At 40.8% G+C, this 140,833-nt stretch overlaps 8 protein-coding genes across 25 annotated transcripts in view; 2 read left to right on the top strand and 6 right to left on the bottom strand.

Moving 5' to 3' along the window:
* Window positions 1–5,595, bottom strand: part of FAS (Fas cell surface death receptor) — a 13,885-nt gene extending 8,290 nt beyond the window's left edge. Inside the window, exon 1 of the mRNA XM_065067420.1 lies at window positions 5,442–5,595. Within this exon, the coding sequence (XP_064923492.1) occupies window positions 5,442–5,561 (120 nt within the window). The 5' untranslated portion in view covers window positions 5,562–5,595. The remainder of the gene's footprint in view (window positions 1–5,441) is intronic.
* Window positions 5,596–21,241: 15,646 nt separating this feature from the next.
* Window positions 21,242–31,774, top strand: ACTA2 (actin alpha 2, smooth muscle). Its single transcript, XM_005502994.3, has 9 exons — window positions 21,242–21,450; window positions 24,024–24,195; window positions 25,866–25,994; window positions 27,086–27,196; window positions 27,687–27,771; window positions 27,865–28,026; window positions 28,248–28,439; window positions 29,374–29,555; window positions 30,331–31,774. The coding sequence occupies exons 2-9, from the start codon at window positions 24,067–24,069 to the stop codon at window positions 30,472–30,474; spliced, it is 1,134 nt and encodes a 377-aa protein (XP_005503051.1). The 5' UTR covers window positions 21,242–21,450; window positions 24,024–24,066; the 3' UTR covers window positions 30,475–31,774.
* Window positions 31,775–32,248: 474 nt separating this feature from the next.
* On the bottom strand, window positions 32,249–54,966 carry STAMBPL1 (STAM binding protein like 1). Of its 4 annotated transcripts, none has more exons than XM_065067407.1 (11): window positions 54,762–54,966; window positions 43,469–43,663; window positions 42,356–42,573; window positions 41,165–41,240; window positions 39,556–39,651; window positions 37,912–38,266; window positions 37,234–37,316; window positions 36,604–36,741; window positions 35,856–35,968; window positions 34,137–34,236; window positions 32,249–32,555 (listed from the first exon to the last, which is right to left on the bottom strand). In XM_065067407.1, the coding sequence occupies exons 2-11, from the start codon at window positions 43,550–43,552 to the stop codon at window positions 32,499–32,501; spliced, it is 1,320 nt and encodes a 439-aa protein (XP_064923479.1). In that variant the 5' UTR covers window positions 43,553–43,663; window positions 54,762–54,966; the 3' UTR covers window positions 32,249–32,498. The 4 variants fall into 4 exon arrangements, with proteins under 4 accessions (XP_064923479.1, XP_005503050.1, XP_021144020.1 ...); XM_005502993.4 differs by having other exon boundaries at window positions 37,192–37,316; window positions 54,762–54,964; XM_021288345.2 differs by lacking the exon at window positions 54,762–54,966 and adding an exon at window positions 54,267–54,689 and having other exon boundaries at window positions 37,192–37,316.
* Window positions 54,967–55,450: 484 nt separating this feature from the next.
* On the top strand, window positions 55,451–102,238 carry ANKRD22 (ankyrin repeat domain 22). 7 transcript variants are annotated; one of them, XM_065067425.1, is made up of 6 exons: window positions 55,451–55,471; window positions 97,301–97,492; window positions 99,159–99,266; window positions 99,603–99,680; window positions 100,507–100,605; window positions 101,142–102,238. In XM_065067425.1, the coding sequence occupies exons 1-6, from the start codon at window positions 55,466–55,468 to the stop codon at window positions 101,217–101,219; spliced, it is 561 nt and encodes a 186-aa protein (XP_064923497.1). In that variant the 5' UTR covers window positions 55,451–55,465; the 3' UTR covers window positions 101,220–102,238. The 7 variants fall into 7 exon arrangements, 6 of the variants coding, with proteins under 6 accessions (XP_064923497.1, XP_064923496.1, XP_064923495.1 ...); XR_010473507.1 differs by lacking the exon at window positions 55,451–55,471 and adding an exon at window positions 77,695–79,323 and having other exon boundaries at window positions 99,393–99,680; XM_065067421.1 differs by lacking the exon at window positions 55,451–55,471 and adding an exon at window positions 77,704–79,323 and having other exon boundaries at window positions 99,162–99,266.
* Window positions 57,953–68,797, bottom strand: LOC102083961 (lysosomal acid lipase/cholesteryl ester hydrolase). Of its 2 annotated transcripts, XM_065067418.1 has the most exons (10): window positions 68,662–68,797; window positions 66,756–66,894; window positions 65,493–65,607; window positions 65,046–65,244; window positions 64,181–64,290; window positions 63,155–63,291; window positions 62,077–62,217; window positions 61,108–61,179; window positions 59,954–60,022; window positions 57,953–58,617 (listed from the first exon to the last, which is right to left on the bottom strand). In XM_065067418.1, exons 2-10 carry the CDS (start codon window positions 66,885–66,887, stop codon window positions 58,384–58,386), a joined length of 1,209 nt encoding a protein of 402 aa, XP_064923490.1. In that variant the 5' UTR covers window positions 66,888–66,894; window positions 68,662–68,797; the 3' UTR covers window positions 57,953–58,383. The 2 variants fall into 2 exon arrangements, with proteins under 2 accessions (XP_064923490.1, XP_064923491.1); XM_065067419.1 differs by lacking the exon at window positions 68,662–68,797 and having other exon boundaries at window positions 66,756–66,905.
* On the bottom strand, window positions 76,232–88,905 carry LOC102087031 (lysosomal acid lipase/cholesteryl ester hydrolase). 6 transcript variants are annotated; one of them, XM_065067413.1, is made up of 10 exons: window positions 88,760–88,888; window positions 86,854–86,992; window positions 85,206–85,320; window positions 83,100–83,298; window positions 82,416–82,525; window positions 81,334–81,470; window positions 80,545–80,685; window positions 79,503–79,574; window positions 78,118–78,186; window positions 76,232–76,896 (listed from the first exon to the last, which is right to left on the bottom strand). In XM_065067413.1, the coding sequence occupies exons 2-10, from the start codon at window positions 86,983–86,985 to the stop codon at window positions 76,663–76,665; spliced, it is 1,209 nt and encodes a 402-aa protein (XP_064923485.1). In that variant the 5' UTR covers window positions 86,986–86,992; window positions 88,760–88,888; the 3' UTR covers window positions 76,232–76,662. The 6 variants fall into 6 exon arrangements, 4 of the variants coding, with proteins under 4 accessions (XP_064923485.1, XP_064923486.1, XP_064923487.1 ...); XR_010473505.1 differs by having other exon boundaries at window positions 76,879–76,896; window positions 79,503–80,458; XR_010473506.1 differs by lacking the exon at window positions 76,232–76,896 and adding an exon at window positions 80,174–80,458.
* A 657-nt stretch (window positions 102,239–102,895) lies between the features above and the next one.
* Window positions 102,896–116,311, bottom strand: LOC102083781 (lysosomal acid lipase/cholesteryl ester hydrolase). Of its 2 annotated transcripts, XM_065067412.1 has the most exons (11): window positions 116,154–116,295; window positions 112,643–112,748; window positions 112,370–112,508; window positions 110,981–111,095; window positions 109,701–109,899; window positions 109,117–109,226; window positions 107,697–107,833; window positions 107,033–107,173; window positions 106,047–106,118; window positions 104,154–104,222; window positions 102,896–103,179 (listed from the first exon to the last, which is right to left on the bottom strand). In XM_065067412.1, the coding sequence occupies exons 3-11, from the start codon at window positions 112,499–112,501 to the stop codon at window positions 102,946–102,948; spliced, it is 1,209 nt and encodes a 402-aa protein (XP_064923484.1). In that variant the 5' UTR covers window positions 112,502–112,508; window positions 112,643–112,748; window positions 116,154–116,295; the 3' UTR covers window positions 102,896–102,945. The 2 variants fall into 2 exon arrangements, with proteins under 2 accessions (XP_064923484.1, XP_064923483.1); XM_065067411.1 differs by lacking the exon at window positions 112,643–112,748 and having other exon boundaries at window positions 116,154–116,311.
* Window positions 116,312–118,809: 2,498 nt separating this feature from the next.
* LOC102083606 (lipase member M) lies at window positions 118,810–129,206 on the bottom strand. 2 transcript variants are annotated; one of them, XM_065067409.1, is made up of 10 exons: window positions 129,010–129,206; window positions 127,480–127,591; window positions 126,210–126,327; window positions 125,334–125,532; window positions 124,526–124,635; window positions 123,694–123,830; window positions 122,992–123,138; window positions 122,185–122,256; window positions 120,634–120,705; window positions 118,810–119,517 (listed from the first exon to the last, which is right to left on the bottom strand). In XM_065067409.1, the coding sequence occupies exons 1-10, from the start codon at window positions 129,024–129,026 to the stop codon at window positions 119,284–119,286; spliced, it is 1,218 nt and encodes a 405-aa protein (XP_064923481.1). In that variant the 5' UTR covers window positions 129,027–129,206; the 3' UTR covers window positions 118,810–119,283. The 2 variants fall into 2 exon arrangements, with proteins under 2 accessions (XP_064923481.1, XP_064923482.1); XM_065067410.1 differs by having other exon boundaries at window positions 124,538–124,635.
* Window positions 129,207–140,833: the final 11,627 nt, after the last annotated feature.

Below are 140,833 nucleotides of genomic sequence, written 5' to 3'. Positions count from 1 at the left end.
ATGTAAGGCCTTAACAAAAGCTGTCAAATGATGTGCCCAATTGGCGTGATTTGCTCTCCATCTTACTAAAAACTGGGATAGAAAGTCCAATTGACTGCTTCCTAGCAATTAGTTTTTGGAGGCATGCATCCAGTCTGGTTGGGCTTTCCCTGAAGCAGGGTGAAGCCCCACACCTTCACTGCTCCTCTGCCATGTGTTGGACTGGGCTGAGGGAGGGGACAGTCACAGGACAACACTTGGGGGACAGGTTTTGTCCCAGCTCTCTGAGCTGGAGGATCATGATGCTTCAGCCAGCCCATTTGCCGTGAGGCCCTAGCCAGCAGAAGGGTTAGAAGCGAGAGAGTTGCCACGGTGGGGAGGCACTGAGGCAGCACCATGGATCTCTGGCCATCCCAGGAAACCCAGCGGTGCCAGGGGTGCCCAGCTGGGCAGGCTGTGGTGTGGCTGGGGTGCATGATGGGCCAATACAAATGCATGAGGGAGCTAGTGGGGAAATGACCCCTTCCTCTCCTCATGCCAACGGAGGAACTGTGGCTCAGCTGGGTGAGCAAGAAGCACAGCACTAGCCCCACCAGCCCTACAACATCAGAGCTGACACTCTGACAAACCTGCCCCAGCTTAGCAGTACTCGCCCTGCTGCAATGGCTTGGCTCCCGCCTCCTCGCTCGCCTGCCCTTGCAGCCGTGCCTGATGAAGCTCTGTGCCCACAGGGATGCTCTCTGTCCTGCTTTTGGTGTCCACATCTCCCCTTTTCAGATGAGAGAAGTCAAGCAGTTTTGGAGAGGGAAAAAAAGACCTTGGGCAACAGTAAAGAGAAGAGGGAAAGTGACAATAACCACAGCCCTAGCACACCTGCAAACTACCTGGGCACAGCAGAGAAACTGAATAGCGCTGGGAAAGCACAGAGCATACACAAAGAAAGAGAATGTACAGAGTCATGCAGAAAAATAGGGTATGATGAAAGAAGGAAACATCTCTCTAAATTACTAATATCAGTAAAACCTAGCAGAGTTTCTTTTTGTGTTTACTGAATGCCTGCAATCACAGTGCATGCACAGACACAGCCTTCCTTCACATGAAGAAACCCCTCTGCTTCTCACACTTTTATACAGACAGGCTGTGCTGATATAATGAGGCTGGGCAGAAATACACTTTTTGACTGAACTCTCCACTGTCACTCACAGACATGAACTTCCTGGTACTCTTACAAGAAGTGGGGATCACTTCTCAGAATTTGACACCTAACAGCATGAAACACCTACATCAGTTCTGCTCACAGGGATGTCTTGCATCACCTTCCTGTGCAAGGAATAATAAGACAACTGTGGAGATTTTATAGCTTTCAAAGTGGCACCTTATTTTTTTCAATTTTTTTTTTTTCTCCTCCTGGATTTGCAATCCATTTGTTATACAGAAATTTTGGTATGTCTTATAGGAAGAAAAGTTAATAGTCATATGGCTTCCTGTGCACACCTCAATTGCTTTCCTTGTCACTGAGCAGTGAGTGCTAATAGTGGAAAGCAAGCACTTTAGGGGCTTTCACAGAGGAAGGGGTGATAGGTGCTTTTTTGTGGTGTGTATATTCAAACAGCAGCTGTATTTTCCCAGCCTAAAATGACTCACAGAGGTTCTCTTCTACCTTTCTTATCTTAACATAAAAAAACAATTGTCATATCTAAACTGAAGACTTAGATTGAACTGAGTAGTCAATGGGAATAAAAGCAATCAATCAGGGACATCTAGCCTTAGTGGGATCCATAAAAACTATAATATGAAACAAAATTTTGGGGTTTCTCTCCTTTTGCATTGCCTAGACATTTAAGAGACCTTTCCACCTCCCTTTTCTTTGCTCCCACGGAGTACCTCAAAATGCTTTCACCAACAGGCATCTGCTAAGGAGACTTAAAAAAACTGTTTCATCTGTCTTCCCAGGGTAGAGTGACAGGAACTTTTGTTTCTTTGAAAACCTGTGTGATTTTTGGCATTCTCAGGCCTCCAGTTCTTCCTGTATCAGAGTATTGATCATAACAGGTCAACTTCCTTCAACCGAAAAGTTCCAGCAGACCTACCATACGGGGATCTAATGTCAGCTCTGGAAGTGTGTGAATATGTTATTTGCATATAGGGCTTTTTAAAGCCTTACAACTTTTAACCCCAAAGAAAAAACAAACAAAAAAACCCCAAACCCAACCCTGTCTCTGCTTTCTCCTGTTATCTTTATAAAACACTTTAATTTTAGCTGCCAGTCCTCCCATTTCTAATCCATAGATGTCTATGGATGAGAAGATTGATGCCTTCAGAGCTTGGTTGCCTTTTTTTTTTTTCTACTCCACGCCTGTTATATGGGGTAATGTACATGAACTCATCAGGGGCTTTCTACGGGTTAATAAAAAGGGGAGAGGGGGGATTTTTCTTGCTTTTTGCCTAGATAGAGCTGAGAAAAAACGTGAACTTATTTTCTGAATTTTGATTTGCTTATGGTACTTTTGACAAATGGTTGCTAGAGTTAACTCTATTGTAAGAGAGTTTTCTATGCAATTAATCTCCCTTGCGTTACGCCTGTCAGGATGGGTTTTCAAAAAGTCATTTCACACTATTTATTAAGAGGGTTCTCTACACCAGATCTTTTACAATGACAAGTAATTTCTGTTTCCAATATTTCCAGTATAATTTTTCCCCCATCTCTTTTTATTTCCCCCCACCAAGGCAGAAGTTGATAGTTAGCACCAAAATAGCCACTGCAAATAGTATTTCACGTTTAAAAATCTTTTACGAGAAGGACAAAAAGAATCCAGTTCCATATTCTGAAGCCCAGCAGTGGGAGCTGGTATTTCCCCACAACCAGAACATCCTGAGCTTCTTAAATCTCAAGTCAGATGCATGTGTTCAGTGCCTGTGAGAGGCAGAAGTCTCAGTTACTGTCAGGTGTCTTAAAATAGTCACTGTCCAAATTCAATCCATTACTATTTAACATCTCAGCTGACTCATATGCAAATTATGGCAATATATTGAAGGGGTGCGGGTTCTATGGTTGTTGTTTTTTGTGGTGTTTGTTTTTCTTTTTTCTTTTAATTTTGGTTTGTAGGAGCACTGTATTAGTGAACACGTAATAAATATTATAGAATTTGGGAGAGCTGGAGCAATATTAACAGCTCCCACCTAACTTTGATGTTGTGACTAAGGATGAATAAGAGCTGGACAGTGTAGAAATTTAGGAACTCTTCCCCTTTTTCCCTTTGTAAAACCATACAGGTTTTCTTGTTGGCACTTTTTCTTTGAATGAGTTGCCTCAAAGATAAAGGCAGTTAACTGTGGAAATATGAGCAGACAAATGTTTCCAGAATTGGGGCCTCTGTACTTTTCAGCTGACTCTTGGGTCATTCCATGACCTTATAGCTGTTTATACATATACATTTAAGTGTGTGCATTAGTTGTCCAGGAAATGAGAAAGAAGGGTCAGCACAGTAATGCAGGAGTCCTGTTTTCAAAGGTATGTCTTCTAAAATTCCAGAAAAGTAGTGGCTCTGTAGCCATATCAGATAATTACAAAATATTTAGATAACACTTCACGCTCTTAATATGGCCTATTCCTTTAGATTGTGTCTCTGAGTAGTATATGGTATTGTGGCTTTTTTTACAGGGTAAAGTTAGATGTTTTATAACTATGTAGGCCATTGCTACCTTGCATGACTATCCCTACTAGTGCTCCTACTTCAGTGCAACATGGAGTTGCTTGCTAAACTGAGGGCTCATTCAACAAACTTCTTTTGTGTTCCAGTTTAATCAAATTAGTATGTCAAATGCTGCCCAGGTTTACTGATTTATAAGTAGTGGAATAACATGCCAATTAAAAAAAAAGCCTATACTTTTTAAAAAATAGGAAGTATGTGTGATTGCTACAGTCTTTCTAAGGAGTATCAAAATTTGGAAACAAGAGAAAAATAAGAATAGGAATTATAAGAGACAGTGATTTTTACCTTAATTTATATTGTGAATAGTTGTACAATACTAAGCTAGATTGATATTTTTGCTAGTTGTTTGCTGCTCCCGTACACAAATAGAAAATATACACTTATGTCAGCAGATGAAAATACTTCTTTGTACTTAGCTATGCTCTGGTACTTTGTGGAGAGATATGGATATAACCGTCTGAATCACTTAAAATAGTTTACTATGTGTTAGATAGCTTTCACCCTAACACCTGATTTTAACCTGCCAAACCCCAAAGCAAACTGCATTCATTATCAACATAACCACGCTGTGAAGAGATTTTGAATGTGAACTTCAGTGAGCTGTCTCTGAAATAGGTGAGAATTATGGCTGAGGAGGCAATGTATACTGCATCCAGATTTCCAGACGGGTTACTGCTCTGCCGTGCAGCAGGGTTTACTGCCACCCACTCGTTCTCCATGTCCTACCTCTGGGCTCTTAGAGCAGGGCTGCCTTGGGCAGCTCCACCCAAGTGCAGGCAGAGCCAGTGCATCTGCACCCATGTGTGCCCAGGCCTCCTGCCCAGGATATTCCTGCCACTACAGCTCTTCGGCCCAGTGCACCTGTACCAGTGGAGATCCCTTTGCTACAGACACTGAAACACTTCCTTATCTTCCTTGCTGACAGTAGCCCTTCAGAGTGAGTGTCTGTGAAGTTGACTTTACTGATGACAAAGTTCGACATGTGACCTAAGCTCTGAAGCTGCAGAGACTCATACTGTGTATGGGGGATGATTAAGGCAAGAAAAGAAGGCGCTGCCCCATTTCCAGTAAACACTGCACGTTGTGCCAACCAGACTTGGCCTATTTCTCCAGCTTTTCCTGGGGCCCTGCCAGTAGTGGTTCAAAGTTCTTGCCAAAGGTATTCGCTTTTACATTGCTTTACCAGCTGTGCAAGTCAGCTTTCACTAATGCGGTCTTTGCCTGAGCGGATACCCAGCCATAGATCTAACTGTGCTAGCTAAGCAGCACGGATGGTGGACCTGCCTCACCGTCTCCAGCCGGGTCTGGGTGCCTGTGGACCGAGACTGATGACAGCTCTCCTTGGGTCCCCTGCACCTATGGCACACGACCAGCTGCCTCTGACAGCTACCTCCACCTATGCCCCTCTTCTGTCCCTCTGCTTTTACACAATGCCCACATCCACCTGGCACCCAAAAAAGTGACTGAAAACCATAAAGTGCCTGAATTTGAAGGTGGGTTTTCTAAAGAAAAAAAAAAAAAAATCGCCTAAATCAGTTACGTGCAAACTCGATAAAAAGTTTGTTGCTGCCGGCGGCGGCAGCTCTGCTCGCACCGCCTGTCGCAGCCCCCGCGTCCCCGCCAGGCTGTCCTCGCTGCCTGCCGCCCTTCCACGGGGCGCCAGCCCCGTCTGCCGCTGCCGGGCTCCGCCACCCGCCCCGCCCGGCTGCCGGGCGCCCGTCGCGCTCACTCCCGCAGGCAGACACTTACGAGGAGCAGGGGAAGGAGGCTCCGGGCCATGCCGCCGCTGCCCACCGCTGTCCCGCGAAGTGAAAGCGGCCCGTCCCGCCACCGGCAGCCTGCGGCCTGCCCACGCCGGGCTCCTCCCATGTTGGTAAACACGGCCAAGCCCGCCCCCGGGAGGCTGCACCCTCCCGTCCTGCCCGCGGGTGCCCGCGGTGTCGAGAAACAACCCCGGGCAGGGGCTTCTGCCTCCGGGTGATCCTGCGGGCACGGGACAGGCAGTTCTGCCCGCTGGCAGCCCCCTGCTCTCTGTGCTGAGCCCCGCTCTGTGACAGGGCGGCAGGGGCACGCCGGCTTCTTTTGGGTATTGTGGGCACCACGCTCTCCACGGGGATCTTAAGTGTTTGGGATGAATGGAGTCGGGTGCATCTGCTTGCAGTTTGTGAATGCCGGGCACGGCTTTGAGGTCACAAGGCAAAAGCCACAGACTTCAGGCTGTGCATGAGGCATTCGCTTTCTGTGCTTCGACTGCTGAGTAAAGCAAATGCCTTCCTATCAAGGACAGAAACTCCAGTTTTGCCATATTGGTAAGGGCAGGCTTGGGGCAGGGAGTCTTGAATCTATAGGAGTGGAGTAGTCATTCAGAATAGGCTAAATTAACTCCAGCAGAAGATACTGCCTTTTGCTATCCTACTGAAAGGATTACTCAAGCCTCTGACTTCTATTTCATAGCTATTTCTAGTCACTCCTTGAGTATTTCTTGCGAGCTTTCAGTGGTTTGAATGCTGGTGGTATGGCCTCCTCCACAGTGTTAGAAATAACGTGATGGTGTCAGCAATTGGTATGTGTTTTGATCTCTCAGGTTTTGACATGATGCTGTTGCCTTGGGAAGACCATGGCTGCAATTGAGCTGGCATTTTCATTTTAAACACCATTTTTCAGTCGTTTATGACTCAGATTTTCAGAAGCCCTTGATTTTTTTGCTGATATGGCTCTTAGCTGCCAAAGAGATAAGCTGGGTTCATAATATAAAAAATAGCTGCTGTTTTAAATATTTCAGACTTTTTAACCACTTCCGGATAAAATGACATGTACTGCTGACACATTTTCAGAGATGCTGCCTTTGGAGCATCCTTTAATAATAAACTTTTTCCCTTCCCAGTGACAGCACAGAGTATGATGAACAAAAGGCACTTCTCTTGGGTGCTCTGCCTGTGTTACATGTCTGTAGTTCCTACTGGGCAAACCCAAATCAGTATGGCTGTTAATTTTAGCAAAAAATTTGCGTGCGGGTAGGGGTGGAGTATGGACTGCGAGCAACATTGTCCGGATCTGGATGGCTGCTGCAGCAGAAAGCTTGGTAGAGATATTTCCAAATTCATTACTTGGGCAACTGTGGCTTGTCCTAAAACCAAAACCTGACGTGACTGGGCCCTCAACAGGTATTGCTTAGCATTCAATAACACCATATACCCTAATTGTCTGATATCTTCCACTGATGTAGTTAATGTCGATTAGGCACATGTGGTTTGCACTCTTCTCCACCCCCCCGGAGGTGTGATGATTGCATGTTTGTATCTGTTTTGTGGTGGAGTGTTTTTGTCTTGGTAGGGAGCTTTGAGAGACATTTGAAAAGCTACTAGATTCTTGTCAAAACAATAGTGTCTGCACATGACCTGGAGTCATATCTCATGTAGTTAATAACTGTAGCTACTTGGGGGTTTTTTATATATATAATGGATACAAACCAAGAGATGGCAATGTGTTTGGAGGATTTTGTGTTTGTTTTTTGACTATCCTGAGTTGCTATCAGTTGGCACTGTAAGGCTGGCGTTTTCGTCTTTGCACTGTTCCTTGGGTTGCAGCAGTTTTTTTTGGGGCTGGTAAAAGTGGCAGCCTTGACTACTTTCTTTACTGACCCTTCATCTAAAGCCGAAATCGGATGTCAGTTGGGGAGTGGAAGAAGTACAAGGCGCTGCACTATTTTTCTTACCAGTAGATGGCCTTGCACCTTGCCTGACGTGCAAGAGAGGGATCAGACTGTGGCAGGGCCAAACTCCGGGAACGCTGAACACACAGGAGATTGACGTTTTAGTTCCTTTGCAATTCCACCTTGAAAATGTGAAGGTTTTGGAATCAAAGTTAAGTTTTTGATTTATTTATTATGCTGTTTTGATTTGTGTGTGTGTGTATTTGTTTGTTTGATTTTTCTTGTTACTGTTGTTCTGTGTCCACATACGTGCACTGGCCATAGGAAATTGTGTTCAAGACAGCTGCAAAAATACCCAAGGAATAACTTTGGATGCATACGACCTCAGTGTTCTGGCTTTGAGGGTTGCTGAGTTGGAAAGGAGGGTGGCAACCAGGAAGTATAAGATCTGACTTGCTTTCTTCTACTTCTTTCTTTGTTAAATTGTTATAGATTTTTTTTTTTTTAATTTTTAATTTAGATGTATTGTTGTGGGGTTTTTTTACTTGGTTTAGATTTGTTTCAGCAATTAGTAATTATTTAGCAGTTCTTTAGTACTGAGATTGCATAGTCAGATTAATGCAGTGTAACTTAACCAAAGCAGTTCCATCAAACTTAAATTCTCCTTTGACTTACAATACACATTGGAAGATTATTGTTGTAGACAAGACTTACACTGGATATATTAATATAATAAATGTTGGAGCTGTTGAATTTGAGAAGAGTTATGAGCTGCTCACTACAGTTGTCTTCTTGTTAGCCTTGCGTTTTCTTGTCTTGTATATGTTGACTTACTCCCCTGTCTTTAAGTAGCTAGCAAGTTTGCCTTAAAATGTGGGTTAGGGGACAAAACTGCTGTATTCAGACAACTTGATTTGGCTGAAAAGGGAAGAAAGTAGGAGAGAATGCAAAATATATGTCGTGGAGATAGTTGAAAGAAAACAATTTGTTATGTGATTCAGGTTTTGTAAATAACCTGAAGTTTAAAGGGAAGAGGGGGAAAAAAGCTCAAACAATAATCTGGCCAAAAGTAGAGTCTTTTTGTTTCACTTTCTGTCTGCATTTTGTGTTATTCTGCTTTTCTGTTCTGCCTCTCACCTCCCTCCTGTATGTTCAGAACAACCTAATTTTGGCATTTGATTCAAGTATTAGACTGTGTAATCCATATTTCATACAGCTCTACTGCACCTCCTTTGTCCTTGGATGAGAACCTGTTCATTTCTGTGACTCTTGTCACAAGCGTTGGATAACCCTATTGCAAAACAACCAGAGTGCCATCAATTCTTAAATCACTAGGTCTTACTGAGTGCAATTTTATGGTGGATGCTTTGCCCTTCGTTTTCCAAAACTTCTGTGAAACTTCAAAATGGTGACCTTGCTCCACCCACCAGCTGCACCTTTTGCTCTGTGGTCTTGTGGACCAGAAAGTATCTGTAACCGCTGTAACTTTTAGCTATTTCGTTGTAGGTGATAGGCCAGATTCTGACAGTTCAAGGTTGCCCTTCTCCCTTTTTAAGACACTACTTCTAATCACTTGGTTTAGTGGTATAGTGAGAGGTTCTTGGTCAGATGACGTGGTAGCAAAGCACTGTGTTGGCCTAAACAAGCCGTTCTGCGGGTGGAGAAGCAGATACAACAGCATAGAAGGGGGAAAGCAGTGTGTGATTGGAGAGGTTTATGAACACTTTGTGGTGTGTTTTTTTTGTAAGGGTGTTGCATGTTATTACATTAAATTAGATTAGAGAGTTCTGGCATGCAGCATGTTCCTCTTAGAAGTAACAGTGATCTGATAAACAGGCCTGTGGAGCTATAATGTTAGTGTTTATCTAAAAAAAACCATAGGAGCAACGAAACAACCTGGAAACAGACAAGAAAAAAACCATAGAGTGGAATAAAACAGAACAGAAACTAAAACTCGTAGCAAGTCACTTGTACCCTCTAGCAGTTATCCTCTGGAGAATGTGGAAAAGGAGAATTGGGAATAGTTCTCAGTCTAAAGGAAAGTTAAAACAGATGCGTGTCCTTTCTCTTGCAATTCAATTTCTTGACACAACCCTGGATCCATGCTTTTGTTCAACAGACCCAGTTTGATGACGTCAATACATTCTTCACAGCAGGAAAAAAATCATTTTTAAAACAAACCGAGCATTTCCTTAGACTGGAAAAGCAAATTGGCTGGATGCCTTGTGGCTCCTACAGCCAATAGCTATAACCTTACCATAAATGTAGATGTGCTTCTATCTTAGGGTTGATTATTGACTTTATTTTAGCCATGGGACTATCCTGTCCCAGCCCTCTGTGTGTGCACTCTACCAGTGAGTGCTGAGATCCTGAATGCTGCATTATTTAGCAAATATTTTGCACATCAGACAGGCTCACTTAAAATTTGACTTTGTGACTGGATATATTGTAAATGCATCTCTTTGAAATGTTTTGTGGAGCTCTGTCTTCATCCAGAACTTCCAGCAGGCAGCTTATCTTCAGATGTTGACTGGCACTCTTTCCTCTTTTTTTTCAGGTTAATTACTCATAATTGTTTTTTGAGGGTTGTATTACTAATATTAGGATTATCCTTTATGCTTGCAAAGCTTGGTGTAATGCAAATGCTAATAATCAAATGTGTAACAGATGAACTGTAAAAGCTCTTGAGATATCTCGAGGGTCTCTTCCAACCAAAATTATTCTATATTGTGCTATGGTGCCTAGATGTTCTCCAGAGATGAGTGAGGAAATGTTCAAAACTTTTCCCTTCAGGCACTGCTTGGACAGAGCATGGCTGATTTAGTTTGCAAGTGATGCTAATTCCTTGCAATTGTGATTTAAACTCAAGGCTGAGTCTTAGTACTGAGAATGAGCAAGGAAAGACCTGCAGAGAAATGTTAGAAGTTACAAGGTCAATGTGAGTAGAAGGAGGTCTTAAGTTTTGGTTTTAATCTTTGATCTGAAGATGGCAGTAACAGATGTTTTTATTTCTGATATTAAGTGACACCCAAACAGCCACCCTTTGAGAAAAATACATTTTCATAATAATTTTGAAGTTAACTAAGACAAATTTCATCAAAGGAGGTGATGGTGGGGAGGAAAAGCTAAAGGAAACATTTTGAAAAACCTTAGCATACTGTAGTTGATCAGAATTTCTGAAATTGTCTTTTGGGATTTAATTCTACTGGTTTGCTTCTTTCTGTCATGCTCCTGGTTCTGGGATATCATCTGACAAGCGAGACTAGCACACTTAGATAAAGCCGTGCCTTGTGGCTGAGACTCCAGACTTTCTTGTTGTGGTGGAGATTTTGTTGTTGTTGTTTGGTTTGTTTGTTTTGTTGTTTTTTTTGTGTGTGTATTTTTGGTGTTGTTTTTATTTGTTTGTTTGTTCCCCCACCCCCCCGATATATTGCTTAACCTTTCAAATTCCTTGGTTGGGGTTGGGGGGTGGTTAGGGAGGAAGGACAGTGATGTGAAAAGTTTTATTGCTCCCACTATTGTCTCAGATGCGGTTCGGTATCCTCTGCAACATCAAACATTCTTCAGAGCGAGAACAGGATGCAATGATCTCACTCTGAGGGTTTGTCTCCTGGGCACTGCTGTACACTTTTAACCAGGGTTTGTGCTTCAGGTAGACAATCAAGAGAGAAATTCTAGTAGAGAGGGGCTGTTGTGGTAGGAGCAAGGCTCAGAGGTGGTGGGGCTGTCACTGTTCCCTGCCTTCACCTACTCACCCACTTCTACCACACATCTGCACAAACATACGAGACCAGGGTAACTCATGCAGCTACAGGAGTGAGTCATATTTTCTCTGTTCAGCTGCACAGCCCGCTGCATAGTCAAGCTTTTATGAGCATGAAGCAAATTAAATGAGTACGTGGCACAGACTAATTCATATTTCTATCAAAAAGCAGTTGATTGTTTTCTGCCAGTGCTACTCTCATCAGCAATTAAATGATGGGCTTAGGAAGATGTTCATCTCCGGGTGGTCATAACACAAGAATACATTGATGTTTACTGTGTGAAGCAGTCTGTTAAGCTCCCAGGTAAGATTTTAGTGGTATTTTTCAGCTGAATCATTTCTCAAATTCTTCTTTGAAGCCAAGTATTTCAGAAGAAGCATCCTTTCTGCACTCTGTGATGGCTGCCTCTCCTACTGTCAGCCAGTTCACGCAGGAACTGGTGATGGGATGGGGAACCACAGGAGGATGAACAACAGAATGTATCTTTCTGGTTCCTTGGGATGAGCGGGAGACTCTGATGCCAGCACAGGCCACAGCTTTAACAGTCACAGGTTTCCAATGTGTTTCTCCCTGCTTGAGGGATGCTCAGAAAACCTCCTGTCTGGAGGTAGCCTGCTGAGAGGAGAGCAGTTCCTCGGTCTCATGTGAGAAATGAAAAGGGACTCATATCCCTTTGCTGTAATAGTGTAAGGACATCGTCTTACTTTCTCAAAGTAGAGGTGTTGGACCAGATTTTCAGGTCTCATCGAATCACTTCAGTGAGCCATGATTTCATTTGAGATCAATGGTAATTTTGATGTCTTGAATCAAGCTAAGATTTTGGTACACATCCATAAAATGGATGTAAAGATACGGATGTAAAGGACTTCCTCCAGGAGGCAGGGCTGGCTACCAGCTCCTTTTCCATCAGCCCCCAAAGAGGCAGCATGTTCTGCCCTGCAGTTCCCACGTGGCAGAGCCTGGAGCATCTCGGCTTGGTGCGGCTAAGGGCTGTTACAATTCAGAAAGGGGGGCATGTTTATGCTGAAGTTCTGCTAATGGCATAATTTTTCCTTTTATTAAACAATGTGTTCTTACTGTGTAACACGGACTAATCAGAATGGAGAGGAAAGATTTCTATTATGTTGAACAGGACTGAGCACTTGACCTTGTAAGTGAATTCCCAGAAACACCTAAATACAGTGCAGTAACAGGCTCTAATTAGGAAGCTAAAAGGGTTGTATGTAGTTCTGGTATCCTGTTGTGGAAACTATCCAGGTATTTTCAAGATCTTTGGGCAACAGTGTCTTACAGCAGTGAAAGGAGTTACTACATCTTTTCCAGAAGTTACTGGCAAGGAACCGAAAGAGAAACCTGGGACGTACTTGCAGGACTGACAATGTGGTAGAAACCGTAATTCAGAGACAGAGATATAGAGAACCTTGTCTTTTATATACTGCTGTTACTGACTTAAAAGAAGAACAAAACATGAATAGAGAGGCTTTAGCATTTTTTGCCTGTAGGTACTTGGGGTCTTCTTGAAGTCCTGAAAACCACAGTGAGACCAGGGAGATGTGGAACGGAGAGCTGCGTGCAGTGAGAGCTGTATCTGTACTGCTACCTACAGGCATGCTGTATGTGTGCATGCAATACAGAACAGTATCTGTGATCTTATTGTGATTGAGAAATGAATCAAAAAGCAACTGAGGTTGCTCCAGCTGGGTTATAGGCAGATTAGAGTCCTGACAGTTTTCATTCCCCATGAGGCCAGTGGTACACCAATTGGTCTTGAAATGGGCTGGAATGAGCAAAAGCCTTGCAGAATTCCATGGTTTTTCCTTGTTTCTGAAGGATTGACATGCAACACACATTTATTGGGGGAAAAAAAGACCCTACAGTTGTCTAGAAAATGCTGGCACACCTTCAGAAAACCAGCCAAATTATTAAACAAAAATAACATGTTATCTGTACTTTTCCATAGTTCTTATGACTGTTTGTAAGAAAGAGGAAGAAGAAACTACCTTACGTAACTAGGATGCATCTGCAAAGCAAAGATGAAAAACCTACCAGCTTCAGTCTTGAGCATCTTTTGGGGAGAGATTTATAAACTGAATGTGCTAGAGCTTGGGTAATAGTTGTGTATTAAGTTCTTCCTGGCTAAGTGACCAACCATTGCCAGCTGTCAGTCTCCTGGAGCACCACAGTAGAAAATAGAAGGGTTTTCCAGGCCCAAGCAGCAGCTGGGATGTGTGCAGGAAGGTGTGACAGGGACAGGCTGACACTACATGCAGGGCAGAGGAGAGCACCAGAGAAATCCTGTCCTTCCTGCAACCTGTGTGAGTTAGGCAACACTTTTCTGGGCGTGTTTGTCTGCACCTTGTTTTCATCAACCAAAATGACATTCAGCAAAAGTGTGATGCCTGGGGGTAGGTGTATGGGGAAATAGTGGAAGATTTGGCGAGGAGGTTAGTTAAATGTAAATACGCTCAAGTGACTTGCACTAATTGTTTTACTGGCCTTGTATGCTTGAAGAGTAGAACCTCTGTGTTAGATAACATAGGCCTGTGAGAAATCCTAGGCACCTTATCACTATGTCTGAATTTCCTGCTTTGTTGTGAGAAAGAGCAGGAGGCTGTGCCTGCCTGAAGCCTTGAAATACAGGCGAGCTCAGCAGGCCCAGTGATCTTCCAGCAGGGCTGAACTTACCAGCGCCTGCGTCCCGGCTTGTGTCACCTCAGCCTGGGAGCTCAGGTGTGGCTTCGGAGATCCCCCAGTAGAGAGGTAACTAAAATAAAACTTGTTCTTTGCAAATGCATCCGTGGCCTCTGGCTCTTCTTGCGACGTGCCTGCGTATGTGTACACAGTAGGGATCCTTTTGCACAGATCAGAGGCGCAAAGAATTTTCTCAAGACTTCACATTATAAACAGGATTCTGTTGGGGAGGGCTCTGTTTTATCCTAGATCTGTAATGTAGATTGTAGCAAGTTACCAAAACACATACACACACTTTATCTGTGACATTTATTTGTAACTTATGCTGTTCAGATCACTGATAAAGGCAGTAAGGTGCATAGCCAATGATGTGCATGGAAGATCCCACAGAATCGCACCCACTCAGTGGTGATTTCCCTGTACTGATGTGCTGTGAGACTTCACCTACACAGTTTTTGTGCTACTCTGCATAGGTCGATTCAGCATTCACCTTATTTTTAATTATTTCTTGTTTTAGAAAGTGAAAGGTCTTTTAAAACTAAGTTTGTAATATTTATCTTAAAAAGTTTGGCAATAAATCATTTTTATAAAACCTTATTCATGAGCATTTATTATATCATTTTTTAATTATTATTATTTAGAATTCTATATTGGCAGCTGCAATAGTTTGGCTTAAAGTGGTGTGTTCATCTGGTGAGTTTGTAATTAGCTACTTCTTGCCATTATGTGCTTGAAATTTTTTTTCAGCTGCCTTTCTTTCTATTTTGGGAAAACCCTATAAGCATTTTTAAGAACTAATTAAAATAAGCATTTATTGTTCTGGAGGCACTTTGGCGTGGTTCTCGCCGACACCTGGGTGGGTTCAGACTATCTAAGTCTGCTGCACTGTGCATGTCCAACTTTACTGCTGTCTATTTTAGCACCTTCCTGCAATGGAGTTGAAATAGAAAACCCCAAACTGTTTTGCAATCCTTTGAACTGACATCTGACTTTTTCCTGGTACAGAAAATGCAGATGTGCTAAGTATGTCTGCATTCACCACATCATTATTTTTGATAATTACGTGTAACATAATATATTTCCATATAATACCATGCCGATTCCAAAAGTAAGTTTCCTTTTGATCCTAAGGTATTTTTTTAAAGTACGTTTCCTTTAGTCACACAGATTGTTGATTTCACCTTGTATGTTCTGTACGTTCTTCAGTTTATTGCCATTTAATGCTAATTCCTTCACTGTGATACAGTAGTTCTCATGTAGGTTCAAGGAAAGAGTTCAGCTGTGCTCTCAGGAGTTATTTGTTTATCGGTTGTGCTGGGTGGCTCATGCAGAAGATGAGGAAGTTGCAGCAGGGCTGTGTCTCCTTGTCCTGCCCAGCAGTGACACCAAACTGCCCCAAGTGCACTGAGCCCAGGTGTCTGAAGAAAGGGGATGGAGACCAGGGCTGGACCACCTGGAGAGGCAAGATCTGCTTGATGACATTCGTGGGTAGAAGTGCTCCACAGTTTGTCATCGTCCAGAGTCCACAGGCAAGGAAGCTGTGTCAGTCGCAAAAAGTGAAACTCTGGCACTACAGAAAATTATTAAATTCGGTAGTGAAAGAAGTTACCCTGTAGAGGCCCTTTTCCTGGCTTTTACTGGAGGGTCAGCCAAATGGGCAGATACGGGCACTTGAGCTTGTGAAGCTGTGGGATATAAATAGGCATGCAGAATCCACAGGTTTAATCTGTAAGTAATAGCCTTATGAAACCTGCTTCCTGCAAATTTCTCTGATGGAGGTGATCAGATTTCTCATAATGTACAAACTCACCTTGAAGCCTTTCTTTTGGTGAGACAATAGCAGAGCAACCACTTCCAGAAATGTGGTGGGAACTTGATCTCCTCGTTGCTGTCAGTTGGTTGAGAAGTTATTGTGAAGGAAGGAGCCCCGTGCTCTGCCTGCCCCAAGCACACACCACACAATGACTTTCTTAGGAGTACGGGGCTTGTTTTTCACAGTGACATAATGGGAAGATTTCATTTACATTTTGACAATTTTAGATAGCATGTTACTAGAGTGGTTCTGGTAATTGTTTGTGGGAATCTGTCTCTCTTAGTTCTTAGGAGATGTGCCGATGTAACGTCATAATGAAGCCTTGTTTATAATGTCATTTGGGACAGATATGTCTGCATGAACTGTGAACAAGTTACTGAGGTATTGCTAAGAATTTACACACAGTGAGGCAGAGCTCAGCCTTGGCCAGTAGCCTGGGGGCTTATTCAGGATCTCTGGTGGATTTGCAGCTCTTAGTATAAAAACAGTGTTCTTTTGACTATGCTTCTGATATATTTAATGTTTTCTTTCCAAAATTAGGCATGTCTACACCAGCTGGAGTGTGAGCTATGGATGCTGCCTTGCAGATAAAACGTAGAGCTTATTTCCACAAAAAATGATGGAGGGGCAGTCTATCTCCAAAACTATGTGTTTAAATTAGGCAAATTTATGGAGGAAAAATCTGTCCACATCTATTACGCATGATGATAGAGGTACAAAGTCCTATCTCAAGAAATCCTTATGCTGCACATAAGGAAACAGAAAGGATATAGAAAGAAAATTATCACTGTAGGTGTCCCATTTCTTTCCTAAGCATCTGCTATTAGGAAATCTCAGAGACAGGATACTGAGCTAGATGGATGTCAGCTTCACCCAGCAGGGCTCATTCTTATGTTCTGTTTATTTATCTAAGAAGGATGGGAAGGAAGCCATTAGTTCATTTTTACTTTGAATACATTCCTTTGATTTTGAATGAGAAATAACTTTATCACGTTACTATTAAGGAAGAAACCTTGTCAAGAAGATGAAGGAAAGTTGTGAATTAACATGCTTCATCACCCTACTCAAGAGGCCCAGGAGGCAAACACTGTATCATCTATCTCTTGAACTGCACTGGCAAAACTATTTTCCAAACTTTTTGGGTTGAAAACTGCCATATTCTAGAATTATTAGAGCTATTTTGTCTTAGTTGTTAGATACCAGTGCAAGAGCCTGACAATTACAGAGAAAGCCAGTCTATGGGTCTGACAGCTTATGGTTGATCTGACACTTTACAGATGCATACTCTGTGACAGCTGTAATGAATCGGGTTATTAGAGGGACTTTCTGCTCCCTAAAGCTTATTTATTCCTGTCTGTCTCAAAATGGGAGGGGGGGGGGAGAGAAGTATAAAGCCTATCAATGAGATAGAGGAGAGGGCCTGAAGCCAGACAAACCAAAACATTTAGAAATTCTGCTAATGCTACGAAGATGAAAGGAATCCCCAAATAAAAAGGAGCCAGGGACATATTTAGCAGAGCTTCATTCCTAAACAGCCAATTGGATGTAGGCAGGAAGGTCTCCACGCATGTCTCAGAAGTTTTCCCTTATAAAGTAATGGCTTGTAATGTTATAAGCAAAGGGGTTACTTTATTCCCAGTTTCCTGTAGCAGTTGGGATAAGACTGCAGCTTCTGGCCTCCTTTACCACAAAGGTATGGCATCTACAAACTGGTGTGTAGCTTCTGAGCTGGCATTCTTCAGGCCAGCTGAAGCCCATTTCCTAGGCATGGTGGCTGTACAGCTCCTGCTGCTGTGGAGTCCTAGAACACATTTTGTGTCCATATGACAATCTTCTGAAGTTACCAAAAAACAAAGAACTTGACTTAAGGAACATGTAGTTAAGAGTTTCCACTGATATCTGGAAAGACCCTTGAAGTCAATAGGGAAGTTCCCTGTGTGCATGAGAGCTTTGCTATAGTCACTATAAAGAGATCAGGCAAAAGGGTATGAAAGAAAGAGGCAAAACTACTTTTTCTCCTTATTTTCCTTTCTCTGATCATATTCCAGACATACTCCTGTGAAGGAGACTGCAAAAGGGTTTAGTATGGACAAACAGAACAGTTCTCGGAGGAAGACAAATAAAACCCGTAAGTTTTGGCTATGGATATGATGGAAGAACTAGAACCTTGATATAGACACACTAGGCAAATGGCACTGTGGTAGTTTCTATACAAATGAGTGGGATAAATACTGAAAGATAGGCAGTAGAAAGTGGTGATGGAAGTGGTCTCCAGAGGGTAGGCTAAGCTATTTTCAGGAATGGTGTTGTGTTCTTTTTCTTGAAAAAAAAAAAAATATATATATTTGAGCTAAGCTGGCATGTGTCCACAGCTATAGAGGAAGGTTCATAGGTTTGATCACCAGCATTTAGGCTTGGTTCTCAGAAGACTAATACCGTTCAGTTCTCTTTAGGCTCTTATTACTGTCTCATGTCAAGTACATTCTTGCTTCCCCCCCATCCCTCTGGCAATGACTTATGTTGCTGAGAAGAAAGGTGTAAACTACTAATGTAATTTTTTTCCCCATGTGTTTTTACCTGTAGTTATATCTGTGTGATCATAACTTGAGCATAGAATCACTAAAAAGAAAATAAATACATATATTCTTTGTTGTCAGTTGAACTGGACTGACCCAACTTCCTTTCATAGTTCACCTATTTCCTTCCTACCCTGGGACCTGCACCAAGTAATGCCCTAGAGAGAAGCTGCCTGCTGAATGCTGGTTCTCCTTTGTGTGCTGGAGACACGGCTGTGCAGCATCTCTTATGTTTTTCCTGTGCTGTTCTGTGTATTAATCACTGCTGCTCAGTCAGCCTCAGGGCTTACTTCTCCCTTCCAGTCTTCATAGTCCTGTCTCTAATGAATATCCTTCATATGGTAGGTCCCTCCAAACAACCGGTGTTTCTTCTTTATCACTGTATTGTCTTCTCTGGATAAGACTTTGTGTCAGCTGTATCTTTTTTATCAGCACCCTGAGAGCTAGGATTCCCACATCATCTCTGCCCTGGTGAGACCACATCTGAAATATTGTGTCCAGTTCTGGGTCCCTCAGTTCCAGAAGGACAGGGAACTGCTGGAGAGAGTCCAGCGCAGGGCAACAAAGATGATTAAGGGAGTGGAGCACCTCCCTTATAAGGAAAGGTTGAGGGAGCTGGGGCTCTTTAGTTTGGAGAAGAGGAGACTGAGGGGTGACCTTACTAATGTTTATAAATATATAAAGGGTCAGTGTCAGGAGGATGCAGCCAGGCTCTTCTTGGTGACAACCAATGGTAGGACAAGGGGTAATGTGTTCAAACTGGAACACAAGAGATTCCACTTAAATTTGAAAGAAACTTCTCAGTGAGGGTGACAGGCACTGGAATAGGCTGCCCAGGGAGGTTGTGGAGTCTCCTTCTCTGGAGACATTCAAAACCTGCCTGAACACATTTCTGTGTAGCCTCATCTAAGAGTTGCTGCTCCAGCAGGGGGATTGGATTAGATGATCTTTTGAGGTCACTTCCAATCCCTAACATTCTGTGATTCTGTGATCTTTGGTGCCCATGACAGGCAAGGGGATGTGTGATTCCAACCCAAATAACCATTCCTCAAAGCAGTCAAGGGGATGCTCTGCTGCCATCATTGCTACCACCAGTAATTGTGGTACGCACCAGGCTAAGTTTACAGGAATTGTGATGAAGCTTATCAGAGATATGAGGGTGTCTGTGGTATCCGCGTGGCCACTGACTCTTATAATATACACAGAGGTCTTTTGTGCAAAATTGTTGCCTGTATTTATAGCAATGCTGAGGTGCAGTGTGAATGGTTTACCAATTCTACTAAGGGAGGTTTACTTGGCTCTGAAATCTCATATTTGCTGTATCTGCCATGGCATCATAACCAATAAGGTTTTTTTGAGAGTGTGAACCTCTTCTCAATAGTATGAAGACTTTGGATTCTTTTGGATCTTTGTCCCAGTCTTGGTATTTCCAATGAGTAGTAGTAGGTGATGCTTCTGAAAACTTTGGATTATGTTTCCTCCAATCTAGGAGGTAACTGATGTTTCTATCAAAATCAGGCATGACATTGCAGCTAAGAGTTCTGCTATGTGAAATTCTGCCTCCCCTTGATCTGAGTTCGCTTATCTAATATCATATGTTCTATATGGAGTACAAAGTTTTTGCTATGTTTTTGAGTATTGCTTGAAAACAAATAACTTGGTTTTGGCTGTCATTCGAGTGTCAGTTGGAGATATGCAAAAAAAAATCTGCTTAAGTTGCTTACCTTGGTGATTTTTCTTGCTTTCTCTCTCTCTCTCTCTCTTTTTTTTTTTTTTTTTTTTTTTTTTGGTATCTCTTATCTTTTGCCTTGGTGCTAGAAGTGAAATAATAAATAGTTCTTGCATGGCTCATGCTCCAGCACTTGTTAGCTTCTGTTTCTGGCCCTCAAAGGCAGTTACATTCCTTAAAAGTTCCTTTCCTTAAAAGTTAAATTCCTTTTGGTCTTCAGTCCATAATTCTGCCTATCTACTATCTCTACTAGTGGCCTAATCCTTAAATCTTGACATCAGAAAAACTCCCACTCTGGTTTTACGGGAGATTTTCTTGCATTAAGACTACTCAATTAAGCAGCAAACACATGATGCCCCTCCCCACTGTAACAAGACTCATAAAGCAAAGATCTCACTTGGATTCTCACATCTTTTTTGGCTTGTGTACATAGAGCAGTTTTGAATTTGTAATGGTTTAGTACTGGAGTTTAGAGATTCTGATTTCTGGTGTTTAGTACAAACTTAATGACAAAATATTGTTGCCTATGAAAGGGCTGCTTCACTAGAATCAGCCTGTCTGGAGAACAGCTGGCTATGCTGTAAAAGTCCAGTCCTGTGCTGAAAATAACTTGTACAGTGAGAACCCTTGCTTTATTTGCTAAAAATATGTTCAACAGAAAAGCTTGATGTGGGTTATAAAATTTAACTACTTTATTATGAACAACTTGAGATGAGTTTACCACAGTCCAGACTTGTGGCCATCAGTGGAGTAGCACTAGGGTGAAGTTGGCCCACAGCTCTTAGAGTTTTGAAAATAAGCCATCAGAGAAGTAGATTCTAACCCATTGCAATCCAGAGGGGGTCGTAACAATCTTTTAATATAACATTTTCACAACCTTCAAAGGCTCCACTGTGAACCCTATACAAGAGCAGGTACTTTTTTCACTACCCTGAAGACAATGGGCAATATTTAGCATACCAGCAAAATGCCAAGCTTTTAAAGAGACTTTGTAGCAAAATTCAGCAGCTCTTTATCTTGCCAGAAATATTTTCATTGTTTTCATCAAAATCTTTAATCAAAGCAAAGTGTTTCTTTAAAAACACCTTCCCTATTATAAATGACTGCTCTTCCAATTTCTCATTCTGCCTCTTGGATGTTACTATGGAGGCCTGGACTTCTCTTGTTTGAACACAAGCTTCTCCTGCCAGAGGATCTCTATTGTGGACTCACTCTGTCTTGCTGTATTTTAGCAACTCTCCTGAAATTTTAAAGTGTTTATCTTACACAGCTGAGAGTCTCCTCCTGTTTCATGAGCTTTACACTGGAATGCAGTGGAAGAGACCCAGGGCCTGTGGCCACCCAGATTAGAGGTTTTTGTAGTAAGGTCCCTATATGGTTTTGTTAGAGACTTCAGCTCTGTCTCTCTCTGTCTCTGCTCCTTGTTTGGGAGCTAGTGGGAGGAGAAGAGCTGAAGGGGCTATATAATCTCAGAGCTTTCAGATACAGAGTGCACCATCCCAGAGCAGCTATCCCCAGCCAGGCACTGTCAGGGTAAGTGGCTCTGAACCAATAGTGTGATTTACAGGTTGCTGGAGGACTTCAGTTAAATAATGTCAAAAGGAAGCTATTCAGGAGGATGTAATGCCATGTCATAGTTTGCTTATACATACTTACTTATAAGGATTGAATTGATAAAATGCTTCTAATATCTATGCTGAGGTGTCTTTATTTCATAGAACTTCTGAAAGGGAAATTAAAGTTCTACCTGATGATTTGCTGATTCCACCAGCATTCCAGCAATTGTATAAAGACACAGTCTGTGTAATGCCACAGCAGAAATTATAGCTATAATCATGTTTAAATGAACCTGTGTGACCCTGGGATGTTAGTTTTGGAAAGAACAGAGCTCCTGAATGAGTGAATTCACTCACTGTGTGGTAGCTTTTCTCAGCAGGTTTGCTTCAGCGCTATTAACTGAGTGTAAGGTGATACGAGTGTTTTGGGGAATGTGACTGTAAGAAGAGCTAGAAGTGTGCAAAATAGCAGTGTCTAGTAGGATAAAATGATGATGCATGCATATTCATCCTTGTCTCTATGTGTATGAAACTACTGTTCTGTAGAATGCCAAACATTTCATTAAGGAACAGGCTACACTATTTCTTGTGGGGCTGGAATTCCCTTAATAGATTATTGTGGAGAATGGTGAAGTGATTAGTTATCTTTAGGTGTTAAGCAGGTAGAGAAAAGAGGCTATTAATTACCTGGGAGAAAAAAATCTCCTTTATTTTACAGTGCTGAGTAACATTTGCTGCTTTAAGGTGTTACTACTGCATGCCATGGCAGTCCTGAGCTGTAACTCACTGGCTGGCAGCAGAGAGCCCTGTCTGAAAACATTCAGCTTTGATTTTTCAAGTTTTTGTGCTTTATTACTAAATATGGTTTTCATTTAGAGTCCACTAAGCTCAGAAATGTAGCCTTTCCTGCCCCCTTCTTTCCCCTCCCCCAAGTGATTTTTGGCATTGCATTAGTTGCATTGGTTTGAGCAAACCCTCTGACCTTGAACTCTGTTCCAAAAACAGACGACTGAGAAGCCTATTTCCTAATTAGGAAATGATTTGTCCAAACCAGTCTGTTCATTCATGTTAGATAACAATTGTACTCCATTCAGTAAATGTTTCAATATAAAGAGCCTGATTTCCCTGGAGTTTAATAAATGCAAAAATTGCAACCTACTTTCCTTTCCCTATAATAACGATTAAAAGTCTGGAGTATATCAAGTGAGGATTTCCCTGTCCTTGTCTTCTCCTGGGAGATACGCCCTCACAGCCTGCAGGAGCAGGGCTGCAGTTGTGTCTCCCGGCTGCCTGGCTGGGGAGAGGCAGAGGATCTCAAATGAAGGATTTGGGAGAACTGTCTGTGTTCCTTCATCTGCTGTAGAGGCTGAACAGATTGTGGGTTCCCCTGCTCATTGGTCATGGCTCTTGCTGACCCACTTCCCACTTTGCCCTGTGCTCCCAGTATTGCTGTGGCAGAAGGTTTTGGAGCCTGTGTGGAGCCAGCTGGTCTGGGGATGACAGCTGGCTCCTTTAGCTGTTAACATGCTGCAGTTTGTTGAACACTTCATGGAAGCCCAGGCGTAGACATAGCCAAGTGATTCCCTGCCATGCTATAAATTGCAAGCAAATAGTTCTTCTTGAGTTCTGGTATTCCATGCTTATTTCTGTAATTAACTTTAATATAAAGCCTTCAAAACATTTTTATTACCCTTGTTATCTCCCTGTTGCCAGAGGAGGAAAGCAGTTTCTTTTCACTGATACAAGGAGCCAAAATAAATTACTCTGCCACTCTACAAATGCAGTTCATTAGCTACTTCAAAATGATGATGGACCATATGTTATGGCCTGTTTTTAAAACACATACTGTCCCTGACTTCATTTTAAAGGTGGGTTGTTTTTTCTGACTGACTGGGAGAGGGCTGGAAAAGGAGCTTTTTTTTTTTTTTTTTTTACTTTTTAATTGAGAGCATTTCTTCTCTTTTAAAAGGTTAAATATAAACTTAATTTGCCATCTTGACCTCATGGGTTAATATCTGTGTCAGGAAAACACCACTGGTACATGCCTAGTATTTAATGTGGTTTGTCTGTGGGAAGCCCAGGACTAGATGGGGAAGATTGAAGTGTCAGGCTTTTGTCAGGGTGACAGAAAAGTGGGGGTAGTTGTGCTGAATCCAATGCAAAGGGATCTTGGTTTTTGCAGCTGTCAGTCCAGCATTCTCTTTTATCTCCCACCCACCCCCAGATGTGGATTTCTGTGACCAAATTTAGATAAACATTTGCAGCTCCCTGATCTGTCTGCCCATGCTGCAGGACTGGAAGTCTCCTCTGGAATCCCCTGGATAATCTCTAGTGCATACAGCCCTCCAGCAGATGTGGTTGAAACCTCTTGTGCCTTCAACAAGCAGTTTGTTCCCCTGGATGGCCCCACAGGCCTTGTGGTTGCCAAACCGGAGCCATACCTCTCTCTGCTGGTCTTAGTTCCTTTCATACAGCCATCTCTGTCTTCAAGGGTGGGGCTACTACCTGAGTATGCTTTTATTAAAAATTCTTTTCCTGCTGTTTTGATAGGTCTGTTTTCTTCTTGGAAGGCCTGAGGACGTTGACATAGAAGATGTGTGAGGAAGAGGACAGCACTGCTCTTGTTTGTGACAATGGGTCAGGGCTCTGTAAAGCTGGCTTTGCTGGGGACGATGCTCCCAGAGCAGTTTTCCCTTCCATCGTGGGTCGTCCCAGGCACCAGGTGATGAACTACTTTGATTTTTCCATACTGGGCTTGTAGAAGGCTTTGCTGCCCCATCCCCAGCTCTCCACCCCAGAGCCACCTTTTCCTGTGTCTGGGGCTAGCCCAGACCTGAATGATCTGTGTAACACAGTATTTCCAGGCAAAATAAGTCTAGCAGTGCACTCACCTGAGTCAAAGCAGGTTACTTGCCTTGTGAGAGGAGTCCTAAAATTTGTCACTCCCTTCTATGTCCTGGCTCTCTCTGTCCCTTAATTTTGGATTACCAAGAGAATTTGGTGACTAAATCCAGTTTAAAAAAATCACAAAAGTCCAGCGCAGAAGTATCTGGACATATTGACTGCCCTAAAAGCTGATGATAGGTGATGTGTGGAAAACTGAAGGAGGAAGAAGTTTTCAGTCAGCTTCCTGTTAACCTTCCTGATTTTATTTGTTTAGCTGTATCACAAATGGACACCTGCCTACAGTTGAGTTTCTTTAGCTTCAAGGTTTACATTTGAGTATATGATGCATTCCAGTCAATTTTAATAGTTTGCAAAATACATATATTATCTGAGCTGTTAAATATAGAGAGTTTCTGAGCCAAATCACCATTAGCATGAACTAGACCAGCTTGGCTAGGCCACATCAAACTAATCCTTCTAATTAGTAGATCCATGTAATTGCTTCTATGCTATCTAAGGACCTGGTAAAATTGAAAGAGGTAAACTGGTTGGAAGATGTTGCACTTTATAAACTCAGCAAATACATTTTAAGCTCTTCAGGGCAGAGTAAATGTGTGCCTAATCGAGGCCTTTGGGCATTAACATAATTTTTAAAAAAATTCAAATGCCAGCTTCTGTAGATAGTGTGCATGGTATTAATTGCTCAAAAGTGAGCCACAGACACAGTGGAAACAAATACAGCAGGTTTCTAGAACCTTTCTTTCCTGATCATGTATCACGTGCCCTGAAGGATCTTCCCATCATAAATTGCAAATCTAATTTGCCTGTTTCTAAGACAGGGCAGTAAGAGATGCCAGGGTTTGAAGTGTGTAATGACTAAGTTCTGATGAGAGTGTTATTCACTCAAAACATCCTGCTACATACTTTTTTTTCCCTAGTATTTCTAACTTTGACATAGATATTACTGTATACCCAGAGTAGTTTCCAGCTTCTGGTCCATGGGGCATTTCTACAGGATCCATTATATGCCTATATCAAGAAGCCTGTACCAATAGATTTAGATCATCTGGTTCTAATGTCAGTATTATAGTGTTCAAAAAGAAGAATAAAATATGTTGCAATTGAAACTTCAGGAAATGTGTGTATTGCTCCATCTTGACCCTTAGATGGCACAATGTCACTTTCTGCTTTTACTCTATTTTGTAGTTTAGCAAACACTTCATCCCTAAGTAATAGTGAACATTAAAACAACAGTATTTTTCCAGTTTATCTTGATGAATTTAACAGTGTACTTGTGCTGTTTACTTAAACTGTAGTGGAAACATGAACTCCAGAGGCTTAAGTGAACTAAACATTCAATTTTGGGAATTAAAGAACAATGAGTAATTCTCCATTCATTAATATTCATATTTTGTAGTTAGTATCACTGGCAGTTGGATGTATTTCACAGCTAATATTCTAACTACTTCTCACTGAGACACTAACTCTATTTCTGTTATTTTATAGGGTGTGATGGTTGGTATGGGTCAAAAAGACAGCTACGTAGGTGACGAGGCCCAAAGTAAGAGAGGAATCCTGACCTTGAAATACCCCATAGAACATGGCATCATTACAAACTGGGATGACATGGAGAAGGTATTTCAGCTTTGAAAAGTTTATATGTAACGCTGGTAAACAGAACTGCTTAAATAAAATGTTTACAGAACACCCACTGAATTTCGGATGGAAGCATCCTGCTACTGCATATGGTTTAATGAGAATCTTGGTAACAGCAAAGGTTAACTTGCATCTAAAGCTGAAGTATCACTAGAAGTACATTTAAAAAAAAAAAAAAAAAAAAAAAGTAATTTCCTAAATTTGCTAGTAAGAAAATGGAATTGAAGAAGGTTTCTGTAAAAATGCAAAGCGTGTATATAATTTTGATGTGAAGGGCACTGTTTACACACATAATTTTTAATGCTTCAAAGATTAGCAATATTGCAGTGCTGTGCATCAATTTCAGAGCCAGTGTTTCCATGAAAGGTTTCCAGTTATAGTCTGTTGGTATAATTTCTAAGATGGTATCTCAATTCAGTGTTGTGCTGTGGAAATAGGGCTATATCAAACAGCTGGGACATCACAACACACCACAAGTGTGTGGAGCCACACAGGACTTAGTGACTCTCATAGCACTGTAGATTTTACTTGGAAAGACAGCAAATCGACCTGCCTCTAGTCACCAACAGCTTGAAAACAAGCTTAGGAAAACTTTTTGGCCTTTAGAAATTCTCTGGTAGTTTTACTTCTTATTGGGATCCACCTGGCCTTAGACTTTATAGCTCATAGGAATGAGCTATGAGGAGATGATAAACACAAATTGACTTTCAGCCTCACAAACCATTTGTCTTCATTACCTTCTTTGAATTCTTGGGCTGGCCTCTACAAACCGAAAGACGAAACTTTCTTCCAGAGACCTGTTATCTGTTGAGCTCTACTGCGTAGGTCTGTGTATGTTCTAGAATTGTTCTGAAACTGTTTCACTTTCAATCCTTATTGAAATAGCATTTCTGGAACCAAGTCTACTTTGGTTATCTCTGTGAAGGCAATAAGAACAACTGTATGAGAAGTATTACTAACCTGTCTCTAGGGCTGTAAGCAGAGTGTTGGAGTACAATACCTGTCTGGAAGTGATTGTGAGCTGCTGGTTGATGGCGTTTCTTTCCTTTGCCTTCTGCCATTGTCCTCAGATCTGGCATCACTCTTTCTATAATGAGCTTCGTGTTGCACCTGAAGAACACCCGACTCTGCTGACTGAAGCACCACTGAATCCCAAAGCCAACCGAGAGAAAATGACCCAGGTAAGCTCACACCGAAGCTACGGAATAAGTCCATCTTTGTGAATTCAAGAGGATGTGAACTTCACCGTTTCTGTTAGTCATGCCATCTTGACTGTCCAGTAGTCTATGTCTTCTAGTTACAGGCATGAAAACTACATAGTGACCACCTGTCATATTTGCGTATTTTTACATTTACTTTAGAAGGTCAGTGTATCAGCTCTGAATGTGAAAACTTCAGTCTGTCCAAGCTTAATGTCATCTTAATATTTTTTTTATGCCCAGGCCTATTACAAAATCATCTTTAATATGTGCATGTGTCTATATTCATATGTGATAGGTATAGACCAGATACAGATATTTTTTGATTTAGATTTTGTATTATATTTTCCTTCCTTGTTATTACTAACCATCAAGAAACATGAAAATCTTGTCTTCTCCCTCTCTTTCAGTTAATTGCTTCAACTAAACTAAAAACCCTAGTGTTAAGGTCATTATTTTAATTGCATTTCAGATTATGTTTGAGACTTTCAATGTGCCAGCCATGTATGTAGCTATTCAAGCTGTTCTGTCCCTCTATGCTTCTGGACGCACCACAGGTAGGCCCCTGGGGAATGTGACATACAGATGTTTGAAATAGGTAAATGTGTTGATGTGCACCTGGGAATGAATTGTATATTATCTTCTCAAAGGGATTGTGCTTGACTCTGGGGATGGTGTGACCCACAATGTGCCAATTTATGAAGGCTACGCTTTGCCACACGCCATCATGCGTCTGGACCTGGCTGGCCGTGACCTGACAGACTACCTCATGAAAATCCTAACAGAACGTGGCTACTCCTTCGTCACCACTGGTAAGGACATGCTCATCACTGAGGAAAGTTGTTTAATGTGCAATGTTTCTAGCAGCCTCAGAAGAACTGAGAGTGGTTCTGTGTAGTTGAACAGATACAAGAAGGAATCCAACAGGAAATTCCCCTGAAAGCCTAGCAGAGGATTTATTTTAAAAATGGGGAGGGTGTTGAAGGATGGGTCTTTCCTGAATACCATTCTAAAGACTGAATCCTCTTGACAGCGGAGCGTGAAATTGTCCGTGACATCAAGGAGAAGCTGTGTTACGTGGCCCTGGACTTTGAAAATGAGATGGCCACTGCTGCCTCTTCCTCCTCCTTGGAAAAAAGCTATGAGCTTCCTGATGGCCAGGTGATCACCATTGGAAATGAACGATTCCGCTGCCCCGAAACCCTCTTCCAGCCATCTTTCATTGGTAAGCTGACTGACTGTTCTGCCTTGATAAATTGCCCATAAATATCAAGTCCCTATTTTCTTTTGATTGAGTCCCATTCCTAGCTCACTTAGATGTATACATGAGTACGTCCTAGCACCCATTATAAAATAATCTTTTAGAACAGCACTATTCATATGGTGGAAGGAACTTTGTGTCAAACAATAACACAAAATGCTTTCCCAAAATAACCCTGCATGTTTATTCCTGGTTTCCAACATTGGGCCCATGCCATTTTGTACGTTATGCAGTTGGCTGCTATGAGGAGTGTAGCTGCAAAGTCACTTTTCTAAATAGTGTGAGGATTGCGGTTTGAATGTGCTTGCAAGGAGGCGGATGTGGGAGGGAAGGTAAGAAGCACTACTTTTATTTCTCAAGAGGACTGCTCCAAATCCTGAAACCATGGTTCATCACATTTGCAGAGCAGAGCCAACACAATGCCATGCTAATCAACAGCCATGAAGGCAGACTTGCAATGAGATCACACAGAAAGACAGGCAGTAGAATTTCATTTTGGAAATAGATAAAAGTAGTTGCATACTTAGAGGTATTAGGACATATTTTGACTGAGCTGGCTCAATTTAAAAAAAAAATAAAATAAATTCCAAGACCATATAAGGAATTCTTAGAACACTGGAGATTGCCTGCAAAAGCCTAGTGGAAACTTTACTATTCCACACCCCCAGCTTTCTTTTTAAGGAGCAGTTGTGTACATAAGGGAGTGAGGAGGGCTGTGCACCAAAGAACTCCTGAGCAAATAATTTAGGCAGCTTCGGAATGACTTTCCAGATTTCCACAGCTCTGGAGATGGATGTCTTCCAAAAAGACACTAAAGTACATGTTGTCAGTTTTGACTTAGCAACTCCACACAGAGGCTTAAAATTGTTTCCTCAGTGTTGTTCTGCAACTTCCTCAGGCATGGAGTCTGCAGGCATTCATGAAACCACTTACAACAGCATCATGAAGTGCGATATAGACATCAGAAAGGATCTTTATGCCAACAACGTGCTGTCTGGAGGCACTACAATGTACCCAGGTATTGCAGACAGGATGCAGAAGGAAATAACTGCTCTGGCTCCCAGCACTATGAAGATCAAGGTATGGTGCAATTATTTGTTCACTATTTGAGTTGTCATGTACAAAGCTCTCAAAAATCTAGTAAAACATAGCAACAATTTACAAAGTGCTTTGTACATATTTTTACTCTTCATACCTTCCAGCAAATGCCACCTGCTAACTTTTTTGGTGGAAGAAGAGAGCCTTCTCTCCTCTCTTTTCCTTGTTCATGGTGATATCTGCAAACTGCTATAACACAGCCAAAGGAAAATAGCACGGACCCAGCAACATGAATTTTCCTCTGGGGCTATATGTGAGCTTCTTTAACCCTTTTGGCTGATGGAGATGGGGGAGAGGAAATGCTGGTTTTGTCCTTGACCTACAAGTTCAGAAAAGAGACTCCAACAAGCCCATCTTCCTTCTGCAGCTTTGAATTTTCCATTCCTTGCTTTGCAAACATTTTACCAGCTACACCGATGAGAGTCCTCCATAGGTCACTCATTTTTCTAAGCCCTCCTGGGCTATCATTATATGTTCCCAAACCAATTATCTGCCCTTTTCTCATATGCAGTCATGAATCCACAACTTCACTACTCTTACTGGGCAGACTGACTCAGGCAGAGAAATCGAGGATTTAGACTGAGACTTAAATAACAACTTTCAAACTTTACTGCTTGCAGCATTGCCAGGGATGATACTAGCACATAGATACAGTGGTTTTGTTAATATCAAATATCACTGCTTTAATATTTTTGTGTGACAAATGTATCTTATTCACAGTGGACTGTTGTACTTAATGCTTTTATTTCTTAAATAGATCATCGCTCCTCCTGAACGTAAGTACTCCGTCTGGATTGGAGGCTCTATTCTTGCCTCCTTGTCTACTTTCCAGCAGATGTGGATCAGCAAACAGGAATATGATGAAGCTGGTCCATCCATTGTTCACCGCAAATGCTTTTAAATTGCCTTATCTTTATATGTCTCCTTAGTGTATCACTGTGAATGTATTCAGGAAAATACATTCTTATAATTTCATTCCATAAATCCTTCATTGTAATGACTCTAATTAATTGGATACCATGTATTTTTTAATAAATTCTAATTATGCTATGAAATTGCTATTCTATTAACAAAAACAAACCAAACATGCATTTGTGGAAGTACCATTACAGTTGGTTTGCAGCTCCATCTTGTGACACGAATTTGTTACTACACTGTACTTGGCTTAATAGAAAAAGTGATACCTTTGGCTTAGTTATACGAAAGCTTAGAAAATGCTCAGCCGTCAGGCTGCACATTGTCGAAATTTAGCCTTAGTAAACGTTCTAATCTACAAACAGAATCCGTATTGATTTTTCCAAAATTTTGAGCAGTACCAAAGGACCATCGCATCTGTTTGATATCATCAGGATGAGCATGTGCACTATGCTTTGCATCTGCTCTACCCAGAAAAAATTAATTATCCACATCACTTCTTAATTCACAGCTGTCATGCTGGAAAAGCTATTTTTTTTCAGTGCGTAGCCCAGAGGTTTACGATGAATACTACAACAGTTCAGTGTGTTTTCTTTAAAGAAACAAAACTTGTTCCTCTGGGAGCATATCTAAACACTAATAGTAGATTGAACACATGACTTTCCTAGCATATGTCTGCAGGATGAGTGCAGCCTATTATTTTTATGTTGTGTGTAGGTCTAAAGGGTAATTAAGCTGGCTTAATACACTTTCCCTTCAGAATTGTGTTTTTTGGTGGAAGGGTAATGTAATCGAAGTAGATAAAATAATTTAGAAAACTGTCTTTTTCTGTGATTTTTCTGATTCCAGTTGTAGTCTCAAGTACATCAAAACTGATAGTCAACTAGAGGCATATGCATAGAAGCTGAAGACAGTAATACTGTCTTAAAAATATATATGTGAATAAAGAATTCACTGAGACAGTCCTGGAAAATGTAATTTCTAAGTAACTTGGTACAATCTGTATTCATTGGAGTTCAGGATAAAGGATGATATTTATTTTTGTTACCTATTTTCCTGTCTAAACTCAATAGTTTACCTCACCTGTTACTTATTATCTTTCAAACTGTAAGCTCTTTGCAACAGCACTTGTTATTCACCATGTCTGCATAGCCCCTGGGTTCCAGATCTTGTCCTGTGTCTGACTGTTAGCACATGTTCTGAACTTTTTCATACTAAATTTATTATTTAAAGTGTAGGCCAACTAGGTTCTTTGAACAGATACTAAATAAACTTTTAAGAGCAAATGACTTTGTACGGTTCTTTCTTCTAACTCTATCTAGATCTTTTCATCTAACTCTAGACAGATCTAGGGAATCTCTTTCAGGATAAGAACTTGATTTCAAATACAAGTTTCTACTAGAGGGTTGCTGGAGAAGACACATTTATCCAAGACACTCTGATGCATCTCTGCTACTTGTGATGAGGGGCAGTTCTCAGGTAAGGATTTGAGTTTTCCTTTTTCTTACTCAGTAATTTAGTCAGAACTTGAGATATATAGGGGTGGAATGGGGAAAAGGATAAGAAAAACTCCAACAAAACAACAACACCCAAACTGATGTATTTGCCTCTACTACATATAACGTAAATTCACTGAAGTAGTGAAGAGATGTATATAGCCAGAAGTCACAAAAAGCCAGCTGCTGTTAAAACTCCCTAATTCTAAGAAAGCGATTAATGCCAACAAGTGACAAAAGAAACATTACTTACTTCACAATTACTGTTGTTTGAAGTACTTTTTATTGTTGTGTTTTATAGGTGATGTTTGTTTACAAATTCAGGGGTAATGCCACTGAACTCCACCTTGACAGAGCAACAAAATAACTCCAAAACAGGCTAGAACAATAAATATCAAACCATTCAATCTAAAATGTATAAATATAAAAGTCATTTCTGAAAATGTAGGAAAACCGGGAATCCATTTTTCTGTTTTGGTCATTTGTATAGTAACATCACTATAATCCATCCATATCACCTCAGATCCAGCACAATTATCTTTATGTCTTTCCCGACCACGTGGGTACATAGCTGCAGGAGAAGTCAATGTGTTACTCACAGAAATCAGTTTCAGTAATATAGCATATGAGGGCTATTGTTTCCTTTTAATTTTCTGAGCCTGTTTGATGCTATGCCTGTCTATCCAACTTTGATTGTAACTGTCACTGTGCCTGTTCACAGGCAAAGCTGATCACCACAGGTCTATACTGCTGAATAAAGCAAGAACTACAAAAAGCAATCAGAAATGAATTTCTAAACAGGTTATTGCTTAGTGCTTAGCCTGTGAAACAGGTTATAGTTCTGTGCTATCCTTTATGTATCACAACCTGAAATGGGGAAGGAAGATGTGTACTATAATCTGATCCTGCAGTGGCTTCAGATGTGCTTGTCTACATTATGGATATATTTTTTTAAGCCTTTAGAACTAAATTGTCTTTAGACACAGTCATGATCAATTAACAGCTTGTACTGGGTCTGTGGAGAAGACTTATAACCAGAAACCAGGCAAATGCAGATTAGGATTGTTTCAGCTGGGTTTCATGAAGCTTCCCGAATTATTACCCCTGCTACTTTTCCTTCAGGAAATGAGGCTGTGATCTTACTGTATTTGTTGGAAGATCAATATGTTTTGGTGATTGCACTTGAAAAGGATATTTGTGTTTCATATGCAATACCAGCACCGTGTCTAATGATTATAAGTGAGCTCAAGGGGCCAGTAACTTCATTAATGAACTAAGTCTCTAAAAGACCACTGAAAAGAGCCCATCTGGAACAAAAGTCTTAACATTTTTCAGGGTTGGACTATCTTCTCTTTATACCTACAGTCAATGATAAAAGAAAAAAACAAAGAACCTCAACCTCTCTTTCCTTTGAGGAGTAATATTGATGTTCTTAGAGCCCAACAACAAATTTTCAATGTCTTTCAACATTATTTCTCTGCATTTGATAACTTAATTTTGAGCTATATGAAATGCTCTGTATATGAAGTGAGCCCCATTAAAAAAGAAAAAAATCTTAATTATTCAAAGGTGAACATCGCTGTCTTCCAGATAACAGTGACATATCTGATAATCCTGAATGACTACACTAGTCAGCCATACATATCGCATACTATGCTATTGAAAGAAAGGATATGGTAGTTACTGAGAAAGGCTTATGAGAAGCCAGGAGAAAATTATAGGCAATGAAAGAAAGTGGGCTTAATCTACTTCCAGCTGCACTTTTTAGCAGCTGGGATGTTCTGTTGGGACAATTCAGTTCACCTCCACAACTGTAGTATTTGTTTAAAAACTGAATAGCTGAGGAATAACTCCCATTTGAAACTGTGGCTTTTGCTTCTTCTGAAAGCAGGTAGAAGTGGTGACTGACAGCAACTGCCTCTGATTAGCCACCACTTGAATGGCAGTGTGTAACACTCTTCTCATGCTTTCTATTGACTGCTTAAATAGACTCTTGGTGTCTACCTCGGTCAGTGAAGCAAGGGTAATGAATTATTAACACGGGGGAAAAAATTATGAAGAAATATGATCTGAAGCATGTATAATTTCTGCTTGCAGCAGAACCACGGGCAAGAATTTGAATAGTCAAAACCATGTTGGATTATATACTTACATTAAATAACCTAGGATCCTTTGTATGTGGATGAAATCCCTTCTTTTTACAAGCAGAAACTTCTAGCATGCCAGCAGTAGTAAGTCTGAAGATGCCAGTGCTGGAAAGCAAAAAATAAAACTCCTGTCACATACTGCAAATCCAAGGTTTTACTACAAATTGCTTAACTTAACAGGACAACAGAATGGTACTCAGTAACCTTTGATACACAGAACCAAGGATGAGTTGGATTCTTAAAGGTATTTGAAAACAAGGGAAGTTGTATTCATGTAAAAGAAGGGATGATGAGGGGAATTAAAAACCAAACCAAATCAAGAAACCAAAACAACAACAAAAACACACAAAAAAACCCACAAAAGCAACAACAAAACCCAACAAAACAAAACAAAACACAATAACAACAAAACCCCAAACACGGTACTGGTGTTGTTCCCATTAGGCAGGTTAGTGCAAGAGGGGACTGGGGCTAGTTCACACAGGAACAGATACAAAACAGAAACGTAGGTGTTCTGGCTTGCATTTCAGTCACTTGAACTCTAGAGGGGCAACTTAAAAGACAACAGCCTTTAGGCTAGCTGTTAAATGACTAATAAGAGTGAATATCCTCCACACTTCTTGTAGGTAGTGAAGTAATACAAAGCACTAGATAATGCACTGCTGCATATATATGAGCTAACACTTTGAGTATTGAATAAAACACTAGAAAATCCACCCTTCTGTAAAGAACATTAATAGCTAATAACTGCAGGACAGCACCTGTTTAATAAATGTTACAGATAGGACTAACAGTTTAGAACTGGTTACAGTGTATCAGCATAAACTGTGAAAGAAGTTTGGAAGACCCGTGATTTGAAGGGGTATGCAGACCTTCTCAAGGTTGCAAATCCTAGTGCTTGTGTGGTTGCCATTCAATCTGTATTTACAGCTCTGCTACCTGAATGGGCCATATAGGAAGTTATAACCAGAACAGGATTCATAGATGTCATCTATGGGGGCAGAAAGACAGGAAGAAAGGCTACAGAAATGTGCCCTGTGGCCTTGAATATCCAAGCACAAAAAAGCAGAGTTACAAAACATAGGTTGGAAGAAACTTGTGAAGATTTTTCTAAGTCCAACCCTCTCTGCTACAGCGGTATGATTTTGAGCAGGGTGCCTAGGATCATGTCCAGCCAGGTTTTGAACAGCTCTAAGGATGTAGACTTCACACCCTCTCTGGGCAGCCTGTTCCATCACAAACCTTCATATTAATTGTTACACAGTTCCACATTTTTCCAGATACTTACTGTTTGTTTTTAATGAAATACAAAATTAGGACCTTATTATCAAAAAGTGATCTTTATCACTCTACTCCCCAAACTGCAATTTTCTTATAATCATAGACAAATATATGTAATCCCTTCTCTTCCTTCATCAGACAGAATAAGGATAGGTCTGTGGCAGGGCACTGGCGATGAGGTCTCCAGGAGAACAGCTCCTCCTCAGATGAGCAGGGTATAAAAACAAACTTTAAAACCTGGGGCTAGGAGGGAGAAGCCAGAAACAATACTGTGCATATAGACTGACTGGAATGTAAGTCTAAACAACTTAAAGAAAACAAACTCACAATATAACATTCCTGCCTTGCATCCCAGCTGACATGTGCTGTCCGCATTTGATCAAATTTTAAGATAAGGAGCAGGGGAAAATATCTAAATATTACTTAGAAAAATCAGAACTCACTCATTATGCTTTGGTGAACAAACAATTGCAATGGCCTCTGGCAACATTAGCTGATAAGAACAATGAGTATGAAGATCAACACTGGATAAGAATGCAGTTTGTGTTGGATGTGTCTACAAAAAGAAAGGGAAAACTCAACATCATGAAATATTTCTTAGAAATCAAGGTCCACATACATTCAAGGAACAATAATTTGTAACAAATGAAAGTATCAGTATTTCCCCAGGTTGGTTTCTTAAGTTTGTATTAACCCAGATTCTGCATTGTTAGGGTGGCTTTTCTGTATGATGTTTATGGAGGCACATTAACAACCAGATGTACAGGCAATTTTCTGATCATGGGAAGGAAAAGGGTGTAATGAAAAAGAACAAGACAAAGGGAAATGACTTGACTGTGCAAAATCCCTAAGAGTGAAATTAATATAAAGTTTAAACGACACAATATCCCCCCTGCAATTTTGAATATAGCAGAAAAAAAAAATAAAAATAATAAAATACACCTAAATAAACATAAACTAAAGTTGCACTGGCAAAAGCAGGTCCATTGTGTCAACAGGATGCCTCAACTTCATTAAGAAATACTCATCTATGGGAGAACATTAGCACTCGTTTACATCACTACAATTAGAATAAGTAAGCAATTTAATTTGGATTGTTCCAGTTATTTCTTTAGTTTGTTATTCCATTTTTTTTTTTCCACATAGTGTATAGAGTTGATAGAGAAAAGTCAGAATCTGAGTCATACGTACATGGATCCAACCCAAAGTGAGGAGATTGTACTGATCCTGAATACCAAATAGTTCTTCCACATTCTCCATGTCGCAGTAGTCTGGTCCTGAAGATTGCTTTGGCACTATTACGTGGGTAATAGTAAATTCATTATGTGTCTGTAAAACAAACATTGACATACAGTGGAACAAATTAACTAATGAATAAATACTCAATCAGAATCTGAAAGATGTCAGCCCATCAGCAGGACAGCCATTATGAATTTGATGACTCCAGTAGATTCTAACAGTCTTTATATTTCATTGTCCTGTAACTAAACCTCGCTTACCTTAGATGAATGCCAGAGAAAGTACTTGAAAAAGCCTGTATTGTACAGTGTGCTGAAAAACTTGCTACGTTTTATAACAACAGCAGTGTATTTTGATCGGATGTTTCCCCAATAAGGCAAGCCCACACTGCTGAAGTGACCACTCAGGTTAAAATATGAAGTTAATTACATTAAAGTCTAATCGTTTAGATCTGCTTTTGCTCTGAAGTCAATATGTTACAGGAAAATACTTCACTATCGAATATATTTTCCCCATACAAATGTGAGAGTTAAACTGTACCAGTTTTCCACAGAGAATTCCACATGTCTCTATTCCTCTTACTGTATTTGCCTCTGCTAGCAGCAGAAATTCGTGACAGAGATCCCTGGGCAAAATGACTCCTCTGAGTGCTTCGGCTAATTGAGCTAACGACAACAACAACAAAATAAAACAAAACAAAACAAAGAGAGAGAGAGAGAAAGAGTCATTTGCACAGTGAAGTTCCCTAAAATAAGGAAATATGCACAGTTACAGGAAATTATTTAAAGTTAAAGAATTATGCTTATGACATTACAGATTTCTAATGAGACTAAATCTCCAGCACAAGCTCTTCACCCTAAATTGAAGTCACCAGCCCATAAGACAAGCTCACAAACCTACCCCTGGGGAGAGAGTGAGCAGATACCATTTCCCAGGCTAGGGCTTTCCAGGGTGAACCACCACAGGTTCTGCTTCTGTTCCTTTGAAATCCATGGCAAAATTCAGACACTGAGGCTCAATCTCTAGTTCCATCTACTGGCACTCAACTGGAAGATGTGAAACTGTATAGCTAATCTCCTCTCTTAAAATGGAGAAAATATATGGAACTGTTGTGTGTATGCCAACATGTTCAGGCCTGATTCATTACAGACACACTCACAGTGAACAAATTCATATGCATATGTGATATATGGGCTGCTATAACTAGCAAAGAAGCAGATTAAAGGAAAAAAAAAACATAAAATCAATCTATGGACTTACTCTGAACAGCACTTAGAGTAGCCTCTGGCTTTAAGACCTGGTTTACTGGAGGTGAATGTCCAGTGCAGCCAGATGTGCCACTCCTCTCTTTTTTCTCAAGCAGTGCAGTGGATAAGGGACTGTTATCTGGTACAGAAATACAAGACAGCATATTTCCATCTATCTGTTCAGACATAACCATGCTCTCTTTGGTTTTCTGATCTCGAGCTAGTTCTTGCTTCTTAAGTTGATCCTCAAAGAATTGAAACTGTTCTGATTCAAGCTGCTGTTGACGCATATGTGCAATTCGTTTCTTCTCTGCCTCTATTAGCTTTTGATGTTCTAATTTCTTCAGAAATTCAGTTTTACATTTGTTCTGGAAAACATGCAAAATAGCAACATCCTCAGAACACAAAAAAAATCTACAAAAAATGAAGAGAAAGAAGCAAAGTAATCCTGTCATTGAAAAGTAAGTCTATTAGGACCTATTTGCTGAACCAGCAAATACAACTGTATCCCCAAAAGCAGTATGATATGGAAGGAAATACAGTAAGTAAGGAATTTCAATCTGCATACTTGTGGTGTTCTGTTTTACTTTGGTAGTGATAACACTGGCCTCATTTGCCCATTATAATAAAATCATTAGAAAAAGACTTTGCAGAACACGGATGGTAAAGAAACTAGACACAAGTGTAAGCCCTTGCAATTTTCAGTGCAACAACAGATCCATGAGTACATGGGTTTTCTGGGTAGATTTCACAATCCATTTTGTTATCTGGATTTGTTGCTGCTGTTTGAATAGGTTTGTCAACTTTCTGCTACTTTCTTTCCTCAGCTTTCCCTGGGTTGCTTAAGCTGGCTTTGGTGCAGTTTGTCCCCAGACACATGAGGTGCCCTCTCCGCGCTGGTCTATGCGCCTTTGCCACCCAGCCAGCTGCTGTTCCCCAAACTGCACGGGAAACATGAGGTTTTGACAGCCCTCCCTGTTTCCTGTTAAAGGAGAGCATCAAGCATCTCCAGAAGCAAATGAAAAAAAAGCAGAGCAAAGTAATTTCTTAAATGTCATAAACAAGATAGAGCAGGAAAGAGAGCCTTAAACCACTCGGTGACAGGAATACGGAGAGCATGGAGTGCATTTTGGTTTTTACCTCCCCATGATTCCCTAGGTTAAATTTAAGGGAAGGAAACAAAAAGGTGTATTTTTCTCAGATGTTTTTTCCAAAACAAGTTTTTAACACTACAGATCCTGTTTTCAGAGATCTCAATACACAAGATGGAAGTACTTAGAGTAACTTGAAGACACAAACAGGATAAATTCAAACTGAAGCACATTCAGAGCCAAGAGACTTTTTCCACATACTCATCTAAGTGTCTGAACATTATCCTCTTTATAAAACAAAATTGGCGTGTATGCAAGACTACTCAGATATTCATAGGCTGTTATCTAAATATCACAGCACTTGTATTTCCAAACACATACTTGCATTACTTATTTTCAAATGACCAACCAATTAGATTCTGAGAGGAAGTGAAAAGTCATCCTAAGCAGTCCATGAAATGATTACATTCTTGTAGAACTGGCATTTTACTGCTTAATTTTTAAGATGACTTATATGACAGAAAAAAGTATTCATATCAAAGATTTAATAACCATATAAAACTTACTTTGTTTTGCAAGTATTCTTGATATTCTAAGTTATATTTTTTTAAAAGATCTCTTTTCAACTCATCTGTCCGTGGAAATGCAACCTCCTTCAATTTCTTTGGGGTGGGGGAGAAAGATAGATAAGTTTATTTCACACTTTCTATAAGATCACCTAGAAAACAAATTCAACTCTAGTAGAGATTTCAAAAAATACAAAACAACAACAACAAAAATACTGCTCTTCTCCCAGAAATGAAAGAAATATACACTAAATCATCAGCTTATAGTACACTGATTTCAATAATATAGTACACATCAACTTATAGTACACATCAACTTTTATAGTACACTGATTTCAATAAAGCTCTATAAATTTATGTCAGTGAAAGGAGTGACATGAATACTTCATATCTCAAGGAAATATTAGTCCTTTTTGTAGCAACCTGTTATCTGTGTTTTGTTTAATAGGTGTGCGATGACTAACATTTTTGTTGTTGGTGTAATTTATTTCAAAAAGAGTGGTCCAACTTTCAGTGTTTCAGGTTGGCTCATCACATTTTTTTCTGGGACTCTCTGAACAGAAATATGACTGAATACACCCACTTCCAGGTGGGAAAAAGTGTTTATTTGCAGGGAGAGCTACACATGCAGCTTCCTGTGACAGCCCTGCAGAAAAAACAATGTTTTTGTAAAACAAAAACAATGCCAAATGTTTTCTACTGATGCAGAGACTACTACAAAACAATTTAGAGGCTACAGGCAAAGCAGGGAAAGAGACCATGTGCTTAATCCTACTGGGTGCCACAGGAGAGAGCACATTAGATACCCTTTCTCAACACAGATGTTTCCTAGATTGTGGGTCATAGTCAAAAATTTGACATGAAGGATTTTGGCTTTGTATATAACATTATTCAGCTTTAACAGTAAAGAAAGCTGCAAATATGGAAACATGAAGCAAGATACACTTATGCTTATTTTAACAGCTGTCATTGGGCAATTCCAGATGTTTTAAGCTCAGTATAAGGCTGTATTTGAAATTTCTCTTTTAGGAAAAACATCACCACCCCCACCCCCAAAAAACCTCAAAAAACCCCCAAAACCAAAACTATTTTGTATACAAATGGAGGAAAAAAATCTGGTAAAAACTAAGCAAATACTTATTTGGTAATAAAGACATGAAAAATATACATTGGTTATTTAACAGGGTAAGCAAATACTGCACAGACACCAGTAATGCCACACATCTCTCTTTCCCTCTGTTTGAAATAGCCAGTTTGGGCCCTTAGCCACTCAGATAATTGGGACCAGAACAAAATTCTAAGTACTGTTAAAATAGTGTATTTTTAACATGTAAACTTTCAGAAATAGATATACCCAGGTTTCCAACCATCTACCAACTTATTCAGAGACAGTTCAAGTTCACCTTTTAGAATGATAATTTAATTTCCTGTAATGATCAAGTTATTATAACAAAATAAAACATGAATGACTAGTGGAGAAACGTATCAGAAATTCAAGCTGTGCTGGCTGCTATGGGCTATATGTGTACTGGAGGAAAAGGAGTGCTAGGAAAGAATGGAGGGACTCTGGGGGAAACATTTCTTAAAGGCCAGGAAACCATAACCCTACCTTGATAATATCTTGTTTTTCTGGCACTGCACATTGGTGATAGTCTCGGTGACTAGGCAGCTTTTCTACAAACAACCTAGAAAATTAAACATGCATGTGTTCGCCTCAGCAGCCAGAAGAATATCCACAATAGCTTTTATGTTGACAGAAAGATCAGTTTCACATAACTACTAACCACTGGATTCCAGATGACTTGGAGCACAGTTTTGCACATTTGTTTAAGACAACACTTAAATTCTTGTATAGATTTGTATGGGACACATAGGGTAATGACGGGAGATTATCTTCTACATTTGAATATATTTTGGCTTTCATTATTAGAGGGTTGCGTTGAAAAGAGGACTAAACTAGCAGCCAGCACCTAAACATAGCCCTCAAAAGCACCTTCCACCCTAGCCAGTGTTAACAATTCCTGTTTCCACTGTCTTGATCTGTCCTTAGCTGAAATGCTGAATCTTGAATGGGAAGTCCAGAATGCAGCACTGACTACCATTAAGGCAGACCAAGCTGCACAGCTAACTGCAGTATTAACCTACTCAGTCATCTAAATTATGGCAACACTCAGCTGCAAAGAGTTTGGAACACACAATTGCTACCATTCTTCCAGCAATTTGTGCAATGTATACCTTCCAGTCTCTCTTTTTCTAAAGAGACTATAAATGCAATCCATATCATGGATGTTACATTTACTCCTGTAAGAAGAGAGAAATTATATTTAATCCTTTTGGAGAAGTAAAAAGAGGCAAAAAATCTATCTTTTCATGTTTTTTAAAATGCTGTGCAATATTACCATCTTTAACATCAGCAGAGTTCATAGGATGTAACTATTAAATGCTCAGAATTCTTATCTAAACACTGTTTTTTAAGCCATGAACTGTATTTAACCAACATGATGATAGATACAGAATAATCTGTGGGAAACAGTGCTCACAGGCTAGTGCAGTAGGGTCAGCTTCAATCTCTATATATTAGGTTAGTTCACACCTGACATTAATAGATGGATAGGACTACTGTACTAACAGCTGAGATGAAATCCTAACAAAGACTGTGGCTAGAGTAAAGATCTCCAAAGATCAAAGCTATTCTGCAAGAACACACTAAACATTTTTCTCGTAATCTAAAGTGGTGCCCTGTTTTCACTGCAGCTTTTCATTTCAGTTTACTTAGTAATGACTACAAATGGTTTCTTACGTTATGAACTTATTATAGAAAACAAACGCATTCTCCAGGTTCCCCTCCTCCATATACACTGACGCCATTCGCTCCATCTCTACTCCAGATCTAAAATAACGACGCGGAGTGATATCTTCATTGATTGTAATATTGCTGCCAAGTTTGCTTAAGGCACGTACTCTCTCTTCTGGGGTCACAGAGATGTCTGTATGGTCAGGAATAGCTACTAGCTTTCTCTGAAAAAGAACAGAGAGATTAGCAAAAAGAACTAGCTATTATGTTTCACTTTCAGTAAGTGATCTCATTCAAGAAACTCAAGGGAAATCATCTCTTTTCTCAAAATAGGCATTGATTTCCCCATTGTTAGCCACAGCTGAAACATTCCAACATGTTTCTCAATTGCAAATAAATTGTGATTGCAATTACAAATAAGAAGTGATCTTAATCCCATCCTCAAATCTTCAAATACAAAAAAAGGCAGAAAAAAATATTAAGATAAAATTAAGTAAATATCTGTAGAAACAGAGGCAACACAAAGTATCTTCTCTTTAGAATTCCCCACACATGAAATTCTATAAGGTTTTGCCTTAAGTTATTGCAATAATTTGGTGGAGGGTCTGAATACTCGGACCCATATTATATGAGATATAGTGTACGAGTACAGGGTAGAGTTCACCTAACAAAAACCAATAAGTTCCCCTGGACAGTCAACAGTTCACTTCAAATGTTCATTTCCAGTTTCAAATGAGGCAGATAAAGCCTGAGTTAGAACTAACTCTACTGAAGAAGCAGCATAGCTTCTGATTATAAACATTACCTCCCCGTTAAGGGCTAAATAAGTGGTTACTGCAAGTTGTTTCCTCTTACTTTGATTAAATTTTTTCCTCTTTCTGTTCAAAATGTTCATTTCGACTTCTTAAAAACACCAAAACAAATTAAAACCCCATAAATATGTATATAGAAATAAAATAAATTGCAATTAAACCGCCAGGCAGAACTTGTGAGGAACTGGCAACTGCAGGAAAAGGCCCTTGTAGCTGACAGCGAGCACTGCTAAACAGCTCTCTTAAATTGTTTCCTATTTGAATGAGAGGGTGCTAAGCCACTAAAGCATTTATTTGAAATACATACCAATGAGCTGACAGTAAATGGTTGTTCCATGCTGTTCTCTGTCTGCAAGCCAGGGAGATCATTCTTTTCCTCCAAAGTCTCCATCTGAATGCAAAGGGCAATATCAATCCAGTGCTCAAGATTGGCAGCCAGCTGTCTCAGGGATTATTAGCCCAGGGGAAACTTGAACACAGACACGTTAGTTGTGGTTGTGTGCTGGAAAAAATATGACAAATCATCCAGATTAGAAATACATTCAAATGCCATGTAAATTTGCATGCCTGCACCTGCTCATTACTTCAGTATCACAATACTTACTTATTTCATAAGAATCTAAAGTTTACCAGGCATCTAAAATCTAAAATAGAAATAAATGGGGCTTGCAGGACAGTTGTGGACTAGCTGGCCTGTTCTAATTTTATCACAGTGGATTAGAACACAATATAACAAATTATTTTTACAACTTAAACAAACAACCCAAGAACAACAACAAACCCCCAAACAAACCGCCCAACACTTTCAAGCAGTAGGAGAAAAACTCAGGTCAAAGACTAACCACAGAGTCTGTGCTTACTTGAGCATATGTTTTGATTAACATTCTTATAAACAGTGTGAATCTGGCATAGTTCTTCCTGCTAAGCCTATAATTAGAAATAAAACTTTGCACACAAACTCACATCAGTAACATAAAGCAGAGAAAATATTTCAAGCACCACATGTCCCACCCTCACAGCTTGCTGATTTCAACAACACACAACATACAATGAACTCTGATGAATCAACTGACAGTAATTGTTTCTTGCACAGCTCTGAAAGAGCATAGACATGTGGTCATCAGCAAAAAAAAAAAATCCTAACGAAATCCTGAAAGGGAAATGAATTATTTAAATTACACTAGAAGTATGAAAATGAAGGTCCTAATGTGGTTTATCACTTCTGTGCACTCAGTCTAAAGAGATTTGATCTTGAAGGCTGAAGGCACTTCGTCTATTGCAATAAATATGATTTACACTTTTGTAAAAGCATAAAGGGTGGGTTCAGCAAAGATATTTTCCCAGCACACCTCTCTCTAGAGGCCAGAGGACTCTGGCTTAGAGAAAAACTGCTCTACTGTGTTTATAGCCAGCTGCATTTCTTGAGTATTGATTTCTGTATCTGGATCTTCCTCATTTTTTTCCAAAAACTAAGAGTATCTATTAGATCAGTCTTTAATTTTAACAATTAATGCAAGTATTACAGGAGACATTAAATTCATTTAAGTGATACTTTCTTTAAAATAATCAGAATCATCCAATTTTATTTGTAAAAGCCCTTACTGGCACACCCATTCCATCTTATTAATTCAATCTTACCCTGCTTTTCCATATGACCTCCCAAACTCAATGAATACATTCTTGCCTGATTTTATACCCATGTTTTCCATCTTCAAGGTTTTTTTTTTTTTTTTTTTTTTTTCTTCCTCATCATGAGATATATCACAGGTCTGTAAATTCAATTTCAAGACTTGCTTCTTTCAAATTAAGGTATTCAAAATGCTTGCACAATTTGTGACGAAAAATAGAGCATGGCTTATATACCCAAGACATCAACATTAGTTGTGGCTGCAGTGCTAATGGAAACAGTTCTCTAAACAGCTTAATTTTATAGACATGGATCTCTGCTGTAAGATCAGCTTGGCAGGAAAGACTATTCAGTGCCTATTCATGAACTGTAGAAAGGCCCCATGGGACTGAAATAATGAAATATTTTTGCTTTAGCCTACTCGAAGAAACATACTGCCTTATGGCTAGTTCCACCCGAAACCCTTCTTAAGCTGGACTGCTGTAGATGTGGCAGACTATGAAAAGAGAGGACTAAAAGCCTGGCAGAACTCATGTTAGACTTCTGCCCCTGCAGCTCATATTCTAAGCAGAAATAAAATCTTCAATTTGAAAAGACTTCATATGCTCTATGTGACTCAGGAATAATGATTAAAAAAAGAAAAAAAAAAAAGAAATAAAAAGAGTATATATTTTAAAACCATTTATTCACTCACTTATCTGGCACTTGTGATTTCTCCTAGAAGCAACTTGGAGATCTACAATAGCTGAATGACAGGTTGTTTTTGGTCTCAAGTATTCATCCAAGTATGACAAACTGATTTTACTAAAAAAATATTGTTCAAAAGTAAAAGGTGCAGGAATGTAATTCTATGCAATTCCCTATTTCAATTAGGAACTTTTGAGCAAGAAAACTGCTTTTCAAACACTTTCGCACTTATGGACTTTCTCTAAAATCTAGTGAGGAAATGGACCTTTAAAATAATGCTCTTCAGATGCTTCCCTAGGGAGGACATGTAATATGGATCATATGGTTCGTTCAGCTATTACCACACCTTGAAAATCTTCCAGCCTAGCTAGTAGGCAAGCAGAAAAATGTTAGTGTAGCAAGTGGGAAACAAAAAAGTCACTAAATGGTGTTCGTTTTTTTATGTGGGCCAGTATTCCCAAAGAGGTCTTTGTTAAAGAAGCCTGTAGAACTGGCACAGGGAGACATCGTGGAACTCTTCACTTGCAAAGATTTCTCATCTTGATTGCATCTAAGAATATTTAAGTTATAAATATAAGTTAATTTGGTGATTTTTTTTACCCTGAAAAAGCATTAAAAATAAACAAAAACTGTGATATTAGGTATTTTAAAGAGGAGACATCTGGTAACAGAAGAAATTCACACTTCCTCAAAATTGTGTCAGAGCTTTGAAAGGATGAAGCAGCTCTGCAGAGAGCACAAGTCAAGTCACAGTGCAAGAGCTTAGCAGAAGAATTGCTGCAAATAAAAGAGGAAACAGACTTTTAAAATTTGCCTTCAGGGTCACATTAAAAACCAGGCACTACAAATAAAGAACTACTAGGATGAATTTGTATCACCTCTACAAAAATGTCTGTTAAGGCTCAAATATATTAGCTATTATAGGTGGCAGTATAATTAAGAAAAAAAATCCTAAAAAGAAGGTAATCTGTCTTATGACTGCACTCCAATATATTATCCTTAACATGTGGACACACTGGCCAGAATTATAAATTATTAAAATGCAGAAAGTCAAGCTTTACTAAAAACACCACCAGAGTAATGTCTGCCAGTTCCCTGGAATGCCTCTTTGCATAATGATCCTTCACAATCACCTTCAGCTGCTCAAAGGCCATGATACTGCTCAGGGGCTCCCCTCACTCCCACCATCCTTCTTCACACTTCCACTTTGTTCACACCAGTGACTTCAAGGCTGGTTGTAGGTCATCCGAATTAAAAATCAAATGGACTTTTAAAATTAATTACTTCCTTCTCAAACTCAAAATGTGAGGGAAGAGGAATAAACATGAAGCTAGCAAAACAGACAGACTGGGCCCTTTCCAAGGCAGTGCTGTCCTAGATTGATATGAGCCAGCTCTGAAAAATGTACTCTTAAGAGCTTGTGCAGTGCCTGTAAGAATTGTGCAGTCCAGATGAGTGACATTTTGCCTTCTGGAAATACTCTTATATTTTGCTCTACAAGAGCAAAGAGAAATTCAAATATCAAACCTCTCTGTGTAACTGAAACTAATTATATTCAAACACAGAAAATAGTTATGCTAATACAGTAAACTACACTCCAACCCCAACCACAGGGGATAAGTAGCGATGCTAGCTTGGAGCTATCTTAGTCTATTAGAGTGTAAAGTGCTCTAAATTCCAAGAGTAAAGATGCATTTTTCTGCTTTACAATTTCAGGCATTCCAACTAACTTAGATGGACTTAGGTAACATTTAACTAAGAATAAATGTCTGAACATTTGGAATGCAAATCAAGCTTTTTCTAATGATGAAATTTCTGAGAGTTGTTATGGGAATATAAGAATTTAACATAAATTCAACAGTTAGGAAACTTTATTTCATTGGTAGTGGCACCACTCACCAAATCCAATTTTTTCCTCAAAACCCACCTGTTTTCCTGTATCATTGAGCTTATTATGCTATTTGTTAATCCTTTGTAAAATACAGCTTTATTAAATCAAAGGCCTTCAGCCACAGAAACGGAGCAAAGTGAGAAAAATCAACGTTTTAAATGGCATTGAAAGTCATTCTTTCTGTTCAGGCTAACAAGCGTGGTGCAAGTACCAGGGAAGTCAATAGCAGAGAGAGCAATCTTAACTTAAAAGTATATGCAAATAGTAGTACATGAAGATAGAATATGTATATCAAAATATATATGAAGTACCTCAAGAGTAGGCTAATTAGACAGAGATGATATGAGAAGATCTAGAGAATGCATACACGAACTCTCACGGTTTTCTGAGAGGTATGATATCACAATTAATCGGAAATTCTACAATATCTTCATAGTTCACTACATGTTGGTATGTTTCAAACAACTGCCAGGATGAATGGATATGGACAAAGAAGAGCCCCTCTGCCTGTGTTCAGCGTCTGAGAGCCATGACCCAGCTAAGTTTGCAAACTACGTAACTGTGCTCTGTGAAGAAGGGAAAGCTGGTGCTCATGGCTGCACACCAAGGCTTATTAGCTCGAGTGCAGTATGAACTATTCAAGTTACACAGTTTGTGTTTGTAATGTCTTGTGTGGAGCCAGATCACAGTCTGGGCAGAAAGAGCTTGTGTCAGTCTATGCACCCCTATGCCAGGCTCCAAAATGTCTGTTGAGTATAAGTCTTTCACCAATATAACCTGACTATGCAAGACAGCCGTACCAGAAAAGACAATGAGGCCAAGCAGGACCATGCTTTGCCAAAGTATGAACACAGTGACTGGTGGTACCCCAGATGGAGTTGTGTTGCTGTGTCAGAGAAGACACAGCCTCAAAGAGGGGCTCAGAGTACCAGTGCCTCTGAGAAACTAGTTGTCTGCAGAGCATGAGGACTGAATTTCAACTCATTGTCATAATCTCGAGGCTGCTTTTCCTTCCTCAGTTCTTCAGATAGGCTTTTAAATGTTGAATGACCTTTTTAGATTTATGAACAAGGAGTTGCCTGAGATCAATAAGAATTAATCGTTAGTTTCCACATTGTAACACTATTTACTGAGAAACATAGTTGCGGCCATGGGGAAACATTGTAGCACTCACTGTGAAACATTGTTGCAGCTGCTGTGAAACATGGTTGTGGCTTTAATGATTTTTTGAGACATTGTTATTTGTTACTTTGAAACATTGTTTTTAATCACTTGAAAACATTAGTTTCCCTTTGAAACATTTTAAAATCCCATCAGAATTAGTCATAGCACAATGCCATCACCGATGTCAGCAACATTTGTCAATATTTCGACTATTGGTCTTGCTAGAAAGCTGCATTGAAGAGGTCACTGGTAAAATTTTCCACATATTCACATTTTTCATTCAAAGCTTAGCTTCTGTTAAAAATAATAGGGATTTGGGGCATTAGCAATGATTAGTTATTTGCATATATTTTGATAGTGGATTATTTCAGAAATACCCTTTTGTTTGATATTTTGGTGGAATGAAAGCCCAGATGGGGTTCCCATCAAAATCATTCACTTGGGTTAATTGGAATCAGGATCCTTACAGTATATCTAGAAATAAAGCTTACTTCAATACTGTAAGAAGAAGTTAAAACAGAAATAACCTGGTTTAGTGCATTGTGAAGTGTGGCAATTATAGAAACCTAGCATAAAGTGTCTCAAACCATAAAGGGGTCAGGCCTCACTAAAACAGACAAATTAGCAAGTACAAAACATACCTTTTAATTATGCATAATTAACTTAAATTGTCCCAACAAATTTGAAATAATGCATATCCAATGACTGCCAGATGAAGATAAAGAACTGCTTCCTGTTAGTAGGTCACCCATGGTGCAGACACCAGTACTTCTGTACTTTGAAGTGTATGTTCAGGTGAATTTGGTGAAAAAATAGGTTAGAAATACAGGCACCTAACTCATTCATATCTTTTTGAAATGCCAGGCCATGTGTTGGCACAGCACATAATCATTTATACACACACTTGGGTTTGGTATAAAATATGCTAAAACCCAGCCTAAGTAGCAAACTGCTTTCTGTTGGTTCTTTCCAAAAAGAAACAGCATGTTCATCTGTCAACATGTTTTTTTGAAACAGATGTTCACCATTGCAGTAAGTAATTCAGCTAGTATAGTAAGTAGTCTCTCCTGAAAACAAAACAACAAAAACAAAAACCAACAACAAAGCACTGAATGTCATGGCAAGATCATTCTCTTGTGCACAGAAAAAAACCCTAATCAACCAAAAACAACAGAAAGGCTTTTCAATGAAAATAAACATTGCAAGGAGTCACTTGCTGACAACCCCACACCTTTCATTGGAGAAGTTGCTCTTCATAGTAGAAACCAACAAGCTTGGCTATAGAAAACACTGTCTCAGTAATGGTCTGTAATTTAACACTGACCCTTAGCTCCATGGATCCATTGAAACAGCATTGCCAAGCCCTCCTCCCAGGGCAGCTGCTGGGCTATACAATCATATATAGAAGCAGGCTGAGGTTACATCCTCTTTTTCACCTACTGTGAAGGACCAGTCCCAGTCACCTCCCAGCACACTGCCTAGAGGTCTCTGCAGACAGTGTCAGTGGCATTCAGACAGTACCATATTCACATCCTTGGGTAGAGAAAAGGAAAAATCATGTGCAGAGGAGATCTTCCGTGCACAGATTTGCCAAAGTCAAGTCTTGGCTGTATGGTTGTACCACTCAGTGCTGTATCTTACATCACAAAATTGAGCTTTATTTTCATGTAAAGAAAAATGTGTGTGACACAAGAATCTGTTTTACTACAGTTAAAAAAGTTAGAAAAGTTATCTGAAGACTTAAAATTGTTGTGCTAATACTTGGATGACTGCAGTTAGTTAATATTGCTACTTAAATATCACTGACTGGCTGTTTTCTAGGGACAGTTTCTCTTTTGGAACAGATACAAACATTACTGCATTAAGAAGCGACATCAATAAAATTAGATTGCTCTTGGATATGCTAAGGCTCTGATAAACCACTACAACATGCAGACAACATCCAACATGGCACATGCAAGAACCTGACTTTTACTCCCGACAGAGAATGTGAATGTAGAACCTACAGGCTCTTCCCATTGCTTCAAAGCACAGGAGAATTCTGACCTTCACCTATTTTCTCATTCATTTTTATGCAGACTATTTTGAAATCTAGTATGTTTGTGCTACTACAACATAACCCTATGCATCGGAGCTGTACACATGGGTGATGGCTTGATACCAGACTGATTAATATAGTCTGTCTACAAAGATATTAGTCACTTTTAAGACAATGTCCTGGAAAAAAGACTGGAAATACTGAACATTGAAACATGGATTTGTGGACTGCCAACAGTTCTTTGTCTTGTAATTTCTTGTGTCAAAACAAAACACAGTCCTTCCCTCTTTCTTTTTTTGGTAACACCATTCAGTTTCAGCAGAAAAGCATTTTTTAATATAATGGATAAAGTATCACCAATGTTAGAATGTCTTGGATTACAAGCAACAGCCTTCTTAGGCAGTCACTGAAATATACTTATGCAACACAGAACAGCATCTTTCCAGTGACCCACTAAAAGGACGTTCTAGATGTGGTGTAGAAAAACAGTGTCATTTCCCTCCTTCATGAAATCCACAACAATTGCCCATCTAAAATTAGTTTACCAGGGCACAGTAAGCCTGATGAGTCCAGAATAAAGAAAAATAGCTGCTGTTATATAATTTATTCTTTAATGATTCAACTGAAACACTGAAAAAAGGGATATCTGCAACACATAACATCAGTGATGAAACTGACTTCCACCATGAAGACAAGAAGCTATGTTGCTAAGGGAAACAAATGAGAGGTTATAATCAGCACAGAGGTCTGCAACACTTCATAGATGTACAAGAAACAAAAAAAGCATGATTCCTTGCGAAGTCTCAGGTTTCATAGATTTCTCTGTCCGTAGCCCTATTTCTCTCAGAGAAAAAGTCCCCCGGGATAAAAGTGTTAAGAACCTTCCCATTCTTTCTATAAAAGGTAATGATTTTTCTGGCAATATTTGCTAGTTAGTTTTACAACCTCTAATAAGGACACTTGTTAATTGGGTAACTGGTTGCAACAATCAGTTCTTGTTTCTATCTGATGACAAATTCCTACTCTGTCTTTCTTCTTATGGTTCATAAAGTAGGTGACAAAAAAAGGGGAATTAAATTTAATTGACATTTCTGACATACAAATTCACAGTACATCTGAAATCTCTTAAAGTGCCTATAAAGAATGAAGCTTGTCCTGTGGCCTCAAATCTAGAAAAAATAATTTGGGGCATTAGTTCAATAGATTCCGATTATTTTGCACATTAGTGGTTAAGTAAGCAAAGCGCAGGTAAAAATCTGATAGCAGTATTACCTACAGGATGGCGTGTGGTCAACCAGTACAAATAACTACCAGTTAATCTGGCATGTTTCTGCAGTATGATGCTTATATTTAGATAATACAGTTAGCTGATTTAATAATGAAGTCTTTGATCAGGATGTGTCATGCTATGAGCAGATGGGGGAAAAAAACACAGGAATGTCTGGATCTATGAGAAGAATACAACGTGCTTTAGACCATTTTTTCTGCTTGGATAGTTAAAATATTTAATTTCTCTTTCATACATTTGCTGAGATTGACAATGGTAAGCACATATTTTATAGCAGCACTGACTGTTACACAGTCAGCTCATACGGCTGCTTGAAAGTCAGCTGAATTATCCAGAATAACAAAGCTGAGCACAATGATTTGTAGCTAACATTTTATGCACTTGCAGGCCAAGCAGCTATTCAGCCCAGTGAAGCTATGAGCAGACTGCCTTTGAGACTATTTCTAAATCATTTGCTTTTCCCTTCAGTATGAGATTTTGCAGCCTATCCAAGCTCCTTTCCATATCAGTGAAGAGAGCTAGACATCTCTGCAGGCCCTTTGACAGTAGTTCAGAGATGTCAAAAGAGGATGATACTTTCTAGGTGACTATGTAATGAGTCCACAGCTTCCCTAAATGCAATTCCCTGTGTTGTGTGCTGAACGGTGAGTCATCTAGAACTGCCACTAGGAAGTGGTAGGCAATGGGTTGTGCCTGAGCAGGTGCTTGACTCACAGCATTACCATGATCTATCATCATTGCTGTAAGATTTAAAATGCTGTATTTTTGTAAGAGTGATGCCTCTGCAACAACAATATTAAGCCACTACACACAGAGCATTCAGGAACTGTACAAACAGGAACTGTACAAGCAAGATAATTTTCTTTCATGGACTTCTATTTATAATGGAAACTATGACCAGAAAATATGTTTTGTGGCATGGCAATCTAAATGTTACATTTTTATTAGAATTATATAGACAAAGCCTTTCATTGCAAGGCAGCAAACTAAGTTTCAGAATACAAACTGGAAAAGTAACCTTTGATACGGAAAAAAAATCTCAGGAGTCCAATAAGAACAGAAAAAAACCCTCACTATGCATACAAGTTTGGCAAACAGAGACCAAATATTTATTTTTATACGGCATTTACTCAGTGTCTTCACGCGTAAGTCACCTTGTTACTCCCTCAGAAGTTGAAGATTTCATGACAGCCCTCACCTTGAGCTATACTTTTCCCAGCTTGATTATTAACTTCCAGGAAATGCCTTAAGGCCTGACCTTGAGCATACTTTATGCACATAAAACCACATGAGAAATGCCTTCACAGTATTCCCATGGCAATATCAGTTCTACATGATTGCAGGATTGATCAAGACACTGAATACTATTTTTAAACATAATACTACAAAATAATACCCCTATTCACTTACAGCTATTTAAAAATATATATATATATATATATATATATATATATATATAAATATATATATATATATATATATATATATATATATAAATTGTGCCTACAGTACTATACAGCATTTGGAAATGACGCTGCCTACACTCTCCTGTGATCTATGAAACCCTGGATTTGACAACGCTGGCCTTTGGTTTAGTTATTCATACCTTTAGCTAAATGCTATGACATGCAATATACTAGGCAGAAACGTCAGAAAATCCAGCTGTTACAGAGTAACACAGTATGTTACTTCAGTAACATCTGCAACAACAAACCTGGACCCCATTCTCCTATTTAATGAATATTTAATGAAGTTACAGGTCTGTATCCCATTTTCTAGGACAAAATGGTCTAAGGCGATTTATCAAATATATGTTAACTACAGCTTTGGACAGTCTACCATTTTAGCATGCTATCAGGAGAACTCATTTCTGCGAAGACAGAACTTTCTCAAACCTGGTGTTTGCCTGAGGAGCTACAGTCCACCCGAGCCCTTATAATCTCACCACTTTCATTCTCAGTAAAAGGTGAGGCTTTTATCTGCCCATGACTTCTCAGATAAGCATTCAGAACCATGTGCATATTAAATTAAAAAGAAAAAAAATCCAAACCAAAAGGAATTCCCCCAGAAAATACTTTTTGCCACTGTTCTGGAACAGGACAGTTCTGAAACAAAACAGTACATCCATGCATGAGAGAAGTGAATTATGTTCCTCGGTGCACTCTGGAGGGACACCTTAGATCCCACACAGGTCAGGATGAGGTACATGAGCAGAAATAGCTTATGAGAGAGTTACAGATGCCCAACTGACACAATTTCTTATTTATTTTACATTCTTTCACTTCCTGTTCCTATGATAATCTTTCACATGTATATGAAACTACTTAAAAATAGAATACTGTTTTAAGTTTGACTTCTCTCTGAAACACCATAACATTCCGATCTCTGCTCCCCACCATGTTATAATCACCTATTTTTGCAGACGCAGTGAAATCAGCAGCTTTACCCAGCCGGGGCTCGCTGCTCCCCGCAAGCCCAGAAGTCGTCAGTCACACCATGATGCCCACGCTGCATCCACGCACCAAAAGCTGCTCCCTCTCCCCTCCTCGCTCCAGCGCGCATCCCGCCTGGGGCTGTTCACACATAAAGTTCCGCCCTGTCCGGAGGAGGGTGATTTTCAACAGCCCTCCGGGATCGCAACACCTGACGCCCGGGGCGGGGGCGGGCCAGACCGATCGCGCACCGGGGACGTTCTCGAAAGCAGTGGAGCTGATGAGGCTCGTACCGGTCCCGGTTCCAACGACTCGCCGGCCCCAGAAGGGGCAGCGCACAGCACGGGGCCACCGCTTTCTTACTCTGTCCACAGGCACCACTGGCGCAAGGCAGCGGGATGGAGGCGGGGAGGGAGAGCCCCACCAGCTCCCTGCCCGCGCTCCCCAGACCGGGGAAGGCGACGGCTGCTTACCAGATCTGGCATCCGTGTGAGCGGCCCCGGCGGACGGTGCTGGAGACAAAGCGAGGGGCGCCCACCCCGCCGCGGGACGAGGAAGCAGGAGCGGCGGGGCGGCCTGGGCCTCCGCCGCTCGGCCTCGCCCCGCCGGGGCTCGGTGCCCTGGGCACCCTGCGCAGGAGCGGCGGGCGGGGTGGGGCGGCAGGTGCCGGCGGCGCCGCGGAGAGGAGCCGAACGCCTTGCGCCGCCGCAGTCGGCCCAGGTTACGGTGCGGGACACAGGGAGGAGCATGCGCGGCGCCGGGGCGAGCGGCGTGGCCGCCTGCGGCTCCCCTCCGCTCCGCGCGTTCGCCGCCGCTGTAGCCCAACGGCCACGGCCGCCGCCGCGCGTAGGGGCCGCCGTTGCAGCCCAATGGCTGCCCGGGACGGCGTGGGGAAGCGGCGGCGAACGCGTAGCGGGGGGTTCCCTGGGGCGAGCGCAGGGACCCTAAGCGGGGATTTGCAGCATGGCCCCTGCTCATCTGGCGTTTGTCGCCTCCACCTTTCCTACGTTCCTGCTGTCAGTCCAGCCAACGCTTAAGTGCGTACCTGCCTGAGTACAGTTGGGCACGCACGCCTCACCTGGGCTGATCTGCCCCTAGGATGTGGCGAACTGGTGGGAAACAGCACTGTTGCTGAGGAAGGTATCTGTGGGTAAGGAGGAAGAGGAGGAAGGTTTAAATGAAGGTGAGGTTGTCAGTATGGGGCTGTGATACCTGGGAAGAGGGATCGTTAGAAAGGAGAGGACTTTCTCCCCTAAAGCAGAGGAGGTGGGGGTTACAGTAGGAAGAGAGGCTGTTGGCCTGGGTTTCTGAAGAGGCAGAGCAGTGCAGTGCAGTGCAGTGCTGTGGGCTGACCCAGATCTCTGCTGAGAATGTCTAGCCACCACAGTAGTCACTCTGTGAGAAGTCTGGATGACCTTCTTTGTGGCCTTCTGCTGAACTTTCTCAGCAGATATTGGTTGTATTGATGTCTTTCCTGAGGCCCAAACTGGGACATGGAATTATAGATGTGGTCTAAGATATTTTTTATTTAGCTCATCCTGCATCCCCAGGCATAATAAGAGCATTTCCCTTCCTTCCTTTCATTGTGTGCATTGCTGTTCTGGCTGCTTGGCATTCCAGCCTTGAAGTACAACTCTTGGTGCTGGTGGCTGTGGTGTGAGGCAACAGGTCTTGGTCCTTGCTTTAAGAACAGGAGGGACTGATTTGGGCAAGCAAGAAAAATCCTATTTGTTCAAACACTTATCATGTTATCTTGGATTTTTCATAGAACACCAGTGGTTCACTGTTTTGGCTGAAAGTGTAAAATAGACTCCAGTCTGTGCCATGGAGGGGTTCATCTGTGCTCAGTGGGGCTATTGAGTTAATCCCATCCTGGAACAAGGCACAAGGAACCCTTACAGTGCTGCAAAGATGTCACCTGGGTAGTTAGTAGTCTTCTGAGGGGAAGTGTGAGGAGTGGGTGTTCCATTTGTCCAGACATTGGCCATTCCAAGACTGCATTCTTAAGGGATGACAATAAGATAATGTTTCATTCCAGGAAACTGGCAAGTGAAGAGCCTATCTGGTGAGTATTTGGAAATTGTTGTCTTCCATTAGAGAATTTGGCAATCCTTTGTAAAACTCTGTTAGGTCAGAGGTGATGTTAAGTTGAACGTTAGGCAGATTCAGGTGTTCAGTATGGAAGATACTGCATGCTGTGCTCTTTCCCAAGCTGTGTTGGTCACTGGCCTGAGTACTTCCCTGTAATCTCCTGCAGGGTATGTCTGTGGCTGATTCTTCTTGTACATCACAGGAAGACCCTCTAGAGAAGTTTGAATTTGATGTCATGGAGTGCTCTTGGTGGCTGCCTCCAAGCTGAGTGAGCTTAAACTCAGACCTGTGTCCACATAACCAGATTTTGAGGGACTGCTATATTCCTCTTCATTCATCTCCCAGAAAGGGCAGTCCCCAGTGTCTGTCCTTTGCTTTCTTCAGTTGAGAACGAGTTAGTTCATGGGTAGCCCTTGGTGCTGCAGGGAAAAGGCACCACAGGTGAGGGTAGGAGGAGTTTGGTGTTGTGATTCTTTGTTTACCCTTGCTTCCATTGTGTTTTGTGCAGCGTTGTCTGATTCATAGAGTGCATCTTGTCTGAATGTTAAGTGGTGCTGCAGAAGTGTGAATGAGAACAGAAGTGAAGGGCTTTGCTGTCAGACAGGTCAAAGAGGCGCTCACTTCCCCTTTACCTAAGCTGGAGTTCTTGGTGCTGCTTCCCTTCCCTTCAGACCTAGAGCTCGTGTTTGTATTGAGTATAATGTTTGATGTGCTTGTGCCAGGTCTGCCCTGCTGTGTTTTGGAGGTGGGTTAGGTCTGTTCTGATTTCTCTGGGGTGGTCAGGACACTGGGGTTTATAAATAATGTGATGTGAGAGTAGCTGCTTAACAACCTCTGGGTCTTGGACTGTGAACCTCTCCAGAATTTGTGATCTCAGTTCTCAATGATACCACAGGCTGATAAAGGTGTGTCACCTCCTTAGCATGTGTTTCTGCATGAAACAAACATGTTTTGCTTCTATGTTGATGTCTGTCTCCCAGGTTATCATCAAATGGGTTTCATTTGCCACAAGTCTTGATTGAGAAATCTGGGTTTAAGCCCCCACCCAGAAACACCCACAGTGTCTGAGCTACCCTGTCTTGGCCTGCAATGGTAACACCTTTGATGTGATCTTCGCCTCCTGGAATAATATTGTAGGTGAGCAAGTGGAACACACTAACACAGTGAACTGACAAGCTAGAAGAATAAAAAAAAAATCCTTTACTGACAGTGCTAGGAATATTTCTTGAGACGGATGCTGTTGTCCTTTGTGTGCAGGCTGCTGCTGTGTCTGCATCTCCTCAAGCCTCAGTTTCCAGGTTATGAGCATGAAGACAGTTGTGTCCTTTGTAGTAAGAAGTTGAAAAAATATTAGTTAGTGTGAGGACAAGCAAGTATCTGCATCTGTCCCACAACTGAGTGAATTCTCTCTGACATGGGTTTTCTGATGTTAGATTCCTTGGCAGTTGGGACACTAAAACCAACTACCGTCTGCTTAGATGCCAGGGTAGTCTTACAAATGAAGGCCTTTTGGGTCTGACTTGCTACTGTTGATAATGTGAGGAGAGGAAAACAAAACAGGAGAAACACTGTATCAAGAGGATGGATGCTTTAATTTAAACAAAGATTGCTTATACTTCAACAGAGAAATTAGCATCTCCCATTTTGGGGTTTTCATGGGATAACCCCTCTGTGTCAGTTGCAATATGTAATATTGATCTAAAAGGGAAGATAAAATTAAATATTAGCTGTATCTAAATCTGTCTTATAGAAGTAAAATATTCCAAAATAAGTGATCCCTGAAGTGCTTTTTCTGTTATCAGCAGTCATCCCCATGTACCTCAACCTCCTCAGAGAGACTACAGTCACCAAAATAATGTAGCAACATGGAAAACAACATAAAAAAATTGCAAACTAATTGACAGTAGATTATAAATCCCTATACCAATCCCTACACCCATATTCTACTGCTTAATAAAAGTCTTTGGGATTTTTATTGGATGAATTAATTCCCAGTGTGAAGCTTTAAGGGTGTTTTCTTATTAGTTCAACGATTTTACGATACATTTTCTCAGTTGCCTCAAGGCCCCAGACGAAGTCAAGATGTCCCCAAGCAGGGAAATGCTCATGGTAAATGAGATTAGTAATCCGAGGAAGTAGTTTTGCCATGTCTTTTGTATCTCCAAGTTTGTCTTGTCCACCACTCCAAAGAGCAACTGGTGTGCTTGTCTTCTCTATCTTGTATGCAGGAGGAGTAGACTGTAAGAAAGGGAGGAGACCTGAGTGAGTGCTGCTGTGTCAGAAATTGTGTTCAGAGAAAGGATTCTGTGCGAGTAGAATCTTCCCCTTCTGCACTTCGTACAAAAAACCAGTAATGATGAAGGCCACCAACCTAGTGTCCATTTCCCTAACCCCGTTCCCTGATGACTGTGAAAGGAAACAACCCATCCCCTTTGTGTGTCTTTCTGTAATAAATGGCTCTGAGTTGTCCTGCAGTTTGACATCTGCTTGTGCCCTTCAGAGGTGGGGATATGGAAAGAGCAGCGTCTGTGTTTATCAGGCAAAGACTGCAAAGTTGTTGTTTACATGTGTCCCATTTTGGGCTTATGTAGGGTCCTCTTCATGCCTTAAAGGGGTGTGGAGTGAAAGGCTTTTAGTTGGATTGCTCCAGACCTCATTTGACATTCTGTCTAGGTCACAGTGTTGCTACTGATGGAGTGACAGCCCGTGAGCATACTTGCCTTGGCTGTCATTGCAGAGGAAATCAAAGAACCGCAGAGGAGTAGAATGGGGATCTTCTGAGACCTGAGCCAAATGTCTTAATACAGGATTGTCAGCGGGGTGGTAAGGGACCATGGACAAGATGGTTTTAAATTAACCCCTATTATTTACGTGTGGTTCTGTCTTTTTCTCATTTTTGGGCAGTTTCCTAACCACCCCAAGCACTGGGAATAAAACATTGCCCATTCCAAAATATAAACTTCAGTATTTAAAGGCTGTATGTGTGGATGGAATGTGTCTGAGAAAACTTTAGATTCATTCTCCACCTGTAAAATGATGTGTCACTTATAAAACAACCTGCCCTGACTCAGAAAACTCCCTACAAGTCAACTGATCCGATCAAAATTCAAAAACTTGTCAGGCACATTATCAGTGTTGCAGGAAGGGTGCAGCACTTCGGAGTATTGAGGAGTCAGTGACCAAAGCTCATACTGAACAAGTTGTGGCTGTTTCCTTTTTTCCGTACAGGACACATTAGTTAACCACAGCAGAAGCAGAAGTCTCCACTGTTCTGTACTGAATCATTGTGTCTGGTTTATTTTTGTGGTAAGTAGCTTCCCAAAACCAAGGTATGCATTTCCACTTTGTTTGTTTGTTTGTTTATTTGTTCCCATTTCAGTATTTAGCTGAAGAGCAGACCTTGAGAATTATTGGGGAAGTGAAGAACTCCATACTAACTCAGTCCTAGGACTTGAGTGTTGCGCAGACCACTCTCCCACTCCTTACCACTCATAGGTGCTAAAATCTGAACATTTCTCTTCTTAGTTTTGCCAGAACCCGAGGGTGAGTTTTCAGGAAAACTGCATTGCCTTACCTGGTTGTATTTCTTCATGTTTTCCTTAGGGCCATAGTCATAAGCTTGAAATTGGTCTGCCCTTGCCATCTGTTGATATTGTAACAAGGACAGATAAAATGAAAGTGTTAAAGAGACAGTGTGCAGGAGATGTTTTCTTGCTTGTGAGTGAAACCAAGGCTCAGGCAGTGGTCAGACTTCCAGAGACACTGAGGATGGATCATAGGGTGAGCAGGTTCATCGCCTTTCCCATTGCTAACAATCCCTCCTGTTCCTCAGCCCTCATCCTTGGTATGTTCTGTTATTAATATTTCACTGGACTGTTGTAGTTAGCTAAAGTTGGGGTCCCTGTTTGTGATACAGAGGTATGTCAGGGCTATTACTAGTCTAGTCTATATGATACCTCCTCACACATCTTGCCTTTTGTGTGTCATTTTTGTCTGGTCTGCTCACAGTAGTAGCAAAATTTCCAGAGGCTCTGTGTTTGACTATTGGGAACAGGGTGCGCTTAGTTTAAGACTAAACTGTTGCCTTCTTGAATGTGCCTTGTCTAAAAGGAAAAACAAACAAACAAAACCCAACAACAACAACATAATAAAAGATAAATCTGTCTTACTGAAAAAAGTATGTATTTGTTTTTTCCAAACCTTTAGGTAACTGAGGATATGCTAGAAATCTGCTAGTTGGTCTCTGTTTTCTGGCTCTGGGTTCCGGTGATCTGGATCCTGGGAACTTTAGTCAGGGGTGTGTGCAGGAGCATGCATAAATTTGAGTGTTGGCAGAAGTGGCCACAATTCTGTGCATGAATAGTGATGTGTTTCTGAGCTGTTTCTTTCTTGCCGTGGTCTGATTTGGAGCACAGGCAGAACAAGCTTAGGTCTGAGAATGGCATAAGATGCCAGAAGAAGAGGCAGTTCCCCACATTGCTGTTGTGCCAGCAGAAGTGCTTGTGTGGTTAACTGGCTTTGGGAGGTGATCCATGCTGCAATTAGCCCTCTGGGAGAAAAGCTTTAACCTGCATTATTTCTTTGTCTGGCTCATCCCCTGCCCGCTCAAGTTTCCACTATCCTCCTACTGCCTGCTAAGTGCCTGGACCATGCTCACGTTCCCTTCTGCATTGGCTGCATACAAAAGCAGTCATCAGAGTCTGTTTATACGTCAGTACACAGTTATACCTGATGCCAATGAATAAAGTTTTGTACGGATGTTCCAGCAGGATGATGTGCTATGTATACATCCATTCGACTCTGGAGAGAAAGCAGAAGTGTTAGAAAAGCAGTGATCTAGTGTTGTGACACAATGAAGCTGTGAAGGACGTGAGACTCGGAAATACAGGTTCTACAGTAGCAATAAGTACGTTCATTTTTATCCTTCCGGGAGCATCTTTCCCATGTTAGTCCTAAATTATATGGAAAACATCATTTGGGAATTGTGGATGACCTTTGTTTTTGTCAGTTTCTATGATTTGTATGATGCTTTCAAATAGTGCTGCACTACACTGGTAGAGAAGGATTGTTTATATATAGGGTGTCTGCTTGTACCATAATCAGGCTACATATGTGGGAGCTTTTTATGGGAATACTTGTTAAATAGTCTGAAAGACCAAGGGCCACTGGAGAACAGAGATGTGGAAGGTCTACAAGAAAAAAAGTAGCATCCAAAGTACAGAAATGAGACCTTGCTGTTGAGAGAAGTGTGAAGAAACAGCTTTGAGTTTTGACTGGAAATGTATTGATGTGTGACAACCAAAAAGAAATAAACTCTTACAATCAGATGATCTGTGTGTCTTCCTATTTAGGAAGGAAAATTGTACAAAAGAAAAAAGATCATTCTCCATTCATTTCTCCATTGTAAAAGGTTTGTTATCTGTCCAGCTTTTCTTGGGCTTAGCCCCAGAAGAAGGGACACTGAGGGACATTATTGAAAGTTGTGACCATTCTGAACTTTGACTTTCTTCCTTGTGTGATTTGGGTGTGTCAGGTGGCACATCTCATCATTAGCTGAGGTCCTAGTTGGCATTACTTGAAAACCCTCAAACATTTCTCTGTGTCCATGCAACAGTATACAGGCATAAGGCAGAGAAATTGTTTGCCTTCAAAATTACTTTGCTTTAGTTGAATTAAGGTGTTCTTGGACATGCTTACCGTGTTCAGATTTTTTATGCTGCCTCCACCTGCGAAGCAGAGCAGACAGCCACAAACCTTTCCCAGAATGTTGCAGAACTGTGTTAGAGGGCCTTTCAGCAGTTCATTCTGGTGAAGAGCACCTTTGCAGCCAAGTAGTAGCTAAGGGGAGGAAAAGTGAAATTCTTTTTTTTCTTTTTGCAGGATAGTTTTGTGCAGACAACTCTCCCTCCCTCTTCTCTAATAGCCTTGACTCTTAATTATTAATATTATAAGATGGCTGAAACTGCTACTCATCTCGGCGTCCTTTAAAGTGAGTTTTTTCCGAGTGCACACCATGTGTTCTTCCAGCTTCTTCTTATTAAACATGAGTCCTCGAGGTCACTATCCCTCTGGCTTTAGTGCGCTGACCTCAGTGACAAAGGACGGCTGTCTGCACTCATGACTGCAGAGGAAAGGAAGTAGCTTTTCAACCTAATATTTATTCCAGGCAGGTGCACAAACTGTACTATGAGTATTGCTACTAAGTAAAGAGGGAGCAGAAAGATGAAAATTGTGTAGGTCTGGATTCTCTATAGTCGCATAATGGGTACAGCTTGGACATAGAAAGGATCTGCTCCTGCAGTTTGCCATAACATACAGCACCCAGAATTTCCACCATTCCCAGCAAATTCTATTAAATTGACAAACACTGCTGTGAAATAGGTATTTCCCTTTAAGTTTTATTTATCATTTTACAAGAAAATGTTTCATGAGCAAAACTGAACTGCATGTCTAATAAAATTAAGATGTGAAATATCTTATTTGTAGTTTCCTACCAGTGTGTAAGGCTAGATTTAGTAGACTACGTTAGACTCCTTTTATTTTGGTATTTGTGAGCTTCCTTCAAAAATGTTTGAATGAATAATGGTAGAAGTATGCCTTTTAAAAAAGTTGCAAAAGAGCTAGCACGTAAAGCCTTGCAGCCTAGCTCTTTGGAAAGTCTGAAATCTTAACAGCACTGTCAGAAGTCTGAGAAACTAAATTAAATCTGTGTCGGTCAAGTGAGTCTGGCAGAAACAAAGCAGATAATTGTCTTTTAGAAAGAGGAATGACATACCCTGATCAGTGCTGGGGGAAGACGTGCAAATGTTATCAGAGGACTGGTAGCATGTGTGACTGTAGTTACTGGTGCCAAAGCAAAGAATAATTTCACCCTTTGAGCCAACTCAGGAAAAGTAGAAAATGCTATGAAGCCTGTAAGCAGAGAAGACACAAGTCAATTAGTGAAGAGACCTCCACAGGTCAAATAAATAAAAAAACAGTGGGCAGCAAAGAAGTGAGACTAGATTAGCAGCCAATGGGCTGTTGTCCATCTCTGTACCGCAGACCTAAGGGAAACTTTTATTTGGGAGATGGGATTCCTTCTAAGGATACAAGTTTGTTAGAGCATGTCCAGATATAGATGTTTCTTGGAACTGACTATTTTGTGTTAAGGCCAGTTTTGGGAAGAAGATGTATGAATCAGATTGTCTTAATTCAAACACCCTCTAAAGTTCCCCAAACTCTAATAAAATAGTGAGTTTTTCAGCTTGCAGACTCTACAAGAATGTATATGTTTTTTTCTGGCAGGTAGTAATACAATAATTATCTTAATTATTATTATCTTAATTTCATTACTTATTATCTTAATTTCATTACTTATTATCTTAATTACATTACTTATTATCTTAATTATCTTAATAATTATCTGAAGATTAAGAGCAGAATTTTTGCTTGGACAAAAAGGCTGCATCCATCCTGTTTTCTGAACATGTCTAAATTTCTCCAAAGATGAATTTGGTGAGAAATTTAACTGGTTGCCTAAAACATAAGGATCTAAAGACAAAGAAGGTAATGTCTTGGCCTAAATGATTTGTTCTGCAAAAAGACTCTTGAAATGCACAAATGAGAAGAAAGCAAAATAATTGTCTAAGAATGCAGACACATGCTGCTTCCCCTCTTTTCCTTCTCTGTTTCTGAGTGTGTTTTTGTAAAAGGACAATGGCACACCATGGCATAAACCCCAATACCTACTAATGGATCTTATATATAAATCATAAACACTAATAGCAACTGGTTTGGACTCAAGCGGTCCTAACATTACCTGCAGCTGAAGCCTCTGAGTGACCAGCATAATATACATGCTTCTGTCCTGTTTTATTCATGATGAAGTACAGCTCTGCTGGAATATCATATTTACCTATCTCATCGAAGCTACAGGGGAGAAACAGAAAAATAGTAATTCAGCTGTCACAGTGTGAGTTACCGAATGTCAGTTTTGTCCATTGCACCAAGCAGGACCCACAGAAAGACGAAGCTGCACGCTTTGTCTGCATTCTTGGTTGAGTTGGGGAAGGGGGTAGAGGAACACAGCTGTACTGCCATGCTGCCTGACACCTTGGGCTCTCTGCAGAGAAGGTTTCGCCCATTAGCTGAGGCACTTGCAGGACTTAGCTTAATTGTTGCTGCATGGGTAAAAAAGAAAAAAATAATATTTCTCTCTCAGTTGTGACAGATCTGAGCTGAGCAGTCTCCTCTCATGTCTGCACTTGAGACATGGTATCTGGTGGGAAACTTCAAGGTTATAGATGCCTCCTTTTCCCTTTCCCAAGAAGAAACCAGTAGCTTGTATGGACAAAGGTGACCTGTGTACTTCCAGCTTTGCTTTTGTATGTGCTGATTCCAGAAGGGCCTGTCCCAATCACATAGCCAAGCCTTTCTTCTGACCACCACACCCAGAAGAGGCTGCATCTGGGGAAAAAAGTTGAGTTTGGTCAAGTCTGCTTACATGTTGGATGTCTCACTGGAAGTCAGATTGTGTGAAAACCGGTAGGGTTTTCTTCTAATCCAGAAGGGGATTTTTTCATATGACAAGAAGGGGAAAGGTGCTGCATTCCAATATTAACTGCCCAATCTTGCTAGTCCCCTGAAAGTTGCTCTCTTTAGTAATTTTTTTCTCCACAGAGTACCTGAACTGCCAGAACTCCTTCTGGCAGGGCTTAAGGGTCTTGTGTTTTGAAGACCAAGTGTTCCCTCGGCTGTTTCCCAACCAGACATCAAATCCAGCATCTGCAAGGATGAAGCCTAGGCTGTTGTTGGGCAGGTTAGAAATCCAGTGAATACAATCTCCAAAAGCACCATGCTGTAGCAGGACTGCAGGCTTTTTCCCTGTGAAAGAAAAGGGTTTTCTTATACTGTAGTAGAAAGAAATGTGTAGTTAAAACCAGGGTGCAGATTCTGGTTTTGCAGGACTTTTTTTAAACTTATATCAAGAATTCAAGCCACTTCCTGCCCAGGTGCTCTTGCTGAGATGGAAAAATATGGAATATTCCGTTGCGTGTGCAAAGGGGAAAGATGGGAGACCCATGTAAGAGTTGGCTCTCTGACTTTCCTTCTTTCCCATGACTGTCTCACACCTGTATTTTGGCCGTTCCTCCCAGCAGGAATTCTGAAGACAGCAAGAATGTATCCATCCTCTGTGGTAACTTGATATTCCTCACTGGGATATCCGTGATATCTAATAATTTCACTCTGTGGGAAGTCAAAGGAGAGTTTGTTAACATGCAGGTGCAACATAGAGATGGGTGGAGAAGGTGTCTAGATGATGCTTCTGTCTAGGAATGTAAACTTAGCCAAGACCGTACCAGGAAGATGAATATGATAACCTATCACTGACTTCTTCATTTCCACTCTGTGTCGTACTGGTAGGAGGGGACCCAAAAAAGATTCCTACAGGACAGCACAATCTATGCCTTGCTCTTTTGAGAATGATGATATTTATGCTATTTTTCTGGGTGCATGTCTGTTCTCTTAGAATTTGGGAATGGTGCTATTAAACACCTTGGATAAAGCTGTCCTGCTTTGGACAGTAACCAAGCTGAGCGGCGTGGAAGTGGGCTGTTCTGTGACTGCAATGTAGGGCTTCTGGCCACAGGGAACATGGCTAAGAATAAATATTGCAGGTCTTGTAAAGTGATACATCCAAGCCTTCTTCAAATCTGCTTAGGTGGTAGTTGTCTGGTATTTGCCCCCATATTATAGGACAAAGCAGAACTGTCCAGAATGACTCTCCTTTTGGGAGATAGTTGGTCATGTTTTGCAAGGCTGATACAGATATGCCTTTTTAGAGATTAAGCATGCAGCACTATCTGTATGTGGCAGTGCCCAAAGATGTGGGGTTTGAGCCGTAGTGAATCCTTTCTTTCCAAAGTGTGGTTAGACAAGCCAGGCAGAGTGGATGTCACATTACAAACTCGCTCACAGCAGCACCTACTACACTCTTGCCACTCCCGTGAGGAAATCTTTGGAGATTCAGAGCAAGGGGTCTTGGATTCCTTTATGTTGTGAAAATCTACTGTTTGATAAAGGGATTCATCCTCCCTTGCTGCTGTACTGAGGAAACAGGTTATTAGAGCAAGGGATGATTTTGGTTCCCTTGAGACTAGAAACCAGGCTTTGCCTCCTCTGCAAAGGATTTCTTCTCTGTGGCAGCTCGGACTGTTTGGATAGGAGCATCAAGGTTTCTTCTAGGTGCGTGCTCTCTATTACAATGCTGGAGGGACTCCTTGGAAAGGGCCCTATGTTTAGCCTCCTGACAGGGACTGTTAGTGAAAGGGTAGTTGTAGTGGTACCTGGAGAGGGAATTTGGAAAGAATGGGAGAGAAAGTGAGCCAACTTACAACATTCATAAAGCATTCGGGGTTGCGAGTCTTCCTGTACTGTTTTTTGTCTTGATTCAGAGTGGAGGATGTTGTGAATCCTGCTGAAAAGGCAATTGCTTGGGAGCAGAGCAGCAGGAGGAGGCACCACATCTTGGGACTGTGTGAAAGAGCACATGCAGGGGTGTTTGCATTAGGAAGAGAATGGTGTGGAATTCCACTCTCCCCCAAGTGGGGAATCTCCTGAAGGTTGCCCAAGGTCTGTTCCCCAAAGGGGCTGCCAGAACAAGTACCTGAGTGAGGAGGGGCTGTCTGCAGCTCACCCTATTTAGCAGGGGCCAAGAGTGAGTCAAAGGCTCCAAGAGGATGTGGAACCTACCGGGGAGAATATGCTTGTATATCAGTACTAGTTTGTGCCATGAGTTCTTCCATTTCTCTCTAGCTTACAGTCCTCCATACAGTAAATCTGTATTTTGGCCACCTGGAGGAAAGACTGTATTTTCATGGTTTTCAGCATTTGACTGATAGTTACTGTGGAGATTTTCTGAATAGAAATCATAGAGTGTATTCTCTCTAGTTAGTGGTCTGCTTTATGGTTGTAGCTTCCATTGTAATCAACAAAGAGGACAGACAGTTCATAAAACCACAGTGTATTGACTGACATATCATGGGTAAGATTTTTTAGATTTGGAGAGCTTGGAGATGTTAGCCAAAAGATTTGCTTTCTCTGAACTTCTTCATGAGGGAGGGAGTTCTCAATTCTTTTTATTTTTGGTTAAATCTATCATGCCCATTGAGTCACTAGAACATTTGGATTAAACCAAAACTGGGATATACCCTTAATTTCAGTATTGGCATTCAAACTCACTGTAGTCCATCCACTTTGAAGGAGAATACTTCCATTCTTCTGTCAATAGAACAGAAAACCTCCCACTTGTGTGATCTGGAAGCACCATTTTATAGTAGATACTTCACCACTTTCTCCTGTTTTATTCAGTTCAAACAGAAGTAAAACATGTTCCTCTATTTCTGCATGTGAAACAACATTTGGGAATAGAACAGTTTGTTTTTGTACTAAAGGTGAGGCAATAGGTTAGCTATATGGTTGCCCTTTTCAGGGTATACTCATATTTATTGGGTTGTCATGTAGTTTAGGCCATGTGTTTTAAGGCACTTCCAGATCAATACTTTCTAAATCAGAAAGAGTGTATCAATTAACTCTTGGCACCCACTGCCTCATGAATTTCAGTATCTTGACTGTAGGACCATTGAACAGCAATCTAGTATTTTTATGTAATGAAACAAAGCCGAAGAGCAGCATTTACCATGGCAAACTGGAACTAACTGAAATAATTAATTAAAACAAAACAAAACAAGAGACCTGAAAGATACATGGAAAGGGCCATTTCTGGAGACTTTTGATATTTAATGAAAATAAGCTTTAAGCCTTCTAGAAAATCATCAGTGTACTATTGAGAGGGTCATATTTTTTTTCCACATACACTGTAACTGGGACAGAGGGGCACCAGAGCAGTTAATGTGGTTAGCAGATGTCAGGATCTCCTGGTTAACTGACAAGCAAAGCTTAAATGCATTGGAACTATGAGAGCAAAATATCCCATTTATGCACATGCTTTCAATACAGAGATTTTCATGCATCCACAGTGATATTCTTAGAAAAAAATATAAAAAGTAGAACATCATTAAACTACCAGTTACTCCTTTTCCCACTTGCACATGTCAAAGACTTCTTTCTCACCCCAACTTTAGCAAATACGCACTTTGATGCATAATGTCAGGCTTGCAGATCAGAAAGGATGCAGGCTGTCTGCTCTTACAAGCAACTGCACAGCAGCAAGACTGCTCGTCTTTATGGAAACGGGCAAGAGAGAAAGAAACCGTGAACACAAATGTACGTGCCACTTACCTCCGCTTTGACTGCCTTGCTTGTCTCTTCTGCTGCAGTTCCTAGTCTGTCTCCACTGGAGCCTGATTCACTGGCAGAAACCCTTGTCAACAGAAGGAAATAAAAATTGACAAGTAACAGTAGAGTGCTGTGTGATGTTTGTATATATAGGATTGCATGTATAAGTAAGTGCTGATTTGGCGGTATTTAAGGAGTGGAGTAATTTTTGATAAACAGCAATGTTACATAACATTCTGAAAGACCAAATTGCGCCATGGAGCAGGAGAGGTAAAGAGGCATCTATCTTCTGGTTTAGGATATTTAGCAAGAACCTAGGAATTCTTGTCCCCTGAGGATGTGACAGGTCTTGATTTGTATTGCTGCCTGTCTTGAGGAGTGCTGTGACTGCATTATTTTGTGTTCTCTGTTGCTGTGGCTTGTACAGAAGCTGGCATGGTCACTGGTTCCATACCTGTCTCTTGTTTTCTAAACCACCATTTGCAGGCTGCTCAGGGGCAATTCTTCACTGTTAGATAATCTTAGAAAAAAATACAAGTGATTTTAAAGGTGTGTATTTAGCATCATGCACATATTCCTTAATTTGTTGTTCAGAGACCAGCACAATGTGCAAAGACCAGTTTGTCCTGAATGAGCGTGCTTCTGTAGGGATTCTCAGGTATTGAATTAAGTTTGAGACCATTGTGTAAACTCTGACTCAGAGAGGACACTAACAAGATTATGTGCTTCCCGCAAGCCATTTTGATGAATTAGGTGAAAACACAGTATGTTTGGAGCCCCCAGCCTAACTGCTGAATTAATTGTAGTCAACCTAGGGGCTAGGTCCTCCTTGAAACTGGCCTGGTGCAGTGGTGCAGCAAATTCTCTGGACTGTGTGCCAATGATAGAATCATAGACTAGTTTAGGTTGGAAAAGATCTTTAAGGTCACCAAGTCCAACTGTGAACCTAGCACTGCCAAGTCCACAACTAAACCACGTCCCCAAGAACCTCATCTACGTGTCTTTTAAACATCTCCAGGGATGGTGACAACCTCTTCCCTGGGCAGCCTGTTCCAGTGCTTGACAACCCTTTCCGTGAAGAATTTTTTCCTAATATAAAATCTAAACCTCCCCTGGTGCAACTTGAAGCCATTTCCTCTTGTTCTGTCACTTGTTACTTGGGAGAAGAGACCAACACCCTCCATGCTACAACCTCCTTTCAGGTAATTGTAGACAGTGATAAGGTTTCTCCTCTGCCTCCTTAACTCCAGTGTGAACAGCCCCAGTTCTCTCAGCCGCTCCTCATCAGACTTGTGCTCCAGACCACTTATCAGCTTCATTGCCCTTCTCTGAACTCTCTCCAGCACCTCAATGTCTGTCTTGTAGTGAGAGGCCCAAAACTGAACACAGGATTCGAGATGCAGCCTCACCAGTGCCAAATACAGGGGGACTTAGTCCTGCTGGCCACACTATTTCTGATAGAAGCCAGGATGCTGTTGGCCTTCTTGGCCACCTGGCCACACTGCTGGCTCATATTCAGTTGGCTGTCAGTCAACAACCCCAGATCCTTCTCTGCCAGGCAGTTTTCCAGCCATTCTTCCCCAAGTCTGTAGCATTGCATGGGGCTGTTGTGACCCAAGTGCCGGACCCATCACTTATCCTTGTTGTACCTCATATAATTGACCTCAGGCCACTGATTCAGCCAGTCAGGTTCTATCTGTAGAGCCTTCTGGCCCTGAAGCAGATCAACACTCCCACCCAAATTGGTGTCATCCACAAACTTATTGAGGGTGCAGCTGATGCCCTCCTCCAGATCAATGATAAAGATATTGAACTGAATTGGCCCCAGTTCTGAGGGCAACACCATTTGTGACTGGCCACTGACCGGATTTAACTCCATTCACCATCATCATCTGCTGTCTTGTGTGGGCAAATGAAGTGAAGTGAGTCTTTGTTAGTAAACAGAATCCAAGTGTCACCGCAAAAACAATTCTGCTTTATAAAGTAGAGTGTAGTCTGTGGAAAATCCAAGTAAGTGATTACTTAACAAAAAACATTACAGCTCAGCAAGTCTGATACTCCTTGTCAGTGAGTGATACAGAAGACTTTCCTCAGCTGTATTCCCAGCTAACAAAAGGGGAGGACAAAGGGGAATGCATGTGTTCCTTTCTCCTTTGGAAACCCTGTAAAACACAAAAGTAGTGTTTGTTTAAGAAATAGTCTGTATGTGATCTTGGAATTCTCTTCTTCTTCCCAATTACTTTTGTGGTTCTCATCAATTTTCTCCCTGCATTTGCCAGATGATTACCTGTTGGTTGAGCATGTATGGGAAATAAACTAGCTGTTTATCAAATGCTTCTGTCTGCTGAGGCGTTGCGCAGTCACTTTGTTCCTTGGACAGCTTTAAATTAAGAGTTACCATATAGGACAACAGTGATTATGAAAATGTGTAGATGTGTCAGCGGGTTTGTGCAGATGTACGGGCCCGTTGACTTTTACAGGACTGTTGTGTTCCACATTGTGCAGTGCTGCCTGTGAACTGATTATGGGGAACAGGACCTTGGGCAGGCAGAATCAGCTGGTTTGAGTGACAAGATGCTAGAGCTTAGCCACAGGGTGGGCTGTAACAGAAGTCACCCAGTAGTGACCACATGAGCATCACGATGCAAAGGGAAGGCTGGGAAGTCCTGTGCTTTTCATGTGACACAAGTGGTGCACTGAGTTCAGCTTAAGGCTCTGCTCTGTGCCAGGGAGGGTCTTTTTTTGCTTAGTGAGGATGTTGAGTTAGTCCCATCCTGAACCAGAGGTACAAGGGACTCTCGCAGTGCCACAAGGATGGTGCCTGGGTAGCTACCAGTCTTCTGAAGTGGAGTATAAGCAGTGATTGTTCCTCTTGTCCAGACACTGGCCATTCCAGGACTGCACTTCTTGGGAATACATGTTTCTGAGGACTGTTCTGCACACACAGCTCCAGCAGGCCACAGCTTTCTTTCCTGAGAGTAGTATAACTCATGCCATTTGCAGCAGTATTATCTGTAGTGCTTGGAAATTAAGGAGACATGCAATCTTTCATGTTCTTGATGGAATATGCTGTTCTGAAATTTAATTGATATATAATTTAAAAATTAATTACCCTTATTCTTTTTCTGGTGAATGCCCTTCTGACAAAATCTTAGTTCACGTCTGGCTCACAAGAAACTCTTCAAGAGTTATTGAATTCTTTCAGGAAGTAAGAATCAGATTTCCTCTGCAGACTGATTAGTTTGCCAATGCATTGAGTCTTGGCACCTTTTGGACAAAAAGGCTTATTTAACAAAAATAGATTTAAAATTTCACAGTTGAGATTCTCTTATAAGCATGGTAAAGAACACTAAAGCAATATGTGAAGCAGAAGTGCTTTAACTACATAGATTTGCATGAGTCTTACACCTCATCATGGGTGGGCTGCTTATCTGTTCTCTAGCTAAAACTCAGACCAAAGTAGTCACTTAAGTAATTTTCAAGAGCGCCTGAGATGTGATGCTGGATTAAATGTTAATCTTCGGAGAGGTGTTGCCTGAAGCTCTTGCTGTGCTTACTGCAGGAGGTGGTGGTGGTTTTTTTGGTTGTTTTTGTTTTAGTATGTTTCCATGTTACCATGTTACCATGAACAAGTGCCAGCAAACTAAGACAGTCGGTGCTCTACTGCTTTAACCGGAGAAGGATAGAGGCAATGTAAGAGTTTTGTATTGTACTCCACCTCACTGGAGAATAAATGTGAACATTATATGGAAATAAATGTTCTCAAATGTAAGATAGAGGGCTTAGATTGAAGATGCATATATGACATGCATATCTTTTAATACTTTTTAAAAAAGATACTTGAAATACAGAAAAGATGAATTTAAACTCTAAAGGGAAAAGATAATTTGGGGTGTCTGCAGACACTTGCAATACACATGCCCTACTCAGAAAGACTGTCTGAGTGTGCAACACAAATACTATCAGCATCTTACCCTGAGAGCCACAGACACTCAAAGGGGATAGAAGCATCAGTAATAATACTCTTCCCAAGGAAGCTCTAATGCACGAATATATAAAATTAGCAGGTTAAAGATGAATAGTTTTGTTTGGGCTGGGCTATGAAGAGAAGACTGAACAAAAGATGATGAAAGTGGCTGGCTGACGTAATAAGAGGCCAAAGCTAATTACACTGGGAACTCTCATTAAAGGTGTGGGATCCAATTGCTTCCCTTTTCCTAGTAGGCGTCTTGAGGTGTTCTTGCAGAGGGTTTGGAATATGTTTGAGTCAGAAGGAGCTTGGGTGGCAAACCAGCTACCATTCATAGTTACCTCATTTAAATTTTAGGTGCCATGCTCTTTTTTTTTCTTTTTTTCTTTCCCTCCTCCTTGTCCCCCTACCCCCTTCTTCACTTGTGAAACTTTCTCCTTCTCTTTCTCTCTCATGGGGATACTCTATTCAGAGGTATGTGAGCATTTTCTGTGCAGTAACTGAAGCTATTGAAGATATGGATATTCACCGGATTTGGTTTATTCCCTTCGCACCCTCCCATACGCAGGATTGAAGTTCTGGAAGTTCTTTTCCTCTGGAAATGCTGTACTTTAGGTATTACAAACTGACAGAAGTACTGTTTGAGGACGTAAAGAAAATGCAATAATCAGTGGAATTATTGTGACTTCATAGAGAAACTATGTGTTCAAGATATTTGTTGTTCTTTGTTGAGAGCAGAATGATTCTGAGCATGGCACAAACAACAAATAAGTTTGCTAACTGCAAACAAATCCTTGGCTGATGTTCAATATAGATAATAGAGTTAACACCTAAGGAAACATTCTCCCCTACCCTACAATTGTGTTAGAAATGTGACTTTTTTTTAGCTCTTTTATTGGTTTGTTCGCAGATCATGGTCCATTTAGGATACCCTGGTTTAGTTAAATTGGTTCTTAGAGAATGTTCAGATGATGTTCATATCTTCCATGCGTGTTAGTTAATGTTTTAATGTACATTAGTTCTCTTTCTTTATAAAGTTTTCATGTCATCCACAATTGTTTTAAAAAAAAGTCCATTGTATAGAGGTATTGTCTTTCTTCCTGACAGTGAAAGCTTTTACTTTTTTTGCACCTCTTGTCTGGTGGTCTTTTACTGAGCAATCTCAGCTGTTAAAACCATTACCTGTCCTATGATTACTTCTTACCTTTCCTGAAGCATTAAATTCTGAGTGTTGAAATCCTCTTCAGAAGGCCTCGTTGAAGATTTAATAGTATGGTAGAGATATCCTAATCTAACTACAAAGGATTCCTTTTAAAAAATGAATATTCAATTTTACTTGGAACACCTGGCTTTGGTGAGTGTCACTCAGTCATTGGCATATGGAACCTTCAGAATCCAATTTTTCATCCCCATCGTTTGCCCTTTGATTTCTTCAGTCAGGCAGAGCCATGTACTTTAGTTCATAGTTAGCCCTGATGCTACAGCAGGGAAAAGGCACCATGGGTGAGGGTAGGATTTTGGTGTTGTGATTCTTTCTTTTCCCTCCCTTCCACTGCATGTTTTGTGCAACATTGTTGGGTTTATTGTGTCCGTTTTTTTCTGAATGTTAGGTGGTGCTGCATGCAGAAGTGTGAGTGAGACCAAAAGTGAAGGGCTTTGCTACAAGACAGATCAGAGAGGCCTTCATTAGGCTATTAGAAACCTATAGCACTCCTGTCATTCTCAACCTCTCCTTAGTCTGAGTTCTTGCTGCTGGAGAGGGAAGGAATTGCAGGTCTGGTCAAGGACAAAGGTTAGGTTAGGTCACTGAGCAAAGACTTGAGTAGCAATAAGTTCTCCAAATCCAAGCAGGGCTTGTGTATATGTTTTATAGATAAGAAGTCTACCTTCAAGCCCTAGAAAATAAACATTGGTGTGAGTGTGTTTTTTCAACTTTCACCCAAAGTGTGGTTCTGTTCTGGGAACTAATGAGTCAGGTGTGGTGCCTCTTGTTCAGCAGTGCTCATCCAAAGGGAAAGCCTTTTGTAAACTTAGAGACACGTGGGCTTGTCAGTGCTTGCTGCTTAATGCAGTGGCCAGCTGCTATGAGACTGGAAGCCATTTCTTAAACGGCTGCAAATGAACTGGATTTATTTCTTCGCCCAAAGTGAACAGGAAGTTCGTTCCCCTGTGCAAGGGCTGAGTGCTGAGGCTGAGGGCTGAGCGGCGCTGGGTGGCAGCAGCAGGAGTGTCTCTTACCACCATCTGCTGGAAGTCGCCTAGAACTACAAGCTCTGCCAGAAGTGCTTGGCAGTGTCTTAGGGATGTGCAAGTTATAACTCAGAACGGGAAGTGTGGATGTCCTAGTGAAACGTGTGCTGATGAATATTGTCCACACCCTTATCTACCAGATCAACCTGCAGTTAAGTAGATATGAGACACTTGCATGAATAATCAAGATGCTATCTCTTTAAACTAATGGCTGGAAAGGGAGAACAGGTGACTGCTTTTCCATGCTGTCGAAACTGCTTGAAAAAAGAATGGTCAAGACACAGGGTTATGGAAAATTCAAAGCTGATAGCTCAGAGTGCTCACAACATCTTCATTGTCACTGTCTAGAATTATTCATGGGGTGAAGCTGTATTGCGTGGAGTGGAGCTTGCCTGATGGGTCTACATTTCCTTATCCTTCAGCTGCCGTTCATGATCTTTAAAACTGTGGAGCTTAGAGTGCGTGAACAAAACTTGAGTGAGGTGTGGGCATGGTGGGCAGGAGAATACTTCTCTGAGTTTTTCTGAGGTTTGATTCCTTGATGTTTGGAGGTCTCTGCTCAGTTTCTTGTGTCTGAAAGTCTCTCGATTGTGTTGACAGCATAAGTAAATGTAAGGAGAAAACAAACAAACAAACCAAAACAAACAAAGCAAATTTTTCTGAAAAATGGATAAAAGATTTAATTTAAAGAAAGGTCAGTTGTACATCAATAGAGAAATGAGTAAAACCCACTTTTGGGTCTCTGTGGAAAAACACAAATTTGGCACAAGAATATCTCTTTGGTGTTGTAAAATATACATGAGAACAACAAAGATTAGCCTTAAAAAAATCAGTCTTGCAGAAATAAAATCTGTCCAAATCAATTGATCCTTGCAGCATGTGCACAAATATATTCATGTTTTAAACTTTCATTCCTATACACATCAACCTTCTAAGGAAGACACCAGTCACAGTAACTCCATGGAAAACCTCTGACATTGAGAAAAGCAAGAAACAAAAAAGACACCTCTACTGGTATCCATTACATGTGTCTGTGTATTTACCTCTTCCCAAGGTATCCCCCTTATTGCCAAATCACAATTTTGAAAGATTTTATTGAGCGAATTAACACTCTGCATATAGTTTCAAAAGTATTTCCTTATTAGTTCAAGAGTTTTATGATACAGGTTCTCAGTTGCATCAAGGCCCCAGATGAAATCAAGATGTCCCCAAGTAGGAAAATGCTCATGGTAAATGAGATTAGCAATCTGAGGAAGTAGTTTTGCCATGTCTTTTGTATCTGCAATTTTGGTTGGTACCAACATTACTGTTGGTAATGTGAGGAGAGGAAAACAAAACAGGAGAAACACTGTATCAAGAGGATGGATGCTTTAATTTAAACAAAGATTGCTTATACTTCAATAGAGAAATTAGTATCTCCAATTTTGGGGTTTTCATGGGATAACCCCTCTGTGTCAGTTGCAATATGTAATATTGATCTAAAAGGGAAGATAAAATTAAATATTAGCTGTATCTAAATCTGTCTTATAGAAGTAAAATATTCCAAAATAAGTGATCCCTGAAGTGCTTTTTCTGTTATCAGCAGTCATCCCCATGTACCTCAACCTCCTCAGAGAGACTACAGTCACCAAAATAATGTAGCAACATGGAAAACAACATAAAAAAATTGCAAACTAATTGACAGTAGATTATAAATCCCTATACCAATCCCTACACCCATATTCTACTGCTTAATAAAAGTCTTTGGGATTTTTATTGGATGAATTAATTCCCAGTGTGAAGCTTTAAGGGTGTTTTCTTATTAGTTCAACGATTTTACGATACATTTTCTCAGTTGCCTCAAGGCCCCAGACGAAGTCAAGATGTCCCCAAGCAGGGAAATGCTCATGGTAAATGAGATTAGTAATCCGAGGAAGTAGTTTTGCCATGTCTTTTGTATCTCCAAGTTTGTCTTGTCCACCACTCCAAAGAGCAACTGGTGTGCTTGTCTTCTCTATCTTGTATGCAGGAGGAGTAGACTGTAAGAAAGGGAGGAGACCTGAGTGAGTGCTGCTGTGTCAGAAATTGTGTTCAGAGAAAGGATTCTGTGCGAGTAGAATCTTCCCCTTCTGCACTTCGTACAAAAAACCAGTAATGATGAAGGCCACCAACCTAGTGTCCATTTCCCTAACCCCGTTCCCTGATGACTGTGAAAGGAAACAACCCATCCCCTTTGTGTGTCTTTCTGTAATAAATGGCTCTGAGTTGTCCTGCAGTTTGACATCTGCTTGTGCCCTTCAGAGGTGGGGATATGGAAAGAGCAGTGTCTGTGTTTATCAGGCAAGGACTGCAAAGTTGTTGTTTACATGTGTCCCATTTTGGGCTTATGTGTGGTTCTGTCTTTTTCTCATTTTTGGGCAGTTTCCTAACCACCCCAAGCACTGGGAATAAAACATTGCCCATTCCAAAATATAAACTTCAGTATTTAAAGGCTGTATGTGTGGATGGAATGTGTCTGAGAAAACTTTAGATTCATTCTCCACCTGTAAAATGATGTGTCACTTATAAAACAACCTGCCCTGACTCAGAAAACTCCCTACAAGTCAACTGATCCGATCAAAATTCAAAAACTTGTCAGGCACATTATCAGTGTTGCAGGAAGGGTGCAGCACTTCGGAGTATTGAGGAGTCAGTGACCAAAGCTCATACTGAACAAGTTGTGGCTGTTTCCTTTTTTCCGTACAGGACACATTAGTTAACCACAGCAGAAGCAGAAGTCTCCACTGTTCTGTACTGAATCTTCGTGTCTGGTTTATTTTTGTGGTAAGTAGCTTCCCAAAACCAAGGTATGCATTTCCACTTTGTTTGTTTGTTTGTTTATTTATACCCATTTCAGTATTTAGCTGAAGAGCAGACCTTGAGAATTTTGGGAGAAGGGAATAGCACCATACTAATCCAGTCGTGGGACTTGAGTGTTGCTCTTAGCCTTTTGGGAATAGCAGGTGAATTGAAATTTCATTGGACACATCCCTACATCAGTAGGGAAGGCAAAACAAACTTCTGACAGTAGTTTGCAAGCATTTGTCTACATCTCGTCTGTAACTAGAGTATTACAGTTATGAGTATTAGATTCAGGTGAAACATTACCTGAGATCACTCTCTGCCTCTTTAGCACTCATAGGTGCTGAAATCTGAATTTTTCTCTTCTTAGTTTTGCCAGAATCCGAGGGTGAGTTTTCAGGAAAACTGCATTGCCTTACCTGGTTGTATTTCCTCATGTTTTCCTTAGAGCCATAGTCATAAGCTTGAAATTGGTCTGCATGTGTTACCTGTTGATATTGTAACAAGGACAGATAAAATGAAAGTGTTAAAGAGACAGTGTGCAGGAGATGTTTTCTTGCTTGTGAGTGAAACCAAGGCTCAGGCAGTGGTCAGACTTCCAGAGACACTGAGGATGGATCATAGGGTGAGCAGGTTCATCGCCTTTCCCATTGCTAACAATCCCTCCTGTTCCTCAGCCCTCATCCTTGGTATGTTCTGTTATTAATATTTCACTTGACTGCTGTAGTTAGCTAAAGTTGGGGTCCCTGTTTGTGATACAGAGGTATGTCAGGGCTATTACTAGTCTAGTCTATATGGTACCTCCTCACACATCTTGCCTTTTGTGTGTCATTTTTGTCTGGTCTGCTCACAGTAGTAGCAAAATTTCCAGAGGCTCTGTGTTTGACTATTGGGAACAGGGTGCGCTTAGTTTAAGACTAAATTGTTGTTTTCTTGAATGTGCCTTGTCTAAAAGGAAAAACAAACAAACAAAACCCAACAACAACAACATAATAAAAGATAAATCTGTCTTACTGAAAAAAGTATGTATTTGTTTTTTCCAAACCTTTAGGTAACTGAGGATATGCTAGAAATCTGCTAGTTGGTCTCTGTTTTCTGGCTCTGGGTTCCGGTGATCTGGATCCTGGGAATTTTAGTCAGGGGTGTGTGCAGGAGTATGCATAAATTTAAGTGTTGGCAGATGTGGTATAAACAGTGATGTGTTTCTGAGCTGTTTCTTTCTTGCCGTGGTCTGATTTGGAGCACAGGCAGAACAAGCTTAGGTCTGAGAATGGCATAAGATGCCAGAAGAAGAGGCAGTTCCCCACATTGCTGTTGTGCCAGCAGAAGTGCTTGTGTGGTTAACTGGCCCTGGGAGGTGATCCAGGCTGCAATTAGCCCTCTTGGAGAAAAGCTTTAACCTGCATTATTTCTTCATCTGGCTTATCCCCTGCCTGCTCAAGTTTCCACTATCCTCCTACTGCCTGCTAATTGCCTGGACCATGCTCACGTTCCCTTCTGCAGCTCTCAAGGCAAAGATGTACATAAGTAAAGCTGAAGCCTGGAAGCCGTTGGAGCCCAACATGCAGAGCTGCCTGACGTGCCCAGGGGAAATCTCAGTGCCTGATGCCAAAGGGACAATTCAGGTAGAGTTTGGTGAGCCATGGGAAGCAGGGCTCCCTCTGTGGCAGGTGTTCAGGGCAGCATGTGAGAAGATGTGATGGGCAGCTTCCCAGATCTGTTGCCTCTGGACTTCCCTGGGGGCTGTTGGCTGCATACAAAAGCAGTCGTCAGAGTCTGTTTATACGTCAGTACACAGTTATACCTGATGCCAATGAATAATGTTCTGCACTGATGTTCCAGCAGGATAATGTGCTATGTATGTATCTGTTCGACTCTGGAGAGAAAGCAGAACTGTTAGAAAGGCAGCGATCTAGTGTTGTGACAGAATGAAACTGTGAAGGACATGAGCAACATACTGCTGCTGTGTTAAAACCCCATTTTAATAGGATATCCTTGAAATATCAAAAAAAAAAAAAAAGGTTGAGGAGGGACTCAGAAACATGGGAGTTTACAGTAGGAATGAGTATGTACATTTTTTACCCTTTGGGAGAATCTTTCCCATGTTAGTCCTAAATTATATAGAAAACATAATTTGGGAATTGTGGATGACCTTTGTTTTTGTCAGTTTCTCCAATTTGTATGATGCTTTTAAATACTTCTGTGATTATGTATTAGAGAAGAATTGTTTATGGAGTGTCTGTTCAAGCATAATGAAGCAACATATGTGGGAGCTTTTTATGGGAACACTTGTTAAATAGTCTGAAAGACCAAAGGCCACTGGAGAACAGAGATGTGGAAGGTCTACAAGAAAAAAAAGTAACATCCAGAGTATAGAAATGAGATCTTGCTGTTGAGAGAAGTGTGAAGAAACAGCTTTGAGTTTTGGCTGGAAATGTATTGATGTGTGGCAACCAAAAAGAAATAAACTCTTACATTCAGATGATCTGTGCGTCTTCCTATTTAGGAAGGAAAATTGTACAAAAGAAAAAAGATCATTCTCCATTCATTTCTCCATTGTAAAAGGTTTGTTATCTGTCCAGCTTTTCTTGGGCTTAGCCCCAGAAGAAGGGACACTGAGGGACATTATTGAAAGTTGTGACCATTCTGAATTTTGACTTTCTTCCTTGTGTGATTTGGATGTGTCAGGTGGCACATTGCATCATTAGCTGAGGTCCTAGTTGGTATCACTTGAAAGCCCCCATACATTTCTCTGTGTCCCTGTATATAGACATAAGGCAGAGAAATTGTTTGCCTTCAAAATTACTTTGCTTTAGTTGCATTAAGGTGTTCTTGGACATGCTTACCGTGTTCAGATTTTTTATGCTGCCTCCACCTGCGAAGCAGAGCAGACAGCCACAAACCTTTCCCAGAGAGTTGCAGAACTGTGTTAGAGGGCCTTTCAGCAGTTCATTCTGGTGAAGAGCACCTTTGCAGCCAAGTAGTAACTAAGGGGAGGAAAAGTGAAATTATTTTTCTTCTTTTTGCAGGATTGTTTTGTGCAGACAACTCTCCCTCCCTCTTCTCTAATAGCCTTGACTCTTAACTAAGGTGTCTGGAACCGCTTCCCATCGCAGTGTCCTTTAAAATGTGTTCCTACCGAGTGCACACCATGTGTTCTTCCAGCTTCTTCTTATTAGACATGAGTCCTCGAGGTCACTATCGCTCTGGCTTTAGTGTACTGACCTCAGTGAGAAAGGGTGGCTGGCTGCACTCGTGACTGCAGAGTAATGGAAGTCCTTTTTTGTCTTAATAATTATTCCAGGCAGGTGTTTTCTAGTAGTGCTTAAGGCAAGATTTAGTAGTTTATATTAGACTGCCTTAATTCTAGTATTTGTAAGCTTCCTTCAAAATTATTTGATTTGAAAGAATAATGATGAAAGTATGCCTTTTATATTAAAGAAGTTGCAAAAGAGCTACCACATCAAACATTGCAGCTTAGTTCTTTGGAAAATCTGATGTCTAACAGCACTGTCAGAAGTCTGCTACACTGAATTCATTCTTAACTCATCACCCCCTTAAAGATAGTGTAGGTCGAGTGAGTCCAGTAGAAATGAAGAAGACGATTATATTTTTTAGAAAGAGGAATGACATACCCTGATCAGTGGTGCAGGAAGACGTGCAAATGTTATCAGAGGACTGGTAGCATGTGTGACTGTAGTTACTGGTGCCAAAGCAAAGAATAATTTCACCCTTTGAGCCAACTCAGGAAAAGTAGAAAATGCTATGAAGCCTGTAAGCAGAGAAGACACAAGTCAATTAGTGAAGAGACCTCCACAGGTCAAACAAATAAAAAAAAACAGTGGGAAGCAAAGAAGTGAGACTAGATTAGCAGCCAATGGGCTGTTGTCCATCTCTGTACCGCAGACCTAAGGGAAACTTTTATTTGGGAGATGGGATTCCTTCTAAGTATACAGGTTCGTTAGAGCATGTCCAGATATAGATGTTTCTTGGAACTGACTATTTTGTGTTAAGGCCAGTTTTGGGAAGAAGATGTATGAATCAGATTGTCTTAATTCAAACACCCTCTAAAGTTCCCCAAACTCTAATAAAATAGTGAGTTTTTCAGCTTGCAGACTCTACAAGAATGTATGTTTTTTTCTGGCAGGTAGTAATACAATAATTATCTTAATTTTTATCGTAATTATTATATTAATTATTACCTTAATTACATTACTTATTATCTTAATTATCTTAATAATTATCTGAAGATTAAGAGCAGAATTTTTGCTTGTAACTAAGTGCGAACAGGTGAGAGTGAACGAACACATAAAGCAAGAGTATGAGGCAGGAAGGAAGGAAGGCAGGAAGGACAAAAAGGCTGCATCCATCCTGTTTTCTGAACATGTCTAAATTTCTCCAAAGATGAATTTGGTGAGAAATTTAACTGGTTGCCTAAAACATAAGGATCTAAAGACAAAGAAGGTAATGTCTTGGCCTAAATGATTTGTTCTGCAAAAAGACTCTTGAAATGCACAAATGAGAAGAAAGCAAAATAATTGTCTAAGAATGCAGACACATGCTGCTTCCCCTCTTTTTCTTCTCTGTTTCTGAGTGTGTTTTTGTAAAAGGACAATGGCACACCATGGCATAAACCCCAATACCTACTAATGGATCTTATATATAAATCATAAACACTAATAGCAACTGGTTTGGACTCAAGCGGTCCTAACATTACCTGCAGCTGAAGCCTCTGAGTGACCAGCATAATATACATGCTTCTGTCCTGTTTTATTCATGATGAAGTACAGCTCTGCTGGAATATCATATTTACCTATCTCATCGAAGCTACAGGGGAGAAACAGAAAAATAATAATTCAGCTGTCACAATGTGAGTTACCGAATGTCAGTTTTGTCCATTGCACCAAGCAGGACCCACAGAAAGACGAAGCTGCACGCTTTGTCTGCATTCTTGCTTGAGTTGGGCTGAGCAGTCTCCTCTCATGTCTGCACTTGAGACATGGTATCTGGTGGGAAACTTCAAGGTTATAGATGCCTCCTTTTCCCTTTCCCAAGAAGAAACCAGTAGCTTGTATGGACAAAGGTGACCTGTGTACTTCCAGCTTTGCTTTTGTATGTGCTGATTCCAGAAGGGCCTGTCCCAATCACATAGCCAAGCCTTTCTTCTGACCACCATACCCAGAAGAGGCTGCATCTGGGGAAAAGAGTTGGTCAAGTCTGCTTACATGTTGGATGTCTCACTGGAAGTCAGATTGTGTGAAAACCAGTAGGATTTTCATCTAATCCAGAAGGGGATTTTTTTTTGTACAGCCAGAAAGGTGCTGCATTCCAATATTAACTGCCCAATCTTGCTAATCCCCTGGAAGTTGCTCTCTTTAGTAATTCTTTCTCCACAGAGTACCTGAACTGCCAGAACTCCTTCTGGCAGGGCTTAAGGGTCTCATGTTTTGAAGACCAAGTGTTCCCTCGGCTGTTTCCCAACCAGACGTCAAATCCAGCATCTGCAAGGATGAAGCCTAGGCTGTTGTTGGGCAGGTTAAAAATCCAGTGAACACCATCTCCAAAAGCTCCATGCTGTAGCAGGACTGCAGGCTTTTTCCCTGAAAAAGAGGAGGGTTTTCTTATTCTGTAGTAGAAAGAAATGTGTAGTCAAAACTGGGTGCAGATTCTCATTTTGCAGGAGTTTTTAAACCTATATAAAGAATTCAAACCCCTTCCTGTCCAGGTGCTCTTGCTGAGGTGGAAAGATGTCATAGAAACATAGAATCGTAGAATGTCCTGAGTTAGAAGGGACCCACAAGGATCATAGAGTCCAACTCCCGTCCCTGCATATGACAACCCCACAGTTCACACCATGTCTGAGGGCATTGTCCAGTCTCTTATTGAACACTGTCAGGCTTGGGGATGTGAACATCTCCCCGGGAAGCCTGTTCCAGTGCTCCACCACCCTCTGGGTGAAGAACCTTTTCCTGATGTTTAACCTGAACCTCCCTTGGCACACCTTCCTGCCATTCTGTGCTGGCTTGACTGAAAATTAGTTAATTTTCTTCACACATTTAGAAACTTGTCTTTTTCATAGCTATCACAGTCATTATTTGGATTCAGTTTGAGAACAAGAAGATAACACCCCAGTCAGAGTTAATGTTTTTAGTTGCTCTTGTCTGAGAGTCAAGGACATTGAGCTCTGCCCACAGGTGTGAGACATCAAGGAAGTGGGGCATAGATGGGGAAGAGCTTGACTGACATCCAGACTGATCAATAAGAGTATTTCATCCCATTAGCGTCATGCTTTGTATTTAAGGAGAGTCAGGATTTTCTGGTGTCTCTCTCGCATTGTCTTCTCTTTGCTCTCAGGGAATTCTGTTCAGAACTTTAGTTCACAGAAACCTCTGGGCCTTTCTGCATTTTTCCTCTTTCTTCTCCCTCTGGGATTTGCTGTTGGGACCAAATGCTGTTTCCTGGGTCTGCCTGCTTGATGTGTACGGAATTCATGAGGAATTGCATTAAGTATCTTTTATTTTGTATTCTATTTCTATTTCTATTTCTATTTCTATTTCTATTTCTATTTCTATTTCTATTATATATAGACATATATATATTTACTAGTAGTGTATTAGTATTTTGTTATTCTATTAAACTGTGTTTATCTCAATCCAAGTTTGTCCTTTCCCTTTTGATTCTCTCCCCTACTTGTGGGGTGGGGGGTGGGAGTGAGTGAGTGGCTATCGTGGTAATATTGCTAATTCGGGTTAAACTACGACACATTCCTTCAGGTTCTTTCATTAGTCACCACAAAGAAGAGATCAGCACCTACCCTTCCTCCTCCCCTTGTAAAGAAACTGTGGACTGTGATGAGGTCTCCCTTCAGACTCCTCCAAGCTGAGCAAACCAGGTGATTTTAGCCACTTCTCATACAGCTTCCTCTCCAAACCCTTCACTGACTTCATAGCCCTCTTTTGGACATTCTCCAGTAGCATCATATTTTTTTATCCTGTGGCACTCAGAACTGCACACAGTGCTCCAGGTGAGGCCGCACCAGTGCAGAGCAGAGCGGGACAATCACATCTCTCGCTCGGCTGGCAATGCTGTGCTTGTTGCACCCTAGAACATGGTTAACCCTTTTGCCCGCCAGGGCACACCATTGGCTCATGTTCAATTTCTCATCAACCAGAATCCTGAGGTTCCCCTCCATGGAGCTTCTTTCCAGCACTTTTTTCCCCCAGTCCGTATGTACAGCCAGGGTTGCTGTGTCCCAGGTGCAAAATCCAGCACTTGCCCTTCTTGAACTTCATGTGGTTGGTGATTGCCCAGTTCCCTGATTTGTCCAGACCCCTCTGCAGGGCCTCTCTGCCCTTGAGAGTGTAAACAGCACCTCACAATTTAGTGTGATTGGTGAACTCACTTAGTATTCCCGGAACATGCCACTGCATGTACAAAGGGGAAAGACGGGGGACCCATGTAAGCATTCATTCTCAGACTTCCCTTATATCCTACAGCTGTGTCACACCTGTATTTTGGCTGTTCCGTCCAGCAGGAATTCTGAAAAGACCAAGAATGTATCCATCCTCTGTGGTAACTTGATATTCCTCACTGGGATATCCATGATATCTGATAATTTCACTCTGTGGGAGGCCAAAGGAAAGCTTGTTAACATGCACGTGCAATGTAGACATGGGTTGAGAAGGTGTCTAGATGCTGCTTCTGTTTAGGAATGTGGAGCTAACCAAGAATGTGCAGGGAAAACTAATATGATAACCTATCACTGGCTTTTTCATTTCTACTCTGTGTTGTACTGGTAGGAAGGGACCCAAAAGAGGTTCCTGCAGGACAGCACAATCCATGCCTTGCTCTTTTGGGAATGATCATACACATCTGGTATAACACAGCTGTGGAGGCTGGAGGATGCAAAGGGCAGTGAGAGCAGTTGAGCTGTGTTTGTGTCATGTGATTTGTGTATGTTCTTTAATGCCGTATCTCTCAAATTGAAATACCAAGAGCTGCATTTGTTCAGGTAGAAGCACCTAGTTATATCTAGAGCTTTCCTGACATAGTCGATATTGCTTAGGTTTTGGCAAGGTAGTAATTGCTGTAACACTGGTACCCAAGCACTACACAGGCTTGTAAGAGTGGCAGGATGATAGAGTTTACTTGTGCAGTAAAGAAGACTGTTCCTGGGGCCACCAGCTTGGTTGTATGTGCTGTCATGTGTTTGGGCTGTCCTTGGAATAACTTTTCCCTGAGCATCCCAGTGCTCTCCACCACTTTTCTGGGTGCATGTCTGTTCTCTTAGAATTTGAGAATGGTGCTATTAAACACCTTGGATAAAGCTGTCCTGCTTTGGACAGTAACCAAGCTGAGCGGCGTGGAAGTGGGCTGTTCTGTGACTGCAATGTAGGGCTTCTGGCCACAGGGAACATGGCTAAGAATAAATATTGCAGGTCTTGTAAAGTGATACATCCAAGCCTTCTTCAAATCTGCTTAGGTGGTAGTTGTCTGGTATTTGCCCCCATATTATAGGACAAAGCAGAACTGTCCAGAATGACTCTCCTTTTGGGAGATAGTTGGTCATGTTTTGCAAGGCTGATACAGATATGCCTTTTTAGAGATTAAGCATGCAGCACTATCTGTATGTGGCAGTGCCCAAAGATGTGGGGTTTGAGCCGTAGTGAATCCTTTCTTTCCAAAGTGTGGTTAGACAAGCCAGGCAGAGTGGATGTCACGTTACAAACTTGCTCACAGCAGCACCTACTACACTCTTGCCACTCCCGTGAGGAAATCTTTGGAGATTCAGAGCAAGGGGTCTTGGATTCCTTTGTGTTGTGAGAATCTGCTGTTTGATAAAGGGATTCATCCTCCCTTGCTGCTGTACTGAGGAAAAAGGTTATTAGAGCAAGGGATGATTTTGGTTCCCTTGAGACTAGAAACCAGGCTTTGCCTCCTCTGCAAAGGTTTTCTTCTCTGTGGCAGCTCAGACTGTTTGGATAGGAGCATCAAGGTTTCTTCTAGGTGCGTGCTCTCTATTACAATGCTGGAGGGACTCCTTGGAAAGGGCCCTATGTTTAGCCTCCTGACAGGGACTGTTAGTGAAAGGGTAGTTGTAGTGGTACCTGGAGAGGGAATTTGGAAAGGATGGGAGAGAAAGTGAGCCAGCTTACAACATTCATAAAGCATTCGGGGTTGCGAGTCTTCCTGTACTGTCTTTTGTCTTGATTCAGAGTGGAGGATGTTGTGAATCCTGCTGAAAAGGCAATTGCTTGGGAGCAGAGCAGCAGGAGGAGGCACCACATCTTGGGACTGTGTGAAAGAGCACATGCAGGGGTGTTTGCATTAGGAAGAGAATGGTGTGGAATTCCACTCTCCCCCAAGTGGGGAATCTCCTGAAGGTTGCCCAAGGTCTGTTCCCCAAAGGGGCTGCCAGAACAAGTACCTGAGTGAGGAGGGGCTGTCTGCAGCTCACCCTATTTAGCAGGGGCCAAGAGTGAGTCAAAGGCTCCAAGAGGATGTGGAACCTACCGGGGAGAATATGCTTGTATATCAGTACTAGTTTGTGCCATGAGTTCTTCCATTTCTCTCTAGCTTACAGTCCTCCATACAGTAAATCTGTATTTTGGCCACCTGGAGGAAAGACTGTATTTTCATGGTTTTCAGCATTTGACTGATAGTTACTGTGGAGATTTTCTGAATAGAAATCATAGAGTGTATTCTCTCTAGTTAGTGGTCTGCTTTATGGTTGTAGCTTCCATTGTAATCAACAAAGAGGACAGACAGTTCATAAAACCACAGTGTATTGACTGACATATCATGGGTAAGATTTTTTAGATTTGGAGAGCTTGGAGATGTTAGCCAAAAGATTTGCTTTCTCTGAACTTCTTCATGAGGGAGGGAGTTCTCAATTCTTTTTATTTTTGGTTAAATCTATCATGCCCATTGAGTCACTAGAACATTTGGATTAAACCAAAACTGGGATATACCCTTAATTTCAGTATTGGCATTCAAACTCACTGTAGTCCATCCACTTTGAAGGAGAATACTTCCATTCTTCTGTCAACAGAACAGAAAACCTCCCACTTGTGTGATCTGGAAGCACCATTTTATAGTAGATACTTCACCACTTTCTCCTGTTTTATTCAGTTCAAACAGAAGTAAAACATGTTCCTCTATTTCTGCATGTGAAACAACATTTGGGAATAGAACAGTTTGTTTTTGTACTAAAGGTGAGGCAATAGGTTAGCTATATGGTTGCCCTTTTCAGGGTATACTCATATTTATTGGGTTGTCATGTAGTTTAGGCCATGTGTTTTAAGGCACTTCCAGATCAATACTTTCTAAATCAGAAAGAGTGTATCAATTAACTCTTGGCACCCACTGCCTCATGAGTTTCAGTGTCTTGACTGTAGGACCATTGAACAGCAATCTAGTACTTTTATGTAATGAAACAAAGCCAAAGAGCAGTATTTACCATGGCAAACTGGAGCTAACTGAAATATTTAATTAAAACAAAACAAAACAAGAGACCTGAAAGATACATGGAAAGGGCCATTTCTGGAGACTTTTGATATTTAATGAAAATAAACTTTAAGCCTTCTAGAAAATCATCAGTGTACTATTGAGAGGGTCATATTTTTTTTCCACATACACTGTAACTGGGACAGAGGGGCACCAGAGCAGTTAATGTGGTTAGCAGATGTCAGGATCTCCTGGTTAACTGACAAGCAAAGCTTAAATGCATTGGAACTATGAGAGCAAAATATCCCATTTATGCACATGCTTTCAATACAGAGATTTTCATGCATCCACAGTGATATTCTTAGAAAAAAATATAAAAAGTAGAACATCATTAAACTACCAGTTACTCCTTTTCCCACTTGCACATGTCAAAGACTTCTTTCTCACCCCAACTTTAGCAAATACGCACTTTGATGCATAATGTCAGGCTTGCAGATCAGAAAGGATGCAGGCTGTCTGCTCTTACAAGCAACTGCACAGCAGCAAGACTGCTCGTCTTTATGGAAACGGGCAAGAGAGAAAGAAACCGTGAACACAAATGTACGTGCCACTTACCTCCGCTTTGACTGCCTTGCTTGTCTCTTCTGCTGCAGTTCCTAGTCTGTCTCCACTGGAGCCTGATTCACTGGCAGAAACCCTTGTCAACAGAAGGAAATAAAAATTCATTTACAAGTAACAGTAGAGTACTATGTGATGTTTGTATATATAGGATTGCATGTATAAGTAAGTGCTGATTTGGCAGTATTTAAGGAGTGGAGTCATTTTTGATAAACAGCTTTGTTATGAAATACTCTGAAAGACCAAATTGTGCCACAGAGCAAGAGAGGTAAAGAGGCAATTAATATATGGTTAGGATATTTGGCAAGAACCTGGGAATTCTTGTCCCCTGAGAATGTGACAGGTCTTGATTTGTATTGTTGCCTGTCTTGAGGAGTGCTGTGACCACATTATTTTGTGTTCTCTGTTGCTGTGGCTTGTACGGAAGCTGGCGTGGTCACTGGTTCCACACCTGTCACTTGTTTTCTGAACCATTGTTTGCTGGTTACTTGGGGGCAATTCTTTGTTTTTAGGTAATTTAGAATGAAAATACAATTGATTTTAAAAGTGCGTATTTATTATCACGCACATATTTCTTAATCTGTTGTTCAGAGACCAGCACAATGTGCAAAGACCAGTTTGTCCTGAATGAGCGTGCTTCTGTAGGGACTCTCAGGTATTGAATTATGTTTGAGACCATTGTGTAAACTCTGACTCAGAGGGGACACTAACAAGATTATGTGCTTCCTGCAAGCCATTTTGATGAATTAGGTGAAAACACAGTATGTTTGGAGCCCTCAGCCTAACTGCTGAATTAACTGTAGTCAGCCTGCAGGCTCAGTCCTTGTGGAAACTGGCCTGGTGCAGTGGTGCAGCAAATTCTCTGGACTGTGTGCCAATGATAGAATCATAGACTAGTTTAGGTTGGAAAAGATCTTTAAGGTCACCAAGTCCAACTGTGAACCTAGCACTGCCAAGTCCACAACTAAACCACGTCCCCAAGAACCTCATCTACGTGTCTTTTAAACATCTCCAGGGATGGTGACTCAACCTCTTCCCTGGGCAGCCTGTTCCAGTGCTTGACAACCCTTTCCGTGAAGAATTTTTTCCTAATATCAAATCTAAAACTCCCCTGGTGCAACTTGAGGCCATTTCCTCTTGTTCTGTCACTTGTTACTTGGGAGAAGAGACCAACACCCTCCATGCTACAACCTCCTTTCAGGTAGTTGTATGTATCCTCCTTTCAGGGATATATCATATTTTTTCTGGTATTGTTAGTAGGAATAGTGTGAAGAGCAAAACATAAGTAAACCCACCTGAAGAGGGAGAAGTGACAATGAAAGTAATGAATGTAAAAAGAGAACAGGAAAACACAAAACCTAAAAGGTAAGCAGAAATTTCCCAGGATGTGCTGTCCTTGTTTAGAGAACCATGCCAGCTGAGATAGGAAATTTCAAAATGCTTCAAAAATGTTGGAATGAAACTTTAATGTCTAGGTGGTCTGACCTACAGCTGTACATAGCAGGACGTGCCCAAGTTTGTCTTAACCCCCAGTGTCTGCCAGCCCTCTCTAAGGTCCCTCCAAGGTATCCTGTGTCTGATGATCTGCAGGTACAGGTGGAGCAGGAGGATGAAGGAAAATGCATGTGTTCATTCCTTCTTTGGAAACCCTTTAAACACAAAAGTAGTGTTTGTTTAATAAATGGTCTGTATATGATCTTGGAATTCTGTTCTTCTTCCCAGTTACTTTTGTGGTTCTCATCAATTTTCTCCCTGCATTTGCCAGATGATTACCTGTTGGTTGAGCATGTATGGGAAATAAACTAGCTGTTTATCAAATGCTTCTGTCTGCTGAGGCGTTGCCCAGTCACTATGTTCCTTGGACAGCTTTAAATTAAGAGTTACCATATAGGACAACAGTGATTGTGAAAATGCGTAGATGTGTCAGCAGGTTTGTGCCGATGTATGGGCCTGCTGACTTTTACAGGACTGTTGTGTTCCACACTGTGCAGTGCTGCCTGTGAACTGATTATGGGGAACAGGATCTTGGGCAGGCAGGATCAGCTGGTTTGAGTGACAAGATGCTAGAGCTTAGCCACAGGGTGGGCTGTAACAGAAGTCACCCAGTAGTGACCACATGAGCATCACGATGCAAAGGGAAGGCTGGGAAGTCCTGTGCTTTTCATGTGACACAAGTGGTGCACTGAGTTCAGCTTAAGGCTCTGCTCTGTGCCAGGGAGGGTCTTTTTTTGCTTGGTGAGGATGTTGAGTTAGTCCCATCCTGAACCAGAGGTACAAGGGACTCTCACAGTGCCACAGGGATGGTGCCTGGGTAGCTACCAGTCTTCTGAGGCGGAGTGTAAGCAGTGATTGTTCCTCTTGTCCAGACACTGGCCATTCCAGGACTGCACTTCTTGGGAATACATGTTTCTGAGGACTGTTCTGCACACACAGCTCCAGCAGGCCACAGCTTTCTTTCCTGAGAGTAGCATAACTCATGCCATTTGGAGCAGTATTATCTGTAGTGCCTGGAAATTAAGGAGACATGCAATCTTTCATGTTCTTGATGGAATGTGATGTTCTGAAATTTAATTGATATATAATTTAAAAATTAATTACCCTTATTCTTTTTCTGGTGAATGCCCTTCTGACAAAATCTTAGTTCACGTCTGGCTCACAAGAAACTCTTCAAGAGTTATTGAATTCTTTCAGGAAGTAAGAATCAGATTTCCTCTGCAGACTGATTAGTTTGCCAATGCATTGAGTCTTGGCACCTTTTGGACAAAAAGGCTATTCAAGAAAAAAAAGGCATTCAGGATTCAAATTCTCCTTTATAAACACGGTAAAGAACACTAAAGCAATATGTGAAGCAGAAGTGACCTTGTAACTACATAAATTTACTTAAGTTTTGTACCTCATCATGGCTGGTGTTGGTTTTTATTTTGTTTGTTTTTTTAAATATGTTTCTATGTTTCCATGCATTTATATATTGATGAGGATTAAGTAATCTACTAAGTTACTTTATGTAACAGCTGAGTGATTTGGGGTTTCTTTCAAAAAGTTGTAGTTTAGAAATTCCAACACCTTGGGCAATTGATGTAGGAGGATATCCATTTCTTAGTATCTGGATGTGAAGAAGTACTGGCAAGAAATACCTTTTCACCTTTGAGGTGTTACCTTGAGGTGAGGTTCACCTTTGAGGTGTCTTTAGGTCAACAGAATTCAGCGCATGCTGAAAAATCAATCTGTTGGGAGGATCCTAGTGAGATTTGTCACAGGTAGGTGTGTTATATGCTTTCTTTACAAGCCAACCTAATTTTCTTCAGCTAAACAGCCGTTAAAAGGGTTAGAACTGATGCCAGCAAACTAACACTACAGTCAGTGCAGTCAGTGGTGCTCTACTGCTTTAACCAGAGAAGGATAGAGAAAATATAAATCTTTTATATTGTACTCTATCTCACTGGAGAATAAATATGGAAATTATATGAAAATAAAAGTTCTTAAATCTAAGGTAGAAGGCTTGGATTGAAGATGCATATATGACATGCGTATCTTTTAAAACTTTAAAAAAACTTTTTAAAAAAGATGCTTGAAATACAGGAAAGATTAACTTAAACTGTAAAGGGAAAAAATATTTTGGGGTGTCTGCAGACGCTTGCAATACACATGCCCTACTCAGAAAGACTGTCTGAGTATGCAACAGAAATACTATCAGCATCTTACCCTGAGAGCCACAGACACTCAAAGGGGATAGAAGCATCAGTAATAATTCTCCCAAGAAAGCTCTAATGCACAAATATATAAAATTAGCAGGTTAAAGATGTATAGTTTTGTTTTGGCTGGGCTATCAAGAGAGGACTGAACAAAAGATGATGAAAGTGGCTGGCTGACGTAATAAGAGCCCGAAGCTAATTACACTGGGAACTCTCATTAAAGGTGTGGGATCCAATTGCTTCCCTTTTCCTAGTAGGCATCTTGAGGTGTTCTTGCAGAGGGTTTGGTATATGTTTGAGTCAGAAGGAGCTTGGGTGGCAAACCAGCTACCATTCATAGTTACCTCATTTAAATTTTAGGTGCCATGCTCTTTTCTTCTTCCTCCCCCCACCCCGCCCTTCTTCACTTGTGAAACTTTCTCCTTTTCTTTCTCTCCCCTCCCTTCCTCAGCCTGTTTTGCTACTTTCCTTTTTAGGCAACTGGAGGCTGTCATTGCAAAAAAGACAAAGGAAAATGCTACTGTGTTGTAACTTGTTCTGTCAGCCTCCCGTAAGCTGCTGTTCTCATGTTTACCTGCCTGGGTTAGGTTTCTGAAGACAATGGCTACCAACTAGAAAGCACTTAGGGGAAATGTAGCTTAAGAAAGAGTGATATTTTGTTGTTAAATATTAACCAGATTCAAACAAGCTCAAGAGCATTTCAAGTGAGGTTAACTTGTTGGGCTGGTGAACAAGAACGAAAGGGAGCAGTGAAGAACAGGCATGGGGATACTCTATTCAGAGGTACGTGAGCATTTTCTGTGCAGTAACTGAAGCTATTGAAGATATGGATATTCACTGGGTTTGGTTTATTCCCTTCGCACCCTCCCATATGCAGGCTTGTACAGATCTGGAAGTTCTTTTCCTCTGGAAATGCTGTACTTTGGGTATTACAAACTGACAGAAGTACTGTTTGAGGACGTAAAGAAAATGCAATAATCAGTGGAATTATTGTGACTTCATAGAGAAACTATGTGTTCAAGATATTTGTTGTTCTTTGTTGAGAGCAGAATGATTCTGAGCATGGCACAAACAACAAACAAGTTTGCTAACTGCAAACAAATCCTTGGCTGATGTTCAATATAGATAACAGAGTTAACACCTAAGGAAACATTCTCCCCTACCCTACAATTGTGTTAGGAATGTGATTTTTTTTAGCTCCTGCCTTTATGGGTTTGTTCACAGACCATGGTCCATTTAGCATACCCTAGCTTAGTTAAAGTGGTTCTTAGAGAATGTTCGAATGATGTCCATATCTTCCATGTCTTGTCTTTCTTACTTACACAAAAAGTTTTTTTACTTTTCTTGCACCTCCTGTGTGGTGATCTTGTACTGAGCAATCTCAGCCATTAAAACCCTTGCCTGTTCTATGATTACTTTACGTTTAATGCAGCATCAGATACTGAATGTTGAAATACTCTTCTGTAAGTCTTGTAGGAGTACTGTAGAGATACTGTAATCTAACTACAAAGGTTTTACTTTATAACTGCATATTCAATTCTCATTCGAATACCTGACTTGAGTGAGTGTCACTCAGTCATTGGCATATGTAATTTTGTTGAAGGTGCTTTAGCAGGTCAGTTGGACTAGATGTTCTCCAGAGGTCACTTCTAACTCCAACCATTCTGTGGTTCTGTAATCTTCAGACTCCAATTTCCAGTCTCCATTTTCTGCCCTTTGGTTTCTTCACTAAGGCAGAGCCATGTGCTCTAGTTCATGATTAGTCCTGATGCTGCAGCAGGGAAAAGGCACCACTGGTGAGGGTAGAAGGAGTTTGGTGTTGTGATTATTTGTTTTCTGTACATTCCTTCTTATGTTTTTTACAACATTGTGTTCATTGTTCATTGTGTGCATCTTGTCTGAATGTTAGGTGGTACTGCAGAAGTGTGAGTGAGAGCAGAAGTGAAGGGGTTGCTGCCAGACAGGTCAAAGAGGAGCTCGCTTCCTCTTCACCTAAGCTAGAGTTCTTGGTGCTGCTTCTCTTCCTTTCAGACCTAGAGCTTGTGGTTGTATTGGGTGTAATGTTTGATGTTCCTGTGCCAGGTCTACCCTGCTAACCTTGTGGAGGTGGTCTTGGTCTGTTCTGAGTTCTCTGGGACAGTCAAGACCCTGTGGTTCATAAATAATGTGGTGTAGGCAAGTGTGGCCACTCTGTGTCTCAGGCTGCCATCACCCCCAGAAGTTGTGAGCTCAGTTCCCCTTGATGGGGACCACTTAACTTCAGGGCTTTTTCTTGTGGGAGCACTAGATTTTGTTTCTCACGTGTGCCTAAAGGGGATGCCATAGATTTGTGTCTGTGCTTCAGCTGCCAGTGCATCTCTAACGAGGGAAGCTGCAGGAGTTCTCCCGGCGGTCCTATGCTACTGTGAGTCTCCTGCAGTCATAGTCCTGCTCCTCTCCACAGCTCAGCCTAAGCCTGAAATGTGGACTTCAGATTCTCCTGATAATGCTTCTGTCTTGCATGTGAAGCCTGGTTATTCTGAGTATGTATCTCATAGGTTTATTTCCCACTTGTGTATGATAGGTGGATAACAATAATGTAATAACTATAACATGAATCAGAAACTGGCTGTTAAGCTACAGTGTTGCTGAGGTGGTCTTCTAACACTGTAGAAAACTGAGTAAGGTTTCCAGGCTTTTAGCCTGCAGGCTTTTCTGTAGACATAAAGGAAATGTCTTTTCTTGGGTTTTAGATGGAATCTCCTGCTTGTGCATAACATTGTCCCTACTCTGTAATTTTGGAGAACTGCTACTTTGGACTTTGAAGAGCAGGCTTTGACCTGTTTAGGAGACTGGTTGTCAGAGTCCCTTGGGAGACAGTCGTGAAGGGCAAAGGAGTCCAGGAAGGCTGGTCACTCTTCAAGAAGGAAAACTTAGAGGCGCAGGAGCAGGCTGTCCCTGCATGCCAAAAGATGAGCCAGTGAGGAAGAACACCATCCTGCCTGAATAGAGAGTTTCTTCTGCAACCTGGGAATAAAAGGAGAATTTATAACCTTTGGAAGAAGGGGCAGGATACTCAGGAGGATTACAAGGATGCTGTGAAGTTATGTAGGGAGAAAATTAGAAGGGCCAAAGCTCAACTAGAGCTAGCCTTACTATTGCTGTAAAAAGGAACGAAAATACTTTTATAAATACATCGGCAACAAAAGGAGGGCTAGGGACAATCTCTACCCCCGGTGGAGGCAGGGGAGAAATATAGTGACAGATGATGAGGGAAAGGCTGAGGTACTAAAGGCCTTCTTTTCCTCAGTCTTTAATAGTCACAACAGTTGTGCTTCAGGTACACACCTCCCGAGCCAGAAGGCAGGGATGGGGAGCAGAATGAAGCCCAAACAATCCAAGGGAAAATGGTTAGCGACCAGTTACACCGCTTAGACACACACAAGTCTATGGGGCCAGATGAGATCCACCCAAGAGTATTGAGGGAGCTGGCAGAGGTGATCACTAAGCCACTTTCAATTATTTATCAGCAATCCTGGCTAACCAGGGAGGTCCCAGTTGACTGGAAGTTGGCAAATGTGACACCCGTCTACAAGAAGGGTTGGAAGGAGGATCCGGAAAATTACAGGCCTGTCAGTCTGACCTCAGTGCCAGGGAAGGTCATGGAACAGATCACCTTGAGTGCCATCACGTGGCACATAAAAGAAAAAAAAGTGATCAGGGTCAGTCAGCATGGGTTTATGAAAGGCAGGTCCTGCTTGATCAGTCTGATCTCCTTCTATGACAAGGTGACCCCCTTAGTGTAGGAGGGAAAGGCTGTGGATGTTGTGTACCTAGACTTCAGTAAATCCTGACACTGTTTCCCACAACATTCTCCTGGAGAATTTGGCAGCTCATGGTCTGGACAGGTGGACTCTTCACTCGGTAAAGAACTTACTGGATGGCTGGTCCCAAAGAGTCGTGGTGAATGGAGTAAAATTCAGTTGGTGGCCAGTCACAAGTGGTGTTGCCTTGGGCTCAGTATTTGTGCCAATTCAGCTTGCGGTGAATGAAAAGCTCAGTACTGAAGACAGAATAAAAGAAAGAAACTTAATCTCTTTCCAACTGGAGAACTTAAAATGCTGCCAATCTGTCACAGTTCACATAGCTATTGTCTGTGTGCAGTAGGATATTAGAAACAAGTAGCATTCCTGTCATTTTCAGTCTCTCCTTAGTCTACGTTCTTGCTGCTGGAGAAGGAAGGAGTTGCAGGTCAGGTCAAGGGTCTATAGAAACAGAGCAATGACTTGAACAAGAAGCAGTTCTCAAAAGCTGAACATGATCAGAGCTGTGGGCACACATGCACATGTTTTTTGGGTAGGAAGTTTGACTTCAAGCCCTATAAGATAAACATTGCTTAGGGTATGGTTTTTCAACTTTCACCTAAAGTGCAGTTCTGTTCTGGGAACTAACGAGTCAGGTGTGGTGCCTCTTGTTCAGCAGTGCTCATCCAAAGGGAAAGCATTTTGTAAACTTAGAGACACGTGGGCTTGTCAGTGCTTGCTGCTTAATACAGTGGCCAGCTGCTATGAGACTGGAAGCCATTTCTTAAACGGCTGCAAATGAACTGAATTTATTTCTTCGCCCAAAGTGAACAGGAAGTTCGTTCCCCTGTGCAAGGGCTGAGTGCTGAGGCTGAGGGCTGAGCGGCGCTGGGTGGCAGCAGCAGGAGTGTCTCTTACCACCATCTGCTGGAAGTCGCCTAGAACTACAAGCTCTGCCAGAAGTGCTTGGCAGTGTCTTAGGGATGTGCAAGTTATAACTCAGAACGGGAAGTGTGGATGTCCTAGTGAAACGTGTGCTGATGAATATTGTCTTCTCTTTTCAGCCCATTTGTCAGGCAGCTTACAATAACGATTTCAATGAAGTTCGTCTCCTTTTGGAGCGCAACAGTAAATATCTGAACATCCAGGATAGCCGTGGTGGAGACACACCCTTAATTTGTGCGTGTAAAAAGGGAAACAACCAGATTGTTAGCTATCTTCTAAAAAGAAATGCCAACGTCAACCTCAGAAACAAGGTAAGTGGAGTGTATGTGTGGGGACACTGGCAAGCGCAGCCAAACCTGAGGTTTTTTTCCACCGGAGGCGTACGTATAACCCTCAAATTACAATTCAATAAGCCTATATGTTTATGTTTGTCTTCTCATTTATTTTCCTAACTTGACAATGCACACAATATAATAAACATTGCCAGTCAGAATTTCTATTGGTGTCACTTTGCCCGTTTAGGTAATACTACACACCATGCCTGGTGCCCTGTGGGTTCTGTTTGCTTACCCATGCAGCATTCTGCATTTGTCTTGCCCTTCAGTTTGTATCTGTCTCTTCTGTAGCCTTTATTTCCCTCTGTCTTTTTCTTCACTGCGATTAAAAGAAAGGTCTGAGGGAGAGCCTGTCCGTCTCTCACTGATGCATCCCTGACGAGAGACTGACCCTACAAAATCCTTACTTATTTCCCCTGCAGACCTGCTTTTGTCATGTTACAGACTGGGAGCAGTAAGTGTTTTTTTTTTTTTGTGGTAGATTTCCTTGTCGGTTACAAGTCAAAAGTAGATGGCAAATGTGTGTTCTGACTTAATTTGTCACTTATTCTTATGATGTTAAAGGTGATAAAGAGCCAGGAAAAAAACCCACAACACTGTAAATTCTCTTGTATCACCTTGTAGTCCAAGGCAATATTTAGCAAGTGCCTATGTATTTGTGGGCTATCTCATGTCTCTGGTTTCCAGTGCATTTGTTTATTTCATAGGAAGACAGCAAATGTTTGTGAGGTCAGTGGCATATTTTGTCCCATTTGTTCTTCTTGCGTGGGCTTCTCTGTCTTACCTCAAAGTCCCTTTGAAAAAGTTCAATATTTTGAAGAAAGGTCATTTTAACTGCACTGGCCACCCTTTCCTAGCTTGCCTGGCTTTCTTAAGTGCCTTGCTGCCTCACCTTCACAGGTGGAATCAGGCCCTTGTGTGCAGAGCTCGACTGTGGTGCTCAGGACTGAGAATGGGGAGCGGAGGATGGCACAGAAAGGCTTCTCTGCTTATTTTGTGCCCCAGCACAACACTGTAACATAGTTTGTCAAGCTCCAGTTTGACAACGTGTAGGAGGTTTAACACAAGTGTTCTTAACACACAAGATTAGAGTTCTGCTCTTTAGTTGCTTTGTTTTGCTCAGTATTCAATGATTTTTTTTAAAGCTGTGTTTGCTCTAGGGATCTGCTGGGGGTATTGCTACTTGCCTGTGTTTCTCAAGTTTGCCAAAGGAGGTGCCATAAACTCTCACATCTTTTCTTCAGTAACCATCACCTCTATAAGAAGAGGAGCTGTGGGGATTCCTCCTGCTGATGTGACTTGCTGAGCAGTGGTAGTAGCTATGTGAGATGTCCACTCTACCCTCTCTCTGCAGCCATGTCCAAGTTTGCAGGCATACATGTGGAATCCGTTGGATCCCACATTCTTCTTGCATGTGTAGCCCAGTTTCCATGAGCCTATATGTGTTTAATGTGCTTCTACTTGAAGGAAGCAAAATGCATGTGTCTGTTTCTGTTTAAAAAAAGAAAAAAAAAAAAGGAAATGTTTCTAGTAGATTACCTAAAAGAAAGCTTTTGAAATATAATAGTTCACTATTGTCAATATTAAACAAATATAAAGAGATCACTGAATCTGGTAGTAATCAGAGTTATTTTGTGTTTAGAAGGACCGGACTTGTCTGCATTATGCGGTGAGAAAACAGTTTAGCTTCCTTGACTATGTGCTCATCATAATCCTCATGCCAGTTATGCTTATTGGATATCTTCTCATGGTGAGTCTGGATGAAAGCAGGAAAGATCCTGTACCTTTTCCTTTCCCCTTATCACCTTCCTCGTGGAAGTATTTTGGGCCAGGAACCTGTATAGAATATGGACTCCTTTTTTTTTTTTTAAATCAGGGACTGATGAAGAGCATCAGAAGGAGCAGAGATTTTTGCTGTGCCTATATAGGTGGTGAAGGAACAGAATTGTACCAGTGCATCGGTCTGGCATTTGCAGAAGCCAGACACTCCTCTGTTTGGAAAAACTGCAGCGTTTAGCCAAAACTACTTAGTACTATACACAGATAAATTGTCTTACTGTGTTACTCTTTCCCTTGCATGAAACAGGTCTCAAAGACTAAACAGAATGAAAACCTGATCAAGATGTTGCTTAGAGCTGGAGCTGATGTTAATGCTACAGACTCTGTAAGTGGGTTTATACAAATGCAAATGTGGCTTGTATGCATGCAACAATACTAAAACCAGACTTCAGAATCTTCTAACAACAGAGACCTGCTTTCAGAGTAGGATCAGGGATTGAACTGACTGTGATGTACCAGGAGGATCCAATGTTTCCCCTTGACAACTAGTTAATTCTCCATTTCTGACAGTTAAGGGAATCCAGGAAAGCTGGGTTGAGACACTTATGTATTACATACCTGAACTTATAGAAATTCAAGTGATATAAGCTTCCATGGTTATCACCATTTATGAGTTCTTGGAGTGGAGCAGATTTGTGGGCAAAGGTCATTCCACAGTGCTAGACCTTGTATGTTCTCTTAATTTTCAGAGTGTGCTGCTCTACCATATGTAGCATTCTGTGTCCACTAGCCTACTTGGGTCTGGTAAAGAGCTCCTCTACTCTACTAAGGCAGAAAAGGACAACCCCCAATTTTAGCAGTAACCAAATTCCAAACGACTGAAGTGTGAGCAAACATATTGCTTAAGACATAGTTGTTGAAATCAAGATCAAGGAATTCTCTGGAATCGGTAAAGAACCATTGGCCTCTTGCTGAAGATATCAGACCTGTTTTAGCAGCTGCATCCTGAGGAATGAATGATTTTGTTGTTCTTTTTGCTCTTATGAGAATGTATTTATTTAACCGTGGAGTATTTTGTGACAGGAAATGTTATATGTCTTGGGCATCCAGCTGTTAGGAGGAAACTGATAAGGTTACAGGTAGTCATACTTGCCTATGGTCTGTTAAAGAAATAATAGAACCAAAATCCATCTGCTGCTGTTTCCCTTCAGTCTGGTTGCACAGCCCTTCACTATGCTTGTGAAATGAGAAATCAGGAAGTCATTCCCCTGCTGCTTGAAGCTCATGCTGACACTTCGGTAAAGAATCAGGTAAGAAGGTGACCTGGACAACTGTATAACTGCTTTCTGGCAGCAGACTCATTAGCTATGGGGTATAAAGGAATGTTTGCTCCATTGCCTGTTTCGGTAATAGCAACTTTTTGTGCCACTGGATACCATTCTTTTGAGGGGGACTAAATTAAGCTCCTTCTGTCACCAAAAAAGCTCAAATATTGTTCAAATAAATACTGGCCTGGGAGCATCAGCGTTAGTGAGTTGAGGTGAGCAATGTGTTGCCCATGTTTCTCTTGAAATCAGCTCTTAGCTTAGCTCTGCTCTGCCTTTGGACATATTTCCCAGAAACAGTGGAATGGGTTTCACTACTGGAGGGGAGGGAAGGACTCTGCCCCTGAATTCAGGGAGAGCAGAAGTGAACCCAGCACGTTTTGAAACTTTTGCTTCAGAGCAAGGACATGATAGTGAAACTTAAGCAGGAGACCACTGCATCTGGGTGAGAAATTTAGGAAAGCTCTTTGTACTTGAGCCACATCTATCACGTTGCAATGTATTTCTTCTGTTTCTTTCAGGATGGGGAGACTCCTTTAGATATAGCCAGAAGATTGCAGTTCCACAACATTGAAAGCATGCTAAGGAGAAATTTGTAGTCATTAAGGACTCTTGAACATGTGGAAAAGTACCTCATCTGGCAATTCATCTTGCACAGGAGCAGGAGTCCTGCAGAGGGTTGAGGGCTGTTACTTCATAAAGACTTGGTTCAGATCTGCCCATTCCTTGCTGCAGACATCGACTGTTTTGTGTGAGACTTGCCAGTACTCCCAAGGCCACTTGGGCTGAAAGGAATTAATTTGATGTTACTAAGCCATGAATGATTACAACAGTGTTAAAAATATTGCCTTTTCTATTTGCATCCCCACTTTTATTACTTGCCTTGTGCAGTGTGTGGATTTTGATAGCTTGCTATAGTATTTGCAGCCAATGCAAAAATAAAACATCCTTTAGATTGTGTGTTACTTTTTCCAAAGGGATACGCTTGACAGCTGCACAGTATGCCACAGCAGTTTATACAAAGTCTGATAACCTTCTTCATAGTATTTCTTTTCTTATGATGGCAGTGACTGGGAAAATAGATGTTTCAGCTTAGCACTTCCTCCTTCCATACTTGCTACAAGTTTCACACACTTCAATTTTCACTATGTTGCTACAAGGGAAGAATTATCTTCTCTTTTCCTTTTTTGTCATGTAAGAAACAGCAAAAGAGATTCAATGAGTTGCTGGAGACCACAAAGGCATGAAGAAAGCCAAATCCCATGTGACTTTAATGCATTAAGGAATAACAATGAAAATATGTTTGGCACAGTAGAGAAACATTTTTTTTTTACTACCTTTCCAATATAAACAGTGTCCTAAAGGAAAGAAAAATCAATAAATGTAATGCTGTGGATGAGAACCAGATGTATCCTTCCCATGGGACTGGACAGCATAGCAAGCTTTTCACAGTGGTGTATGCAACAAGGGATGTATAGACCAAAACAACAGTAAATTCATGAGTCTTCTCTTGTATAGGTGAAGGCAGAAAAAAACCTGCAGTGGTAAGCAATGTATTAAAGTGGCCTGATGCTTTGTGATTTAATAGTTCAGCAATAAAGGGGAATCTCCTTTCAAATGTTGCTGTATCCTGCTTTCTTGGTCTAATGGATCTTTATTTTTGTTGACAATTTTGGCCATTTCCTGTAAGCTGACATAAGTTGCGAAGACAGATGCCACAGTCAGCACTGCTAATGGCTGCTAGACTGGGTGCATGGACAAGGTAGGGTATTATTCCTGTGTTGCAGAACATAGATAAGTTTTTAAGTGTAACTATTCTGCTGGATGGTGACTCCAATTACAAAGGGTCTTACTTGGACAACAGGAGCTCCATGTCCCATCCAGAAACAGCCTGGGAAACAAAGCTGCCCTGTCTGCATATATAAAATGAACACTTTGGTGGTGAAACTTAAGGAACCACACCCTTATCTACCAGGTCAACTTGTAGGTAAGTATGTAAAATATACATGAGAACAACAAAGTTTAGGCTTAGAAAAATCAGTCTTGTGGAAATAAAATCTCTCCAAATGAACTGATCCTTGCAGTGTGTGCACAAATATATTCATGTTTTAAACTTTCATTCCTATACACCTCAACCTTCTAAGGAAGAGAGTAGTTGTAGTAACTCCATGGAAAACCTCTTAGAAAAGCAAGAAACCAAAAAGACACCTCTACTGGTATCCGTTACATGTGTCTTGTGTTTACCTCTTCCCAAGGTATCCCCCTCATTGCCAAATCACAATTTTGAAAGTTTTTATTGAATGAATTAACACTCTGCATATGGTTTCAAAAGTATTTCCTTATTAGTTCAATGATTTTCCAATACATTCTCTCAGTTGCATCAAGGCCCCAGATGAAGTCAAGATGTCCCCAAGTAGGAAAATGCTCATGGTAAATGAGATTAGTAATCCGAGGAAGTAGCTTTGCCATGTCTTTTGGGTCTGCAAATGTGTCTTTTCCACCACTCCAAACAGCAATTGGTATGCCTATCTTCTCTATCTTGTACGCAGGAGGAAAGGACTGTAAGAAAAGGAGGAGACTTGAGTGAATGCTGCTGTATCAGAAGTTGTGTTCATAGAAAGGATTCTGTGCAAGCACCTCTCTTTCTCTTCTGCACTCACTATGATAAAACAGTAATGATGAAGGCCACCAAACTACTGCCCATTTTCCTAACCCCATTCCCTGTTGACCATGAAAGGAAACAACCCATCCTGTTCCTGTGTCTTTCTTTAATACATGGCTAAGAGTTGTCCTGCAGTTTGACATCTGCTTGTGCCCTTCAGAGGTGGGGATATGGAAAGAGCAGTGTCTGTGTTTATCAGGTAAGGACTGTGGATCTTATTCACGTGTATATTTATAAATGTTGTTGTGGTATGGAGTTCAGCTGTTGGTCTTATTTGTTATTCTTCGTACTTAAGTGGCAAGGAAATACTTTGGTTATTTATAATTTCACTCCAGAAAATTTCGGAGACAATGTGCATGGGTAGAAACAATTGATTATATGCTGGAGCCTTTCCATCTGTGAAAAACAGCTTGTCCTGGTGCAGCACAGGACACTGTAAGTCGTATGTGTTGCTTAAAAGTGAAATGATTGTCAGCCAATTAAGCAGGTGACCATAGATGTGAGATTCATTTCCTCCCTTAATTGAAAGACAAACCTTGAGGATTTTGGGGAAAGTAAAGGGCTTTATAACCATCCAGTACTAGGACTTGGATGTGGCTCTTAGGTTTTTGGGAATGGCATGTAAATTGGCATGTCATGGAATACAACCCTGCATCAGCAGGGAGGGGGCAAATGAACTTGTTAGCTGTCTGCAAGAAACTGTCTACGCCTTCTCTATGAATGGACTTTTACACTTCTGAGTATCAGATTTAGGTGAAACACTACTGCAGACTACTCTCTCCCTCTTTCTGTAGCACCTGAGGTGCTCAATTCTGAATTTTTCTTAGTTTTGCCAGGACCCAAGGATGACAGGAAAACCATACTACTTTACCTGGTTGTATTTCTTTGTGTTTTCCTTAGAGCCATAGTCATAAGCTTGAAATCGGTCTCCATATATTATCTGTTAAAAGAACAGATAAAATGTAAGTGGTGAGACACCAAGAGGCAGAGTGCAGGAGGCATTTTCCTGCTTGTGATTGAAGCCAAAGTTCAGGCAGTGGGCTGTGAGTTACTCCTGCCCCTTCCTCTGGTTGCAGGTAGACTGAGCGGCTTCATTACCTTTCCTCCTAACTTTCTCTCCTGATCCTCATCCACTACCCTTGGTCTGTGTTGTTATTAAAATTTTACTTGTCTACCTTAGTTAACTAAAGTTGGGGTCCCTGTTTGTGATGCAGAGCTTGGTTCAGTTGTCACATGGAGAGAGGACGTGAATGTTTAGAATGTGTCAGAGCTGTTACTAGACTAGTGCAATATAAGATCTCGCCCTACACATCTTGTCTTCTGTGTCTCAGTTTGTCTGGTCCATTCACAGTAGGGGCAACATTTCCAGAGGCTCTGTACTTACATGAGTTTGGCTATACATGAGTTGTGCTCTGACAGCAATTTTGAGGTGTAACTTTAGATACAAGACATTAGACTTCTTGAGTGTGTGTTGTCTAAAAGACATCAGTTCATGATCTGCAGGACTGATGAGTGAAGAGTTAAGTATACAACTATTCGGTGTTTTTTGTTTGATTGTTTTTTTGTTTGCATATTTTTGTTGTTGTTGTTGGTTTACTTTGTTTTATTTTTTGCACGAACCTGACAAGTAATTTCACTGTGAGTCTTTGTATGTAATACAGGGTGAAGTCAGTGTCAGTTTAGAAAAGCTTGATTTCAAGGCTTCAAGTAGCTGGGAATGTGCTAGAAATCTGGTTGCTGTATTGCCTTTGCTATTTTCTTCTATCCTGCTGTATCTGCATTTGCTTTGTAGCCACCTGACTTTGTCAGAGACTGGTCAAATAAGCTGTACAGCCACTGGCTGTCAATGGTTTGTTCCTATTTCCTGGCTCTGTCTGGTGTATCCCGTGGGACTGACTGCTGGGAATTTTTGTCAGGAGTGTCCTCAGGACAACACCTATATTCTAAACCATATTAACTGTCTGCAGAAATGGGAGTTCTGCCTATAGGATGTATGTAGATATATCCTGGCTCAGCAGTTGCACCTGGACACATGCAGTGATGCTTCTTGGCTGGTGCTTTCTTGGCCTGTTCTGATCAGACCATATGTAAAACAAGCTCAGCTTTGCCAGTGCGTAAGCAGAAACCCACCTTTAGAGAACTGTAATCCAGGATCTGGACAGTGGCAGGAGTGACTAAAAGGATTTTGTAAAAACCTGGTTATTGGGAACAACCCTGTGGAGAAATGTTGTTTGTCATGTACTGGAGTAGTATAAGGTAGTTCTCTACATTGCTGTTGTACCAGCAGAAGTGCTTGTGTGGTTAACTGGCTCTGGGAGGTGATCCAGACTGCAATTAGCCCTCTGGGAGAAAAGTTTAACTTGCATTATTTCTTTGTCTGGCTCATCCCCTGCCTGCTCAAGTTTCCACTATCCTCCTACTGCCTGCTAATTGCCTGGACCACGTTCACGTTCCCTTCTTCAGCTCTCAAGGCAAAGATGTACATAAATAAAGCTGAAGCCTGGAAGCCATTGGAGCCCAACATGCAGAGCTGCCTGACGTGCCCAGGGGAAATCTCAGTGCCTGATGCCAAAGGGACAATTCAGGTAGAGTTTGGTGAGCCATGGGAAGCAGGGCTCCCTCTGTGGCAGGTGCTCAGGGCAGCATGTGAGAAGATGTGGTGGACAGTTTCCCAGATCTGTTGCCTCTGGACTTCCCTGGGGGCTGTTGGCTGCATACAAAAGCAGTCGTCAGAGTCTGTTTATACGTCAGTACACAGTTATACCTGATGCCAATGAATAATATTCTGTACTGATGTTCCAGCAGGGGAATGTCCCACATATACATCCATTCGACTCTGGAGAGAAAGCAGAAGTGTTAGAAAGGCAATGATGTGGTCTTGTGACAGAATGAAGCTGTGAAGAACATGAGGAACATGCTTTCTTAATGAAAATGAGTCTGTTCCATGAAGACAGTACTACTGCGGGATCCTGCAGTTCAGCAACAGTATGGAAAAAAACTTTCAGTTGTTTCAGAGTAGATTCCTCACCTCACACTGAACACAGATGCATACATAAGTCTTTTGAAGATTTGTTTTTCTCTTCACTTTACTCCTAGTGCTAAAGAAGCCAGCTTATAAAGCAGATTGTTTTTTCTTCTGTTTGCATTTTTTTATTTCTCTTAAGGAGATGTTCCAAATCCATCTCCTTGGATGCCCCCTCAGACCTGTTATCTTGTCCTGAGAACCACATTAGTGACTTAACCAAAGTCAGGAAAGATTCTTAATGATTTAGCTGTGCAATTCAGAAGGGCTGCAATGGAGCTTTTTGCTGTCTTTTAATTATTCCAGTGTTCAGAGGACACTGGTGTCTGCATGCTAAGGAAGGAAACTGGGAACTGTATTACCAAGAAAGAGTCTGACTCCATCAGCCATTGGCTCTTTTTAAAGAGCATCTGTGAACTACCAAAATGTAGTTGGCTTAGCTCCAAAAAGGGCTCATTTATTGACATGTGCAGTACAGCTCTGGAGCATATTCAGTCCTGCGACTGGAATGTGTCCCATTGTTGATCCCATCCAACATTAACTCCCGTCCTGTTTGGCACTATATGCACCACACAATGTCCCGACATTCCTTCAGTCTGCTGAGAATTATGTTGTCGTTTATGTGTGTTTACATGCATGACAGTTACTATATAAGGACAGAGTGCACAAATGTAACTTCCAAACTCACCTTATTTTTACCTTGAGTAGGTGTTCTTGCATATACTTACCGTGTTCAGATTTTTTACGTTGCCTCCAGCTATGTAACGGAGTATGTGTCCACAAAGCTTATCCAGGTTTGCACATAACTGTGTCACAGGTCCTTTCAAGGATTCGATTTGGTGAAAGGCTCCTTTGTGGCCAAATAAAAACTGAGGGAAGGGAAAATGCAACATTTTTTTTTTTTTTTTCTTGTTACAGGTGCACTTTATGCAGGAAACTGTTGCTAATAGTCTAGCCTCCTAACTCAGTATTCAAAGATTGCTGGAACAGTTTTCCCTCCCCGTACCCCTTAGAACACATTCTTCCCCACAATGCATCATACATCCTTCCTTCTTCATATTACTGCATCAATCCTGGAGGAAGTCGTCCTTCCATTTCTATTGTAGTGACCTCAGAGCTCACTCATTTCTGAAGTCACAGAGATTGTCACGGCTATTATTGTGGCTCTGATTTAGTTCCTCATGCATGAGGAAAATAGCAAAATATTAGTTCATAGCAAGAGTCCTATGATGAGACAGAGTTTCACAAGTCTTTTACTTTACTGGGATCTGCTGACATTTTCCGCACAGAGTTTTGTGAACACTTCATCTTCCTCTTTGGGGACACTCAGGTTGAGTGAACCCTGTGAAGGTAAGTCAGGCATTGGGCCTCTTAGCAGGAAAAATGACATACCCTGAGCAGTGGTTCAGGAGCTTTTGCTATCTTAACCAGAGGGCTTGTAGCATGTGAGCATGTGGTTACTGGGCCCAGAGCACAGAACATTTTCACCCTTTTAGCCAGCTCAGGGTATGTAGAAAATGCTATGAAGCCTGTGAAGACAGAAGAGACAGCCTGAGTTAGTGAAGACGTTTTCCACAGACAAATAAGCAGTAGGTAGCAAAGAAGTGAGACTAGATTTCCAGCTTGTTGTCTATTGTCCATGTTTGTCTATGCTGCATGTTTTACCTAAGACAAATGTTGAAGCTAAGGCCTGAAATGAATTTTATTTGAGAGGCAAAGTTCATTCTGAGGTTTAGAGCATGTCTGGACATTGCCTTTATCAAAAAAGGTTTTGTAGGCAATGTGCCAATGAGGTTTTCATTATAAAATCAGTTTCCTCTAAAGTTCAAAAAACTCTCATTAAAAATAAGTTATTCAGATTACAGTCTCTAAGGGTCTATGTCTTCTTATGCTTCCATGAAACTGTAGAATAGTTAGCTGAATACTGGGAGCTTTGAATGTTTTCTACTGATTGTTTGCATTGAAACCTAGATGGTCAGTTTGTTTTGTCATGAGTGTTTTTAAATACGCTTATGAAGGGAAAAGAAAGGGAAGGTCTGGATCTGGTGACAATATAGGATTTCCCCCCATTTTCTTCTCTTTTGGTTTGCATTAATGAGCTGGCAGTTGCTAATCAATGTCCATTAATGTGTCTTACACATAAATCATAAACATCAGGAACTTTCAGCAGATAATAAAAGAAAATTGCGTTCGGAGGCCAAGAAGCTAGTCAGTGCTGAAGGCTGCCACTAAGAGAAAGTAGGTTATTAATGTTTTTTCTATCCTAATTTTCAGTCTTTGGCAATATGTTTTGAACAGTAATGTGGCCAGTAATAGCCACTCATGAACTATGCTTTAAATTGTAATATCTCCATTAAGTCACATCACTTAGTAATGTTCAGGTTCTTTTTCCTTGTCTTATGTTATTTGACATTACATATTACATGTGCTGTTTGATCTTCTTACTTTTTCCTTCCTATTCACAAGGGAAATAACTGTTTGTCTTAATACAAAAGATGAACTTAATGAAAATTTCCATTGCTGAGAATTTAAGAAAATGCCAAGTGCCAGTACCTGAAGTACCTGATAAATGACCACTAGTATGTCTCTACTTATTTTAAAAGTTGAAATATATCTGAATCTGCTATTTAGTTTCTTTGCTTATTAAGGGTAACCAAAACCACTTTTAGAAAAGTTTTCATATTTTTGAAATCTCAACTCAGAAGGCACTTGTAAGTTTACTAACTCTACACAAACTGAATCAATGGGGAGACCCACCTACTAATCAGATACGAACATGAATAATTGTGAACAGTGAGTGTCCTTACATTACCTGCTGTTGTGCCTTCAGAGTGAGCAACATAGTAGACATCCTTCTGTCCAGTTTTATTCATTATGAAGTACAGCTCTGCTGGAATATCGTATTTACCCATTTCATCAAAGCTACAGGGGAGAAATACAAAAAACTAGCAGATAATTCAGCTGTCACAGTGTGAGTTATTGAATGTCACTTTTGTTCATTGCACCAAGCAGGACCCACAGAAAGACGAAGCTGCACACTTTGTCTGCATTCTTGGTTGAGTTGGGGAAGGGGGGTAAAGGAACACAGCTATACTGCCAGGCTGCCTGACACCTTGGGCTCTCTGCAGAGGAGGTGCCGGTTTCACCTGTCAGTGGCAGCCCTTGGGGAACTGAATTTAATTAGTATCTCATTTTGTTTCCCAGTGTCTGAAATCTCTTCCCCAACCAATGCTCTGAACTCTGAATAGTGGGGACCATTGTGCTTTATCTTCTTCTTTACTCTCCTTGGTTGGTGTAGACCCTCTTCTGATGCTGGTTTGGGTAAAAAATCATCAGACCGAATCTGTCTAGTCCCCTCAGAGTTTCTGTCATGAGTAATTCTTCCTTACAGAGTACCTGAACTGCCAGAATGCTTTCTGGCTGGGATTAAGGGTCCTGTGTTTCAAAGACCAAGTGTTCCCTCTGCTGTTTCCCATCCAGACATCGTAGCCGGCATCTGCGAGGAGGAAGCCCAAGCTGTTGCTGGGTAGGTTAGAAATCCAGTGGGTAGCATCTCCTAGAAAAGCATGCTGTAGGAAAACTACAGGCTTTTGCCCTGGAAAAGATGAGAGTATTCTTACATTGGAGCAGTAGTTAATGTGTATTTGAGATTGCGGTACAGATTTTAGTTTGTGAGAGGTTTTAGATGTTTCCTTCTTCAAGAAGATCCCAGGAGAATTATGCATAGATATTGGTGTGAGAAACCTGAAGGATTTGATTTGTTCCATGCAAGCAGGAAATGTTTAATGACATTTCATAAACATTTCGTTACAGGACTGGCAAATAAAGAATTTCATGAGGAGGCCTGTTCCCACCTACTTTTGCACTAGAAAGCCAACTTACAAGTGCCTATATTGAAACCACCTACCCACAGCTGAAAGCTGCCAAAGGCATAACAGTGTATGGAAGGTAAAGAATAATTCATCCAAAGAAGCATATCTACCCTCATGTCTATTCAGTAACCAACTAAGCAGGGCTGAGAGGCTCCTAATCTAACTTGGGTTAACATTAATTTGAATGTGAGGTTGGCCCAAATGATCTCCAAAGGATGAGATCCAACTAAGAGGAGCCATTCAAAATAAATTATTCTATAATTCTAACAAAGAGTCACAAAGTAACAGTATCCAGGGTACCTTGAATTCTAGATAGAAATTTTTATGTCACTCAGAAAATGTTATGAAACAGATTAAATGCATTTGCTTTTCAGTGATAACCTGATTTTCCTCTCACCTTTCTTAAGAATATCTTTGTCCTTCAGAAGGCTGGGAATTAATATTCATACACATAACCTGAGAGGCTTTGTTGCCAGGCTTCCACTTTAAATATGTATTACTTAGGGTGTTAATACAAAACTTCCCCACACCCAGTCTACCAATCCCCTCCCCCAACCCCTCCCCCCCCGCAAGTCCACATGAGGGGAAAAAAACTGGGATATGATAAAAGTCTGAAATAAGGACAGAAACACTGAATGTATGGACTTCAGATGAATTCAGAACTCAGGCCACATTCCTGACTAGGTGCTCTTGCTGAGATGGAAAGGTGTGGAATATATCATTGCATGTACAAAGGGGAAAGATAGAGGACCCATGTAAGAGCTGGCTCTCAGACTTTCCTTATGTCCCATAAATGTGTCACACCTGTATTTTGGCTGTTCCTCCCAGCAGGAATTCTGAAAACACCAAGAATGTATCCATCCTCTGTGGTAACTTGATATTCCTCACTGGGATATCCGTGATATCTGATAATTTCACTCTGCGGGAAGCCAAAGGAGAGTTTGTCAACATGCGTGTTGTCTTGTTTTAGAGGGTAACCAAGCTGAGCAGCATGGAAGTGGGCTGTTCTGTGATGGCAATGCAAGGCCCCTGGCCACCGGGACCATGGCTGGGAGTGAATGTTACTGGTCTTATAAAAATATGCATCAAAGTTATGGGACTAAGCAGGACTATATTGAGTGACTAAGTTTTTGGGAGTTAGTTTGCCATATTTTGCAAGGCTGATAGAGAGTAAACATGCAGCAGTATCTGTATAAGACAGTATCCAAAGATGTGGGGTTTCGGTCATAATGAATCCTTCCTTGCCAAAGTGTGATTAGGCAAGCCATGCAGGTGAAACAAACAAAGGTGGAGCTCTTGGCCTTAAGGAACTCATGAGACCATCTACACCTAGTTTTCCATGTATTGTGAGGAAATCTTTGGTGATTCAGAGCAAGGAGTCTTGGATTCCTTTGTGTTGTCAGAATCTGCTGTTTGAAGAAGGGATTCAACTTTCCTTGTTACTGTACTGAGGAAACAGTTTATTAGAGAAGGGGAGCATTTTGTTTCCCTTGAGACTAGAAACCAGGCTTTGCCTCCACTGCAAAGGATTTCTTCTCTCTGGCATCTCGGACTGTTTGGATATAAGCATCAAATTTTCTCCTTTCCCTATCATAGTGCTGGAGGACTCTTTTTCCTCTTGCCAAGACCACACTCTTCCCTTCTTTCTTCTGTAGCCTGAAATACCAACAAGTGTTGAGAAAGGTGACTGCAAACAGGAATCATGAGGTGTGGTCCAGGCTTGTGTTCATCATATATCTGTTGGGGTTCACCCCAAACAGAGGCAGCGAAATTCTGTTGTTCAGTTTGGTATGGACTGGAGTATATGGTCTGTGTTCTGGCCACAGTCCAAGTCTGAGTCTTGTTGTGGGGTCAAAATTCAGTAGCTTGGATGTCATTGCCCCTCAGGAAGTTCTAAGGAGTTGCCTGTCCTTGGAGGCAAAAGCAACAGCTGGTGCTCTCCATTGCAGTACTATGTGTCTGACTTCATGCAATGCGCAAGTGTCGCATCTGTCCCTGGTGCACTCGGAGCTGGCCCTCATTGCAACAGTGACTCAAATGCAGCAGTTTTGGAAAAGGCGGATTGGAAAAATGGGAAATGCAAAAGGGCCCCTACTTTTAGTGTCCTGACAGGGACTGTTAGTGATGGGACAGTGGTAGTGGTACCTGGAGAGATGATTTAGAAAGAATGGGAGAGAAAGTGAGCCAACTTACAACATTCATAAAGCATTCAGGGTTGCGAGTCTTCTTGTACTGGCTTTTGTCTTGATTCAGAGTGGAGGATGTTGTGAATCCTGCCAAAAAGGCAATTGCTTGGGAGCAGAGCAGCAGGAGGAGGCACCACATCTTGGGGCTGTGTGAAAGAGCACATGCAGGGGTGTTTGCATTAGGAAGAGAATGGTGTGGAATTCCAGAGGAAGACCCAAGTGGGGAATCTCCTGAAGGTTACCCAAGGTCTGTTCCCCCAGAGGCTGCTAGAATGAGTACCTGTGTGAGGAAGGACTGTCCACAGCTCACTCTGTGTAGCAGGTAGGGTTGCAGAACAGGTGAGGAAAATACTTGGAGATATCATACACCAATATGTCTGAGCACTCTGCAGATGACAAGGAAGGTGTGGTTGATAGGCAGAGCTACCTCTTTAGTCTAGAAGAAGCTTGACAAAGAAGCTTGAGTACCTGAGACGACCATCACCAAACTTGTTTGCCTTTCTCTGCCTCTGCTCCTCTGCCAGCAGGAGAGGTGAAAGGAGAAGAAAGCATTGTTTTTTTCCTGTCTCCGCAGGAATGAGGTGAGGGAGGTTTGGTGTGGGTTTTAATTCCACCTTTCTTCTCCTCCTTTGGGATCAAATGCCATTCTTGTTGCTGGCCACTGGTGTGCTGGGGTGAAGGATCAGCCAGTGAAACTCGTGAACGTTTGTGCAGGGGCCAGGAATGATTCAGTGACTCTGGGAGGCTTAGGGGAACATGCTTGCACCAGATCAGTGCCAGATGGTGAATTCATCATAGTGTGATGTGCTCCAGACAAGGTTCAGATTCTGTTTTACATCAGTTCCTCTGAGAATACGAAGTGAACAAGATGACCACGTGTGGATTCTCAGAAGCCCCATCAGTCAGTTCCCAGTCAGCCTTGCCTTTCAGGGTGAAAGTCATTTAGGTCTCCATTTACAATCCCCTCAGGCTTCTTCACCAGGCCCTTGCATTATTTCAAGAACCTGCTCTGCCATCCAGATAATTGGATTTTTCCTGCTGCTACTTTGGAGCTCAGAGTTTGTGGCTCTCAAAATCACTGGTTGCCACCAGCTAAGAAATCATGGAATTATTTGGTTTTAAAGCAGTAAACAATAGATCCTGAGCCTGTATCCTTTATCTCTCAGAAAGAGCTGTGTAATATCACAAATCTTGTCTTGATCATGGGGAAGTGACACCTTGCCCTTTCCAGGGTTGACCGATGGTACCAGATTAACTTTTCTGGATAGAAATTGCAGAGTGCATTCTATCTAGCACAAGTTTATGCCAGCTCCACCTACAGTTGACATGCTACCAGGTTTTAGTCTTTATTTTCCAGAACTCAGTTAATGAATGCAGGAATGGTAGTCTCTGTGAGCTTCCCACACCTTCTTTTCAACATGCAAATTTTGACTCAAATGCTCCCTAGAAAAGGGAAGAGAAGGTACTGTGTCCCAGAAAGTTAGGGGACATGAATTAGTTAAAAATGTTTGGAGACCGAGAGAAGTGCTGGCATGTTCAGTGCTCCTTGCCTATAGGAGAGCCACAAGGTAGGCTGGGATTTTTCTTTCCAATCTGAAGACTTGTACAAAAAGGATTAATCCATGGAGCTCAGGACTGTGCTTACACATTCTGAAAAAGCCCTTATACATCTAATTGTTCTACACTTTGTGTGCTTGTGTAAGGAGAGAATGAGGGCTGTGAAAATAAAAGTAGCAGACATTCTGCAAGTGGATAAAAAAACACGAAGATCAGCCAGGTTACATAAATGTTTGAAAATAGAATCCATGAGACAAAAGGGACACGTAATGCAATGTAACACTTCAGCTCATCAAGGCGGTCTTGTAAGACTGCCTCAACAGTAATTACTAGGAACATTACTTGTGTAGGCTTTGTTTCCTCAGAAGAGGGTATACTTCTATGACTGCAGCTTGTTTATGTTAGTTTGCCATTCTGTCCATCTTGTAATTACCTTTTTATGTTATTGGTAAATATCTGCCAAGTTCAGCACAAACACAAGCCTGGAAGGTGATGGGGTTTGCAGAAGATCCTGAGGACTATTTGCTGGGGAAGAACTATTGAGTGGGGTTAGTGCCTTGCTGGGGGTGATGCAGGCTGAGGGCGGCTGTTGTATGTTCTGCAACCAGCTGAGCAGGCAGCAAGAGTGAACTAGCTAGCTAGTTGGTGTCCATGTATCTTCAAAGCGGCCGCAGCATACATGGATGGGCATCAAGGTTTGTGAGAAAATTTTGTAGGAGACCTGCCTGCATGATAGTCTGCATTAGGAAGCTGAACAGACTCAGGAAACAAGTCTTCCTGAAACGAGGCATTTCTAGGTCCACTAGACACAAAGAATCCAATTTTTAATGAAGAACAGAGGTTGTCATGCAGCTACATGTTTCTGGAGTCTGCTTCTAGCATAAGACATCTGCTAATATGAAACATGCTGCCCTATGAAGGTTTTTTTGACTTGGAATTGGAGTTACAGACCAAGAGAAAATAAGAGAGTGTTCCCTGACAAGTAATGGCAAGGACTTGTGGGAGTGAGGGAGGAGTAACCAAGAGATTTTTTGCACTCTCTAAACCTCCTTATAAGAGGAGGTTTGACTTTTTCTGATCTTCGACTTAACCTTTAAATTTGACTGAACAAATTTAAAGAAGACAAACCTCCCAACTCATCAGACAGTTGGAATGAAGCAGCATTCAGAAACACCCAAAATTTTAAACTTCATAATGAAATACACTCCATTCAATTCCTTTTGTATATCAAATATTGAATTTTTGGTGTCAAAACAGGAAGCCTCACAACTACATATTCAGCACAATACTACTTTTTTGCTTTCTGCTGGCTGTTTTACTCTGTTTTAATGGCCTTCCTCTCCATGTGTTGGGAATCTCATTTGTGAAGAAGAAGTTTTGCTAATGTCTCAGCTCATTTTCAAATCACTACCAAGACTAGTTGAGGCAATGCACAGGCTAAATTATTCCTCTTGTTAGGGCAAACTTTTCTTAATGCACTCTACAATCACCTGGCTTAGCTGTCATGGCTCATGGACTTCCAGGTATTTGCCTTTTAAATCAGATACAGCGGGCTAAGTAACATCAATCTTGGCAGGCTACTTCTCCCTTAAGCTTCAGGAATAAAAACAGTTAGGAGACGTGAACAGCCGTTTTTATCTAGTTAGATGAAGTCATAAGGAAACATCAGGCATGATAAAGTGTCATAGAAGAACATACTTAGAGGGAAAAAAGTTCAGAGAGAGAGACGCCCTTGAAATTTCGTTACGTACTTTTAAGATTTAGTGAAACTAAGATACGAACCCTTCAGAAATCTATCCATTTAGCCTTGTACTTTATGCAGTCTAAAATTTATTTCATATATGCTGTAAGGCATACACACACCAACCAGAGAAGCAACTGTGAATAAATGCATATGAGAATCTGCTGCAAAGGATCACTAACAAACCATACATATGTCTTAAACTGCAAGAGGAGTCTCAGTTTACACACACAGTTGTGATACTGGGACTTTCATTCCCTTGTTCTCAAACTGAATCAAAAAGTAGGGGAAAAAAAAATTTGCTCTTTTTCTTCCTTCTGTACAATTCAAACTTCTTTGCCTTCTAACTTCAGCAAACTGAAGTTCTGTGTATAGCAACAGGCTTACAGATCAGAAAGGCAAAAATGCAAAGGCAAATGCACAAAACCAAGACTGAACATCTTTATGGAGACAGGCAACAAATACCGTGAACCCATATGTACAAGCGACTTACCTCTGCTTTGACTGCTTTGCTTGTGTCTTCTGCCACAGTTCCTGGTCTGTGTCCACGAACAGACTGATTCACTGGCAGAAACCTGCACCGATAAAAGGAAGTCAAAACATAATGAGCACTTCAGGGTAGTAGCCGTGAGTGTCATGAGTTGGCAGCATGTATTGTAGAGCGTGTTTGAGTGCTGACTTGGCAGTGCTTCAGAAGTAGGGAAATCTTTGCGATGAAGTAGATCTTCCAGTTAAATTCACAAACCCAAAATGCACCATGGAGCAGGGGAGTTTAAGAAATATCTACAAATCAGTGGTTAGGGTGTTTGGCTGGGACTTGGGTGTTCCAGCTCCCTGACACTGTGGCAGACCTTGGCCTGTGTTGTTGCCCAACTGAGAGGCTGCTCTAAATGTAATCTTTTAGGCTGAAGAGGAGAAAGTATCCAGCTTCTCTCAACATACTCTCTCAAGACACTGTCTCTGTTATCACTTTTCATTTGCTTTACATTAAGTTCAGCATTATACACAGACTCCTTAGTCTGTTTTCCAGTAAGCGGCACAACTCATGAAACCCATCTCATTCTATATTAGCCCCTCAGATTTGACATGGCTTCTTGTAGGGACCTTCTGGTGTCAAAGAAGGACTGAGCACGACATTTAACCCTTCTCCTAGTTAGGTAACAAACAGGGATTCTTCTTTCTCCTAAGACATTTATTGAAATGTTTATGAAAACATAGTATCTTTGGAGATCTTTGCCTAACTGCTGAATTAGTTGTAGTCAGCCTGGGCACTGTGTCCTCACTGAAATTGGTTCAATGACCATGTGTAGAAGGACACGTTCTACGTCCTTAGGCAACTGGGCTACAAAGGAGAACCTTCCTACATGAGGACCAGCCTTTCCGGCCAATTAACTCATAAATGTCTTCAGAGGAACTTGTGTTTCATCATGGGCTGATGAGCATTTGGAATACCAGATTAAAGAGATGTGTTCTTGGGAACGTTGTTGCATTTAACATGTTGCCTTTGGGTGGCTGAGGGAGAAAAGAAGTAAATTAAGAACAGGATGTCAGTGCAGCCACAGTAACAGTTCTGCTTTATATACAAAGTAGAGAACATTTTTTGCAATGGTGAAAAAGGTAATTTGATAATTTCCCAGGGAAAATCACTGTAACTTGGCTGCTCTGATGTCCCTAATTGACAATAACTTCCATTAAACCATAAACTAATCAATCAGAAGGAATTCAGCAACAAGCTGTCTAGTCCCTCATGTCTCAAGGTAGGATCAATAGTCCCCATGATATTTCCAATGCTGCTTGCTCAACTTGTTTTTACTGATTTTCCACAAAATTCAACACCCTGCCTCCATTATGCTCTCCCAGATTGTACAATAGCTACACAGCTACAGTGTCTTTCTTAGGTAAATTTAGGGGATTCTCTGGCTTCTTTCAGGTCTATTGCTATTGCATTTCCAATCATAAGTATTGTGAACTCATAAAGTAGGTCTCAAGTCCTCATGCATTTCCCCTACAAGCGGTGAATTAGTTGAAGAACTGACTCTCTGGAGGGTATTTGGCCCCAGGAATTTGTATTGGGTGTAAGGCATGTCCTTCTCTAGAGGGGGGTTGTTTTGTTTAGGTCAGGCTCTGTTTACATTCATGGAGCACAAGGAAACAGGATAGGGTTCACCAGTGAGCTCAGGATAAGAAACAGTCCTGTTGTTTTTCTTGGAAGGGAAAGGGACAAAAGCAGCACCAGCCATGGTTCATTTGTTTGGCTAATGAACCATTTTGCAGAGTGAGACACTGACCCTTTGGTCATGTAGTGTCACCAGTGATACACCGTCTTAGTGTAACAGTTGTACCTGCTCTGGTTAGCATCCTAGACTTGGCCCATGTTAATATTTGAATCAAATGGAAAATAAGGGTGTCATACAGAAAGGAAACTCCTAAATGCGCTGTTTCTTTCCACAGATAAGCTAATGACATTTAATTGTGGAGGGACAGTGACCCATAATACTGTAACCTCATAACCATGGAGGCTACCCTTCAAGTGAGTGTATTTCTGCAATAACTTCCTATTTGAAACAAAACTGATAGAGACAGAGCTCCACCAGGAAATAAAATAGGATGACAGTTTCTTCGGCACTGTTTTCAAAGCAGCCCTCCCCACTTATGGACAAAGTGACCTAAATACTCGTGGTATGGAGATAATGGATTCTTTCTAGTGATATCTGGCTACTTTTCATTTTAGTGTTCAAACCCCAAAGAGGCTTCTCAGAGCCATGATAAAGGTTAGAAAAGATCAAGTCTGTGGTAGCCGGTACCTTCCATGTGAAAAAGCAGGAGATGTGAGATTTCTGTTTGGTTCAGAGTGTAACTTTGAACAGAAGTGTCCCACTGAAGTGCTGTCACTGTTAAGATGAAATCAGCTCCTTTCTCCCACCCTGGTGAGTTTATGTGCACAGATCCTGAAAGCGTCAGCACAAATCAAGCCTGACAAGATTTCTCTGTCTCCAGGTTTGAACACAAGTTTCCCATCTTCCAGGTGCATGCTTGAACCACATGACTAACTACTTTTTTGTGCTGGGTCCACCCTCCCTATGTCCCTTGTCCTTCCTCATGAAAAAGGTGAGCAGTCTTGTTTCAAATGAAGACAAACCATCTTCTTTTCAGGAGTGAGCTTTTACTTTATGGTCATTGTCTCATCTAACAAAAAAAATAACCAATAACATAACTGCTAGAATTAGTCTTGCCTTACACTGTGTCTTTCAGTAACTGAGAATAATATGAATGGAAAACATCTTAGGATCACTGACGTTATCCAGAGAAAGTTAGTGCTTTCATTACTGTTAAGCAGAACAGACTGCTAGGAAAAGCCTGTCTTTTGTTAGCAAACTACAGTTATTGCAGAATCTATGTTGTATCAGTTAAGAAGTGATTGTTGACCCATAAGGTTGCCAGAAAACATGAAGTGCACCTTCAGGATGCAAAAGGCATTGTAGTGACACATGGTGTGAAAATAGTGTCAGGAAGAACCTTCTATCTGACTCCAGCAGAAACCATCTAATGTAAAATAAGGTTTTGTTCAGACCCAGTGAAAGCAAGTGTCATTAAATGAGTCTGGTATGGCTGCTGGTTGTGGGTTAAGGATGCTTCTGCATCAGGTCAATAATTTCATTGTACACATGCAGAGGTGCATCCAATCCCCAGATGAAATCCAGATGTGCCCATTCAGGAATCCTCTTGTGATAGATGAGCCTCTTAATTTGAGACAGTAAAATTGCCACATCCTTGGTATCTGCGAGCAAGTCTTGTCCCCCAGTCCATACTGCAGTTGGTACAACCATCTCTTCTACATTGTAGAGAGGAGGAGTAGCCTGGAAACATGAAGCAGTACAGGAATTAATGTCCAGAAAAGCACAGCAAGTTTTAAACGTGCATTTGGGGCTTTCTTCCGTCACTGTTCAAAGTAGAGGTGCCTAAACCAAGCAAGAAGAAAGGGGCCTTTTCTGTCTGTACTTGCGAGGATGGCCCAGTCAATAGCATAGGCAAAGTAAATTGCCTCCTGAGTTGACAAACAACTACTGTTGGGTCTTTGTCCTCTCAGCTAGAAATTCATAGGGCAGGAACCTGGAACAGGGTGGAAAGTGTCAGGATGCCTCTGGATAAACACCCATCTTGATCCTTTTGGAGTATTGGTCAGTCCCAGAAGACACAAATAGTCTAGTTAGAAAACACAACACATGACAAGGATGTAAAGGAGCGTGGAGTGATTTCTGTAGGAGGAAAGAGGAAGTAGCTTAGGACTCCTGAGTTTTGAAAATAGAGGCCAGAGCAGGGACAGGAAATGGGCTTATACAATCACAAATGGTATGAAGAAGGAGCACAGGAAGTAATTATGCCATTACTTCTCATAACACAGAACCTAGAATGCATCCAGTGACTTTCCAAGGGCAGGAGAATTCAAGACAAATCAAAGGAAGCTGTGTTTTATGCAAGCCATCATTAAAACATGTAACTTGTAGTAACAGGCTATTTTGGAGACCTAAAGGGTAGGAGGGTCAGGGACTGGAGCAGAAACTTGAACAGAGGAGAGGTTCCTCAAGGACTACTTGAGGACAAAGCCCTTTCACCTCTGGCTGCCAGAATCTAAGGGTAGCTATTAGGTGTCCAGTTGCCCTCTTTCTAATGTTGTTTCCCTAAGCTCTCAGACATTGCAACTCTTTCAATCATGCTACGAGGCAAGATGACTCTTTGGTTTTAGCCACTAGATGTACTCTTCTTTTTCAAAATCATTTTCTATCATTCCTGCCCTTACTCTCTCTTATTCTTATTGATCATTTGACTTCCAAACTAGAAAGTAGTAATAGAGATGGCTGTGGCTAAATTCATCTACTTGTATTCTGAAAATGTGTCTCCTACCACATCCTTACTCTTTTCCTGTGGGCTCTTCTGTTGTTCAAGGGTGATAATATTGTTTCACCAAAATATACCTGTTCATATTTATTCATATTCTTCTTTGAACTGCCCCAGTCATAAGCATGGAACTTCCCTGAACGGGCCTCCTAAAAAGATAAACAAGAGAAGGCTAGTTACAAAGTCATCATTAAGGAATTTTGTGGGTTCTTCTCCTACTGAGCTTCTGACTCGCATTTAAAGCCTCAACAGAAGTTCTTCTAAGAGCAATGGAAGAGACAACAGTAAATTAAAGTTTCAGACAGTGCAAAGGAGTCAAATGTTTTTGTCAGAACCAAAAAAATCGTTGCTCCTGCAGAAAGACCCAGGGATGCTCTCACAGACAACTTGTTTTAGTTTGTAAAATCACTATCAACAACTGCCTCCAGCAAGTTTCCCTCATCGCTACTGCAATATCCTCTTCTGACAGTCATGTTACCATCACTTAGCTCTGTGAGTGGCTCTTCCTTATGTTTTCTCTTGCCTCTCTGGTTTGGATAGAGAAGTCACTATTTCTAGTTCATCCCTTGTGCTCCTTGGCTTTGCCTATAGTGTGGCACCATCAATGGGATCTTAATATTGAAGGTAAGGTGTCTGTTAACTCCTTTAATATTTATAGTAATAACAACAATGACAATGAAGGCTTAGGAGTATTACTCCTGCATGTTTGTACTTGCCAGTCTGTGGCTAGATGCTGAATTAAACCTAAGTCCATTTGCAGAGGTGCCTTCACTGTGCCTTTGTAACACTTTTTCTTTAGAGGTCTAGGCCATAGTTACAAAAGCAACTTAATAAAATCTAATATTTTACCTAAATTCATGGCCACAATTATTGTTTGATTTTGAGTAAATACCTGTGCAGATGTCACTCAAACATGCCCATGTGTTTGCTGTGTTGAAAAGTTCATTAACTCCCTAGCAAGATCAGTGTGCTCATAGCTGCTCCCCGCTCCACTGCAGAGCCTGCAGTGCTGCCAGGAGAGCTGCCCTGCATGCAGCAACTGCTGTGACTGAGCCCAGACTTTGAAAGCATGAGCTGAAACACAGAAAGGAAACTTCCATCAGCACTGCTGCTGAGGATGTGCTGTAAGGGATATAATGAGTCTAATAAACAGACAGACACTGAGCGCTTTGAAAGCAAGAGATGAAAATGCAAGGGCTTTTACTAGTAGCAAAACAGTCTATGTCTTGTTCATTTTTTAACCCCAAATTGGAAATGTAACTAGTTACTTAAGGTAAGATCTGTACGGAAGTGTGGGCATCATTTATAAAATGTACTAAATGCATGGTAAGAAGAGTGATATATACATCTGCATACACAGCTTCCAGCACACACATTTTTACACAAATATAGAATTTAATTGTTGGCTTCAAATGTACCTATTATCACATAGGGTATTTCTTTCCTGCTGGCAAAAGAAGGATCAATTAAAAACAGTGGTTTGAATTGAGATTTCGATTGTAAACCACAGGTTGCATGTGTTTCCAAGAAGTTAGTAATGGCTTTGCAATAGGATATCAGCTCTAGCCCCTCTGTACCATTCATCCAGAAGTGAGTATCTATTTTGTCTTCCAGGAGTTTGCTAGTACCTGACTCCAGTGGACCATGTTCTGCACAGAAGTTCCAGCATGGGTTTGTGCAATATACACATGGATTCGGTTCTGAAAGAAAATATTCAATGAGTATCCTCTTCCTCTCTTCTATTCAGATGTACATCAAAACATCTGCCACAGTAGTGTATCTATAAAACCAACAGAAATTGGAGTGGTGTGATTGGAGACTCCCTCAGTGTTACTCCAGATGTGGCAATGTGTCAGGTTTGGAGTAGCACTGAAAGAACAACCCCCAACCAGAACACTTTTCAGGATGACTGGGAATCTAAAAGAATCTAACAGGTGGAAGAGGTAGAACAGAAAATCACCAATTTAGACTCTGAACTAGGTGGCTTTTTTCAGGAGTTTGTAACAAATGCTGTGTGAGAGAGGATAGCTGTTGGACGGAACAGCAAAAGGAACTGCAGCTGATTGAGGAAAGCACAACTATTTGAAATAAAATACGTAATAGTCCTGCAGACATTTCTTAACAAGTTGCTCTGTGATCCTTCCTCAGAGAGCAAACTCTGAGGTGTTTTTGGGAAAATGCTGAGGCAAAATTTTGATGCCTAGAAGGTTTGACCTACAGCTGTATATAGCATGAGGTACCCAAGTATGTCTTAATCCCCAGTGTCTGCTAACCCTCCCTCAGGTACCCTGAGGTATCCTGTGCCTCTGAGTACACGCCTGATGGTCCAAGGGACCCTGTAATTTGACACTGACTGATTCACACCACAGGACAGAAGGTAGGTTTTGAGAGCAGAAGCTTAAACTGTCAGTAAAGCTGGTAGGAGTCATACATACCTTGTCAAGGTTTTTCAGATTACAGCCACCCAGACTGAAGAAGACACTTCTACAAAGCCTGGCAAAAGCTCGGTGACTGCAGACAGGGACTAGTAGCCTTTTTAGAAATTTGGTCTGGGGAAGGAATTCTCTCTTGCCAAGAAAACCCTGTGAAATACAAAGGTAACATTCATTTAAGAAAGTACAATTGTACATTGTGTTGTTGTTTTTAAAGGTGTTTGTGTCCTGTTCCCCTTCTCTAGCACTTTCAATGATTCCCACTTGCTCTTTCTTCATTTACCAGATGATGTTCCCACAAACAAGAGAGAAATTAGGTGTTTTTCTATTGCATCAGCCTACTCAGGTATTACTTAATTTGTGTTTACATCACTTTTAATGAAGAGATATGTTAAATGTAGACTCCGAGTCACATTTTAGCTCTAAGCTTGCACATCAGTTGTGGCTTTGTCTACTGGAATCTTGGAAACCTTTGAGGATCTGCTTCTCTGTACCTCTCTGGGTGGCCCATCCCAGTGCTGCACTATTGCCCAAGATAAAAAGTTTCTCTTCATGTCCAGTCTGGACTTCCAAAGGCTTTAGTGGGTAAATCTACCCACATGCAAATGAGTAGAGGTTCTAAAGACATATACTTACTGTTTACACGTTTTAAGACCTGAACAAACAAGTATATGGTTAAACAGTTAAAACCAAGATATCACATACCCTGAGCAATCTTTCAGGAAGGTATAGAAGTTTTGTTACTGGGCTTCTAGCATACTTAATAGTAGTGACAGGTGCCAATGCAAAATAGAATTTGATTTTTTGAGCCAGTTCTGGCATTGTTGAAAATGCAATGAAAGCTGTGAAAACAAAATGAAACAAACAAACAAAAAAAAGGAGATAAAAGAATAATTATTTGTACATTACACTGCTTTTAGTATTTATAAATGCTAAACCTACAACCTTCTTAGTTGTTCAGTCAACGGTTCAGCCCTATTTTCCATGTGCTACCAGCTTGTAGTTTTATTTCCTTCTTCAGAGTGAAATTTCTTTCTATATTTTGCCTTTGCAGATTTCTTCCAAGCCCATTTAAACATAAACGCACTCTTCTGATGTGCATTCATACATTTCATACACTGTTGGGAGGAGCAATTGTTTTTATTCCAGTCAATACAATCTATATGTATATTTTTTTAATGTGTCCTGTTCAAACTAGGCAACTTCTCTTTCTGTATTCTTATCTTCCTGTTTTGTTTATTTTGGTCAACTGACCATCTACTGTTGGGCACACCCGTGTATCTAGGAAACAAACAATTTGCATGGTCCACAATAATTTCCAGTGTAATTCTAAGCTGATAGGTATATAGCAGCTGTGCATTTGGCCCATTATGTTTTATTGTCTTTATAATAAATTAAAAGTGAAAACAGCTGAAACAGCTAATCCTGTGTTTTTCACACATACAAAGAGTTGATGAAAACCCTAGGTACATTCAGTATCTCAAATCACATTTTACTCCTGTTTTCCTGAAACGTTGGTCTGTTGTGTGTAACTTACCAATGGTAGTACCTTGTGAATAGCCAATATAGTACAACTTTTCCTGTCCTGTTTTCTCCACAATGAAATTTATAGCTGCTGGAAGATCAAACTTTGCCATCTCATCAAAACTGCAGGCAAGAGATAGAGAGGCATGTGTAAATTAAAAATCCATTTGAATTCATGTTTTTATTATAGGCTTGTCAGCAAAGAAACAACATAAACTATTCAGTGAATCATTCAGATATTTTAGGTTTTGTGTTTTTCTGGCAATGGGTATGGAAGACACTACACAAGGTTTTCTGGTGTACTTTCTCCCTTGACATCAACAGAGGGACTGTAACATCAAGAAGTATCAGTTTGAATTGTGATGGTCCACACAGAAGGAATGGGTGGTGATACAGTAACAGAGCTCCATCCATGGAATCACACATTTTATACAATTTGGTATTAAATAAAATATCTATTTTAAAATGTTCATTAAAATATGATTGACATATTCTCCTTCTGTGATTTTAATGTTATTGTAATATACAGACCAGTGTTCCTAAGTAGCCTTCAAAACTGCCTCCAAACCTGAGGAAGGGCTTGGACAGGACCTGTGAAGGTTCCTCTGAGTTACTGCTATATCTCTAGTTTGAAGAACTTTTTCTAGCAGTAATTAAAGTAAAGTAGTATCCACCATTATTAAATTTCACATGTGTGTATAGGGACACCTCAGCAAAAGTGAATGTAAAGAATGCTTTTTAAACAGTAGCATATGTAGATCCCAGATTTACCCAGCTTAAATAAATAGTCAATGGAGATGGCCTTCAGTGGCTCAGTCTACCTGAAAGCCCAGAATTCATCTTGATTAATGGAATAATTCTGATGTTTTCTGGACCAGCGATTCCCTCTGCTATTTCCCATCCAAACGTCAAAGCCAGCATCAGCTAGTATGAAGCCCAAGCTGTTGTTGGGCAGGTTTGAGATCCAGTTACTAGCATCTCCCAATAATCCATGTTGGAGAAATACAGCAGGTTTCAAAGCTGAAAAGCAAAACAGAAATAAAACAAAAATTTATAAAATTTCTTGATTTTCTCGTACTTTCATATTCAATATTGGCATTTATTCCTGTACCAACTTAAAGGAAGACAACCAGTCATAAGAACAAAACATCTCTTTGTGTAAAGAGAGAACTTCTTCTAACCTTCTGTGAAGATTTATGAAAAGATCTGCCAGACACCAGCAAAAACTAGCTTGTCTCCCTCCCGTCAATGTTTGGATAGGTCTACCGCATTAGCATGAGATTCTCTTCACTGATCTATAGAATGAAGGTTTGCAGAGTTTTCCTTCACTCAAAATCTGAATCAGTTACTGATATTAAACAGGTGTAAGCAAAGCCAAAACAAAATTAAAAGCTGGAACAGCTTTGTCAAAACACGTGGATTGGACAGATTACAGCCTTCACCTTTTTTTTTTTTTTTAATTTTTCTTCATCAACTCTTATTATGAGGATTGTGCTTCGTATTGTAGTGGATTTTTATTATAAATGGGTGTACTTGACATAAATCATGTTGATATTGCAGGCTGTTCAGTGCAGCCAAAATTCTCTGCTAAAATGTCACTTGTATCTACAAGCTCAGATGGACATTGTATAAATCAAAGGTTTCTTCCAGAACATGCTCCATCTAGACTGTTTTTGTCTTATGTTAAATGATTGTACCTGGGTTTCCCTGATTCTGTATACCATAAGGGATTCTGTTAATAGTAATGATATAACCATCTTCTGTTGTCACTTCATACTCCTCACTGGGGTATCCTTTGTAAGTAATGAGCTCATTCTAGAAGAGAAAGTACAAATGCATTTGCTTGCAGAAGTCCATTTCATATATTATAAGTTTCACAATAAAGAAGTGTTAGAGAGTAGATACAACAAGGGATTTAGTCAACATATATTAAGTATGTGAATAAAGCAGTATCAGACTGGATATTGTAATTCTAATACTACAACAGATTTCCTCCATTCTTTGTGTTATATCCAGGATTTGACTGTTCAGTTAAAATATGTTATTAAAAAAGACTGTATTATACTACTGACATACAATCACAAGCCCTTGTGTTCTGGTGATACAAGAATCACTATAACCTTATAGCAGGACTTTTTAATTCTCACAGCTGAGATGAGGAGCTGCCTGGGTGCACACTCCTGATCGGCTGCAATGCAAAGTGAAACCAGTTTGTTTAAACTACCTTCAGAGAAATCCAGAGAGCTTCACAACTGCTTTTTTTGTGAATGGCAGATCTGCAATGAGTACCACTAATAATTGACTACATTATGGAAAACACAAGAACAGCCACTTGCATAGTCACAAGGGAAATCACTGCCACAGCCGATCTTAAGCTCTGAAATAAATATTATTTTTGAACTCTAACACTCAACTTATTTTATTACAAAAGGGGACTGTTTTTTTTATAACTTGTAATAAGAGAATTACTCAATGGAATTTGTCATAAACCTCAAGATTTTAACAAGTGACTAAAAATCTAAACAAACTTGAATGGCCAGAGCTGCTTTTCTGAAAAGCTGGCCATTTCTGATGTAAGGTGGTAACTCCAAAAAAGAGAAAACATACGTCATTGGTTATTTAGAACCTTCCTTGATGACAAAATGCTGACATTTGAGATAGTTGCGGGTTTTTTTTCAGATAGGGGAATAGTACCAGCAACAGCAAACTGGTAGCTGATATTTAAAAGGAAATAAACTCTGCAGATTTACTAAGGAAAGGTGTTTACCTTAACTCCTTTAAAACACAAGAGGTGCTCTTACACATGCAGAAAAGAAGAGTAATCAGTAGTATATAGAGTGATTAGAAAGGATGTGTTAAATAAAAGTAGCTTATCTACCTTGTTACAGTATTTCCAAGACCTAGAAACCCCTCTGCTGTGAGACATGAGTTCCTTCCCCTCCCAGGTCACTCTGTTGAGCAACTTACAATATTCATTGATGCTTCAGGATCCACAGCTCTCTTCATTCTCCTGAGTTCTTCTGAATAAGTAATTCCCTGGAATAAGTATGTCACAGCAAAAAACAGCCATATCTTCTCTCTGGATAAAACAGTATATTCATCTGTCAGTAGACCCGATCTTCACTTATAATCCAGACAGGTTCAGTGATTTTCTGATGAGAGAAGTGCTCCCTAATACTAAATGGAGCTAGTCTTGTACTCTCTAATTGTTAAATAAATAGAACAAAACTGACTTTAAAAACCTCTCAGAGGGGGTTCGGCAGCAATCTAGGTTCTCTGCTAAGATTAGGTTCTCTGCTAAGACTAGGGCACCGCTCTGAATCAGGGAAAAAGTGTCAGTGAATCTAAGGAAAGGAGCAAAGCTTTTGGAGAAATGGATTTTACTCTTCTGAGAAGCAAGTCATTTGCATTACTGTGCCACACATTTGTTCTGTAGATTAATTAGGAATAATTTCTGGCTAACTCTGGAGAACAATGCAATTATTGGGCAACTTGTAGCTAAATGATTATCAAGATGAAGTTTTCAAAGTGGAGACAAACAAGCTGTTGGATAGTTAACTGAATAAACAAAGACAATTTAAAATAAACATATAAAAATCATATAATTAAGAACTTAATAACCTAAATAAAGCACATATTTATAGTTGACTAGCATAATATATACAAAGACGATCAGTGGCAAAATTTACCCATTTCATAGGATGAAGATGGAGAAAGGAAGGGAAAGCTTTGCTAAATGTAGTGATAGGTAGAGACTGAGTGTAGGGACATCCAGTTTTGTTCAGGTAATGAGGAACAAAAAAAAACTGAGAGGAACCTAGCCTGCTTATCTACACACACAGCAGCTCTACATTCTGTGAATATCTTCATACTACTAGCTCAAAGAAAATGCAGAGTGCTTGAATTACCATTCCCTCTATGCCATGCAAACCCCTGGAGACCTTGTCTAAACCTGTGTTGTCCCAGTGACAAAGCTCTCAGCTAGACTGAATTAGCCAGCAAATCTACTGCATTTATGGTTTTCCCAATCAACAAGATATTGTAACTTTTCCCCCAAATAATATGAGTAGCTTACCTTTTCTTATCACAGAACAATTTATATTCTAACTTTCTAATACTTCATTCTGATAGAATCTGTATCTTGAAAATATTTGGCTCCTTTTGTAGTAAAAGGAACAGACATTTTATAAACTTCTTTTTACTGATCTTCAGTCTCCATTCTCTTGGTTGAAACTCACTGCTGTCATAATCTCACACTTAACATTTTTCCATGCTTCTCCAGTTATTGCAGAGTTACCTAAATTAAGGCTACGTGATACAGACTACTCCTCTTCAGCTGAAATAAATCTTTCAAGAAATATCCCTTCACCTATGTAAGTTACAAACAAAACAATATAACAAAATGTATTTGTTCTTAAATAATAAAGCAACTCCTTAAGCAGCTCCCACAAAGCCTTCACCAGTTTTGGGTCAGAGAGAAGTTAAAGTATTACCAACCTTGTGCCAGAAATCATGTTTAGCTGAGAAACTGAGATGACAGAAGACTGGAAACTCAGTTGCTGGGTGTTTGGAAGCAGTGCTGGGTAAAGAGAGCAGCAGCACCACGGTCATGTGCTGGTTTTGTCGCCAGACACGCAGCACCTTGACAATAAACATCTATTTATTTCCCACTCCTCATTCCTTCTGCTTTCACTTCAGCTTTTCCCTGTGTTAACAGCAGAGAGAGGCAACTCCTTTTATTCTCAAGCCTCCTGTTTTTTGTCTCCTTCACCATCACATCTATAACAAGGTCCTTTTTAGTATCACAAATTGCTGGATTTTTAAGAAGAATACCAATCTCTGTGGAGTGGCAGTGCAGGATTAGGAATTTTTAAAACAAATATGTTAATAGATATGCCTTATCATACCTAATGAAATGGTCAATAAACCTGCAATGATTTTCTCTTCTACTAACAACTTGCCAATTCCAGCTTTTCCTGTTATGTGGAAAGGATGGAAGGAACTTTGACTCTTTGATAAATGTTACTGCATCTATTTTTCTTTTATTCTTTTAATGTTGCTGTTCTGTAAGTCTACAATGTTGCAGGAGTAGTTTCAGGAGATTTTCCTTTATTAGTGATATATCACCTCTAAAATGCACCAGAATAAAATGTGTATTACCTAAATATGTAGTTATGAAGCTAGAATGCATTTCTATATGGACCCAGGAAACATTACCATAATGGCCATTTGTCTCAGTGGTCTCAAACATACTGATTCTTGTCCAATACTGCCAGCAGTAGCAATCAGGTAGGTTTGAACAGATTGTTAGTTCTTCAGGATAGCAGGATAGTGAACTTTGTGAAGGTCCTTTTTCCGTTTTTTTTTTTTTTGTTTTTTTTTTTTTTTTTGTGGAGTACAAGAATAGTGCAGTCATGTTCCCTAAGTGGCATCCTAGTTGTTACTATGATATGAACTTTGCAGAAGTATGATTGCAGCTTTTTTTGACCCCTCCCTTTGCATATTCTGGTACAAAGCTGGTAGAATGTGCATTCTGCCTGTTCCAGCTTGATATTTTTAAACCTCAAATTTCTATTTATATCATAGTTTGTATACTTTCTCCTTGCAATACTGGCTCTGGTTAGGACAAGATTTATTTAATGTATCCTCAGAAATTGTTTTCTTTAATAGTTACAGACCAGAAAGAAATATGAAAGAAAGACTCAGAAGACCTGTTCCTACAAGAGAAATATAAAGGTCCAAGTTCAGTTTCTGGCAGGGAAGTAGGAGACGAGATTATTTTCAACGAGCTTCCAGAATGTGCTTCCAAATATTGAGTACTTGTGAGTTTGTTGTTATTTTTGTTTGGTTTTTGCTTGTTTGTTTGGGGTTCTTTGCTTGTTTGTTTTTTAATCTTCTGTTTAATCCCTTTCATATATTTTAATATCTTCATCTGACTTCTAAGAAAAGCAGGTTTCCTCCGTTTTAAACTTCTAGTGTCTTTCAAAGCACAACATGAATTCCACAAACAAACTGTTTAAATATGTACCTGCCTTTGAGTACTTCATGCTGTTCTATCTGTTTAAATATGTACTTGCCTACAAGTACTTTGTGCTAGTCTAACTCATTAAGATGTGCTATTAACTCACTCTGAACATAGCCAGCTTCATTCTATAGTATAAAGCAATAAAACAATATTGAGTAAAATGGAGAAAATCTAAATGGCACAATACCATAAACAGCAAACTAGTGGATGAAGCCATCATTGTAGTTGTTGATAGCATGTGTTCCAGGCGAGTGTTTGAGATCAGTAGAAAGAACATGAACAAGGGTGAGTGTTGGGCTGTTTTTTTATAAAAACAGACACACACATTCTATTGTAAGGTGACAAGTTTCAGGGGAAATTACTCATTCAGGTGTAGAATTACTTATTCATGTGTAGAATTCAGTGGAAATGCTTAAAGGTTGAAGTGCTGCCGTCAGAGGTGTGGCTGCAGCTTCACAAATATGGCCGTATGCAAATTAACTTTAAACTAGTCAGCCTAGGTGCCCTTGTATAAATAAGTGCCTTTGTATAAATTGTTGACTATACACTCCATATATGAAATCTCACCTCCTTCCTGTACTCTTTCTGGATAATAAAACCCTGCAATTCATAGGAGATAGTCCCTAGCATTTTGGTATTTTCTGCAAACTCTTTGCTCTCCCCATTACCTCTGGCTTCAGGAATTAGACCTGGCTCTGACAGTGACTTAAGAATGGAAGGTATTTGCAAGCAGCTAAATATAACAGTTCTTCATGGATCAAATATGTTCTTTTGGCTTCTTCATCCATCTAGTGTAAGTAGCTATCAGAAACATCTGCTATTTTGAGTATGTTGAGCAGGGCTTTTACAGGAAGATACGCTTTACTGAGAGACAGACTTGTTTTTGTGCAAGCTGCCAGCCAGGAGTCTCCAAGGGAACACACAGGAGCAAAAACAGAAGGAACCCCTCCATGCACTCATATGGCTTTAAAAACAATTCAAGACATAACAAGGAAAGCAGTTGTTGACAGTGAGCAAAACACTGACAATGAAGAACAGGATCTAACAGTACATTCTCCATGGCATCCCTGAGGCACTACCTGGTTTCTGGCAGTGTAGGTGCAATGCCTGCCCTCAGCCACCTCACCTCATGCTATTGCCTTGGCTAGAGAACTGTTGGCTCCCAGCACAGCCATGTCTGGGGGCTTCAAACGTAGCCCCCCTGTCCAGCAATGGCCCGTACACCTACAAACAGTGAAGGAAATCCCTCCAATGGAGTTCACACACAAAAAAACCACAAGTGCAAAAGCATAAAGCACTAGTGAGAACAAGTGCTGGTTAGGTGAGAGATTCTCCTCAACTCTGTCAGGCCTGCAGAATATTCCTGGTGCTCATCATCAAGGCAAATGGAATGGGCTTGCCTGGAGGATTTTCAGCAACAAGGCTGAGAAGCACAGTATTCTCAAGTGACGAGTGAGGTATCTCTGAGTTGGCACTTAATTACGTAGCTTTCATGTGACAAAGGTAAAGTAAGAAATGTAAAAAGGAAGGGCTCAGGAGGGACAGAGAGGGGTACATGCTTGTCTCTTCTGCTCATACTGCTGACACCTTGTCTGGGAATGTCAGGCAGCGCTGCTCTCCTGTCCAAGGTTCTTAGAGCCTCAGTCACTTTTAGAGGTGCACCTCAGCCCTGGCCTCTCTGTTGCCTTATCCAAAGGAAACACAACTTCTGAAAACAGGAATCATTTCCACAGTACTTTTTGGCTGATGGCGAAGTTTGTGAATTGTATGCAAAACAGGATTTCTTCATCTCTGAGGGTGGGTGAAGATGAAGAGTCTCTTGCAATTCATCAGCTTTGCCTAACCATTCAAATAGTTTTTCCCCACAATCCACACGTAATTCTTTTTATCTTTCTGCTAATTATGTAGTAATGTATCCAGCAATAACTCATCACTCCCATATGAATCAACTGTAATTAGGAAAAAAAGGGAATTCACATATCTGCATACACATGCCTGGAAAGCTGAATTAAGTACAGTTCATTGCTCTTGCACTTGTTACTAAATGAGAGTCTTGGGAGTGTGAACTCAAATCCTCTGGCAGAAGAACTAGAACCTGTACGAGCACTAAGCAGGCATTACACTCAGGGTGCACTGGTCAGTGCTAGTCAACATGCAACAGTCAGTTCTAGTGAATGTGTGCCATTAAGCACTGGTAAACATGCACTAATGAACGAGCCTGGGCTGGGCCACACAATTTGCTCTGGTCACTTTTGTGTTGGCATTCACAGGAGCTGCTCAGCTAATTTTAAGAATGGGTTAGATGGTCTGTGGGCAGAGTGGCTTGGGTTTTTCTTACAGCTAAGAATTAACGTAACGGGTTTACCCTGGGACAGAAGGAGAATACTGGGGGACCAGAGGTGGCATCGCAAAACCTTCGTCCTCTGTTCAAACTGGGATTTTTACATACCCGTAGCTGGGTTGGGCTGGGGTGGAGTTGACTGCAGCCCAGAATGGGTAGTGAGCTGAGGTCAGGGCTGGGCCCTGAGGTGGCTGGCAGCTGGGACTACTGGCTCTCTCTTCCATGAACACCTTTCTCCTTGCCTGCTTTCTATGGAAAAATGATCTTCAAATATGAATTCCATCACTAATTATCTCTGTCTTGGCTTGCTGAATTTTTTCATGCATAAAACCCAACTTCCCACTAACTTCTGCTATGTCAAAAGCTTGGATAATCATAGCTCTGTCTTTCCAATTGTAAAATACTTCTTTTTTTCCTCTTACCTTTACACACAGTAAGAATTTATTTTGAAATGGTGAAGGTACAGCTAACTTGTAGATCTGTTCCTTTTTCTTTAAAAAGCAAAGATACAGTTACCAATACAAATTGCTGGTCTGCTCTGAGCATCAACATTAATTTTTCCACATAAAATAAAGTAATAAAAAAATAAAATAAAAATAATTACAAAATGAAGATTATTACTTTACACTTAAAATATAATTTTTTTCTTTTGTAAGGAAAATGGAACACAATAAAAGTGTTTTAAACTTAGCTATAGAAATGCATTTTAAATAGCAAAGCTATGTATCAAATGTAGTCTGTATTTTCAATAAAATTTTTCTCTTACAAAGACAAAATTTGTCCGCTGACCCCAAAGTGACACTTTTAAAAAACAAATGAAGAGTCTACACATTCTATTATACTTATGTCAACAATATTTTATTCTCTTGAAATGTGAAGGAAGTTTACTTCTAAAACATTAGTGCCAACACATAGTTTCGCAACACTGCACAGAAAAAGGACAGATGAAACTTTCAAGCTCTGCTCTATTTGATGGTTGCACTGAACTTTCAAAGTTTCCATTAAATAAGGGAATATTCTTTCATCAAGTGAAGTAATATCAGACAAGGGCATAAATCTTGCAATCACAAAGGAAATTAATATCTTTTGCATGATTGGGGTGTTCTCTTTGCTTTGGAAGCATTTTGTGAAGTGGCTTGATGCAGGAAGATCCCTTTGCAGAGTGAACTTCTGTTTTTTTCGCTCCCCTGGAGTAGGTAGCAGTGGCCATCTGAAAACTGGTGAATGCCCACAGTCTGTGTAGGACCATGACACGTCTCTCAGCAGGAATGTCTTATGTCTCCATGCTCTTTGCTAGTTGGGCTGCAAATCTGTGGCAAAGGAGCTCCAAAGTTTAGAGGAAAAACAGGTCTGAAAAGCTGGTAATTTGTATTATACTTTAGAAAGCCAACAGGAAAACTGGTCACATATTCACTGCCCAAAAGTTGTGGTACAGTGATGCCCAGGCTGATTCTGATCTGAGCTGGTGGCATCCCTATAGAGTAACCTACAGAGGTGCCAGTTCATACCTGGCTCCAGCAGAACCATCTTTTTGGGTCCATACTCCTCACACTTGTGTGGGTCTGTACCCCTTGCATTGCACCTGCACCTCAGCTGGCACATCTGGGCTGGCATCCCCCTGCTGCCTCCCCCGGCACCACTGCGGCACTGCTCAGCCAACTCGCTCTGCTCTTGTATCCACAGTCTCAGTTGGGTCATTCACATGTCTTCAAATAACTGGTGTCTGGGTTTAACAAGTAGGACACTGAGCAACTTATCACTGCTGTGAGATTCTGCCCAAGTCATTTTGACCTCCAGGGCATTTATTTTCCTCCTGTTGTCCAGCTGGCACCTCCAACTATGAGGATTTTGTGCAGACTGTCCCTAATACTTGTCTGAACAGTTTCTAAAGGATATTTTAGTTCAAGCTGTGTTCCTGTTAATCTGAATGAACACTCATACAAGTACATGAAAAACATGGTTGAAATCCTTAGTTTGATACCCTAAGGCAGGGATGTCAAACTCATTTTCACTGGGGGCCTTGTGGTTGCCTTCAAAGGGCTGATTGTGATTTTAGGAATGTATAAATGTAACTACTACTACATTTCTATGGTCCTAAAATTACATTTGGCCATTTGAAGGCAACTACAAGGCTGATGTGGCCTCCAGTGAAAAGATGTTTAACACCCCTCCCCTAAGGGATATCAGATTTTTTCATATGAGCCATAAAGACAGATATGTCCTTCTTTCGAGTTGTATTGACAGAGACTTAAGAAAATTGACTACTGGAGATAAAGAAGTCAGTGTTGAGTTTTTGCTTCGAAAACCAGAAAGGATTATCTGAAAAAAAAAAAAAAAAAATTAGGCAGATTTTTAACAGGCAGGTTGGAGCTAGCAATGCTTTCAAAATTTTCATTCAACTCTATTAGAATTCTTCTGTGTTTAAAAAACCGTTCCCTGAGCACTTGATGTAGCAATACTGGTTTCCTGTCGGTTTGTACCTTACAGTTGATTGCAAGCTCTGGTTAAATATTTCCAGTGATTGGGGTATCTCTCTCGCTCTTCTGCTTCTCTTCTATTTTCCTAGTAATATTGCGGTCTTACTGGTCAGGACACTTTTAGTCTGTTTCTTGTACTTGGTCATCTTTTAAATGAAAAACATATAGCCTTAATTATCTTGTAGACACTATGCTGCTATCAGGGAAAACTGACCAGAGGGCTCAAAATTTTCCAGGGAACATACAGACAGACACATGGACAGCATAATCTCCTGAGTATTGTTCCCTTAGGAAGGCAGCTTAATCTTCCTCCCTTGAGCCTTTGAATAAAATCCCTATATGGTTTTGGATTTCTCTTGTCTTCATGTCTTAAAAAGAGATTGTGTCATTGTAAAACAAAATTATTTTTTATAGTAGTATGATTTTCAAATTAAATAGACAAGTACAAATACTTTTGAAGATAGTATTTTGCATATTATTCTTCTGATATTATAGACCCTCTGATGCCACAGACTCTCCCTTAGCCTTATGGGCAACATATGCATGGTGCATATAATGTGTGCCTGCCCTTTTAAATTGCATGAGAAAGTGTTTGTTTTCCACAGAAGGCACCAGCTGAGAAAGCACCCTGTGGCACTGCTTTCTGCACTACTGTGCATGGTTCAGTTTCAACAAAGAAGGAACTGAAACTAGACCTGTTTGGAGAAAACCTCTTAAGGCTCACCTAAAAATGGACAGGAGGTCTCCCTGTCTCCAAGGTTTTTGGCACATACATGGAAAGATACATTAGCATTTAGTGTAGCATGAATTCTCACCTGGGATGTTTGACACCTTGGAGACTCTTCTGGGTTGTCCAGAAGTGAACAATGTCACCATGTCATGTCCTTGTCACACCTTATGTCCTAGTGAGGGGCATTGAGGAGGACCATTGTGATGACCTGTGAAAGGAGCCAGCCTTCCCAATGCAGGACTACCTAGCTCAGCAGATCTCCCACCTGATGCCTTCCCCACACGTGATGACTTTCCCACGTGCGATGCCTTCCTCATGCTGTTTGCTGCCACGGGCACCAGGGAGGGGGAGCAGCATCAAGGGCAGGTCAACTCTGAGGTGGCTTCTGTGACCACTGGTCTGTAATTTTCATTTGGGACTCCACAGAATTACAGCCTTGGAGTTTATTTATTTGAAATTAAAATAAAAGCCAGAGCTAGATAATTGCTCACTGCAAACCAACTTTTCTATGTGGTACACCAGCTGTAAACTACTAGTGGGTGAAATAATAAATACAGGGTGTATATGCATACAGGGTGTGCACATGTAGCCCTCTACTCACAATGGCTATTTTCTCCTTGTTTTGCCTTTAGATGATAACTCACCTCAGAGGGAATTTTGGGGAGATTTTTCTTTTTTTTGCAGAATCACATAATCTCAGCCACTAATCTGTCTGCCTTTTTTTTTTTTTTTTTTTAATGTATCTTTGGTCACTGCTCCCTATGAGACATTGGACACATAAATGGTGTGTAGCAAGATAAGGGGCTACTTTACATGCCAGTAATCAGTCCCTGGATCCATCAACAAAAAACAGTCAAGCATGGGGTTTAGTGCCACTTGAGATGTCCTTGGGCATCCTGCCTGCCTCTGGGATTTGTCCTAGGCTTTGTGTATGTTTATTTTGGTTGAACCAGTTTCTTGCTGGATCATGTCTGGAGGGTGTGAAGTGTTTTATCTTTATCTGTTAAAGATAGCTTTATTTACAAAAATATTAGTAAATAATGAAGGCTGGATTTGCAGGTACCCTCCACTTGGTTTATGCAAAGCAGCAGCCAGATTTTCAGATGCAGAAGCAGCCTTCCATCTGTGATGACTGATGGGCACAAGCTGGTTAAATTTGTGAACATCTGTTGTCTGTAAAATGTTCACTTTTGGTAGATGAACATTATAGGAAAAAAAAAAAAAAAAAGATGAAGGAGAAGTGGGAGGTTATTTAAAAGAGGAATGCTAAACAGTTGTCTCTTTTACAAGCAATGCACGCTAGCCAGTTCTCTGCATACAAAGCCATGAATGAGCTCTCCAGAATCACTAGGAACTCCCAGTTTTCAATATTTTTCTCAATGACTGAGGAATCTCTTTGAACAGGAGCTGAGTGTCTGATATTCTAACATGACTACAGAAGCAGCAAGTTAAATGGAAATGCCAACCAACCTTTCAATAAAATATTAATGACACCATTATAATTTAAATTATGGCTTTTCATAGCTACTGCAAGCATGATAAGTGTTAGTATGAGCATATAGGATTTTATATTATCCTTGGACTTCAGAATACCTGATAATTGTTTTTGTAGGTTTTTATCCAGTTCTTTGATACTGTGCAGGTTGGAGTGGTGGTGAGTTTTGTTTGTTTGCTTGTTTGTTTTCCCCTTTACTGATATATTTGGGTTTGGTATTAACTCTGGTGGTGAAGCTACTTTATGTCCAGACTTTTCTAATCAAGGCATGTTGCCTTACATGCAAGAGGTCATTGTGCTTGCACAGATCTGTACAACACATGGAGTGCGTATGTAACTGAAAAACCTATACTGTAGAGGTTCACTCTGTTAGTGTGCTAATCCCAGATGGTTTGCTGCCTTTGAAACATCAAGTGCAATATGTGTCAGCTACCCAGAATGCATGCACACATTTCTATCTGGGAAATCATAGTCTAGAAATAGTGTAACTGCACCTAATTGGAGACAATAATCCTGATATTTCCTGTCAAAGCAATGTGGTTTTACCAGAGTGACACAGAATGAAACAGCAGGTTCTTACTATGCAATGCACATTTGTCTTGTTTATTAGTAATAGATAGAAGAGGTCATTTAGGATGAACCTGGTATCCTAAAAACAACAGTAGCATGAAGAGGTGTGGTATCTCCCATATGAGCTGAGGAAAAGCTGGTTAGCTGCAATCGTAGTGCTACAAGAATGTGCCATTCCCATACACGCCCTGGTGTGCCATGTCTCTAAGTCCCATCCAGTGATCTCCATCTGCACTGTCTGGTGGTATACTTTGCCCTGCTGTTCCTCCCATTAAACCAGAAAGCTATGCTGCAAGAAGCAGCATATTGCACAATGTGTTCAAAACATCTCAGCTGATAGAAAAGCTATACAGGTTAATTATTTATCATATATCCACATGTTTGCTTATGTTTGCTATATGTTTGCTTTTATCAGTCTGTCTTCTGGTCTTTAAAGGGCTAGGAATCACTCCTGTATAATATATGTGACAATTTCAGTTCCAAATTCAGCCATATATTGACATACTTCTGCTCAGGGTGAACGAAACAAATCTTCATTTACCCTCTCTTTGTTCATGAGGTGAGGCCAGCTCCTAACCTAGTCAGTCTCCTGGCCCTTTTCCACTCTTCCGTACTTCAGACTTCTTAGCAGTCCTGTCAATGTCCTCTACTCCTGCTGGTTTCTTACATGTCCCTTGGCCCTCATGTTTTCTTTTTCATTTCAATATCTTGTTTTCTTACCTACCTGTCCTTTTTCATCTTTTCAGTCTTTTATAAATTCCTCCTATTTCTCATCTTTCCTGTGTGCTTTTTTCTATTCTGCCTTCATGATCCTCATACATATTTACTTGCCTCACAGTCATTTCTCTTTATCTACCATACGCCTTTACAGCATGTCAAATGCTCAGTCATATCAATAACCCAAGTGAAATCCTAATGCTTCTATTAATGGAATTTCTTCTACTAAATCAGATTACTCATCTGAAGAAGTAACATTTTTCAATGTCATACCACCAGTTTCTTTCTTTGGACTATACAGCAGTTTCCATGGCCTTTTTTAGTTGCTGGAGAGGATGAGAAGATATGGGAAAAATGTACATTTGAGAAACTACCATGATTTTAAAATAGAATCACTAACTTACCTTTGGACTTCAGCCCTGGTCTATCAATGAACAGCCCTCACCAATTCCATTTTTCTAGTAGTGGCAACTTGAAATTACACCTACTTCAGAATTACATTTATATCAGCTGAAGGTATCCCTTTTCTTTCCTTTGCATTCCAGTGTAATCTAGCCTAGTCCTCTCCATCTACTCTATTCCATGACCAATTTATCCTCCTGAAACTCAATATATTCTTTCTTATAGAGGAAAATCTAATGCAACTTTTTGTCCTAGGTGTTTTTCTGAATATCTGGCATGTATAGCAGATGTGATTTCTGAGATGTTGATCATAAAACTATTTCCTCACTGTCTTTCATACTCATCCATTTGTGAGTGATTAATTCAAGGCAGAGTAAATATATAGACTTGTGAACTCACAGGTCTGTTAAAGTTTCTCATGACTATTTTGAATAAATTCAATTTTGAACATGATTAGATAGATCAAATGTAATTTAAACCACAGTATAATAAAACAGAAATTCTACTTGGCTTTAGTGCAACAACTTCTTAACAGCTATCCTATACAGGTATTGAGCCGTATACAAACCTACTCAGCTTCATAAGAAAACTTTTCAAAGATGTCAGACTCTTTCCTAAAGGGACAGAACAAAGGCAAAACATTATTAATAAAAATATTTTCATCTCAGTAACTACAGCATTAAAAAACATTGAGACTGCCAAGAGAAATGAATGTTTTCAGAAATATGATTTATCTTGTAATTTCTAATTACTGTTATATGAAAACTCTGTAAAACTTGATTACAAATTATTCATGATTTTCTACTTGTGAGTAGCTTTGATTGCATCCCATTCAACTTGTAATTTTCACTGTCATTGCTTGAGACACACACCCTTTTTTAGCAAGAAAAACAAAACATTTGAATGACAGTAATATGGGAGTTAGTGTCTAAGCCATTGCCTAGGCTGATTTTTCTTACACTTTTTGGTTTTACCAACTTGGCTGCTTGTGGGGAAATAATTCCAATGAGTACTTTTGTCAATAAAACTATTGAGTAATAAAACTAAGCTTTTGCTTGGTAGCTCCACTCAGACCTGGGTGGCTCTATGAGCACCTCACAGGTGTCAGCCACATGAGTGGAAGCCACAGAAAATGCAAGGGTGGGCAGGCAGCTGGAGCTGAACTCTGGGTATTGCTCTGCTGTCATTTACTCTAAGCAAGTACAAGAAAGGAGAGAGTCTGTTCAGAATGGCACACAGGACACTGTTTCACACCAGAACCAGCACAGTAGCTCCAAAAACATTTCCATGGTAATAGCAGATCTGTATGGTTCGTTTTCCTTTGCCTTGTCTGGTAGTTTGTTTTGCATGATCTGTCACTGCAGCTTTTCTACAAACAGAGTGTTCACTATTGATGGAGTAACTCATACGTGTGGTGCTATTTCAGGAAAGAGCTAGGCTATAATTAATGGGTTTGGGGCATTTTTAATTGCAACTGCAGGACACAAAGCAAAAAATATTTTTCTATGTTGTGCCAGCTTTTTCATGGCTTAAAGTGGTATGTAAGTGGAAAACAGTGTCACAC

The sequence above is a fragment of the Columba livia genome, chromosome 6 (assembly GCF_036013475.1).
Source record: "Columba livia isolate bColLiv1 breed racing homer chromosome 6, bColLiv1.pat.W.v2, whole genome shotgun sequence".
NCBI lineage: Eukaryota > Metazoa > Chordata > Aves > Columbiformes > Columbidae > Columba > Columba livia.
This window is presented reverse-complemented; position numbering and strand designations above follow the sequence as displayed.

Excerpts from the sequence above, each read along its gene's own strand:
- ACTA2 (XM_005502994.3), top strand. The coding sequence starts at position 24,067 with ATGTGTGAGGAAGAGGACAGCACTGCTCTTGTTTGTGACAATGGGTCA. Across the intron at positions 27,197-27,686 it reads ACCGAGAGAAAATGACCCAG|ATTATGTTTGAGACTTTCAA; the intron begins GTAAGCTCACAC and ends ATTGCATTTCAG. Across the intron at positions 29,556-30,330 it reads CCAGCACTATGAAGATCAAG|ATCATCGCTCCTCCTGAACG; the intron begins GTATGGTGCAAT and ends TTTCTTAAATAG.
- STAMBPL1 (XM_005502993.4), bottom strand. The coding sequence starts at position 43,552 with ATGGAGACTTTGGAGGAAAAGAATGATCTCCCTGGCTTGCAGACAGAG. Across the intron at positions 39,652-41,164 it reads AAAAACAAGATATTATCAAG|AAATTGAAGGAGGTTGCATT; the intron begins GTAGGGTTATGG and ends CCCACCCCAAAG. Across the intron at positions 34,237-35,855 it reads TGTTCACCAAAGCATAATGA|CACTGGCATCTTCAGACTTA; the intron begins GTGAGTTCTGAT and ends TTTGCTTTCCAG.
- LOC102083961 (XM_065067418.1), bottom strand. The coding sequence starts at position 66,887 with ATGTGGTGCCTCCTCCTGCTGCTCTGCTCCCAAGCAATTGCCTTTTCA. Across the intron at positions 65,245-65,492 it reads GAGGAACGGCCAAAATACAG|GGAAAAAGCCTGCAGTCCTG; the intron begins GTGTGAGACAGT and ends TTTCTTTCACAG. Across the intron at positions 60,023-61,107 it reads ACTTTATTCATTGGCATCAG|ATGGCAAGGGCAGACCAATT; the intron begins GTATAACTGTGT and ends CAATATCAACAG.
- ANKRD22 (XM_065067421.1), top strand. The coding sequence starts at position 79,180 with ATGCTCACGTTCCCTTCTGCAGCTCTCAAGGCAAAGATGTACATAAGT. Across the intron at positions 99,267-99,602 it reads TTATTGGATATCTTCTCATG|GTCTCAAAGACTAAACAGAA; the intron begins GTGAGTCTGGAT and ends TGCATGAAACAG. Across the intron at positions 99,681-100,506 it reads ATGTTAATGCTACAGACTCT|TCTGGTTGCACAGCCCTTCA; the intron begins GTAAGTGGGTTT and ends GTTTCCCTTCAG.
- LOC102087031 (XM_065067413.1), bottom strand. The coding sequence starts at position 86,985 with ATGTGGTGCCTCCTCCTGCTGCTCTGCTCCCAAGCAATTGCCTTTTCA. Across the intron at positions 80,686-81,333 it reads TTCCTGCACCACTGATCAGG|TTACTACTTGGCTGCAAAGG; the intron begins GTATGTCATTCC and ends TCCTCCCCTTAG. Across the intron at positions 79,575-80,544 it reads GCATAAAAAATCTGAACACG|AGTCGAACAGATACATACAT; the intron begins GTAAGCATGTCC and ends CTTTCTCTCCAG.
- LOC102083781 (XM_065067411.1), bottom strand. The coding sequence starts at position 112,501 with ATGTGGTGCCTCCTCCTGCTGCTCTGCTCCCAAGCAATTGCCTTTTTG. Across the intron at positions 107,834-109,116 it reads CTCTGAAGGCACAACAGCAG|GCTTCATAGCATTTTCTACA; the intron begins GTAATGTAAGGA and ends CTGTCTTCACAG. Across the intron at positions 103,180-104,153 it reads ACACAAAGAAATACAACCAG|TCCTTTCCTCCTGCGTACAA; the intron begins GTAAAGTAGTAT and ends CTTTTCTTACAG.
- LOC102083606 (XM_065067409.1), bottom strand. Across the intron at positions 126,328-127,479 it reads CTGAAGCATCAATGAATATT|AATGAGCTCATTACTTACAA; the intron begins GTAAGTTGCTCA and ends TTTCTCTTCTAG. Across the intron at positions 120,706-122,184 it reads ACATGGTCCACTGGAGTCAG|GAGGCCCGTTCAGGGAAGTT; the intron begins GTACTAGCAAAC and ends TTATCTTTTTAG.